Here is a 144179-nt window from a genome sequence, read left to right as displayed (position 1 = left end):
TTCCATTGCCTTCCTTTCTTCCACAGACCTCCAGCAATGTTCCTCCCTTACTCCGACCTCTCGTCTCTGTGCTGCCCACCTTTTCGCTGTCTTCCCTAGCAGTGCTACACCCTGTGAGTCTGCTTTAGTTCGCAACCATTCCATCTACTCGGCCTGTTCTTTTGTCCCAGCTCCTGACCTCCCGGTCCACCATGCTCACCTCAACCATGTCCAGTACTTCTTCTTTGCTGTTCCCATCTCTGTCACAATCATGTGTCCTGGTTCTTCCGTTCGCTCCGTCCTAGTGGTCTCTACAAAGCACCTGACTATTGTCCCGTCAAATCAGAGTCCGTCATCACTTACGCCACTCGTTATCACCAAACTGTTCGTAAACACTCCTATGACATCTTTCAACCAATCGACATGCCTTCAACCCTACCATCTGCCAACCTTACCATCACCTCCCCTCACTTGCGCATGCTCACCTTCCTCAATGACAGTGATTTCATTATGGATCAATTTTCTCTGGCCTTCAGCCGTTCATGGGTTCATCCGACAGTTGTGTTTCCCCCTGTGGTTATCGCTTTCATAGGTTTTCTACTCATCATCTGTGCAGTGCATTGTTGTGTCAGAAAAATGGAACGTCGACTCCAGGAAATCAGAGTCGCTACAGGCATAGTACGCCCTACACACGACGTAGAAACTCCCCGTACTTAGTGCCCTCACATTCAGTGACTAGCAATGCCATCTGAGAATTAACCAAACTGTGAACAGCACTCTGCCTACTAGAAAATGATGGTATTTCTTTCATGCATTACTGAGTGACAGTGTATCCTACAGACAATCCACAAAAAAAAAAAAAAAAAAAAATGAAGGAAGAACAACAATAGAACTCTCATATCTACTCCTTGTTTATCATGTATCAAACTATTATTGTGTAATTCCCATTATGTTTATATATACCTTCGACCCTTACTGAATTTGTACCCATTAATCCTTGTATATCTCATCTGTATATATCGTTCTAATTCCCTCCCCTCAACATGGCCATGTCTCCCCTACTGCCCCTGTATCATACTTATCCCTTGTACAAACCTCCCTGGTCCTGCCTTACTACTTAATCAAACACCTTTTCACTCCCGGTGTCAGGAGACACCGTCTCAGCTACCCGGGGGAGTAGTGTACCCCCTCCACAATATGTCTACCCCCGATGTATATATGTCCCCCCCCAATGCACACATGCCTCCACTAAATTTGCTAGGTCAGCATGCTTTCCCACGCCTGAAGACGGCGTTATTGCATCAGTTGATAGCAGACATCCTAGCCGGGCAGACTGTTTTACTGTGAGCTTGTAATAAACTCCTTATCTAGCTGTTTGTACACAGAGTTTCTATCACCAAAGTATTGCAAGTTACAGACGCGAATTTATAAACTTTCTCAACAATACACAGCAGAGTCTAATTACTCACGTGTGCTGTTTGTTTGTACTGTTAGCCTCTTGAGAAAGTGACTCCACCCCTGACAATCAATAACTAATGCTAATAGTAATAAACAGGTTCTTGCCAGTGCATTAACTCCTTGCTGGCACAACGGATTTAAGTTGATACAAATGAACTGGCCTAAGTACCACTTATGAATAATGTAAGGCGTTTGTGCAAACTAGGAGCAGCAACTAAGATAAGCTTAATGTGGAGAAATAAAATACGAGTTTAACTACATTAAGCTCAAAGAAAAGAACTGTAAATTTATTGATTACAATTAAATAAATGTACGTTACATGAGTCTCAAAAATTAATTCAAAATAACAAGGAGAATACACTCATTCGCTCATTCAAAAGCCAAGCACACTTAATCCTAGAAAAACGAAAAGAAATACTGGTCAGTGGAGGAGAGCTGAGCGAAAAGACTGGGCGCCTGTGCAGGACATCAGACGCTGCAATTCGCTAAGCCCGCTTCGCTAATTCACCGTCTAGGTGGAGATTCAGGAACTCGCTGTACAACGAAGACTCTCTTCACATTGGGCACAAACGGTCCTATTCTCGTGACGACTCAAAGCTGACCAACTTAAAATTATGAAAGGGGTAGGGGCTGGCCGTGTTTGCAGGAAGTATGTGTGGCCTAAGTCAACAGTTAACAAGAGAGGATGAACGATATACACTCACAATAAATCACTCAGTGAAGGCACTAATGTCGTGGGTAAGAAGGGTCACTTGTGAAACAGCGACAAATGTTCTGAAAACCATCCCAATCGAGTGAATACAAGGATGGTTGAACTGAGTGATGCCCACTGGGAATTCCAGTAGAGTTCGTGGTTTTTCCACTAAGGTACAATGTCACAAATTTATAAATACGCTTTCATGAATTCGTGACATTACACCCCATCAATATCAAATTTTTCTTCAGAAAAATTTTCTATATACATACATATAAATCCTATCTCAGTCACACAAGATTCACACTGTGGTGTGTGTACTATCCTGCTACAGAAGAAAAACGCAGTTGCCCATGAGCGTAAAAACCTCGTATTTACGTTAATAGAAGCAAGCTTGAGGAAAAAACTCCATGACGACAATGAATAATCCTGTACTCAGGTCAAACTGAGCAAAAAGTTTGCTACATTTACATTAACAACTAATTGTTATGTAGCGTGATGTATGTATTACACAGTGTAGGTGTGAGAGTTGTGGTGTAACTGTGCCTAAGTGTAAAATTATGTAATACAAATCAATAGTAAATAATGGCGACGAGGCAGAAGAGAAGAGGCGGCAGCATGTGGCAGAGACGATCAGCTGATTTCCACTACAAAATTGCTACACCCGCCAGCTACACCTGCGATAGCAATCAAGGTGGAGCATCAAAAGTGTCAATGTGACAATCTTTATTAAATTACAATTTCTCTCTTTGCCTAGCAGTCAGTATGTATGCTACAAAAAGTACGCCCAAGCCAAAAATTTTAAGTGATAGCCAAGCTTTGTACATTCGAGGTCGCCATTATTTTTGTATTGGATACATTATTAACCAGGAAACATGGTCCCAGGACAGAATCTCAAAAGAACCTTATAGTTTACCAGTTAAACCCTAAACCTACATTATTATTAACAAGGAAACGTGGTACCAGGACGGGAAGCCGAGTGAAAAGACTGGGCACCTGTGCAGGACATTGAACTCTCCAATTCGCTAAGCCAAAGCACCCAGTTTACTGGTTAAACCCTACTCTACACTTACAATTAACATTGGCAAGCTAAGAATCCCTACGCACTCTAGGGCAGGTCACATTTTAACACCCACCGTGGGTGTGAACACACATGTGGATAATGTGCATTCTCTGGGAATCCTCAGAGAGGCCCATAGCTCGAGACACCACAAGGTAATTCAAACACAGCTCGGATTGTCTCTGCGGGGTTCTCGAAGTTCCCCCTTAACCTATGATATGCACGTATGTACAGGTCCTGGACATAATGTGTCCTGTGGGGCCAACGGGCAAGGCGTCAGGTCTGCACCCACATCACCACTGCCCTGTGTCTCAACTGCTTCAGAGATTATGGGTGTGGATTCAAACGGCACAGGAAAGACATGTCCTTGATTGGTGGTACATTGACACACATTGCAGGAACGCACAAAGCTATCTATTTCCTGTCCCATTCCTGGCCAGAAAAAGTCAGCACTGATACGGCCCTGGGTTTTCCTTTTGCCCATGTGATCTCCTGAGGCTGAACAATGACCCCATTCTAACACTTCTTGGTGATACTTAGCGGGAACGACAAACTGCAGTCGAACCTCGCCCTGGGGTGTTTGTGACTCACGGTAGAGCCGTCCTTGTTTATGAAGGAACCTGGCTTGACCTCCCCGTGAATACTTAATCACTCTACCCTTTTGCTTCTTCTCCACGGCAGCCAGTGTTGGGTCAGAATGTTGTTCTTGGACAACATCTTGGCTACAAATCAGATTTTGCAACGATGCAATGGTCACCGTGTGACACAGTTTGGATCCTCAGCCATGGCTTGTGTTACTGCAGCTGAAGTCTGAGTAGTGTCATCTACGGTGCAACTATACTTGGCACCTTGAATGTTGCCTATTATTAGGTCAAACAAAGGTTCTGGCATGACAACTGTGACTGTGATAGCACCTGGATACGTGCCTCAGGGAACAATCTCATTGATCCATCAATAAGCTGAGCTTGGATCTGTCGACCTGTGCACTCCTCAGGCCGAACTAAACTCTGCTTGACAGAGCAACCTGAGGAACCATTGTCTCTCAGGACCTTCTCAGGAATGCCTTCCACAAACCCTGGCTGAACAAGGAAGGCACTGTTACCTGTGGGAGGGCCTGTGGAGGATGCAGCCAGCCACTGATGAGGCTGCTGAATGAATGATGTGACAAACATGGTGCCCTGAGAATTTGATACCTGAGGGGTCGTACACACCGTCTGGGGAGATGGAGCGATGACCACCTGTGGCGGAGGGTTCACTGTCACTGGGGGACTAGTGAACTGTGGGGAAGTACCCGTACTGCTAGGCACGACACCATCGTGTGCATGTTGTGGAATGAAGGCTGCATTTGCATCCTGCTTCCGATACACTAAAGTTGATTGTGCTGATCTTTGATTGCGTGGCTGATACTGCTGCTGGTTAGGGTACTTGTTGTACCGCTTCCACTCACGGTTCTGGGTATTTTGTCCCTGGTCCTTCTTCTGCCATTTATTTGGACCTTGGCCATTATTCTGAGAACGGCCTATTGCTGGGGTTCAGTCTGAGACGGTTTCCCAGATATGTCAGCTTTCCTGTTCCAGGTGTGTTGCTTACGAGTTTGATACCCGTGCGCAGTAAAGAATGCATCAGCCTTCTCCATCATTTGGCTGGCATCCCTTACCTGGCAGATCTTAAGCTGAGCCATATGCTCAGCAGGCAACGACTTTTCTAGCTGCATGCGCAGCATAAGGTCAATTATCCCCTCTCGCGTGGGAGGAGTTTCATCTTTCTCCATCCACTCATCTAAGTAAGCAGTAAGCCGATCAAGAAACTGAACAGCAGTCTCCTTTTCTTGTAAACGCGCCCTCATAAACTGACTCCCGGCGTCAACTGTGAGACTGTATGCTTTGACGAGTGCAGCCTTCATCATCTCATATGTGAGATTGTCTCCACGAATTCTGTGGAGAATATCGAGAGCAGGTCCCTCAAACAAGCTAAGAAACTGGAGCCATTTAGCTGCCTCATCCAGCTGGTACAGCTGAGCCATTTCTTCGAAATGAGCTATGAATGGCTTGATTCGCTCGCCTTCCTTGTATGGAGGAAGCTTGATGTGTGGAGTCGCCTGAACATGTGTAGGGAGAGCGCTCGTGGAGCTTGGGTTAGCTGCACCAGATGTGTCTGAAGCCAAGGAGTCTTGCTTGAGCTTCAGCATCTCAAGTTCCTGTTTCTCACGTACCTCGCGCTTGGCATGTTCGTGTTCTCGTTCTCTCTCTCGTTCTCGCTCATATTCGCGTTCTCTTTCGCGTTGTTCTAGCTCGTATTCACGTTGCTATGCTCGTGTTCACGTTGTTCTCACTTGTGTTCACGTTCTATCTCGCATTCCTCATGCTGAATTCGACGCTCTTCACGAGTATCATTCTCACGTTGCTGCTCGTAAGTAAACCGAGAGAGGACATAGTCCTTGATTTGTTCGGGGTCACTAAGCCCCATACCTTTGGCTTCCTGTACATATATATTAGTAGTCATGATGCTAACTCAACTACAGCTGAGTGGGCTAAAGACTGAGTACTGACTGCTATTTTGCAAAGAAATGCCAATAATCAAGAGAAAAGAATATAGGCACAGGTTGGTGGTTACCCGTTTTATCTAGTTAAACTGGTAAGGAAAGAAAATTAAAAAAAAACAACTGACTGTGAAAACTAGTATGTAAAATTAATAGAAATGAATCAAAAACCACCAGTAAGATAGTGCCTATAGACTTTAATGATAAATACCTAAGTATGAGTGAGTATTATCTCGTTAATAACTTTAGAGCTAGGAGTTAATATCCCGGAATGAGGTCGCCAGATGTCACGGAGGGATGTGAATTTATGAATTAAAAATGCTAGATGTTACTTAAAAATAGAAACAAGGGACTGACTCGTGAAAATCAAGTGATAAGTTTTACTTTATGGCGGCTTACTTCGCCGATTGTCTAAGGACGAGAATTTATAAACTTTCTCAACAGTACACTGCAGAGTCTAATAGGAGCATTTGCGTGCCTGGAGAAATGCCAGATGTCACCAATATTTTAATTTTTCAGATGGAAAAAAAATCACTTGTCGGGCAATAATTGAATGTCCTTTTTCATGCATCTTACTTGTTGTAAAAATACATAAATATTCTATTTCTTCTCTTTTAACCCCTTAAGTCCTGATCACATCAATTGATGCGATTTGAGTTTTATGCCAAAATGCCTAATCGCATCAATTGAACGCGGCCTGTAAAAAACTGCAGAGCGCTTGCTCCACTCCGATTATGACGTGCATGGCTTCAGGCCAATGAGAACTTGCCCCTGATGTTGCGTGAGGGGGGATCAGACCAACCTGGGCGGTGGGGGGACAACTCCCTCTCGGCTGCTTCCATGCCACCCTCTACTCCACTCCCTCCTTGTCCCCCATCACTCTCCCACCCCTCCAGGCAACTGTATCTCTCCTCCCACAACAACCTGCGTCCCTTCCCACCCTCTCTTGCCCCTCCTCCCTCCCTGCTAGAATCTTCCCCCACCCAAACCCCACCCTATCTCTCCCTCCTTCTCCCTCACTACCCTTCTAACCCCAACAAGCCCCCGAGTGTCAGGCCTGATGTACGTACCTGTTTCATATTATTTCTACTTCTTCCCATATTTTTACACCTCACTCTGTTCATTTCTCACTTCGTACCTACCAGTTTCTGTTCGTACATAGTTGGAGAATGCTGTATGTTGTAGTACATAGGATGCATCTTATTATTATTATTTTTTTTTTCATTCTCCCTACCTGCCAACATTAGCACCTCTGAGTAGCGTCCGTCTGTGTTAGTTTTCGAAAGACCATGAGGCCTTGTAGGGCTACTGCCCGCACCTGTTTCATCTCCCCACACATACAAACACACCTGTTTTCATGGCTGGTGTGATAAATTTCAATGAAATGGAGAGTTTCCATAAAAGAATTTGGTTGTTGCCAAAACTGTAATGATAAGTGTGATGAAGTGTAATGATAATGTGATAATCGTAATGGTAAGTGTGATAAATGTGTAACGAGAAGCTGGGACAGTAAAGACAAATCGGAAACAAATTATCGCTTTTTTTCCTTTCTTATGCATACATTTATAGCATTATTCAACTTAATTTTGATGTCCTTGATGGTTATAAACATTTATATGTGTCTGTGTTAGTTTTGGAATGACTATGAGGCCTTGTAGGGCTACTGCCCACACCTGTTTTATCTCCCCACACCTACATACACACCTGTTTTTATGGCTGGTATGACAAATCCCATTGAAATGGCGGGTTTCCACAAGAGAATTTGGTTGTTGCCAAAATTTTTCTCCCCAAGTACCACCAAGGCCTTGTAGGCCTACTCCCCACAATAGTTATCTCCCCACACATACATACACACCTGTTTTCATGGTAGATGTTACAGAACACAATGAAGTTCTTTCTTTTCATGCGAAAAACGTTATTTCCAACCCCCGTACCTATGGGCCTACTCACCACAGCCTACTTTATCTCCCCACAGTCTAGTAATCTCCCCACACCTACATACAACTGTTTTCATGGCTGGGGTGACAAAACACTTTGAAATGACCTGTTTCAATAAGAAAAATACATAGTTATCACAATTTTCATGGTTTCGATTATTTTCGAGGGGTAACTATCATAAACTTTTTTTGAAATTTGACGCGCGATTGTGCGGTAACCATTGGGCCTACAGGGGTACGGATTGTGTTGATAGGTGTGTAAATTCTTCCTCTTTAGCCAGAACACAATCAATTTGCCCTTGGTGAAAGTCGCCAAAACACCCCCAAATAGCGGCTGTGGGAGGTACCCTGCTTGAAATAATTGCGGTCTTTAGGGGTTAAACAGTATTGTGTCAATGCAGCATGAAGAAAAGTAATTATAAAATAATATTCCACAGCGGTTCCAGCCTGGTTTATGCATGCATAGAAATATATATGTATATCTTTATCCAATAACAGAAATTATTTATAATATATAATAATAACAAATTAAACTCCCTATGAGTAAGAATAAAACTCAATTCACTTTAAAAAAAAACATGTTGATATTTATATGCTGCCTCCGGTAAAACAAGTTTTCCGAGGAAACCAAAACAGCCGTCTGTCTTCACTGGCTGATGTGCTCATCACCTGTGCCTACTTCGTATGTCTGGCAGTGCTAAGCTTCGGTACACCCTAAAAGTTTAGAGTCTAATAAATATTAAACTATAGATAGACCATATGTGCCATTTTTTGTTCAAGTAAGATTATATACAAATGTCAATATTCATACACCTTTTTTACTTCTTACAGTCCAAAAACTATCTTTTTGGCAAATATTGTACTAAACTTCTTAGGGAAGAATATACAAATATATTATTTTATCGGCAATATTTTGGGTCAAATAGCATAAGTAAGAGTTATTTACATTTTTTAAAGCTATTTCCTTAACCAGTATCGTAATTATCGATCAGAAAAATAACACTGAAATTTAACTAAGACCCCCTTAGCCCGCTGAAACAAAATGAGACATGGTTTCGAGTGGTGTCTGGCAGATTTTCCTCTTCACATGAACGTCCCTATTACTCACGCGTGCTGTTTGTTAGTACTGTTAACCTTTTGAGAAAGTGACTCCACCCCTGACAATCAATAACTAATGCTAATAGTAATAAACAGGTTCTTGCTGGTGCATTAATTCCTTGCTGGCACAACGGATTTAAGTTTGATACAAAAGAACTGGCCTAAGTACCACTTATGAATAATGTAAAGCGTTTGTGCAAACTAGGAGTGGCAACTAAAATAAGCTTAATGTGGAGAAATATAACACGAGTTTAACTACATTAAGCTCAAAGAAAAGAACTGTAAATATATTGATTACAGTGAAATAGATTTACGTTACATGAGTCTCAAAAATGAATTCAAAATAACAGGGAGAATACACTCGCTTGCTCATTGAAAAGCTAAACTCACTTAAGCCTAGAAAAACGAAAAGAAATACTGGTCAGTGGAGGGGACCCGAGCGAAAAGACTGGGCGCCTGTGCAGGACATCAGACGCTGCAATTCGCTAAGCCCGCTTCGCCAATTTGCTGTCTAGGTGGAGATTCAGGAACTCGCTGTACAACGAAGACGCTCTTCACACTGGGCACAAACGGTCCTATTCTCGCGATGACTCAAAGCTGACTAACTTAAAATTATGAAAGGGGTAGGGGCTGGCCATGTTTGCAGGAAGTAGGGGTGGCCTAAGTCAGCGGTCAATGAGAGAGGGTGAACGACATGTGCTCACAATAAATCACTCAGTGAAGGCACTGATGTCGTGGGTAAGAATGGTCACTTGTGAAACAGCAACAAATGTTCTGAAATCCATCCCGATCAAGTGAATATGAGGACGGTTGAACTGAGTGATGCCCAGTGGGAATTCCAGTTGAGTTCGTGGTTTTCCCAGTAAGGTACAATGTCACGAATTTATAAATACGCTCGCGCGAATTCGTGACATCTTGAATTAAGCAGTAACACATCCCTGTTTGCATTTGAAAATACACATATTGGGTATCCAATAACCATTTTGTAATTGATGTAAGTGCTAATGCAATTATTTTTAGGACCAACATGTGATGCTAATCAATTTTGAGAAAAGCATTTCAAGCCTTGTATTAGTGGACAATAAGACAAGTCAGGGCATACAAACAACAGCAGAAAAGCCAATTTTTGTGTTAATTTTTAATTTCATTTTTTTTTTTTTTGAGAGATATGATGTTTGTTTTGGTATCCAAATTTATATATTAATAGTGTTAATCATTTCCCAAATGGATGTCTTCAAATATTAAACTTGAGATTTATCACCCCCCTCTAAGTCACACATCAGAAAGGAAAGAGAATTTAGAAGTGATTATCAGTAACAGACTATGACCGGCTGACCAAATAAATGAAAAATTAGGAACATGTACACACTGCTTGCTAATATTAGGGTAGCATCCATATATATATAAATGAAGATATGCTGAGAAAGATAACAACATCACTCCTCAGACCAACTCTGGAGTATCCAACAGTAGTCTAGAATCCACATCTCAAAAAAACAGATAAGATTGAAAAAGTACAAAGGGGCTCTACAAAACGTGCACAACGTTTAAGGGGCATAAACTATGAAGAACGATTCGAAAAATTAAATCTACCAGCAATAGAGGAGAGAAGGAAAAGAGGAGACATGATTATGTTATATAAATGCATCATAGGAAAAGGGAAAATAGACTTAAATCAGCATATAACCCATGGGGAAGAAACATTAAGAGGACATTGAAGGAAACTGTACAAAAAGAGAGGTGATAAAGACGTAAGAAAATCCAGTTTCCCAAATAGAGCAGTTGATCAGTGGAATGCACTACCAAATGAAATAGTGTGTGCCAAACAATTCATAAATTTAAAAACATTTATGATGCATGATAAAAATGGGTCAAAACACGGGAAGTACGAGCTTGGTTCATTCCTGTAAAGTTACATTTAGGTAAGAACAAAAAGGTAAGAACACACACACACACACACACACACACACACACACACACATATATATATATATATATATATATATATATATATATATATATATATATCATTAACATCATCATCATCATCATCAGCCGTTTGTGAATCCACTGCAGGACCGGCCTATCCCGACCGAACTGGGGACGATACAGCCTATGTATCTGTACCAAGTGGCTTAGGCTGTCTGGTAGAGATTGTATGTAGGGTGAGAAGAGCTTGTAAGTGTGATTGTAGTGTTGGAGTGGCTTTGGATGTATATTTAGTCTGTGAACCAAGTGTAATCAGCCTGTGCAAGCCGACTGGGTGCAAGCATACTTTATAGTATGCAACACTAGTTCAACCACAGCATCCCTTATGTCCGCCAAAGCAGTATGTGGCCGGGGGAACGCTCTAAAAGTTTATTACCCTGGTGGAGTGCAAACCCTGGTTCTCCAGTGTTTGAAAAAGCACACTTTACCACTGTACCACTTATATGAAATAAGTATATAGATCGATTGGGCCGCCCATCATCCACTCACTCACTGTAGAGATGCCATATGATCTCTACACTAAGTGACAAGCCATATGGCTTTATGTACCCAGCAAACCATTAATTTTGCTGGGTGGTAACCATATAACTGGGGTTTCTAGAAGGGTTGAGTATTCCCCCGATTCACCTATCCAAAATCACTTAATCATGGCAGTCATTTCAGAGAGTCTTGGAGGGCCCACTGCATGACCATGGCTCCAACCAAATGGGCAGATTTGCATGACCATGTGGAATGTGAGAGGTGTGAATGAGGAGAGCAGTAGAGTGGAAGTGGTGAATGTGTTCAAGAGTGCGAGATATGCCGTGATGGCATTGTGTGACATGAAGATGAAAGGTTGTGAAGTGGAGGAGTGGGAGAGTGTGAAATGTGTAAGTTCAGGAAAGAATGGGCGAGGAAGATGCAAGGAAGGAGTTACTTTGTTGAAGAATGAGGTGTGGCAGAGTGGAATGAGAAACTACAAATGTGTCAGCTCGAGGTGTATGTATGTCAAGTTCAAGTTTGAGAGGGTGAAAGTAGCAGTAATTGTATTGTAGCACATGCACTGTGTGAAGACAGGAGTGAGAGAAAGACAGGTTTTGGGATGAGCTGGATGAAGTAGTGGGAGAAATGCCCAGGAGCTATAAAGTGATAGTAATGGGGGATATGAATGGAAGAGTAGGCTCTGGTCCTGAGGATGACTTAATGGGTTGTTATGGAGTACCAGGAGAAAATGATAATGGGAAGCGACTAAAGGATACTTGTCAGGAGAGGAGGTTGTGCATTTGTAACTCATATTTCAAACACAAAGATGCACATAAATATACATGGTATAGAGGGAACGGGGATAGTGTTGAAAGAAGCTCGTAGAGAGGTCGATTATGGGAATGGTTGCCGATACGAGGGCCAGCAGAGGACGATGTGGAGGTCTGTCAGATCATATGATTGTGGTATGCAAGATCAAGCTGAGAGGAGTGGTGTGGATCAGGAGAGAGAGGAGCAGACAGGGAGAAAACTGAAAGTTGAAAAGCTGAGGATCAAAGAAATGACAAATGAATACAGGACCAAAGTAGAGGAGGAGTTAGAATCATTAAATTAGAACGAAATGGATCTGGACAGCCTGTGAAATGCATATAGAGATTGCTTAGTTGGGAATGCTAAAGTGGTGTGCGGTGTGGCAAGGGTAACAACAAAGAAGAAAGGTACGGCATGGTGGGATGAGGAGGTTAAGAGAGTGGTGGAGGAAATGAGGAAGAAGTGGCTAAAGTGGTTACAGGACAGGGGTTCAGTTGAAATAACTGAATATACTGAGTGCAAGAAGCACGTAAAAAGACTAGTGAAGAGGAAAAAGAAGGAGGAGAATGATGATCTAGGAAGAAAAATGAATGTGAACTACTCTGAAAATAGGAAGTTATTCTGGAAAGAGGTGTGGAAATGTAGAAGTGAAAGCGGAAAGATATGTGATGGTGTGAAGGATGTAGGTGGTAGATCATTTACCCATGGGGATGAAGTAAGGACCAGATGGAAAGAATATTTTGAAAGACTGATGAATAAGAATAGAGTGAGCAGAGCGGCCGTAAACGTGATTGGTTTGGGGGATGTGCAGAGAAGGAATGCAGTACCAGGAAACGTGACACTCGCAGAGGTGAAGAGTGCTGTGAAGCGGTTGAAAAATGGGAAAGCAGCTGCGATTGATGAGGTGTATGCAGAGTGCTTAAGTGTAGTGGAGAGAGTGGAATACAGTGCATGTTGGAGATACGTAAGAAGGCATGGATGAGTAAAACTGTGCATGCAGAGTGGAAAAAGGCTGTGATTGGTAACAATAATACAGGTGAGGGAAGTGAGTGCAAGAATTATCGCGGCATAAGTTTATTGAGTGTGGTAGGGAAAGTATATGGAAGAATTATTACAGAGAAAGTAAGAGAGATATCAGAAGTTCTAGTGTTTGATGAACAGGGTGGCTTTAGGGGTGGCAAAGGCTGTGTGGATCAAATATTTGCAGTAAGACAGATAGCAGAGAAGCATAAGACAAAGTGGACAGAGAAGGATTGTGGAAAGTTTTGCGCATGCACGGTGTAGATAGTAAACTGCTAGGCGCCGTCAAGAGTTTTTATGATGGTAGTCAAGCATGTGTAAGGGTTAAAGGGCATCTAAGTGAATGGTTCAAGATCGGTCTGGGCGTTCGACAAGGTTGTGTGATGTCCTCGTGGTTGTTCAGGATATACTGTATATGGATGGGATGATGAGAGAAGTAAAAACATGAGTAATGGAGAGAGCGATGGCGTTGGTAATGAATGGTGATGGATAGAATATGTCAAATTTGTTGTATGCTGATGATGCAGTACTGCTTGCAAATATCGGACAAGAACTTGGCAGGCTAGTGCGGAGTTTTGCTAAGATCTGTGAGCGTCGTGCCTTCAGAGTAAATATAGAAAAGAGTAAAGTAATGGTTACTGAGAGAGAAGGTGACTCCCATTGCGATGTTGCAGTGAATGGAGAGAGACTGGAATTATTGAGAGAGTTCAAACATCTGGGTACAGTGACGGAAAAAAGAGGAACATGTGCAAAAGAAGTTGAAAGTAGAGTGACTCAAGGAAGAAAGGTAGCTGGTGCAATGAAGGCCTTGGTAAGAAATAGAGGCTTGAATGTTGCAGCTGCACGAAGCTTATGTGAAGAAGTGTTAGTGCCAACTTTAACATATGGATGTGAGACTATGGTGTGGTATGAAAATTAAAAGCCAAGATTAGGAGCAGTGGAGATGGGACTGCTGGAAAATGTATGTGAAGTAAAAAGGGTGGAGAGGATACGAAATAATGTGATTCATGAAGGACGTGGAGTGAGGAAGTCGGTGGACACCAGAATCGAAGAGAGTGTACTGAGAGGGTATGGTCATGTGGAGAGAATGGATGACAATAGATTGGTGAAAAAGGTATATTTGAGCGAATTTCAAGAAGGGAGGAGGCGAGGTAGGCCAAGGAGGTGGAGAGATAAGGTGGATGAGTGTTTGAGGAAGGAGAGATTTGGAAGTCGGTGAGGTTAGGGAACTGACAAGAAATCGAGCTGGCTGGATGAATGCTGTGAGAAGAAGTGCATGATCAAGGATTTGGAAACCCTTTTTAACGTGGCAGCGTCCGGATTGAATCAATCGCATACGTTTATGTGAAGCTACAGAACATGGTGAATGTTTTTGGTATATCCGATAGAGCCAGGACTCCGGGGGCTTGAATGATGAGTGAATGGAAGCATGGTCCATGGGACTGGGCAAATTTGGGCTGTCTGGACATTGCTACTCCTCACCCTGCCCTAGGATGGAAAAGGAGGTCCGGATGATGATGATGATGAATTATATATATATATATATATATATATATATATATATATATATATATATATATATATATATATATGAATTAATGAAAATGTTTAAAAGGCCATGTTTGAGACTCCCCAGTGCAGGGGCACAGATTTTCACTTATCCATGCCACTCATCTGTCAAAGCACGCCTTTACTCATCCCTCTTCCTCACACTATCACTTTAATAAAGTTTTTCGTCCTTTAATTCTCTGTCTGTCTGTCTATCCACATCCCTGTCTCATGTTTGAAAAAATATACCAAGAGCTCTTTTACTATACACGTTACCCAATGGTGAATGCACCCCTCTCACCCTACATCTCATCTTTTCTACATCTCATCCTTCCCTGTGTCCTATCTCTCTCTCTCTCTCTCTCTCTCTCTCTCTCTCTCTCTCTCTCTCTCTCTCTCTCTCTCTCTCTCTCGCTCTCTCAATGTGACAGTTTTAGACGTTTAGATATTTATCAGGTACATTATCTCTCTCTCTCTCTCTCTCTCTCTCTCTCTCTCTCTCTCTCTCTCTCTCTCTCTCTCTCTCTCAGTGTGACAGTTTTATACGTTTAGATATTTATCAGGTACATTAATTAAACACTGATGATTTCTATAAAAATAAAAGCGTTTCCTAAAACTACAACATTATGTTTCGTTACCCAAAGGTATTGGTATAAGGAAAAAGTAAGCTGAACAGGGAGGCATGTGGATGTCGTAATCGTGAACCATGGCTGTTTTACAAACTCGTGCATTAGTAACAAGTTTTTGACCTTTATATGCACTGAATAATATCCTAATGTCTCACTGGATGACGTCGGACTTAGGTTTCAATATCTGTGTATCTTATAAAGTCAATATTATACTCAGAAATTCTCCTCCCCAGCCAAGTTGTAACATGACCTGTTGACTAAGCAATGTTAAAGTATTCCTTACACGGTTTTGTAATTACTGTTGTGGCTAACCACTGCGGAAAATACTTGTCCAACCTACCACTGTTCACTTAAAAGTTTAAATAAAGTGGAAAGAATTCTATTTATCTATATACCTGGGCTGCTTCCCCCAAGGAAAGGGGAGTAGCCGAGACAGGAGGACTCACTCCCAGTTTACTCATCCACTCAAACACATTCATTCGCATCTTAGCCCCAAGTGAAGAAGAGACAGATCCTCACCGCACCACACAGCACGAGGGTCAACTGCGCAGTGCAGTTAGTGACATCCGCAGCAGGGCCCGACAGCAAAGCTGGTTTACCTCTGCCGCATCATAATGGATCCATATCCTTATCTGCACCTGACCTGATCAGCTGATCAGACCAAATGCAGGAGAATATCCCATCAAGGCTGCATCATCATTTATTCATTCACAAATTCTCTCCAGTCATTTCTATCACGCACAGCCACTCTTCCTTGCACAACAGACATCCCTCTCGCGTCCAACGCTCTCTTCACATTGTTCATACATCCTATTCATGGTCTTCCTCTCAGCCTTGCACCTCTCACATCAGATCTAGTTATCTTTTTCACCAAACGTTCATTATCCATTCTCTCCATATGCCCAAACCATCGCAATACCCTCTGCTCAACTCGATCAACCATGTCCCGAACAACTAGTTCTCCTTCGCACTTCATCATTTCTCACTCTATCCATACGTGTCACTCCACACATAACTCCTCACACACCTCATCTCCATTACAGTCTAACTTTTCCTCTCTGCTACATCCATATTCCATGTTTCAGCCCCATGTAATGCAGTTGGTACCACAACGCCCTCATACAGCCTTCTCTTCACATCCATTCTAAGTGAACGACATCTAAACACTTTTTTCATTCCTCCCAGCATAGCCTTTCCTACTTCATTCATTCTAAACTTCACTTATACATGTATTCTTCCATCCACAGCAACATGTGACCCTAAATACTTAAAACACCCAATCTCCTCAAGCAACTCGCCATTCAAAATTATCTTCATCCTTCTACCATCCACCAATCTCGTACACTTCATCACTTTACTCTTATTCTCATTTACTTTCAATTTCCTCCTTTCATACACCTTTCCAAACTCTTCTGCCAACTGCTTCAATCGCTCCTCTGAATCAGCCACCAGTGCAGTATCATCCGCAAACAGCAGCTGATTCAGATTCCACTCTCCACCAGCAACATTCACCAGACTCAGACCTCCACCTAACACCCTTGCATTCACCTCCCTTACAACACCATCCATATAAATACTAAACAACCAAGGCGACATCACACATCCCTGCCGCAGCCTCACTCTCACGGGAAACCAATCACTCATAGTATTTCCCACTTTTACACACGCTCTACTATTTACATAAAAACTTTTCACACCTTTTAGTAACCTACCATCAAGTCCATACAATCTTAAAATAGTCCACAAAGCCTCTCTTTCAGTTCTGTCATACTGTCTATCTATCTATCTTTGCCAGACGCCTTAATCCCGTACGGGGTGGCCTACAAACAAATCGCCTTCTCGTCGCCCTGTCCCCCGCCATTTCATTGCCCTGCTTCCAGCTCACACCCCCCTTCCTCATATACCTCTCCACTCCATCCCTCCATCTCATCCTTGGCCTTCCCCTCCCTCTCTCCCCCTCCACCTCACATACACTCTCCTCTTTAGTCTCTCACTCTCCATCCTCTCCACATGGCCAAACCACCTCAACGTGTTTCTCCTAACGCTTTCTATCATACGCTTTCTCTAAATCCATAAACGTCCAAAACACATCCTTACCTTTTGCTTAACACTTTTCATACACCTGAAATATCTATGTCAGGTAAGGCCCTGGGACAGTGGTATTCAAGGGGGTATGGTTGATTTTCACTAGTTTTAAAGTGTTTGTAGCTGATTTACCTAAAGCAAATCAGTTTGCCCTACCAGGATGTAAATACTGTTGTTTGAGGCTCTGCCTATCAGTGGTTTTAGTAGTTCTGAGATGAGTGTTCCACAAAATAATAATTAGTACATGGAATATTTCAGACGTGCACATGTCAACTCCTGTCCGAACCTGCAGCGGATGATTGTCAGACACTATATGGAAGCCGATGGAATGGTACCACTGTATACAGGGAGGGAAAGATTCGTTATTTATATGATAGCCTGGCCTATACCACATGATGCACCATACAAGGGTGCTCTAGACAGAATTATTACGGCTGTAGTGGAGGTGAGTAAGATGTAACTGGATAGATTTTGAAGTATAATCAAGCTACGTGTTTCGTAGTGAAAAGCAAACATATAATTTTAAGAGGTGATGACGTATAATGGCACGAAAATCTCCGTTTCATATAGCTCACTTTAGAGAAAGCTAAAATTATTGGCTGATATGTCTGTGTGTTCACTAAAGAATATAATTAATGGATAAGAGCTTATATACTGTATATGACCCTTTCCATACAGCTGGAGTGATAGGTCTTCATTAACCTTTCAGTGCAATTATGTTTATTTCTTTTATTGAATGGGATATTAGTTAAAGGTTGTTAGTCTATAATACTAAAATATGAAGGAACACTCAGAGGGCATCGACCTCACCCAGCAACTGGTCTATGACCCGAACAATATAGCCTACTTTGCCCACCATGTCTTCCCGTGACCAGTTGTACTCAAACTTAGAATACATACTTCTTCACTGACTCCTAACCCTTCACCAAGATTGGTCCAGAAAATCTGAGATCAACCATTGTAACGTTGTCATTGGTCCTTTCCATGTTACCGTGACTTTTGATTGATTTTTCCAAAATTGAGAATCCTTATACCATCCAGATCCTAAAAATTTCCACAAAGTCTCCAATTAATCGGATACAATTAACAAACTAACCTTGCCATGTGACCCTGACCTTTGTCCTGTTGTTTTAAAAGCAGTAGGTCAACATTTTGGCCGATCTTCAACCCTTACACTAAGTTTGGGCCAGATGTGACCAATACGGTTTTAGTTATTTTATTCAGACACAGGGGTCGTATTTTGACATTGCTCTGTGCTTTCATTATCCTGAACCTTCCACCAAGTTTCTTTTCAATCGGAAAAAAAAAAATTTTACGTTGTTTGTGCTGGGTAAAGTTATGACAGCCCTGTTATCTTTACCTGTGAGCTGCTGTTCACAAAATTAATTTAGAAAATCCATAGTTATCCTACCCGTACGCCAAATTTGATTAAAATCAACTAAAAACTGTTTGGGTAACTTTGTTAAAAATTACACACACACACACACACACACACACACACTTCGATCAATTCATAACGCTCTTTTTCGCATAGCGTGCTCGGGTGTAGAAAATAAATAACTTGGTTCTTTATTTTTTTGGTCAAGAAAGTTTTGTCTAAATATAAATAACTTATGGGTTACAGAAGTTCAGGAAAATGTCTGGGTGACAATTTTCTTTTGTAATGAGAAAAACGGCCAGATGGAAGTACACTGCGTAAAGGAAAAAAATTAGATGGTGTAATGGAAGAAAAATTATAATCTTGAAATGAAAGATTGGTATATGTGTCATGGAAGTCTGTGATAATAAAGTGGATTCTGATGGTTCCTTTGAATTATCAGTGAGGTGGATGCAAGTCTAAAACAAGGATCTCTCTCTCTCTCTCTCTCTCTCTCTCTCTCTCTCTCTCTCTCTCTCATATATATATATATATATATATATATATATATATATATAGATAGATAGATAGATAGATAGATAGATAGATAGCATGGTCTTAGGTACTTGCAGGGAGACAGGGAAATCGATTATGGATCGATAAGCTCAGCCAGAATAAAGTAGTAGACCTCAGTACTCTTGGGTTATGAAGTTTATTGCACACAGTTATAAGAGTGAGTGACAGTATAGCGGAGTGTGACCCTAGTGTCGGACCTTCTCTCTAGCCCTTCTCTTCCCCTTCTCTCATCTGAAGGTATTATACAGCTCGGAGAGGATGTGTGTGTATTGTAATGTCTGGTAGATTTCCGTCCACGTGGACTAACTGACTAGGGCTGGTTATTCCACCTGTTTGAATACGTCATGAAATTCTTTGTCATCTGGACTATGAGGAAGTATGAGATACTGTACATCATATGGTTAAGGATTCTTGATGGTCTGGGACAACAAGGATGTGGCTGTACATTATGTGAACTGACATTCCTAGCGAGAAACTGTGTATTTCTCCAGCAGACACTACTTCCTGTACCTTGTGTTTATGAGATCTAATCTAATGTCTACATAATGCCTATATAATGTCTACATATCGCTCAGTCACGCCCATTGTCGTACCAACGACAGTAGATATTGTTATAACATATTAGTACATGTATATACACATTACAGTAATCTTGTAAGCTAATGAAATGAAATACATAATATTGGAAAAGTTACATAATTGTATGAATATTGTACAATTGCAGTTACATCGTGTTAATGCTATTGTAGTTATATCATTTTAATGCAACTGTTACTTAAGTGTGACTGTAACATAACATAGTGTTACTGCACCTGTTACGTAATTGTGTTGGCCATAACTGCAGTTAAAGTTACATAAAAGTTACATTTGGTTAATTCAACTGGTACATAATTGTTTTGCCCATAAAACTGTAGTTACCTATTGTTAATGTAACTGTTACATAATTGTGTTGGTCATAAAATTGTAGTTACATAATTGTAGCAACTGTAACATAATTGTAGTAATGCTATCGTTTATAGTTACATAACAGTAGCAGCTGTAATATAATTGTAGTAATGCTATCGTTTGTAGTTACATAATTGCAGGAAATGTAACATAATTGCAGTAATGCAAGGTAATGCAAGTGTTTGCAGTTACATAATTGTAGCAACTGTAACATAATTGTTGTAATGCTATCGTTTGTAGTTACACAATTGTAGGATATGTAATGTAATTGCAGTAATGCAAGGTAATGCAATCATTTGTAGTTACATAATTGTAGCAACTGTAACATAATTGTAGTAATGCTATCGTTTGCAGTTACATAATTGTAGGAAATGTAACATAACTGCATTAATCACAAGCGTGGTCATTGTAGCTATATAAATGACATGTATAAAATTAATACAATAATAGCAATACAATCATATTATGACTCAGCCATATTTGATGTAGTTGTTCATTTGAGACACCATAGGTGTATTGGCTTAATTATGTGGGACACCATAGGTGTATTAGCTTAATTATGTGAAACACGATAGGTGTATTAGCTGAGACACCATAGTTGTATTAGCTTAGTTATGTGAGACACCACAGGTGTATTAGCTTAGCTATGTGAGACACCATATTTGTATTAGCTTAGTTATGTAAGACACCATAGTTGTATTAGCTTAGTTATGTGAGACACCACAGGTGTATTAGCTTAGTTATGTTGCACAGTTTGAATTAAGATGATATTATATGTAACCCATATTTTGTTATTCAGTAAAAAATTAGATAAATAATATTTACAGTATGTACAGTATTCACTTAATTTCGCTTGTACCACACATTACTTGATACTATAGTCCTCCAAAGGTTGTGAAGTCAACTTGATATGTTTGCCCATTTTTAAATTCATCTTTAGGTATGGGTTGCAAGTACTAATGGGTGTGGTTGAGTATAGCACACTGTTGCCAGCTCCATGTGTGTGTGTAATTTTCACTTGATTTTCCTTGTCACTGTAATATAAAGGATACATGTGTACTTATATTTTGATTCTCTGGTTTTACTAGATTTCCATATGTATGTATTATATCTTGATGTAAGGATCTTGTCTATCACTGTGTATGTACGTAAGGTTGTAAGTAAATGAAGTAGTACTCTTAGACTAAAGGAGTAAATGTTTGACTCACTGGTATTAAACTATGGTGGGAATATTGTCTAGGGTGCTGCTGCTGCTGATAGTAATGATGGCTGAAATGTGTCGGTAGTGCTTGAATGTGGTAGGTCAGGGTCCTGGTATGGCTGCGTCAGCACTCGGAATCGTTGTCCCCATTCAGCTAATGATGACACACTGCTGAGTAGCTGCCTCACTCCAGTAGTTGTGGTGGGGAAGATGGTGGTGGTGGTGGTAGTGTTGGAGAAGGTGGAGGTTGTGGTGGAGGGTGATGGAGGTTGGAGGAGGCAGGAATGGAGGTCAGATGTGCTGATACATCACCGTGCTTGGTCAGCACTCTTAGTAGATGTACTTGCTCCTTTCCCACTCTTCCTTATTGTTGTTTGTTCTTCTTCTTAACTTGTAGTGTTTGATTTTCCTTGCTTGTTGAGATTAACTTGCAGGCTTGTAGAGTTGCTGATAGACGTAATTTATCACTGCTACTGATTCTCGTAGATCGTGGAGTTGTGGTTGAGGTGGTCAGGGGCGAGTCCTGTTTGTTTAATTGCTGATTGTTCCTTGTAGAGGAGTCGCAGATTGCTTTGACTGAGATGTTAATCGGCCTTATTTACAGCTCACCACCACTTTCGGTGCACGTAGTGAGGTAGATATCGTAGTATAAACTCGTAAGGCGTAGTTTGTCGTAGTTTACTACTGTTCACCAATCTCGAGTGGCATATTTTATCGCAGTTGGTTCGTTAATACCGCTTGCCACCAGTCTCGATATCGTGGTCTTAGGTACTTGTAAAAAGATAGGAAAATCAATTATGGATCGCTGACCTCAGCCAGAATAAAGTAGTGAGACGTAGTGTCAACGAGGTGAGTTACATCACTTGGGTTGCGAAATTTATTGCACACAGAATACTGAGTTACAGTGTAGCATGACCCTAGTGTCGGATCTTCTCCCTTGACCTTCTCTTCCCTTTCTCTCATCTGAAAGGAATCTTTCCGACATTATATACAGCTAGGAGAGGATGTGTGTGTGTGTGTGTGTGTGTGTGTGTGTGTGTGTGTGTGTGTGATGTAATGTCTGGTAGATTTCCATCCACGTGGACTAACTGACTACGGCTGGTTACTCCACGTGTTTCAATATGTCATGAAATTCTTGGTCGTCTGGACTACGAGGAAGTTTAAAATACATCATATGGTTAAGGATTCTTCATGGTCTGGGACAACAAGGCTGTGGATATAAATTACGTAAATTGACATTCCTAGTGAGAAACTATGTATGTCTTCAGCAGACACTACTTCCTGTACCTTGTGTTTATGAGTTCTATACTAATGCTTATATATATATATATATATATATATATATATATATATATATATATATATATATATATATATATGACAAAAACGGTGAAAGAATTAAATGCAGAGATAAAATGTTGAAGAGAGTTGAAGAATTTTACAAAGAACTGTATGCATCAACTAACCAACAGCTAACTTTTCAGTTGACACAAGTGAAATACCAGAGGTAACACCAGATGAAATAAATAATTCTCTCAAAAATGCGAAAAGAAGGAAAGCTCCTGGAGAAGATGGAATAGTAGCAGATTTACTATTGGATGCAGGAGTAGAAGTACAAACTAGGCTTGCTCACTTTATTTACTCAATGTATAAAAAGGAAGAAAATTCCCAAAACATGGTATAATGCAATAGTTATTTTACTTTACAAAAAAGACCTTACTAACTATCGACCCATTAGCTTGCTATCAGTCATTTACAAACTCTTCACTAAAGTTCTTACCAACAGAATAACTACAAATTTGGAGGAAAACCAACCTCGTGAACAGGCAGGATTTCGAAGCGGGTACTCGACTACTGATGATCTACACACAGTGAATCAGCTAACTGAGAAAACTACAAAATACAGTAAACCACTGTGCTAAGGTTTTGTTGATTACGAAAAGGCTTTCGACTCAGTGGAGCACATAGCAATTATAAATTCATTGCGAGAACAAAGAGTGAATGAGAACATTGTAAAACTGCTCGAAAACATATATAAAGAGGGAACTGCTACAGTTAAATCACGTAAGGACTCAGAGAAAATTAAGATTGAGAAGGGTGTCCATCAGGGAGATACAATTTCACCAAAGTTATTTACAGCATGCCTAGAAAGTATTTTCAGAAAGCTAGACTGGGAAAACAAAGGAGTGAACATAGATGGAGAAAAGCTAAACCATTCAAGATTTGCAGATGACATTGTCCTTATCTCAGAAACAGCGGAGGCATTGCAAGAAAAGTTAAATGACCTGAACAGGGAAAGTCTCAAAGTAGGGCTAAAGATGAACCAGAGTAAAACTAAAGTAATGTTTAATCCTCAAACACCGAAGAGCATCATCAGAATAAGTGGAGAAATTCTTGGAGACGTCGAGGAATACAATTACCTGGGACAAATACTAAAATTAACGAAAGATAATGATAGCGAAATAAAAAGACGCAACACAATTGAATGGAAAGTTTTCGGTAAACATAGGGACATTATGAAATGTAGCTTGCCAGTTTGTATGAAACGAAAAGTATATAACGAATGTATAATTCCAGCTGTGACGTATGGTTGTGAGACTTGGAAACTGACAAAATCGATGGAAAATGAACTAATTCGTTCTCAGAGAGCAATGGAAAGGTCAGTGTTATGAATATCTTTAAGAGACAGGAAAAGATCAACTTGGGTGAGAGAGCAGACTAAAGTCAAGGATATTATGGAAGTTATAAAAGAACAGAAATGGAGGTGGGCAAGCCATTTAGCAAGAATAAGGGATAATAGATGGAGCAAGAGGTTGACTGACTGGACACCAAGAGATTGTAAGCGTAGCAGAAAAAGGCCAGACTGGAAGTGGAGGGATGAGATAAAGAAATTTGCAGGAAAAACGAGGCAAAGATTGGTTCAGTCAAGGAATTCATGGAGAAGGCTGGGGGAGGCCTTTGTTCAGCGTAGACATGTAATGGCTGGTAATGATGATGATGATGATATATATGGAGCCTCTGTGGTACAGTGGTTTAATGTGCTGTTGTACATGGATGAACCAGGGTTCACACCCCGCCAGATTAATAAACTATGGGAGTGTTCACCCAGCCAGGTACTGCTTTGGCGGACATAAGAGGTGCCAGTGTCACGTTCTATAAAGTATGCTTGTACCCAGTCGGTTTGCGTGGGCTGATTACAATTGCCTCACAGACTTACACACATCCAAAGCCACTACAACACTAAAGTCACACTTACAATCACTTCTCACCCTACATACAGTCTCTACCAGACAGCCTAAGCCACTTGGTACAGTTCAATTGACTGTAACGTCCTCACTTCGTTATGGATAGGCCGGTCCTGCAGTGGACCACAATGGCTGATGATCATTATATATATATATATATATATATATATATATATATATATATATATATATATATATATATATATATATATATACATATACATATATATATATATATATATATATATATATATATATATATATATATATATATATATATATATATATATATAATGATCATCAGCCATTGTGAGAGAGAAAGGGAGAGAGATTATATATATATATATATATATATATATATATATATATATATATATATATATATATATATATATATCCCTACCGAGACGAATGGTCGTACAGTATGTCGATTTTTTTGATTTTCCAGGAGAGCCAGTTAAAATTTTTACCAAAATATATCATGCTACCATTCAGTTGATGTTAAAGATAATTCCAATGTCTTAAAGCCTGTAAATAGCTGAAAGGTTTTAGTTCTAAAGATTTATAAGCATTTTTTCCATTTATTGAGTTTAAGGGGATTTTAAGGGGGGTAAAGATGATATGCCAGTTCGTCCTGTGAGATAACTTTCTACTGATAAGGGAAACTTTAGTTACGCCACAGATACGCCTATTTGTATCTTTATGAAAGATCCAACACAACTGCACCTATATAAGGTAATCAGTGAGATACGCCTCAAGGTTCTTTATTGTTTATTATATGTCAAAGAAAATAATTCTTAAAATGACAACAGGTACTTCCAGTCACAAGAAAATGTTGTTAAGTTTTGGTAATGAGTATAAACTACATAATCATCATCATCTTCATCATTTCTTTCAAACTATTACCATAGAACCAAAAGAAAATGATTCTTGAAATGATAACAGGTACTTCCAATCACAAGAAAATGTAGTTAAGTAACTAGACATAATTAATTATCTATTGATTACAGCATAACTGAAAAACTAAACTAAATTTTCTACTATCTGCAAAATTATCATGATAAAAACGGCTCCCAGCTTCAGAGGGTCAAAATAGTACGCATATCACATCAATTGTAATTAATGTAATCAACTAAACTAAGTTTAGTACTATTTGAAATAGGAAAAGTAGGCCACCGTACTTACCTGCTATAGCTAAGTAAGTTAACTACAATGAGGTAGAGACTCAAAGAAACTGATGTATACTGATACTCTAACCGTTGGTAAGGGGCCCTTGCAAAATGACAGCAAATCATCATATTTCTCTTTGGAAATCTTTGGAGGTTTTGAATACAATTTTGGTGGCATTTTGCAGTCAATCTCGGATAGCCATCGATGTTTCAATGTGATGGACCTGTAGGATTCTACCTGATGACTAGCTTTGAAGCAAAGCTTATCCCTATCAGTCTTTTGTACCATCACCTCCCTCATATCAGTCCAGGCAACATCATGTCCCTGATCATCTTGTCTGATTGAGATTACACGAAGATCATTTGCCAGTTTCTTGTAGTGTTTGAAGTCAGGGGATTGGAGTGTGTGGACAGAGTTTGGGTTCTTTCTGCAAGACGGAAAACTGGGATTAGTTAGGAAGGCACAAACAGATCACCGGCACTTTCAGTGGCACTGCTAATGTCACTGTGTGCAGAGTCTCCTTCATTTTGGCCATGGTAGGCCTCAAAATATAGTAGCCTGATCCTTTCAATGTTTCCCAGGTTATGTACCGAGTGTAAAAGCATGGCTGCTACTGTATAACGGAATTCTTGCTTTGGCCAGGACAGCCATCTGCAAACAATATTTCTTCTTTGATCCCAGCAGTGTTCCAATTTTCAAGGCATGTGCTTATGCATGTTGCAATTTCTGATGATCCTCTCTCAGACTGTCCTTCATACCATGTATAACCGTGGCAAGCCATAGATTTTAGTTCATAAATAGTAAAATTATATTTGACAGTCTTCTCTTATAGAATGATTATCATTTGTCTTTGGCAAGTAAATGACCTGTTGGAGGTCGAATACTGCCACTTCTACATTACTCTTTGTGTTGTTTTTTGCTTGATATTTTTTCTCCCTTACTGCATCTTTTTCCTTATTATGTTCTTCATACATACACAAAAGTTCTTTCTTTTTCTCACTATCCCCCTTTCTATAATGTTCTCATATCTTGCATTGGTCTTTCTTTGGGTTATGAAACGAAATGTTCAGAGACTTCAGAACCACAGTACATGGTGTAGCTTGCTGATATTCCCTTTGGCGAATATTCGGTCACAAACATGTCATACACTTTCTTCTTGTTCAGATCTGAGTGTAAATAGTCTCGTGTGGACTTTGATCTGCAGTAGTGAGATTCCATTCTAGGAAACTTGTCTATATGTTCCTTGATCCCATCTCTTCTCTGTTCATCTTCTTCCTGAAGACGGTCATGTCTACCTCCTCTCTACTCTTTCTCAACTGTACTTAATGCCAACTTCTTTTTCAAGCCTGTTCGTAGATTCTTCTCTGAAATATTAAGTGTTGAGAAACACTGTTTTACACACAGGAGAAGTTTGCCCGCTCCTTGGCAAGGAATAGTAATAGGATGCCGATCTTCTTGAGTCATGGCCTTTCACAGTTTTGATCTTCACTTGTTCAACTTTACCATACCGAATGTAAAAAGCCCGGTTGATGTCCAGCCTTTCTTCATCAGAAAATGTGGACATGCTTTCCCTAATTTGCTGCATGATACTCCATTGCATCTACCTTTCACGACAATTCTGGCTGGAACAGTTTTTCCACTTTTAGGGCTAACATATTCATTACCTTCTAGCCTCTTATCATGAGCTTGTTTTTTTTATTTCCTCTTTTCACTTTGCGAGGCAGTGATCCGTCCTCTGTCTGAGATCTTTCCACAGGAAAGTCTTCAGGCACTTTAGTCATTTGTGGGCATACCTTTTCTTGATGTGTGGAAGCTAACTTTCTCTTCTTTTTCGAGATTTTAGTCACGTGAATCCTATGATCAGACATACATGGCCCCTTATTTGTAAAATAGTAGCGGCATAATGAGCTGTTGCAAATGTGGCATGAGGAAAACACTTCTTTCTTACAATCCGTTACCTCACAGGTTTGTATGTAGGAGAGACCTGCATCACTATCATCCGCAGGTGATATACATTCATCAGTTTCACAGTCACTTTTGTCTTTTCTTTTACATTCATTGTAGGTCAATGATTTGATAGATGGTATGAGTCAGGAGACTGAGTATGTCAATGGTAGATCTTTCGTGGCAAAAACCATATTGTCTATCACTAATTAAGATGTTGGATTCAAGATGTTTAACAATGTGCTTATTAATTAAGGTTTCAAATACCTTACCAAGAGAAGATGTGACAGCTATTGGTCTGTAATCAGAGGGATCAGAGGAACTTCTTTCTTCGGAATTAGGTGGATATTGGCTTCTTTCCATGGACTTGGGAATGAAGAAGTACGTATGCATAGTCTAAATAATTTAGCTAGAACAGAGGCAAGTTCAGGGGAACACTTTTTCAAAACATTTGGCGGTATATATATATATATATATATATATATATATATATATATATATATATATATATATATATGTGTGTGTGTGTGTGTGTGTGTTCTTACCTAATTGTTCTTACCTAATTGTATCTTTACAGGAATGAGTCAAGCTCGTACTGTCCCGTGTCTTAAACCATATTTATCGTACATATCCTTAAATTTGTGAATTGTTTTGGCACACACTATTTCATTCGGTAGTGCATTCCATTGATCAATTGCTCAGTTTGGGAAACTGAATTTCCTTACGTCATTATCACCTCTCTTCTTATGCAGTTTTTTGCAGTGTCCTCTTGCTGATGCTTCTCCATATGTTAAGTAATCATTTATGTCTATTTTCTCCTTTCCTGATATGCATTTATATAGCATTATCATGTCACCTCTTTTCCTTCTCTCTTGTAGTGTTGGTAGATTCAGTTTATTTAGTCTTTCTTCGTAGCTTAGGTCCCTTAAGCTTGGTATCCATCTTGTAGCGGCCCTTTGAACTTTTTCAATCTTGTCTATGTGCTTTTTGAGATGAGGACTCCAGACTACTGATGCATATTCCAGGGTTGGTCTAATGAATGATGTTATTATCCTTCTTAGCATGTCTTCATTTATGTATGTGAATGCTATTCTCATATTTGCAAGCAGTGTATACATGTTCCGTACCTTCTCGCTGATGTGGTCAGCCGGAGATAGTCTGTTATTGATAATCATACCTAGGTCTTTCTCTCTTTCTGATGTGTATAGGGTTTTATTTCCTAACTTATAATCCCAATCAGGTCTTTTTCCACTTTTACCAAACTTGATTACATGACACTTGTCCACATTGAATTCCATTTGCCATGTACTACTCCATTCATGAAGTTTATTTAACTCTTCTTGTAGCTCTTTACAAGAGTCTGTGTTAGTAATTCTCCTTTGTATTTTTGCATCATCTGCAAACATATTCAGATAGCTCTCATTTCCAGTGTTACTGTTTATATCATTTATATACACTAAAAACATGATTGGTGCCAGCACTGAACCCTGTGGTACTCCACTAGTCACTTCTTTCCATGATGAGTAGTTTCCTCTTAGTACTGTTCTCATTTCTCTTTTTATGAGAAAGTCTTGCATCCAACAAAACAGTTTGCCTCGAATTCCTCCTTGATGGTACAGTTTCCATAAAAGTCTTTGGTGTGGTACTGTGTCAAAAGCTTTCTTGAAATCTAAATAGATACTGTCCACCCATCCTTCCCTTTCCTGTAGTGTGTTTGTTACTCTGTCATAGTAGCTCAACAGATTAGTAACACATGATTTTCCTTTTCTGAAACCAAACTGTCTTTCTGTTATCATACTGTGTTCTTCTAGATGATTTACCCAAGCTTTTCTTATAAGTTTTTCTAATATCTTGCTTACAACACTGGTCAGTGATACTGGTCGGTAGTTGAGTGGATTTTGTCTATTTCCTTTCTTGAATAAGGGGACAATATTTGCTTTTTTCCAAATATCAGGTAGTTTACCTTGACTCAAGGATTTCTTGAAAATTAAAAATAATGGTTTACATAACTCCTTTGCACATTCTCGTAATACCCAACATGAAATTTCATCAGGACCACTTGCTTTTCCTCTGTCTAATCTACTTAACTCCTCCTGTATTACTTTTTCTGCTATTTGTATATCTGGTAGTATGTGTGGACATGCGTGTTCCACATAGTCCCTCTCAAAATTTTTTTCTTCTGTAAAAACTAATTGGAAATTCTTATTTAGTGCTTCACAGATATCTTTCTCTTGTGTATAAGTGATTCCCTCGTCCGTAATGGATTGTATTATATCTTTTACTTTAGTTTTGCTTCTGATATAGCTGTAAAACAGCTTTGGTTGATCACTACTTTTATTTATTATATCCTCCTCAAACTGTTTTTGGGCTTCCCTCCTTATTCTTGTATAGTCGTTTCTTGCCTGTTTGTAATTATTATACGCCCTTTCACTATTGTGTCTTCTGTATCTATTCCACAACAAATCTCTTCTTTCTTTTGATTTTTTACATTCTGTATTGAACCATTTCTGTATTTTCTTATCTGCTTCTTTGTGCTGTGGGATGTACTTCTGGACTCCTATTTCATAAAATTCGCAAAAATTTTTATATACAGCATTTAAATCTTGTCCTCTAAGCTCATTTTTCCAATCAACTTCTAAGAAATACTTCTTGAGGTCTTAATAATTTCCCTTTTTATAGTTTAGGCTCTTTTTGTAACTATCATTGCTGTTTACTATGTCATATGCTATCCTGAAGTTATAATTTAGTACTGCATGATCGCTTTTGCCGAGTGGAGGGTGATATATTAAACTGTCAATATCATTTTCTTGCCTTGTAAATATTAGATCTAGCACTGAAGGTACATCAAGTCCTCTTTTTCTGGTGGTTTCCCTCACATGTTGTGTGTGTGTGTGTGTGTGTGTGTGTGCGTGTGTGTGTGTGTATGTGTGTGTTTGTGTGTGTGTGTGTGTGTGTGTATGTGTGTGTGTGTGCATATCTATCTATCTATCTGTATGGATAGAGTGATAGGTAACTATAGATATAGATATATGTTTGTGTGCGTGTGTGAAATGGATATATATATATATATATATATATATATATATATATATATATATATATATATATATATATATTATATACGTACATCTATATCTTCATCCATATTTCTATATCTCTGTCTACCTATATCTACCTATCGATCTATTTGTCAATCTATCTATCTATTTGTCTATCTATCCATCTATCTAGCTATTAATATATTTATTTATCCATCTGTCTATCTATCTACCTATATTTCTGTACTTATTTATGTGTATACGGTATATATTACATATTATAAATTGCCCCCCCCCCACGGGCGGGGGGGACACAATGAGGTCGTACTATGAGGTGGTACTATTACTTTACGACCAGGTTGTGTTAGGAAGAATTCTTCCACCGTATTCCCTGCGTGTCGTCACAGGCAACTAAAAAGGGGCGGGGTCAGGGGTCTAGGGACCGCCTCCTCAGATTATTTAGTTCCTAAAAAGAGACAGGCCACAGTAAGGGATGGGGGATTGAGTTATCCCCGTACCCTGAAGACTGGGTCTATGAATGTGCGTGGATGGAGTACGATTGAGGCTAAAAGGGAGAAGATTGGGAGCATGTCTGTGAGAAGAAAGTTGGATGTGCTAGCTTTGGTTAAAACAAAGATGAAAGGGAAAGGTGAGACTAAGTTTGAATGAAAGATTGCCAGGTGTTGATAAAGGAAGAGCAAGAGAGGGTGTGGCCATGTTAGTGAGCCCGGAAGTACAGCAGTGTGTGATTCAATGAAAGGAGGTGTCATCGAGACTGACGTGGGTGAGAGCGAAATCTGAACGTGAGTTGTGGGTGTTTGTGAGTGCATATGGGCCAGGTAGTGAAAGGGATGAAGAACAGAGGTAGTCATTCTGGAATGATGTTGATGAGTGTCTTCAGAGTTTTGGAGCGAATGTGAATGTGATAATGATGGGAGATCTGAATGCTAGAGTGGGAAATGTATCAATTGTAGTTGGTATGCATGGTGTGCCTGGAAGAAATGAGAATGGGGAACAAATAATAGGGATGTGCACTGAGTGAGAGATGGTGATTGGAAATACCTTGTTTGAGAAGAAAGATATTTGTATGTATACATGGGTGAGACAGGAGGGTGGAAGGATTGTTGATAGAGCATTGATGGGCTATGTGGTTGTGTACAGGAATGTAATAGGAAGATTGTTGGATGTAAGAGTTTTGAGAGGGGAGGGTGGAGGTATGTCTGACCACATCCTGGTGGAGGGAAAGTTGAGTGTAGGTAAGAGATGGGACAGAGCTAGAAGAATTAGGTGTGGCAGGGAGGTGTTGAAAGTGAGTGAGTTGGATAAAAGAGAGAAAATGATAGAGTATCAGGAGAAATTGAAAGATGAGTGGAACACAATGAAAGATCAGGAGAACTGCAGTGTGGATGAGAAATGGCAGTTATTTACAAGTGCTGTGGTGGGGCATCCAGAAGATGTGTGTGGTGTGAGACGAGTGGCTGGTGGTGTACGAAAGGGATGTGAATGGTGGTGCAAGGAAGTAAGTATGGCTGTGGCTGAGAAGGGACGTGCATATGAAGTGTGGCTACAGAGGAAGGATGAGGTGTCACATGAGAGGTATAAGGAAAAGAGGAATAGGGCGAGAAGGGCTGTGCGTAATGCTAAAGTGGCAGCAGATGAGAGGTGGGGTAGGCGGTTGACTGAGAATTTTCAACAGAATAAGAAAATGCTTTGGAAGAAAGTGAAAAGGGTGCGAAAGGGAGAGTAAAAGCAGAGGATGCAAGGATGTTAATTGAGATGGATGCAGTTAAGAAGAGATGGGCGGGAGAATTTTCAAAGATTGTTAAATGTAGAGGAGGAAAGGGAGGCTGAGATAGTGGCAAATGGAAGCGTGCAAGGAATAAATGTGTTGGGAGAGTTGAATGATTCTTTGATCACGATGGCGGAAGTGCAGAAGGCAGTAAAGGTGATGAAAACAGGGAAAGGTGCAGGCATGGATGACTGTACTTTGGAATGCATGAAAGGTAGTGGAGCGACTATTGTTGACTGGTTGGTAAGATTGTTGAATGTGTGTTTTGTGCAAGGTATGGTGCCAGTTGACTGGGCAAGTGCTTGTGTGGTCCCATTGTATAAGGCAAGGGTGATAAGCATGGATGTACTAGCTTTAGGGGTATAAGTCTGTTGACTGTTGTAGGTATGGTATATGACGGAGTGTTAATTAAGAGAATTAGAGAGGGTACAGAGGGAGTGATTGGTGATGAGCAGTGTGGCTTTAGGAGAGGGAGGGGATGCATGGATCAGGTGTTTGGTGTGAGACAGGTGTGTGAAAAGTATTCAGTGAAAGGTAAGGATGTGTTTTGGGCATTTATGGATTTAGGGAAAGCGAATGATAGAATTGATAGGGAGGCTTTGTGGACTGTTTTAAGATTGTATGGACTTGATGGTAGGGTACTAAAAAGAGTGTAGAGTTTTTACGTAAATAGTAGAGGGTGTGTAAGAGTGGGAAATACTGTGAGTGATTGGTTCTCCGTGGGAGTGGGGCTGCGGGAGGGATGTGTGATGTCACCTTGGTTGTTTAATATTTATATGGATGGTGCTGTAAGGGAGGTGATTGCAAGATTGTTAGGTGGAGGTCTGAGTCTGGTGAATGTTGATTGCAAAGAGTGGAATCTGAAACAGCTTTTGTTTCCAGATGATACTGCATTGGTGGCTGATTCAGAAAAGAGATTGAGACAGTTTGTAGAGGAGTTTGGAAGGGTGTGTGAGAGGAGAAAATTGGAAGTAAATGAGAATAAGAGTAGTGATAAAGTGTATGAGGTTGGTAGATGGTAGGAGGATGAATATAGTTTTGAATCGTGAGTTGCTTGAGGAGACCGGGTTTTAAGTATTAAGGGTCACATGTTGCTGTGGATGGAAGAATAGATGTATAAGTGAAGTTTAAAATAAATGAATTAAGAAAGGTGCTGGGAGAAATGAAAATATTGTTTAGATGTCGTTCGCTTAGAATGGATGTAAAGAGAACGCTTTATGAGGGTATTGTGGTACCGACAGCGTTATATGGGTCTGAAACATGGAATATGGGTGTAGCAGAGAGGAAAAGTTTGAATGTAATGGAGATGAAGTGTCTGAGGAGTATGTGTCGAGTGACGTGTACGGATCGAGTGAGAAATGAAGAAGTGAGAAGGAGACCTGAAGTTGTTCAGGATATGGCTGATCGAGTTGAGCAGAGGGTGTTGCGATGGTTTGGGCATATGGAAAGAATGGACAGTGAGCAATTGATGAAAAAGATAACTAGACCAGAGGTGAGAGGTGTAAGGCTGAGAGGAAGTCCAAGAATAGGATGGATGGGCAGTGTGAAGAGAGCATTGGATGTGAGAGGGATATTTGTTGAGCAAGGAAGAGTGGCTGTGTGTCTTAGAAATGAATGGAGAGAATTTGTGAATGAATAAATGATGATGCAGCCCTGATGGGATATTCTCCCGTATTATGTCTGATGTACTGATCAGGTCAGGTGCGGGTAATGGGATGGGTCCATTATTATGTGGCAGGTGTAAACCAGCTCTGCTGTCGGGCCCTGCTGTGGATGTCACTGATTGCACGCGCAGTTGACCCTCATGCGGTGTGGTGCAGTGAGGATCTGTCCCTTCTCCTTCTTGGGACTATAAGATGCGAATGAATGTGTTTGAGTGGATGAGTAAATTGGGAGTGTGTCGTCCTGTCTCAGCTACCTTCCTCTCCTTGGGAGAAGCAGCCTAGGTATATATATAGATAAATTGTCCGTGACTGAGGACTTTTATGCATGGTCGTGAAGGGTGTAGACGTGCTTCTCGTTGTGCTCCTCTCTAGCTTTGCAGGGCTGCCTCACCGGCACTAGTTTTGTAAATACCGACAATAAAAGTTAGGATAGCTAGTTCTCATATTCCTCCCTACCCTCACTAGAGATATAGTAGGTGTCTATATCTACTTACTGAGATTGCCTTTGATTACTCACCTCTGGAGTGTACCCCCCACTAATCGCTCTGGGGTGTGAGTCACACACAGGCGTGTCCTCCTGAGAGTGGTTTGAGAGGGTAATCTCAGACTAGGTGTCTCTTTCCCAGGTGCTCTGTCCCTTGCTCGTTCCTCTCTTTCTTCCCACTTCCCCCGTGAGGGGAAAGTGGTCACTATGGCGGACACCCCTGCTGCCTCCCCCCCTTTCAGGGGGAGAGGTAGTCCTGACTGACTCCCGACTGTTCAACGCACAGACTGCCCCCAGACTGAACGGCCCATGACACGTGCCCCTCTAGTCATAAATATCAAGAACGCCTCGTTCGTGCTTATTCATGTGGTTGGTTCTACTCCCCTGTTCAGCCTCAATCCCTTCATGATCAAGAAGGTGATTGACGGGTGTGTCGGTGAGTTAGAACAAGTGAAAATACTTACAAATGGAGACCTCCTACTAAAGACTCTCAACTCCTCTCAGGTTAAGGACTTGCTGAAGCTGCACAAATTTCACTGCTATGATGTCGAGGCCAAGATCCCAATCCTCATGAATACCTGCATGGGTGTTATCACTTGCAGGGATCCCATGGTAATGAGTGAGGAAGAGATCATAGAGGAACTTGCTCAGCAAGATGTCATTGATGCCCACTTTATAACTCGTTTCCAGGAAGGCATAAGGACGAAGACTGCCACAGTAGTCTTGACTTTTGGAAAAGTATCTCTACCTAATAATGTGAAAGTAGGATATGAAATAATCAATGTCAGACTGTACATTCCCAATCCCCTTCGTTGCTCAAAAATGTCAGCTCTATGGACACCACGAAAAGATTTGTCGGGCTTCCAATTTCATGTGTGGCAAGTGCGCGGCTGTAGGTCACTCTGCTGACAACTGTTCATCTGAGACTGAGTGCTGCTTTCACTGCAAGGATGCTCACTCCACTTCCTTGAGGGTTTGTCGCAAGTGGAAGGAGAAGGAAGTCTGCACAGTGAAAGCGACAGAGGGCATTTCCTTCTACGATGCTAGGAAGAAGGTGAAGGAGTTGCATGCAACTCCCAAACCTAATATCACCTATACATCGGCGGTTGTGTCCCGTCCCATGATGTGCACCGTGGAGACACAAACTGACCTTACCTTTTCTCCTCATGCCACTCGCCCTAGCTCTCAGTCTAGACCCCCTGTACGCTCCAACTCTCTTACAGACATCCCTGTTGCTACTTCCTACTCTCAGGCTGCCGCTGCTCCTTTGCAGTCGGTGCAGCCAAAATCGAAGTCCGACAAGTCTGATAAGATTAATCTGACCATCCTCACCAAACAGTCACGTCCTCATGTTCCTCCTGCTCCTAGTCCAGCGAGGGAGAGAAAGGGTAGCTCTTCCTCGGTGGAATCTGGGAGCCTAGTTATTGATGAAAATATGGAGGTTTCCGTCAGCAAGCACCGGGAAAGGCCCTCTGGTAGCCACTCGCCTGTTGGCGGGCAGCATAAAAAAACTAAGAGCACTGGCCACCCTCGTAAATCTTAAACCGTCGCTTTCACTATATTACAGTGGAATTGTAGCGGTGTTGGGAATAAGTTACGAAATATAGCAATCTTGCTTTCCCTACACAGGCCAGACGTTTGTTTACAGGAGACATGCCTAGAGGGTCATCCTGATCCTCCACAGTTCCAACACTACCATTCGTATACAAGATATGAAGGTCATTGAGTTGCCATATACACGCACAAATCACACCCACAAACGGAAGTGATTCTAAATTTTTCACTGAAAGCTGTTACATGCAGAGTAAAGTTTAATAACACGTATCTCTCTATTTGTTCTCTGTACTGTCCTCCACATGGCCTCATTGATAGTGATGCTTTAAATTCACTATTTGAACATCTGCCTGGAAATAAGTTAGTGTTGGGCGACTTTGACGCCAATCACTATCACTGGGGTAGCTTGAGGATCGATGGTTGTGGGGAGCAAGTAGCCAACCTATTACTACAGTCCAACCTCTGTCTTCTGAACAATGGTAGAGCGACTCGTGTAGATGATCGTACTGGTAACTTTTTGGCCATTGACTTATCTCTGACCTCCTCTGGTATACATAAAGATTTCTCATGAGACCCTTATGATTACTCCTTGGGAAGTGATCATTTACCCATCTGTCTTTCTTATATACGTGACATCGATTCGGACCCTCCACCTCCAAAATTTAACTATAAGAAAGCAGATTGGGGATCCTTCTCAAGGATCGACAATTTAGATACATCTGGGGAGACCATAGATGTTAAGGTCAAAAATTTAACCAAATCCATATTACACGCATCTGAGGCTGCTATTCCCAAGACTTCTACAGTTCATGCAAAGCATAGAGCACATTGGTGGATGCCGGATTGCCATCAAGCATTAAGGACATGCAATAGGAGATACAGGATTTTTGATAGTCAGCCCACTGAAGAAAATTTTATTGCATACAAACAGGCACAGGCTGAGGCAAGGAGAATAATAAGAAGGGCCAAACGTGACTCCTGGCGGTCCTTTGTGTCCACGGTGACTCATACTACACCATTAAGTAATGTCTGGTCCACTATAAGAATATTAAATAATAAAGGCCCATACTTTCCTGTTACCACCCTGCAGGTGAACAACACAATCTATGACGAGCCCGTGGATGTTGCTAACATCCTCGCCAGGAGTTTTTCTCATGCAAGTAACTCAGCCAATTATGATCTGCGTTTCCAACATCATAAATGCACGGCTGAGCTACAGTTTATAGACTTTGCCACAGAAGACATAGACTCCCCGTACAACCAAGAGTTTATGCTAGATGAACTGCTCTTTGCCCTTAAATCCTGTAAAGACACCAGCCCTGGACCTGACACCATCACGTACAGTATGATCCAGCATCTTAATCAGGACAGCCTGATTAAGATGTTAGCATTGTACAATGAGATTTGGGCATTTCGAACGTTCCCAAACTCATGGCACTTCACGCACGTCATACCGATACCCAAAGAGGCTGGTCGTCTTATGAATCCCACTTCATTTCGTCCTATTGTGTTGACTTCTTGTCTCTGTAAGGTCATGGAACATATGGTTAATAATAGGTTTCTTTTTGTTTTAGAGTCGAAGAATTTGTTAAATGATCAACAATGTGGCTTCCGTAAATACAGAAGTTCACTATATCATTTAATGAATTTGGAGCATTGTATTGCAGAGGTGTCTGCTAATAAAGAATTCATGATAAGGGTGTTTTTGGACATCCATGAAGCCTATGACATGACATGGTGACACGGTATACTAATGATGCTCTGTGCTTATGGTTTGAGAGGAAATTTGTCTATTTTTATTTCAAATTTTTTAAGGGACAGGACTTTCTCTGTCAAATTGCCCCGTAATGTAACATCGGATATATTTATCCAGGAAAACGGGGTGCTGCAGGGAAGTGTGCTTAGTCCCACTTTATTTAGTATTATGATCAATGATATTCTGTTATCAGCTCCCACCCCGAGGAATCTTAAATACGGTAATCACTCTATGCTGACGATTGTGCAATGTGGCACTCTTCACATAATGCACAATTTTCGGCTGGGCGGATTCAAGCAGCCCTTGACTCCGTCCACCAATGGGCCTTGCAGTGGGGATATAAGTTTTCCGTTCCTAAGTGTGCCGCTATAGTTTTTACGACTCGTAACGTACCTACTTTGTGCTTAACTTTGGATAATCAGGCGGTACCTTTTCAAAATTCTGTAAAGTTTTTGGGAATACATTTTGATTGTCGTTTGACCTTCAAAATTCATGTTAATAATTTGTTTGCTTGTTGTGATAAACCAGTAAATGTCCTCAAGTACCTAGCGGGTACTACATGGGGTGCCAACAGAAAATCTTTATTAATGGTGTATAAGTCTCTTATTCGATCGAAGCTAGACTATGACGCACAGGTGTATGGCTCGGCATCCGATGCCACGCTGAAGGGATTGGATGTGTTGCAGAATAAATGTTTGCGAATGTGTCTTGGAGCTGTCTGGTGTATCCGTGTAGCTCGTATGGAAGTGGAGGAGAATGTGCCTCCCCTCCGTATTCGCCCTGACCATCTGGCTTGATCCTATGGACTCAGAATGTCGAGGAAAAGTACTATTGGCAATGTGGCCTGTACCCCCCTGCGTCAATACCACCATCTTCTGCGGGGGGGTGCGTCAGCCACTTGCCATTCGCCTCCACTTATTAACTCAGGAGCTTGGTGTGGACCTCAGTGACTGTGACAAGTTGATGTTTAAAAATATAGCATCTTGGGAGCCACCCGGCTTTATTGTTGATGTATCATGGCTCCCAGCACCAAAGACCAAGGTGCCAGAGTCGGAGGTCCACCACATGTTTCGTAATATCATCATTCGTCACTTGGGGTCCCATCAAATGTACACCGACGGCTCCAAGTCGAGTGAATGTGTGGGTGCTAGTGTGTGGTTGACTGAATGTGTCCTCAGGTATCAGTTGCCGACTCATACATTTGTGTTTACCTCCGAACTTTTTGACAAAGCCATAGATTATGCTCTAAATTCTTAGCATGACTCATTTGTCATATTTTCAGACTCAAAATCAGCCCTTCAGGCAATCGCATCTTGCACTACGGACTCGCATTCGATCCAGGGCTGCATTGTTATTAAGCTGCATTCATGCAACAAGTCATTCACGCTGATCTGCGTGCCTGGTCATTGTCGCATCTACGGCAATAAGCAGGCTGACTTACTTGCAAAGTCGGCTGTAGAGCTCGACGAGAATTGGGACGTTCCTCGTGATTTACGGTCGAGTCTCTCACTCGGAAAGAAATCAATTAATCTTCTGTGGCAAGGTCAGTGGATCAGACTAAATATTCGAATGTGTAAGCCGTACCTAGGTGACCGGAACACTGCCAACCGTCCCAGTCGTCTTGAGAAAAAAGTCCTGGCGCGATTACAGCTTAATGCCACCATATTAACGCACATGAAACTTTATGTGGAAAGACGATTCCCACCACACTGTGACATCCGTGATGCAGTGTTATCTATCAGTCATATCCTGCGCTGTCGACGATTTATTCGTGAACGTCTATCTATCTATCTATAGCCTGATGCCCTAATCCCGCAAAGGGTGGCCGCAGACAAAACGCCTCCAAGTCACTCTGTCACCCACCATTTGACTCCCCTCCCCCCAACTCACCCCCCCCTCCCTCATATACCTCTCAACTCCATCCCTCCACCTCAACCTCGGTCTACCCCTCCCTCTCCCTCCCTCCACCTCACCTACATACACCCTCTTAGTCAGTCTTTCATTCTCCATTCTCTCCACATGTCCAAACCACCTCAGTGTATTTCTCCTAATCTTTTCAACCACATCCACATCTACCCCACAACGTTCCTTCACTTCTTCATTCGTCAACCTGTCCCTCCACGTCACTCCACATGCTCCTCTCAAGTAACTCATTTCCACTGCTCTCACTCTTGACTTGTTCCCCTCTTGCAATGTCCACGCCTCGCTTCCATACGTCAGGGTAGGGATCACAATACCATCATGCAGTGACTTCTTAACTTCCATACTCACCTCCCTATTTCTCATCACTGCTTTCAGTGTACCAACAACCTTTCTTCCCTGCTGTACCCTTTCATGTACTTCATCCCCCAAAGTTCCATCCTTACTCATCACACTACCCAAGTACTTGAATGCACTCACATTCTCCATATCCTCACCATCCAACCTCACTTCACACTCTGTGACTTCATTCCTCTCAAACACCATAACTTTACTTTTGTTTACATTAACTTTCAGCTTCCTCCTCCTACACACTGTCCCAAATTCATTCACCAAACCTTGCAACTCCCATTCATCTTCACTCAACAATACTGTATCATCAGCAAACAGCAACACCGGAAGCTTCCAAATCTCACCCTCATTCATTAGGGCCACCCCCACATCCACTGCCCTACCTTGTACCTCCTTTACAACCCCATCCATATATATATTAAACAGCCATGGAGACATTACACACCCCTGTTTCAGTCCCACATAGAGATCAAAGAACTCACTCAGCTCACCATCCACTCGCACCGTAGCCCTAGCTCCCTCGTACATACTCTTCACAGCACTCAACAATTTCCCCTCCACTCCATATATTCTTAATACCTTCCACATACCTTGCCTATCTATTCTGTCATAAGCTTTCTCCAAGTCCATGAAGGCAGCATACACTTTCCTTCCCTTCTCTAGATACTTCTCCACTACACATCTTAGAACAAATATCTAATCTACACACCCTTTTCCCTTCCTAAATCCCCCTTGTTCTTCTCCCACTAACTCCTCTGTCATATGCCTAACCCTATCAATGAGTATTCTACCATATATTTTACCAGTCACACTAAGAAGGCAAATACCCCTATGGTTACCACATACTTCTCTCTCCCCTTTTCCTTTGTACAGAGGAACAATTATACCTGATTTCCAGTCCTCTGGAACCCTTCCCTCTTCCCAAGCCAATCTACACAACTTCCATATCCACTCCACAACAATCTCACCCCCATACCTAAGCATTTCACCACACACTCCATCAATTCCTGGGGCCTTTCCCAGCTTAATCTTCTTCATCACTTCCACTACTTCCGACCTACTGATCTCTTCCTCCCTCCTCTCATCTCTTCTTCTCCCAGCCATTCCCCAACCACTTATACTCACACTGCTCTCACTCTCTACATTCAACAAATCCTCAAAGTGCTCCTTCCATCTCCTCAATTTCTCTCTCTTCTCCACCAACAATCTATTATTCCTATCTTTCACTCCCCTACTATTTCACCCTTTCACACTGCCTTACTTTCTTTACCTCCTTCCAAAACAATTTCTTACTCTCCCTCCATTTCACACTCAGATTCCTCCCAAACTCTTCATCCACTTTCTTCTTACTCTCCTTCACCAGTCTCTTAACCTCCCTTCTCCTGCTCACATATACCTCTCTCTTCTCTCTCTCATCTTCTCCCCTACCTCTACTCGCCAACCATTCACCATATGCCTTCTTCTTTTGTTCCACAGCTCGTTTCACCTCATCATTCCACCATGCTGTCCCTTGCACACCCTTGCATCTCCTCCTCACTCCACAAACCGCCTCACACGCTGCGCTTATCTCTTCCGTGAATATCTTACATACGTCTTCCACCCCTTCCATCTGCTCTAGCTCATACCTTCCCAATCTTTCTTCCACTATGCTCTTATACTCTGTCCTTTTCTCACTATCTTGCAATTTCTCCACTCTTCTCACAGGAGCTGCTTCCTCCTGTCTTCCCCTTCGCCTCCTCAACCACTTTCTTTGCAGCTCTACCTTGGCCATCACTAAGTGATGGTCCGAGACTCCATTCCCCCACCCTCTCCACTCCCTTGCATCCAACACTTGTCTTCTCATTCGCTCATCCACACACACGTAGTCTATCATTGCCTTTCGTTCAACAAGTTCACCATCCATCCTCCTCATTACTCTCCATGTATACCGGTGGATCATCTTATGACGAACGTGAACGTGCTTCACTTATAAATTACTGTGGCGCAGGAGAAGTCCCCTTCACCCTTACCACCATCCTGGGTGATGGAGACATTGTTATCACTGATAAGTTGATGGCTTTCTTGAGAGAGACCTGACTGATCAGAGTGATGTGACTTTTTTACTCTATGATTATTGTTTTTAACAACCGTAAATATGTATATATTGTACTATTAATTAGAACTGACAGTTGATATATTTGAAACAGTTCCTCCTCCCACTGATCTATTTCTAATATTGATGTTCCCTACATTAAACCCAGTTCCTCGACTGACAGTCACCAGCTGATGAGTGCAAGTGTGCAATATACTGTAGAAAGGTACTGGGCGCTTGCAGTCGATGGTGGTCTGTTGGGCGACGTTCTTCACTTTTTGTACATATTATGTAAATATATTATAACATCTTGCTTAAGTTATTCTAATTTGGGCTGACAGCTGACGTATATGGAAATGTTCATGACTCGTCTGGTTGCCTTTCATATATTGATGTCCCCTATAAAAGATTGTGCCTCGACTGAGAGTCACCAGGTGATGAGTGCAGGTATGTAATGTAGAAAGGCATTATATATCTGCAGTCTATGGTGTTCTCTTGGTCGAGGTATTTTTACCACTAGTGTAGGTTTAGTTATTTGTCTCTTTAGGATTTAGTATAGGTTAGCGATTTGTCAGTATGGTTATTAGTTTCAGGTTCTTTAGATTAGACATTTTTGTTCATAATGTAAGGTAAAAATAAAAAATATAAAAAAATAATAATAATAAATAAAAATACAAAAAAATAATAAAATACAAATTATTATATATATATATATATATATATATATATATATATATATATATATATATATATATATATATATGTACGTGTGCATGAAAGTCTGTATGTTCATATGCATGGATGTGTATGTATGTATGTATGTATATATACAGGTATATGTTTGTATATACTGTATATGTGTATATGTATCAATATATATATATATATATATATATATATATATATATATATATATATATATATATATATATATATATATATATATATATATATATATATATATAATTGCCTTAATGACCAGGGGCCTCGGCCCCAATGGTCGATAGGCAAAAAAAAAAAAGTGTGTGTGTGTGTGTGTGTGTATAGGAGAGATTTTATATATATATATATATATATATATATATATATATATATATATATATATATATATATACATGTTTGTTTTCTCTATTGATTTGTAAATATACTGTATAGTATAAATTGTACATGTGTGTGTGTGTGTGTGTGTGTGTGTGTGTGTGTGTGTGTGTGTGTGTTCAAACTGGCTTTAAACCAAAGGCTATTTGATGGATTTCAATTAAACTTACCAGGTGAACTCGTAGAATTTACTGCAAATGTCTTCCACTAATAATGTTCATCTGTCATCCCAGTCCTAAAGAAAAATTTCGGCGTTATCTTGAGCCTTTTGTAATTCACATCAGTTGAGTTCCAAAACAAAATATTAAAGCCAGGTCAAAGACTGCAAACCAGAACTGCCGGACAATGAAACAGTCTCCCCCGTTCTCCCGTAAGTCATATCTGACTCTTGCTGTTACCCACGGCTTTCAACGTGTAAAAGCTATTATAATATTCATTTCCATAAATTTTTGAGAGATTTCAGATTATGAAGGGTCACCTGTGTTAATTTAGGTTTTCAAGAATGTTACAGCAACAAGCTCCAGCTGATTCTGAAATCGGCATCGTTAAATTAAAAAAATGGAATGGGGTCTACCCTCAGACAAAAACAACCATTTCATCAGTATCATATTCTGGCTCCTAGAAACTGTCTTATTCAGATACGACGATCCTCACGCAGAAAAAGGCTTAACTAGTATATTTTCCCCAGGCTGGAATATACGAACAGTGGAGGAAGGAGACATTGCGGAAACTAACCTGGGAGAGCAGAGCAAAGCAACAGGAAGCTGAGCAACAGAAGTCTGACGCAACAGCGGAAGGTCACAACGAAAGCAACAGCATGAGTTTAACAATAGCTCACGTTCAGGGGTGTCTGATGTTGCTCCTGATAGGCCTTATGTTGGCCGGGATGGTTTTCTTAATGGAGGTACTTACTGAGCGGTTTACTGTCAACAGAAAAAGGAATTCCGCCCGGAAAAATTCTGCTCACACAACACTGGATCTTCACCCCTGAATGGACTGATCTTCCACTGCTTATTGTACACTCTACATATATATATATATATATATATATATATATATATATATATATATATATATATATATATATATATATATATATATATCATGATGGTGAACATCTTTCTCAATAACCTGTTGTTCATGTTAATTATTACAGTACCGTCTCCCAATTTCATTTCGTCTGTAACTGCTGACTGACCTTGAGCAATGCACATATTCAGCAACAAACAATAAATTTCGAAAACCTTATATCCCAGTTACAACATCCAATCCCTATGGAAACATATGATTGTAAATAATTAAAAACTGCACGGAGGATAATACATAACTATGCCTAGACAGCACAGTGACATGACACTTGATCTTAACATCTGAGCGATGTGCAACAAAATCGAATCACTTCTATTCATCCCCACACATAATGTATTCGCCAAGTTTTGTCAAAATCAGTTTGGACATTTTTGGGACAACACAGTGAAAAAAGATACATGGATAAGTCATGAAATAAATAAATGCATTCTTACATGCAGTTCATAAATACATACATAAACAAATATAATTGGTCACACTGCATCACCCACGACCACCGACAATTCTATGGGCTTGACTTGGCCCTGTGACTTGGCGTTCGACCCATTCCTGAAAAACGAAGCACTTCACTCGTGCCTATCCCTTAACACTTCCAGAATGTTTGCTTCAGATCAAATCAAAACCGTGTGAGCATACTTTGTCCACTAATCTGGACCTTTGATTAATTCGTCTAAGAACAGAATAGCCCTGTGTTAACCTCAGCTGTTCCACAAAGAATAATTTACAACGGAAAAAATGAATAAACCATGCATTTGGCCTTAACTTTGAACTGTTATTTACAAAAACAATTGACCAGCCTCTAGGTTCATAATCAACACATCCGCCAACCTTAGTCTAGGTCATAAACTAAGAAAAATAAGTTTGTTTACACACAGGCACGTGGGACAGCCTTTAACATTGTCCTGTGCCCCTGACCTTTCTCAAGTTGTTCTTAAACTCAACCTCTTCGTTCTTGTACAATCTTTAATTCCATCCACCAATTCGGTTCACATCAGATAAAAAATGATGATCTTGCTGTATTGGTCTTTGACAGTTCCCTGTGACAAAGTTTGGTATAAGTCTAATAAAAACTGTTTAAGCTGCCCCTACCCTGTGACCTTGATGTTTGATCTATTATTTGAAAAAGGGTAAAAAAAAAAAAAAATCTTTGGAAGATCCCCATGCCTTCTACCAAGTTTCCTTTAAATCATATCAGAGCTGAAATATTTTGCCAACAAATACAAACTCTGATACAAATTTGACTTTATCTAATGACGACCTTCGACTGAATGTTTTCAAGTTAAATCATTCTTGCATTACCCTCAAATCTTCCCCTACGTTTGATTAATAAGAAATCAATAGCTTTTTCCTCAGACCATAACTGACTTATTAAAAAATTTTCAAGTTTACTCATTGTCTACCCTTCAGTCTGTCCACCAAGTTTGGTTAAGACCGATTAAAACTGTTTTGCTCATTCAGGTAAACAACAGAAAGATAGATAGATAGATAGAGAGAGAGAGAGAGATAGAGAGAGAGAAAGAGAGAGAGAGAGAGAGAGAGAGAGAGAGAGAGAGAGAGAACACAAACCCATAACAATTAAAACATAACATCCAATCTATCTCCGTGAGTGTAAGTGCAATGACTTACAACCTTGACCTCTGATCCATCTGCAACGTATCGAATGGCTTCTTCCACACACACACACACACACACACACACACACACACACACACACACACACACACACACAGTGCATACACCGATTTTGATCCTAATGAGATCATTCATCTGCTATACTGATAGCATACATTCATGCATAGGTAGATACAAGGAACGTGATTAAATCATAAGAGCCTCAATTTCGGAGTATATTAATGCAACATTCTCAAACTACGTTAATTTCTAAGGATTTCAAAAAAAAAAAAAAAATGTTGCTTTCATTTATCCATTTTGACTCGGAAAAGAGCGACGTTGAGTGCATATCTGTTGTAATGATGTGTGTGTGTGTGTGTGTGTGTGTGTGTGTGTGTGTGTGTGAAAATATGTACTGTATGTTAACAAGGTATGAATGCCTGATCCAACTTACATGAAAACTGGCATATACAAGGCATAGAGCCTGCAATTAAACACATACTAGCTACCGTATAATTATAATATTTATAATGCATATAATAAATACAATATATTATACAAATAGCACATAATATATATATATATATATATATATATATATATATATATATATATATATATATATATATATAGACTGATAGATAGACAGGTAGATGGATGGATGGATAGATAGAAACAATTAATCACTTAACAACAGTTCTGTGGTAATGGTACATAGTGTCGACCATCAACCATTCAACTGATGTAGTGTTGTCTGTTGCTTCCTCAAGTGACGCCTAACCGAGTGTCAAACGTGACGGTTTCCCGTAACCCCGAAACTATTTGCAACTGTGGGTGGTAACCATTTATCTAAACAACGAGGCGATATAGAGCTTACTTTGGTGCCCCTTTAAACTGGGTGTCCGTCTAGTAATCAGACTTCCACAATCATCCCCGTGATTCGCTGCGGCAAATCGCTAACATCCAAAAGGGAACATTGGTTCACTTCCAAGAATAACCCTGCTGGTGTGATTGTTTGCATGAGGCTGATAGGTCTGGTCCGCCACCAACATTACTAATTTTACTGGAGAACTGTTGTACTCTTACAATATTAATAAAATCCTATAATGATATCAAAAACAAAATACGACTGAAGCATTATGCAGAAGGAGTGATACTGTATTCTGGGGAAAAAATTTGTACAAAGGTTTTAGATACAGGAGTTCTTAGTGCAGTTTGGGAGGTTTATTTTGGTGTAGTATGCTGTGCCGTCGCTGCAGTCGCTACAGCCTATGTGAGTGAAGCATCTCGCTTCCCAAAATAGTTAGTGAGAGACAAACGTACAGAGTAGGTTCTTCAGATGACCCCTTATCTAATAAAACACTAAGGAAAAGGTGCTAGAGAGCCTCCCTACGTTGTCAGGCCGGTCAGATTGGAGACTTGATTTACTCCTATTCTTTTTTTATATGTCATTATAATAAAGAAAATGTAAACTGACTACTGAGGTTCGTATTCTAACGATTTTTGTTATTCGGCCAAAACTCAATCGCCTGCCTTAATATCTCGTGTAGTCCTGGCGCATTAATCAACCTTAAGGGAAAACTGACCCCCAAAACACGCAAGCATGTTATTGTACGATTTCTCTTCACTAGACTCTTACAGACTAATAATTATCAGATATAAAATCAATCATCGGACTCTCATTTTCTACAGCCGCGGCAAAGGTATTGCTCAGTATTATAATAGAGTAGGTGTTAGCCTATAAACTATTGCGGAAAGTTTCTCGAGTTTCGAACATTCTTTTATTGGGTTTAATGTCGTTATTCACTCTAACTCTAACGTTGTACAGGTATGTTCTGTTGATCTGATTCAGCAGCATTTTCATTCCCTTCCCCCTTACACTGGCCTAAATTTGCGTTCTTTTTTTGGCTTATTTCATATTGTTCAGTGGTACAAAAATACACTGCTATGGATCAGCCTTCTATGCATAGCACTTCTTCATCACTAGCACCAGTAATATGCTGTTTGTGAGCGCGTGATGAGCGAACGAGCGCCATGTTATCACAGTTTCCCTCTGATATATTACTTCTTCAAGATAGTGGCTGAACAATAAAAAATGTACTGGAACGATAGACATTCACATTCATCCACACAGAAACCGAAACACACACACACATACACACACACACACACACACACACACACACACACACACATCCTCTCAGAAAACTCGAGATTCCAAGGGGTTCCTACGCCTTTATGGATGACTCTTTAGCTAACAAAGTTTTTTGAACGAATGTCTCACATACAGAAAGAATTTAAACTCTGCTTCGCGTAGGCGCAAAGTTATTAGCTTCTGACGGTCGGGTCGGGCCAGGCCGGATCGAGCTGCTTATTTCCAAACCTTACTGATATTAAACAGTGCCCGCTCGTAATTATATTCTAGTACTAATCTTTTACTACATCTCAGCACTGAAGATGAACAGATGGCAATTTTAGTACAAGTTAGTGTTAAAAGTGTATAGCATTCACAACAACACCATAGCTCTCATAAACCAAGTTGTCTTCGCATTTTTTAAAATCTACTACTATTATAGTCTATCCCTCCCGTCCATTGGTTATTGTTCTATCAGACCACGTAATGACCTAGAAAATGCCCGCATAACGTAGTAGTCTTGGCTCATTGGTTATGTGACGGATAAAAATTGAGCCGGGGGTCAATTCCCTCCTCGAAATGTGAACAAATTATAATCTTTCGTTTCAATTATTCCATCCTTAATAGCATTCTCCTAGCGCCTCCAACAGATATTTTATTGCTGGGGTCAGTTTTTTACCTTCATTGAAATTAACGTCAACAGCAAGGATTGGACAGAAAGGGTAATTATGGGAACACTTTTCCTCACTATGCTCGTAACTCAAGACTTTAGTGATTCCTATCCAGATTTGTTTATTTTATTTGGCCACAACCAAGTGCTGTTCCGTAGCTTACCCTCTTCAGTGATGACGTTCTCTTTTATTGTTCTCTTGACATCACCAAACGATTTTATCCACATTAGGATAGATTTCCCGAACTGATGGTGTTTGACATCGCCTTCACTGACTCCCACATCAGATGTTTTACCTACGTAGAATAACCTTGTCTGATGGTAGCTATAATCATGCAAAATATGTCATCGGACTGTAGGAGTTAAGAGGTATGCCGAGGTGGCAGAGGAGTTAGCATTGCTGTCTGCGAAACTGCCGGCCCATTGGCGCAAGGATTCGAATCCAATGCGGACAGTACGCGTCACTGGACTCTGGTGTCCATACACCCTTTGTAGGTTGGTAGATTAAATTAGTACACAGAGTAACACCTAGTGGAGATAAGTAGTAACCTGGATGATGCAGTGACCTTGTATCCCAGTATATTGGGTAAAAAAATCCCCCACAGCCTCAAAGCAACCTTTTTTTTAAGCAAGCAGAAAAAAAAAAAAAAAGACTAAAAGACCGTACGATTGTTTCCTTAAAGACAAAAAAAAAGTAACAGAGCCAAATTCAGATAAGTCATTTCGAGATGCCTGGACACACTGGGTTTATGAGACTGGGGCTCATAGTCAGTAGGAAATGCAGAACTGACATGTTGCAGACATGAAGGACTAGGTGTAACGGTCAAATCTTGCATCAGAGAACTGGACATGAAAGCGATGAGAGTTTTCTGCCAGACGGGTGCTACGCGCCCGCCTCAGTTGTGGAGGGATGCAAGCAGATAGTTCAGAGCAGCAGTGATCATTGAAATTGCGATAGAAAGGAAACAAAAATTCAACAGTGCGGCAAAAACGTAGATGTTATAGACATGAGCACCGCGGCTAAGAGCCTCATATCTGCCCTACCTTTACTGAAAAGGTTTTAGAAGGTTGTATCCATCTTTTACAGGTTGAAAAGTCTCCCTTAATTGCAAAATAATTTTGAATACTGGAAGAATGAAACAAAGATTACACCATTCTTCGATCTCATCCTGCGTCTCCTCCTCCCTCCGCCACCCTGCACTTCACCCACTTAAATATCACAGTCAGTCTCTCATTCTCCATTCTTTTCACATGGCCAAATAATCCATTTTCCGAAAGAGAGGTGCTCTAGATTCATAACTCGAAACTTATTCACCCCTTTCCTAAATAAGTACCGGTAATCCGTGATGTCCAATTACAGACATCAATACTGACCCACATCATAAAGATAAACTAAAAAAATGAATGATAACTTTTAAAATTAAGTGATAAGATCTTCGAAACAACTAACCTTACAAAATATGTTGTATGAGCTTCACAGTCTTTCCGCTGAAAACTGGATTCAATGTTTTGTCTGCAACTGTACCGCACCAACCATTATTACAGGTATAATAACCATATTCTGAAATATTAACCTTATAGTTAGTAACATAGGTGGATCCTTGGGTGCTGTTCATGCTGCTCTGGCAACACCCCTGCTTTGTAACACTGTAGATTAGCATACAGTACCTTATATACACAGACTATGTTTCACTGGCTGTCATGTTTATTTCTCGCATATAAAATATTGACATGTAAACCATACTTAGTTGGTTGAGAGAAAGAAGATGCCAAACCCTCATTGCTCTGGAAAGTGATATGGGCAACACCACAGAAGTATTCCTCGATCCGCCCCTGGGTTGAGGAACAGTATTCAAAATCAGTCTACTGATTTTACACAACCAAGAAGAGGTCATGAAAGTTTAAAAGTTTATATAGCCAGCATTAACTCAGGCATGGTAGTAAATATTCCACTTCCCACCGGACGATTTTCATGAGATTGAAAAGAAAAAAAATAAGCTAATACTTTGACCAATACTTCTCTCATGAGAATATTGTTTCACACGAGGCCAGATTCAGCCAAAAGTGAATCGTAGGCGATTAACATAGTGACAGTTTAACAACTAAAGTTCATTCGCTCTTCTGCCTTTGCCTCATTAATGAATGGTATTGTATATTACTGTACTGTATTGATTGTGACATTACGGATCGAGGTGTATTATCATTCATCTATGATATTATGCACATTTGTCCATTGCGTCTCTGTCAAACATCTACAAATACAACAGTAAAAAGGAGGTGAGGGAGGTGAACTGAGTTTTTTATATGACTGTACAGTCACACCAAAAAGTATCGCGCAGGTAAGGCACGAAGATATCTGAAATGACCATTATGGCTCATGAATTCTCGGTAAGATTTATTTGTAACTACTTTGCTATACATACAGTAACAATACGGACTAGAAAATGTCATGAACAAGCCATATGTTGATCCTCGAGAGAGCAAGTTTATCAGCATGGGGAAAATATCGTTGTTCAGTTCCCAGTAGCCATCGTCCGTGTCTCAAATTGCTTTGCGTCATGTGTGCATCGATACTTTTTGGTGCGAGTGAACATAACTTGAAACTCGTGTATTATCTTCCAGCCTAAATATTTCGTGCAAAATTAACCTTAATCATAACAGCCAGTATCTGAAAAATTAGTCCTCTCACAATCACGTCAACGTTGACATTATAACTCCAAACGATTTTATTTATTTTAATAATGCAGAACAGAGGAAGGAAAAACAAATGAATAAAAAACAATCCATACACTAGAGTACTGGCGTCCTCCATTCATAAAGCATCTGTAACAGTTGGACCTGAACGGCTGTAGGTTGAAGTCTGGAGGGAAACAAGTCTGCGGAAGCGAGTTCCAGATATATACAGTTCGGGGAATAAAAGAATTCTGATAGGCAGAAGTTCTGCAATATGGCTGTGTGACATTCCAGTCATGAGCACTACCAGATGCCCGTGTAGCATGCTGGAAGGCATGGAGAGGTGGCACAATGGACGCAACTTCGTCTGAGCATTTGCCGTATAAATATCTGTAAAATAATGCAAGGGAGGCAAATTCCTTCTTACTTGTAGGGGAGATAGTTTATTTATGTTAGCAGGTTTATTAATAATTTCAACAACCTTGTTCTTAATTTTGTCTAGTTATTTTATTGCAACTTCTCAACATCTATTCCACAAGGGCGAACAATCTTCAAGCTGAGAGGGCACATGCCTCTTGTAAATTATAACTAACTGATCGTCAGTGAAGAAGTTACGGACTCTGTACAATAATCCAAGTTTCTATGAGGCGGTTTTAGCAAGTGATCAGACATGAGAGGTAAAGCTGAGGGCATTGTTCAGTGAGACACCGATCATTTCAATACTTTTGGAGATGGGATTATTAGTAGCATTGAAGGTAATATACGAATCCGGCAATATCTGACCATTAGTAATTTGTATATGTTTGGTTTTACTAGCATTAAATGAAACAAGGTTGATTTGTCCCCATTCAGTAATCTTAGATAAATCTTGATTTATGGAGATGTCTGTACCGAGTTGAGAGTTAGAGATATTAGACTTTGTAAATGGGTGTTTGAGTGTGAATGAACTGTGAAGTGTCGAGTCATTTGCATTTGAATGGATGGGTTTGTGGGTGACAGATAAGTGATCATTAAAATGAACCAGGAACAGGGTTGGCGCCAGAACTGATCTCTGTGGCACGCCGGCGTTAATTGAGTGGAAATTGGAATATACACCATAAACCACTACTCTTTTGGGCTGTTTATTTCAGCACAAAACATCCAGTGATCACCAACTTGACTGGGTAGGCTCTAAGATTCTAGCAAGATCAAAAAGCTTTGATAACAGAAATGTGATAGAATCTTGCCTAATTTCTGGCACAAATGAAAAGAATGTAAGCATGAGCTATGGTCATTTTATGTGTGATACTTTGTTAACTGAATTCATTTTAATGAAGTATCCTCCAACTAATATCTGATTGTTCATTGTCGTCTCCCTCCAGACTAATACCTGATTGTTCATTGTAGTCTCCTGGTAGTACAGTCACACCTGTGTGGGATACACCTGGCATTAATCCTCTACACTAGGTCTTAAATTAAGCAGCAGTATTTACCCCCTTTTCTCAGGTGCATCTCTAAGGAAGAAAGTCAGGTACCTATTGTTCTGTGTATCGATCAGTTTTAATTCAGGTCATCCTTTGTTCTGTGTGTCACTCCCTGTTGTGGGTGGGCATAAAAGACCTTTACTCTTTACCTTTCTGTCTTACTCTGAAGATGTAATATAAGAAAGTACTCACTGTTGCTCCTTTCATATCTCCTGCGGTTATTTTGCATACTTGTCTTCACGGTGAAGCGAAGTTTGTGCAGTGTTAAGAAATTACAATTTAGAGTGCAAAGGATTAAGTGTGGAGTGCAAACTGGCAGTTGAAACTGGCACGGTGCAATTAAGAACAAAAAGTACAGTGCCAGTTAAAACTCACAGTGCAAAGAATTTAGTGAGGCACAACACTGGATTACTGTGTGCGCTTCAAGAGCATTTTCACCATTGCCAGAGCCTTAGAGGTGGCCACTTCTAATTCAACATTCTCTGGTTCCTTTTCATTTATTTCATGCTTTATGTCCCTTATTTGTGTGAGTAGAGTTTTACCCTCTCATGCATGATAAGTTTTGGTAAGTTTTCTGGCGCACAATTTTATCCGCCTGGCCACCCAGCCCAGCTGCCAGCATGGCAAATAATACATATTCTCGCCTTATTTTCGCCACCCAAACATCAATATACTGCCATGAAACGTATCTCATCTTATTCGATGATGTTTGTTCTAGCTGATAAGCACCACAAAAAAAACAGGAAAACACGAATAAAACAGGCGGCCGTGAATAAACATTTTGCTACATCAGTTTCAGTTCCCAACATCACCATTCGAATACTTTCCATCAAACAGGAAAATGATATTAGAAGTTTTGATAAAGAGTTTCATCAGCTTTCTAATGAGAAAATCCGGTTGTGATACGACTTGTAGTTTTCGAGAAAAGAGACAAAAACTGAAAGCCATTTTTGAAAAAAATTCAGTGAGCTTTTAAGACGAACTTTTCTCACACACCTTACGTTTTTATTGCATAATATTATGCAGAATTTCATGAGCTTTCTCATGAGCATCCCTGGTTTCGATACGCCTCATAGTTTTCAAGTAAATTGCCCAAAATGACTGGGTACTCACAGCTGTGTGTCACTTTCGTGATCCACGCACAATAATCATTATATTCCCATCTTTTCGTCAGAGATAGTATATTGTTATGTCCTGAACATACGTAGAATTCACTGATCTTTATCATGGTTCTTATGGGAAATCGATAGATTCAATAGTTTTGGAGTAATTGGACGACAAACGTAGAGTACTCCTCCTCCCCCACAGAAGAGATAAGAACATTCTTTCCCTGCCTCACCCACACCTACATATTTTTGCTCGTTAGGTTTTATTATTTTCCTTTTTTACTCAAAGTATATACATAAAGCATCATAAGGTTTTTGATACTGCTCTCAGAAACTCGACATGACCCCTAGCCTTTTTGTTAGGTACTAATACTGAAGCTGAACTTTCTTGCATCTCATATGTGTGTAGGTAAAAAACAAAATTTGTGTAAAAAATCTAGAACTATAGAAATAGGTCAATATACAAATCAACAAAATACGGATAACTCGCTTCCTCCAGAGGTGTTGAGATGCTGGCAGAAGCTTGAAGGATTGTTGGAAGATGAGGAGTTACATAGTGTTCTTACCTAATCCTTACCTAATTAAATCTTTACAGGAATGAGTCAAGCTCGTACTGTCCCGTGTCTTAAACCATATTTATCGTACATATCCTTAAATTTGTGAATTGTTTTGGCACACACTATTTCATTCGGTAGTGCATTCCATTGATCAATTGCTCTGTTTGGGAAACTGAATTTCCTTATGTCTTTATCACTTCTCTTCTTATGCAGTTTTTTGCAGTGTCCTCTTGCTGATGCTTCTCCATATGTTAGGTAATCATTTATGTCTATTTTCTCCTTCCCTGATATGCACTTATATAGCATTATCATGTCACCTCTTTTCCTTCTCTCCTGTAGTGTTGGTAGATGCAGTTTATTTAGTCTTTCTTCGTAGCTTAGGTCCCTTAAGCTTGGTATCCATCTTGTAGCGGCCCTTTGAACTTTTTGAATCTTGTCTGTGTGTTTTTTGAGATGAGGACTCCAGACTACTAATGCATATTCCAGGGTTAGTCTAATGAATGATGTTATTATCCTTCTTAGCATGTCTTCATTTATGTATGTGAATGCTATTCTCATATTTGCAAGCAGTGTATACATGTTCCGTACCTTCTCGCTGATGTGGTCAGCCGGAGATAGTCTGTTATTGATAATCACACCTAGGTCCTTCTCTCTTTCTGATGTGTATAGGGTTTTATTTCCTAACTTATAATCCCAATCAGGTCTTTTTCCACTTTTACCAAACTTGATTACATGACACTTGTCCACATTGAATTCCATTTGCCATGTATTACTCCATTCATGAAGTTTATTTAATTCTTCTTGTAGCTCTTTACAAGAGTCTGTGTTAGCAGTTCTCCTTTGTATTTTTGCATCATCTGCAAACGTATTCAGATAGCTCTCATTTCCAGTGTTACTGTTTATATCATTTATATACACTAAAAACATGATTGGTGCCAGAACTGAACCCTGTGGTACTCCACTAGTCACTTCTTTCCATGATGAGTAGTTTCCTCTTAGTACTGTTCTCATTTTTCTTTTTATGAGAAAATCTTGCATCCAACAAAACAGTTTGCCTCGAATTCCTCCTTGATGGTACAGTTTCCATAAAAGTCTTTGGTGTGGTACTGTGTCAAATGCTTTCTTGAAATCTAAATAGATACTGTCCACCCATCCTTCTCTTTCCTGTATTGTGTTTGTTACTCTGTCATAGTAGCTCAACAGATTTGTAACACATGATTTTCCTTTTCTGAAACTAAACTGTCTTTCTGTTATCAAACTTTGTTCTTCTAGATGATTTACCCAAGCTTTTCTTATATGCTTTTCTAATACCTTGCTTACAACACTGGTCAGTGATACTGGTCGGTAGTTGAGTGGATTTTGTCTATTTCCTTTCTTGAATAAGGGGACAATATTTGCTTTCTTCCAAATATCAGGTAGTTTACCTTGACTCAAGGATTTCTTGAAAATTAAAAATAATGGTTTACGTAATTCCTTTGCTTATTCTCGTAGTACCCAACATGAAATTTCATCAGGACCACTTGCTTTTCCTCTGTCTTATTTACTTAACTCCTCCTGTATTACTTTTTCTGCTATTTGTATATCTGGTAGTATGTGTGGACATGCATGTTCCACATAGTCCCTCTCAAATTTTTTTTCTTCTGTAAAAACTAATTGGAAATTCTTATTTAGTGCTTCACAAATATCTTTCTCTTGTGTATAAGTGATTCCCTCGTCCGTAATGGATTGTATTATATCTTTTACTTTGGTTTTGCTTCTGATGTAGCTGTAAAACAGCTTTGGTTGATCACTACTTTTATTTATTATATCCTCCTCAAACTGTTTTTGGGCTTCCCTCCTTATTCTTGTATAATCATTTCTTGCCTGTTTGTAATTATTATACGCCCTTTCACTATTGTGTCTTCTGTATCTATTCCACAACAAATCTCTTCTTTCTTTTGAACTTTTACATTCTGTATTGAACCATTTCTGTATTTTCTTATCTGCTTCTTTGTACAGTGGGATGTACTTCTGGACTCCTATTTCATAAAATTCACAGAATTTGTTATATACAGCATTTAAATATTGTCCTCTAAGCTCATTTTCCCAATCAACTTCTAAGAAATACTTCTTTAGGTCTTGATAATTTCCCTTTTTATAGTTTAGGTTCTTTTTGTAACTTTCATTGCTGTTAACTATGTCATACGCTATCCTGAAGTTGTAATTTAGTACTGCATGATCGCTTTTGCCGAGTGGAGGGTGATATATTAAACTGTCAATATCATTTTCTTGCCGAGTAAATATTAGATCTAGCATTGAAGGTACATCGAGTCCTCTTTTTCTGGTGGTTTCCCTCACATGTTGCGTTAGGAAAAACTCTAGCACGAGATCCAGGAGCTTTTGGTCCCAACAGCTTTCTTGGCTAATTATATATAGAGTATTCCAATTAATATTTGTATTAAAATCTCCAATTAGTATAATTCTTTCCGATTTCTCTTCCATTTTATGTAGTAATGATCTTAAACTCTGAATTGTACTCTCTGCCAGGTCCTCATATTCGTCTCTTTCCCATGTATTTGATCTGGGTGGTATGTACAAATTGGCTACAATTACTTTCCCTTCTGATGTGTTGATCTCTACTGCAATCAATTCTACTTGTGATGGTATATCTAGTTTTATTTCATTGACCTTTAGATTTTTCTTAGTTAATATTATAATTCCTCCTCCTTTTTTTAAATTTATGTCTCTTCTCCATATATTGTATTCCTCTAAGTTTAGTATGTCACTGGATATCCTTGGTGTTAATTTTGTTTCAGTTAGGCATATTATTTGTGGTTAATTTACTCTGACATAATCATTCATCTCTAGTAATTTAGATACCATTCCATCCACATTTGAGTACATCAACTTTATCATCTTGTTTATATACTTGTCATGACATGGTTCTACTACCTTCCTCCTTTTTATTCCCTCCTGTTTGTGTACCACTTTCGTACCTGCAATCCTATTACTTTGTAAAAAAATGTGTTCTCCTCTTCTGATCTTCCCTCATTTTTTGTTTTTGTTTCCTCCCTCTTCTCTTTCAGTAATTCCAGTTCCTCTTGTGTTAGGCATCTTTTTATCCATACATTTTTGAACTTCTCTTTTTCCATAAGATTCTTTGCATTTTTTAGTATCTCCTCCACAGTGTTGACACTCTGGAAAGTCACTTTAGAGGTCTTGTCTTGCTTTTCTCGTATTTCCCTAACCTTTTGTGTTCCTCTATGTCTTTACTACAGATTTCCTCTGATACTTCTTTAAGTAAGCTCATTACATTTGCCATCTCCTTTTTGTCTCTTGTGATCTTGTTTTTTACTTCTTCCTCTTCTATACCAGTGATTACTATAGATTTGTTTATATCTACTGAATCTCTGACTAACTTTGGATTGTTTTGGATTATTCTTTTCACTTCCTATTTAATGTTTTTTTCCTCCACACTCGTTTCTAAGTCTTTCTTTATTTTCACCATTTCAGCATACGTGGTTTCCACATCATTTTTATAGCTTTGCACAGCTTCATTCACATTTGTTATCTTCTCCTCAATATCACTGCTCTGGTCTATCAGATTGCTTGCATGCCTAATTGTCTCTGTATCATTTTTGAACTCTTCCATAACACTCTCGTGATTGACTACTGTACTTGCCATTTCACTCATTTTCTTCCTAAGTGTACTCAATTCCACTGTTAGTTCACTGATGGTTGTGTCTTTCTTGTTGGCCTCCCTTCCTAGTTTTTCTATTTCTTCCTTTTGCAAGTGCATCTGCTTCTTTATTTCATCAATTTCATTTTTGAAAGCCATTTCCAGTTTGTGTACACGTTCAACCAGTCTATTGTGAGTCTCCACTTCAACCAAGTTCTTGGTAGAAATCATCATCTTGCTTTCTACCTTTATCCTTTTTCTTTTCCAAATATGCTTTACTAGAGTATGTGTCCATTTTGCAATACTAAAAGAACAGAGTACATGTGCTTATATTCCCTGTGCAGCTGTAGTCTAAACAAACCTCAGCTAACTGAGCGCATTCTTTCGCCTCTCGGTTCTCTTTTCTGTTTGAACAAGTCTTGTTTAAACTTTTTTTTTTTTCTTTTAATAATGAAAAATCATTTAGTCTAACCTGGTACAGAGCTTGACTCATATAAAGATACTAATTTAGGTAATGCCACTGGCCGTGCTGGCTCAGTACGGAGCACCGACGTCGCACGTCTGCTCTCTCTGATTCCCAGTGTCTGTGTGAGCGTGTGTGTGTGTGGGTGGGTGGGTGAGTGTGTGTGCGTGTGTGTGTGTGTCTTTGGCTGTGGCATATTTTCTTCTCTCCTTGAGATACATTTGCCTAAAACACATGCGATGCATGCAATAGATTTTTCTACGAACATTCACTGCACGTACATATATATATATATATATATATATATATATATGTGTGTGTGTGTGTGTGTGTGTGTGTGGTTGTATATGCCACAGCCATATATATATATATATATATATATATATATATATATATATATATATATATATGGCTGTGGCAAATTTCTTTTCTCTGACACTTGCGCTATGTTTTCGCTAAGTCAGTCAATGCATACAATATTTCTCAGTGAATACTCACTGCACTATTTTATTTTTTTGTTTTACAATAAACCATATGCAATATAGCACTGTCTGTGATTGGTACAATACCTCTTCACTGAAGTCTGTGACTGTGTGGTGTATTTGTTGTCTCTGATACTTGTGTTAGGTTTGAGCTAAGTCAGTCAATGCATGCAATATTTCTCGGTGAACACTTGCTGCACTACTTTATACATATGTTTCACACTAAACCATGTGCAATATAAAACACTATCACATGATTCCATCCCAATCTCCTCTATTATTCCCTTCCTGACTCTATGGTGTACGTGACTGCTTGTTTCCATAGCAACTATGGCATATCTTTACGGCATATGTAATGCCTGCTATGGTAAGTCAGTTATTTCACTAATCCAGGCACTATATGTTTCACAAAATATAAGTGTTGGCTTCGCTATAAAGGTAAAATTCTCACATCATTTACGGGCTGGGTGAAACAGAGTGGAAACCCCATTATAACAAACCACACTCCTGCCTCTAGGCCTAAAGGCTGAAAACGGGCCCCAATGCTTAACAAACAATATATCTATGTTCCATAGACACAATCACTTCACATTATAGTCAATAACACTGTACAATCACAATATTTCAATAATGGCTTCTGCCTCGGGTGGGATGGGGAAAAATGGCTTGTTTAAAGGGACGACTGACAGCTGCACATCCCTCCACCCCGGCTAGTCGTGAGATACTGAGGTTCTTCTGCTACTCATTGTCTCATCAAGGGTCCCAGTATCTGGACAAACCCACTTCCTGACATGCCTTTGGTGTATTACATCAGGTATTGGGAAGATTACTGTATATATATATATATATATATATATATATATATATATATATATATATATAAACTAAATTGTCAAAATATTACCAAATATATTTGGGTAGTTTTTCGCTCCCCTAATGCTTCTTTGGAACCCAGTGTATTTGATTCCATATCCACTCAGGTGAGTAACCTTAACCTTAGCACTGAAATTACCATTTTTGGGTGATTTTAACATACATAATGTTGAATGGTTATTGCATTCTGTCAGGACTGATGACGCTGGTCTAGAGTGCGAGCTCTTTGCAGAATCGTTTAATATCACCCAGGTGGTAAAGCAACCAATCAGAATACCTGATAATCCTGACCATAATACCCATCTCTTGGATTTATTCTTGACAAATGATGCAGATCAATACAGGATAGAGGTACTGTCACCACCTGGATCCTCTGACCACAATCTCATCAAAGCCTCACTAGTTAACCTTCCCACACCTCCCTGTTCTGAACCTGTCAGGGTGACCCGATGGCATTTCGTTAGGGCAAACTGGGATGGATTTAGAAATTATCTTGCTGACATTCCATGGCAGTCTTTCTTCTCTAGTAATCACAATTCTACAGTCCCAAATTTGCGACTTAATACTAGCTGGTATGGATTTATTCGTACCAAGTCAACCATAGAGGTAGGATTAGGGTAGAGGCGGCGTGAGAAGGCTCCGGTGAAGCCAGAGAACTGTCAAACGGCCATATTGGTCAAGTCAAGAGGTCACGGCAACACCTACCTGACTTGAAGAAGATTGCTGTGCACTTCTACCTCTATGGCTGTGCACATAGAGGTAAGAGTCCTAATCCTTGAGATTATTAAGCCTTTAATACTTCCAGCTGTGTGTCCACCTGGTATTCCTCAGGGAGAATGCCAGAATCAAAGTAGACTTCATTCTACCTCTGGTTTTAGTTGTAGTTCAGCTGTGGGTGTGAGACGTTCTGTCCTAAGTTGTAACTCACCATCAAATAACCTAAGTCTCCAAAAATGCCCACCACCTGTGCCGCATTTGGGTGTAAAGAAAGAGGAGATAAGAAATCTGACCCATCCATTACATTTCACTGGTGAGTATCTTTAGAGTGAATTACAGAGGCATATTTACAAGTGCGGTATTCCTATGCAGGAAAGCACTTTACAGCAAGAAATATTGCCTTAAAAAATGTCAAGAGTAGGAACTGCTATGAATAAGGTAGTACTGTTTAGTGGTTTATGAATAAAGCTTGAGTAAATAATTTGTTGCCATATAAAGTCTCAAATGTATAAATGGTTGTTTCTATATCCTTTTAGGTTAGTATGCAAATGTAGATAAATAAATAAATAAAGATAATACATATTTTTTTCTGTTTGCAATTAAGAAAACACTTGCGCCTAGTTAGCAGAACCAAGTCAGACAGCTGTCAAAGGGGTCGCCGCCATGTTGGTCGAGTCAGGTCTGTCGGCTTCACTGACCTACCCTTAGTTAAACCCTTATGCCGCCTCTACCTACTCCTACCTCTATGAAGTCAACAGTTCACTAAAAGATCAAACTCTCTAAAATGGTTTGATGGCAACTGTGCCAGGGCAACAGCCCAAAAGTCATTAGCATATAACTCTTACCTAAAATAAAAAAAACATCTGAATCACCCTCCCAATTTAAAATCGCTAGAAAATCATGCAAAACCTGTATTAACCCGTCACGTCCCGACCACTTTCGCACCTCCGACACCCCCCAGTCCGACCATTTTTTGAATTTTTTTTTTTTTGGCTAAAACCTCCACTTTTGATGAGAAACATCGAAAATTCATAGAGAAATCGCTCACCTGAGGTTTAAAATACTCAATACAGATAGGAGTACCTCCTTACCTTACAGGGTTTTCTATCAGGGTGGCTGCAAAGAAAACGAGTTCTATGGGAGAATAACTATTCCACACCACTCCTAAACAGTATTTATTTATTTATTTGGTACGAATTTATATTTAGTATGAGAGTATATTGGTTTTCAAACAGTAATATAGGCATTATAAGCATTGTTTCACTCACTAACTCATCACCATTTCTGACCTTCTTTTGCCACATTACCTGATCATCATTTCTGACTGTTTCTTCCTCTAATGCTATGTAAACTTTGTCCTCCACATTGTCATCGATTGGGGAATCACTCTCGCCCTGAATGTCTTTATTGGCCAGGTCACTGGTAACAGGTGAATTGCTAAGACAATGGCGTGCGGGGGAGGGGGGAGATTATGCAGTGTAAGGCATTGTCCCTGCTTGGCATCTTGTAGAGGAATAGAAGGTGTCCCGTGTATACGTACGAAAAATCACTCCCGAAAATTGAAAATTGTGCAATTTAGGGACCTTGCAATTGCAAAACGTACCAGTACGTCGACAGGACTGGCAAATGCAAAGTGTTGCAACGTACCCATACGTCGACGGGACGTCTCGGGTTAAATCTAGCTAAATCAAACTTTCTTCAAAAACAAACATTAAAACTACTTAACAGCCCAAATGACAGTAGAATATTCTGGTCAACTCTTAATTCTTTTAGAAATAACTTTAACAAGTCATCTTCCATTCCCCCACTAAAATCTTCAGATGGCTACATTACAAATGACCCACGTGGGAAAGCAGATTCCTTTGCCAGTACATTCGCCAGAAACTCTACCATAGATGATACCAGCCAGAATGTCCCAGTACTAGAACTTGACTCTCCCGAAACTGCCCCACTTAAAATACAGACAAGATACATTAAATCCATTATAGACAATTTACTTACCAAGAAAGCTCCAGGTCCAGATGGAATTCAGCCAATTGTTTTGAAAAAGCATTCTCCTGAAGTTGCCTCTGTTCTAACTAAATTATTCAGACTATGCATACGTACTTTTTTATTCCCAAATTCATGGAAACAAGCCAATATCCACCCAGTTCCGAAGAAAGCAAGTTCGTCTGACCCCTCTGATTACAGACCAATAGTTATAACATCTTCTCTTGGTAAGGTATTTGAAACTTTAATTAATAACCACATTGTTAAACATCTTGAATCCAACAACTTAATTAGTGATAGACAATATGGTTTTCGCCACGAAAGATCCACCATTGACATATTTAATCTCGTAACTCATACCATCCATCAATCAATTGATCTACATGGAGAAACTCATGCAGTAGCTCTTGATATTTCTAAAGCCTTCGACAGAGTATGGCACCGTTCCCTGCTGTCCAAACTCCATTGCTATGGACTAACGTCTTTTGTTCCTTTGATTTCTTCATATCTTAGTGACAGGAAGATAAGAGTAAAAGTAGATGATGTATATGCCAATTTCCACTCAATTAACGCTAGCGTGCTGCAGGGATCAGTTCTGGCGCCAACCATATTCCTGGTTCATATTAATGATCTCTTATCTGTCACCCACAATCCCATTCACTCATATGCAGATGACTCAACACTACATAGTTCATTCACACTCAGGTACCCATTTACAGAGTCTAATATCTCTACCTCTCAAATCAGTACAGCCATCTCCATAAATCAAGATCTATCTACGATCAGTGAATGGGTACAAAACAACCTTGTCTCTTTTAATGCTAGTAAAACTAAATATATACAGTTTACAAATAGACAGATATTGCCAGATTCGTACACTAACTTCAGTGCTGCTAATATTCCCATCTCCAAAAGTACTGAAATTCTTGGCGTCTCACTTAACAATGCCCTCAGCTGGACCTCTCATGTTAGATCACTTGCTAAAACCGCCTCAAAGAAACTTAGATTATTGTACAGAGTCCGTAACTTCTTCGCTGATGAGCAGTTAGCTATAATTTATAAGAGTCATACGTGTCAAGTGAGGTTGGTGGAGGATTAGTGCCCCTCCCTGTAAAACAATTAACTCTAAGCAATTGGCCACCCCATTTGGGGTACATGGTGTCTGGCAATGAATGAATGTGCGCTCTCAGCTTGATTATTGCTCACCCTTGTGGAATGGATGTGGAGAGGTTGCATTAAAACAACTAGACAAAATTCAGAACAAAGCTGTTAGAATCATTAACAACCCTGCCATTACAAATAAACTACCTCCCCTGCAAGAAAGAAGGAATGTTGCCTCCCTTGCATTATTTTACAGATATTTTTTTGGCAAATGCTCAGACGAAGTTGCGTCCATGGTGCCACCTCTCCATGCCTTCCTTTGTGCTACTTGGGCATCTGGTAGCGATCATGACTGGAATGTCACTCAGCCATATTGCAGAGCTTCTGCCTATCAGAATTCTTTCATTCCCCGAACTGCATCTCTCTGGAACTCGCTTCTCCAGAGTTGATTCCCTCCAAATTACAACCCACAGCTGTTCAAGTCTAGCTGTTACAGATATTTTATGAACAGAGGACACCAGTAATCTGGTGTATGGATTTTTTTTTTTTAATTCATTTGTTCTTCCTTCCTCCATTCTGTTATATATATATATATATATATATATATATATATATATATATATATATATATATATATATATATATATATATATATATTGTTACATCCCAGTCCCCACACTGCCACAGGCTCCAACAGCAGTAGTACAGTACAGGAAGAACGTTGCCCAGTGAGTTGTTGTTCTTATGGTCAGCCTTTAGGTGTGCAGTACACAAGATTCGCTAAGGCGAAAATAAACACTGGCTCCTTAAAGTTCACTGTCTTTATTTTCCAAATAATTCCACTTAATGCTTTTCAACTTCACTGTTCTCACAAGCACTGGAGCTATACACACTTTATAGCTTGCAGTTACACTTAATGTTTAACACAGTACACTTAATACTTGCTAACACTTCAATTATTACACAAGTACTGAAAATAATCTTCACTGACAGTAATTACACTTAATACACTTCACTGTCTTCTCAAGTTCCAATGATACACAAACTTCAATAACCCTTCACTGTTTTCCACTGTTTTCACAAGTACCAAAATTATACAATCTTCACTGACACCGACTGCACTTCACACAAACTGACCTGAAACCCGACTAAACTCCAGACTGACTTGACACCTCACTAAACTTGTTATAATCTCTACCCCATCCTGATATAAGCTTGCATTGTTCTAGAAACGTCCACTTCTCCGACATTCTAGGACATACTGTCTTGAATCAGCCCCTAGCAACAACAGTTACCAACAACGAGACATCAAAACATGCTAGAGTTCTCACATTACATAACACTCTAAATCATTAACCATACGAACTTAAATTACATAATTTAACAAGCAATCACTTAAATCAAACATTATAGAGAAAAAGAGCACAAATAAATGAATGTTTAACTTACGAAATAACTATGCTCACAAACAGCAGGCTAACTGGCAACTCTGACTCGTACCGAACTTAAGGTACCAGAAACGTCTCGAAAGACACACACACCGCAACTCAGCCAGGAGACAGGGCGTGTGTGCTGGGCATTCCCCAGGCCCTGTCTTCCCCCTTACCTTTACTCAAGAAAACCACCAGCAACCGGGCTACAGGAAGGCCCGGTCTCCTCGAATTGAGGAATCATCAACAACAACAACGTCTCGAAAGATCTCGGCTACCTAATTGGCAAATCTCCCTTCATAACAATATATATATATATATATATATATATATATATATATATATATATATATATATATATATATATATATATATACTGTATATATGCACACACACACACACTTATTACACTAGTCAACAAAGATTTAATTTGTCCCATGGAAAATATTATATATTTGTTATGTATTTTCCACACTGAACCCAATTATGTTTTCAAAATTTGTCACCCATAGTTTTTCCTTTTTTTCTTTTTTTTTCCAACTATAATTGCGTATCATTTCATATGGTTTGTTAGGTGCCAGTGCTCTACGAAGCATTTCAAGCAAAAAGTTTTACAAACTCAGATAACTTTATTGTATGTGAAGTGCACTAGCTCCTTTTTGAAAACAGATGCCTAGATAAATGAGTCACATAGGGCCTGCAGAAACACGACGGGACATAGTGGTCCTGCTCACTCCTGGGTAGTAGTTCTATGTCAGTTGCAGGCTAGAACTGAGTATGTAAACAGTATCTTTTCCATTCTGTTAACAGGTTGTGCTTTTGTGTATTCAAGTGTTGCGCTGATACCCCATCGACCATTATATTGCCGAGAAACTGTGTAAATAGTTCGAATTGTGTTGCTACATCTGCAGTGAATTAACATTCACAATGCAAAAACGTTCTTTCACACTCATAAAAAAATGCTATGAGCATTGCTTTGATTGTAAAGTTGGTGATCAGGATAAAAGTTGGACCCCCAGTTTTTGTTGTGTCACATGTGTCAGGCTTGTCAAAGCATGTGCAAAAGTTCATGCCGTATACCTTTTACTATTCCTATGGTTTGGAGAGAACCCAAAAATCACGCATCAGAATGCTACTTCTGCCTAACAGGTATGGATGGCATAACATCAAAATCCAAGCATACTGTTCAATATCCTATTTTACCATCTGCTATATGGCCAGTACCTCACAATCAGGAATTACCAATGCCAAAGCCTCCAAGAAACATGACAGTGAGTGATGGTGAATCTGGTGACGAGAGTGTCGACCAAGAAGAGGACAATATGGATCCAACATTTGAAGCAGCAGTTCATCAAGTAAATCACATTTGCTGAGTCAAGGAGATCTTAATGAAATTGTCCGTGACTTTAATTTGTATGAGAAGCCAGCCAAACTATTGGGTTCTAGGTTAAAGGGCTGGATCTTCTCCTGAAAGAACTAAAGTTTTTTGTTATCGTAATCGCCATGATGTTTTCAAACAATTTTTCTCCCTTGATGATGGTCTGGTGTTTTGCTATGATGATCTTTCTGTTACGGAGGCACTTGGCCACAAACATAACACCGATGAGTGGCGCTTGTTTACTGATTTATCAAAAGTAAGCTTGAAAATGGTTCTACTCCACAAGGGAAATAAGTTCCCCTCTGTTCCTCTGGCTCACGTAGCAAACAGGAAGGAATCGTTTGATAACATGAAGCTTCTTTTGGAAAAAATTAAGTATGGGAACTTAGCTTTCCTAAGTTTCTGACAAAATCAACATTCTTACCTGCAGAAGTGATACACTAGAGGAGTTTGTTGCTAGCAACGTCAGGAACAGTGTGGACGGGAGCAAGACTCTTCAGTCAAGGACCTATATTGACCAAGGAGTCATTGATGTTGCCTCCCCTCCTTCTGCTGAAACCCATCAAAACAGGACAATTTCCTGCCGGTATGAAATGGTGCGAGGATGACAAGGACGGGATGCATATTTCAGATTTTAACCACCACTGAAGAAGGGATTCGTGAGGTTCGGCTGGTGGGGGACTCAATTATTCATGGACAGCTTGGGGAGTCTTGTGGCAGAGCACCAATTAAAAGAAAGCGATATTGTATTCCAGGTGCCGGCACTGATGATATAACCGAGGCAGTAAACACAGTTACAGAGGGCACAACTAATGAAAGTTTCGTAGTCATGCATGCAGGAACCAACCTGAACAAGTTCAAGCTGATGACTGTTTTACAGAGAAAAGACTAATAACATTCTTATTTCAGGTGTTCTCCCTATGACTGATGGAATCAATGTCTTCTATTTTAAACCTTTTAACTTGAATCATCGTATCAAGTATCTGTTTACAGGAGAGATTTGAGTTCATCAACACCTAAAATATTTTTTAAAAGCAGCGGGCTCTATTTGCACGTGATGGTTTCCACTTGTACTCGGTTGGTTCTTGTCGTCTCGGTCGTCTCATTGATGATGCAAATAGAAGAAATCACCATACAATGCCTCTGGAAGAGTCAGTGTAGACATAAAAAAATCGAAGAGAGACTAATGGACATTAAGGCTTCAACAGTGAATGTGTGTAGTTGTGAGAATAAAGTTTGTGATATAGAGTTTAATTTTCTTGTTCAAGAGTACCATGTAATGGGGGTAACAGACTCATGGCCCAAAAAAAGAGATATTTTTAGCACAGTACATACAAGGTTAAAACATTTTTAGGTGAGAGAAGTAATGCAGTGAGGGATGGGGTACTGTTATACATTGATACGCGATTTCCGGCAGTCAAAATTCCAAAGCCCTCTACATTGGTAGTGTTCATCTCCAGATTTAACCCGCCGCATTCCGACCGATGTTTCACCATTGATCCCCCCCCCCCCCATCCCAGCAGATTTTCGATTTTTTTTTTTTTTTTTTTTTGCTAAAACCTCCACTTTTTATGAGAAGCATTGGAAAATGGCCATAAAAGTGGTCAGCTGAGCTTATAATTGCATTATACAGGTGTCCCTCTGAATACCTGCTACCGTCTTCAGTGGGCCATGCTCCAATGAAATCATTTTCTATGGGAGGAGTAACTATTCCAAACCACTCATAAAAAGTAAGATATTTATTTATTTGGTACAAATTTATATGTAGTACAAGAGTATATTAGTTTTCAGACAATAATATTGGTGATATAAGCATTGTTTCATTCACCAAAAACATCAGCATAGCTCACCTTCCTCTATGATGTTATCAACTCATCACTTCTGCGTGTTTCTTCCTCTGACTTGTTTCTTCCTTTGTCGTCGATCTTGGGAATAACTTTCGCCCTGAGTTTCGTCATTGAAGAGACCGTGGCGAGAAATGTCTTTACTGGCCAGGTTACCGCTAACAGGTGAGTTGGCGAGACAAAGGCGTGGGGGGCGTTAGGGGCCAGGCAGTATCCCTGCCTGACGAGGGGTATATATATATATATATATATATATATATATATATATATATATATATATATATATATATATATATATATACAGTCTCTGTCCCTCTCTCTCTCTCTCTCTCTACACATACATATATACAGTACATACATATATACATAGAGAGAGAGAGAGAGAGAGAGAGATGTAGTACATTATATACTACATATATTTATATACCTATATATTATCTATCTATCTATCTAGGTAATATATCTATCTATTTATCTATCTATCTATCTATATCTATATCTATCTATCTATCTATCTATCTGTCTGTCTATATGTACCCCCTCCACAATCTGTCTACCCCCGATGTATATGTTCCCCCCCAATGCATACTGCCCCCACTAAACTTGCTGACCTAGCACGCTTTCCCAGAGCCCAAGCCTGGGCGAAGGCGTTATTGCGTCAGTTCTGAGCACTCAAGAAGGACAGACTATTTTACTGTGAGCTCGTAATAAACTCCGTATCTAGCTGTTTGTACACGGAGTTTCTATCACCAAAGTATTGCAAGTTACATTTGGTAGCAGTGGTGTTTCGGACCATCAGATTCTGACCGCCTCCTACAAGTTACATATATATATATATATATATATATATATATATATATATATATATATATATATATATGTGTGTGTGTGTGTGTGTGTGTGTATATATATATATATATATATATATATATATATATATATATATATATATATATATATATTTATGAGCCTCTGTGGTACAGTGATAAAGTGTTGGATGGTGAGGAATTGGAAAATGTGAGTACGTTTAAGTTCTTGGGTAGTGTGATGAGTAAGGATGGAGGTTTGGAGGGTGAAGTGCTTGAAAGGGTACAGCAGGGAAGAAAGGTTGCTGGTTCTTTGAAAGCAGTGATAAGAAACAGGGAAGTGAGCAGGGAAGTGAAAAAGTTATTACATGACAGTATTGTGATACTAACTCTAACGTACGGAAGTGAAGCTTGGACGTTGTTGGAAGGACACAAGTCAAGAGTGAGAGCAGTGGAAATGAGTTATTTAAGAGGAGCTTGTGGAGTCACATGGAGAGACAGGCTGACGAATGAGGATATAAAGGAGCGTTGTGGTGTTGATGTGGATGTGATAGGAAGCGTTATGAGGAACACACTGAGGTGGTTTGGCCATGTGGAGAGGATGGAGGGTGAAAGACTGACGAAGAGAGTGTATGTGAGTGAGGTGTAGGGGGAAAGAGGGAGGGGGAGGCCGAGGATGAGATGGAGAGATGGGGTGGAGAGGTATATGAGAGAGGGGGGTGTGAGTTGGGAGCAGGGGAGTGAAATGGCGGGGGACAGGGCGACTTGGAGGCGATTTGTTTGTGGCCACCCCAAACGGGATTGAGGCGTCTGGCAATAGATAGATAGATAGATAATAATGTTTCAATGACATTTTATCATTTTTGACTGTATGTAAATGTTTTCAGCTGCTTTCATTCATTACGATGATATTTAGCATAAGTTTTGCGCACATCTTCTTATTCAGTGCACTCGCTATGACCTTTCTCTTGGGGAGGAGCAGTGCGGAGGGCTTCCCCACTCGCACTCCTCTTCCCTTGGCCTTTACCCTTCCCCTTTCCCTTACCCTTACAGCCTTGGGGAACATCAGGGGGCTGTGGGGAGGAAGTCCGGGAATATTGGGGAGCATAAGACGTGCTGGGGAATGGCTCATCCTCACCTTCCCACTCCATCACCACACCACGTGATTCACCATGCACCCTCACTGCCCCACGTGATATGCCCCGCCGCCTCACACCACTACGGGAGGTCAATGACTCACTCCCACCACTCTCACTTTCAATGATCACCCCAGAACTTTCGATTTCACTCCCTACTCCCTCCATGCCACTTCCGCCCTCCCTAAACAAAACACTAGACCCATACCTGCTAGTACGACGTGCTGTGTGCTTGGGGCCACGATGCTTGATAATCTTGCTGCCGTACCACGTGGCAGCACGTCTCATGGCTCCGTCCTCGTCCTCGTCCTTTAATTCGGGCTCCACGTCACGTAGGGGCTGCCGAGAAGTTGTTGCACGTTGTTTTGGTGCAGGCTGGCCCTCTCTAGCAGAACGATAGGTCACGTAGCGCCGCTTCCTGGGGGAGGGGACATCCTCATCACTGCTGCTAGTTTCCTCCTCCTCTGGTTGGACATTATCCTTGTCCATCACCTTGTCATCGAGGGGAGAATCACTGTCGCCTGTGAGGGCATCCAGGGTGGCTTGAATTTCCTCCTCTGAGAGACCTCTGTGCGCCATGTCTGACCTGGGTCACTGCTAACAGGTGAGTGACCGAGCTGAGGCTGAGCACGGGTTGTGCGGGGTCACTGAGAGTCCCCACCTGGTGGCAGGTAGGGAAAGGTCGCACGACCCTACCTACCCAAAATCAAGCGTGAGATTTGAAAAATGTGCAAATTATGAACCTTGGAGTTGAGCGACATACCAGTACATCGACGGGACTGGCAGTTACATAAACTTGCAACATAGTCATACGTCGATGGGACGCCTCGGGTTAAGCAAGAGTAGACTGTAGCACCAGTCAGGCAGGGAAGTACTCGCAGGGTGGGTGGAAAGCTGATGACAGGGAGAGCTGGAGCTCCCGTTTCATCAGCCCTTGGGAGTAGTTCCTGACCATCCCCCTTTGCTGAACCTTTTCAGTGTTTCACAAACACAGAGAAGAGGCCAGCATGCTCTCCAGTACATGTTTCTCTAACTGTCAACACTAAACTACATGCACAGTGCACACTACACTTCCTTTTCAAATTTAAACAAAAATGAAAATGGCGCACCGAAACCATGCCGCAGAGTCCCCCTGGGGAGGAGGGACCATAAATGCCTTAACCAACCGCCCCTCTCCCGGTGACGATACTACGAGCTGCCTTGAACCAAAGTCTGACTCACTTCTTCATTTCTGCAGCATTCACGGTCTATCCTCTAACTTTCTCTCTGTTGAACACCACTTTTCCTCCTCTAAACCTCACCTCCTGTTTTTAACTGAGACGAAGCTGTCTGAGGCAACTGAGAGCAAACCCTTTTCTGTATCCTTCTACTTTCCCTATACTCATTTGAAAGCCAAAGGTGACTGTTGTGTGTATATACGCAACGACTTATCTTGCTCTCTTGTTACTGAACTTGATTCTTCTGAATTCTCTACTCTCTGGCTTTGGCTCTCCTGTCATTCTCTGACTAAGTATATCTGCACTGTTTACTTATCCCCTATGTCTACTCACTATAAAAAATTCTTCAACTGTCTTACTTCTACGATAGAACACATTGTATCCATTTCTCTTTTCACCGAAATCTCCATTCTGGGAGATTTCAATGTTCATCACCATCTTTGGCTCTCCTTTCCTTTCACTGATGCACCTGGTGAACAAACCTAAGTCTTTTCTATCCTAAGTCACTCAGTGGCCGCCGTTATCGAATGACATTTAGTCGATAAATGGCTGCAGGCGTCGTTTGAGCGTGGCTTACAAAAAACTGCAAAAATTTTGGGGAAGTGAACGAAAGTTCTGAACGTCTTCAGGCTGACCTACACTACACTCCCATACACCCCATCAAGCAGTTCAGAGTCTTCTGCTGTGATGAGTAGATTTTCGATTTTTCACTCCCGGCCATGCCTAAACAAGGACAACTACACCCATTATCTCGACCCAGGCAGAAAATATCATCTTTGTCCTCTCTTGCAAAACACACAGAACCACCTGTTTACGATTATGAATTAATACAGGCACAAACAAAAAATACATGAAAATAAGTGAAAAATACATTGTTGTCTTCGTATCTTTACCTGTTTGCTCAGGACTGTTGTAATGGTTTGGACCAATCGATGCAGTGTGACTTGTGGAAAACTTTGAAAACTTTCGGGAAGTGAATGAATATATAGGATATGAGACTGACTTTCCCTTCACCCTCTCACATATCATCTGTCAGCTCACCACCCGCTGCCGTAACTCGTGGCCATGCCTAAAATCACATAGTTACACCCATTATCTCGACCCAGAGAGAATATATTATCTTTTTCCTCCTTTGCAAAACACACACAACCACCTTGTTTACGAGAAAGCAACATTATTTGTGGCATAACAAGGTAAAATAGGAAAAAAAATTTGTTTTCCCCCGTCTGTAAACGTATTTATTTCTGCTTTATCATTGTATTCTAAATAATTAAACTTATTCATAGTTTTGAAAGTGCATTTCGATTTCATTTTTAGCCATGTACATGGTGTGGGAGCTGGAAGTTGCGACTCAGCTTCAGTATTGCTAATTGGAGCTGACCCTCCACTTTCATCTCCCATGGGAAAGCCAAGCCTCAAAGGTCAGGGAATTTTCTCATTTATGACTGAAAACTCAACCCTTTCACTCCCTTTTCCAAGCATGGGCACAACGATAACGTTAATAGTAACCAGAAACTACCATAAACATATATTATATAAAAAAGGTGAAAAAGTATTCATAATATTATTTTTTCCAGCCATTCCTAATATACTATGTACTGAAATCATTCGATATCATCACATCTCATATATACACAACATTTCAGCAGCATTCTCATTCTTTTGGGGGTAAAAAACAATAACAACACCTGCAAAGTTGCACTGCAGCAGCGCCTCTGGGAGGCAGATATCGGTTGCCAATATTTCTGCTTCTTTCGTGCTACATTAGAAGCCACATAATGGGTCTAGGAAGCTGGGATTTGCAGTTAGGTTCGTCTGAACTTTCTCTTCAGTATGGCAAGGAAAAAGAAAATCAACTTTTGAAACTTCAGAAAATGGCCCCCACGTCGGCCTGGGGTGTACAGGAAATTCCAGACCAATGGCCACGGAAGGGTTAATGACCTAGAGCAGCTTGTACAGCACGCTACTTGTATCCCTGATGATTTTGGAGAGGGCTCCAACATACTGTACTTGACTTCTTCGTCACAGCTAATCCTTCTGTTTGCACTCTTAATCTTTTCTCTCCGTTGGGCTCCTCTGATCACAACCTTATTACCTTAACCTGTCCTCTTGCTCCAATACAGTCTGTGGACCTTCCAATGAAATGTCGACTGTGGCACATTGGAGCTACAGACTGGGAGGCCATCAGGCAGTGCCTCTTTGATTGTCCCTGGAATGATTATTGCTTCCATGGCCGGAAGCCATCTGAGTGTGCCTTGCGCATTATGGAGGTTATTCTCTCTGACATGGAAACATACATTCCTTTCTCATATCCTTTGACTAATACAAGAAAGCCTTGGTTTAATCATGCTTTTTCTAATGCTGTCCACAACAAGGAAAGGGCCTATTAAAGGTTCCAGAGCCAACCCACCCCTGAATCACAGCCTTTTTTATGTTTCTGCTGGGAATCATGCTAAGTCTATTCTTTGCTCTGCTAAAAATAATTTCAACCGTACTAAATGCTCTCAGCTCTCCAATTCGAATTCATCCCGCTCCTTCTGGCACCTTGTCAAAAACCTTTCTAACAACTTTACCTCATCATCCTTCCCTCCTCTTGTCTACTCTGATGGCTCTGTAGTTATTTCTTCTTCTGATAAAGCAGATTTTTTCTCCTCCAATTCCATATTAGACGATTCCCGTGCTGTTTATCCATCACTTCCCTCCTCAGACTTCCTAATGGCTGAAATTAAAATTTCTTCAGCTGATGTATTTTCTAACATCACTGGCGTCAGTACTAACAAGGTATATGGTCCTGATGGAGTCCCTCCTGTTGTCCTCAAGAACTGTGCTTCCGTGCTTACACCCTGCCTAGGAAAACTCTTTTGCCTCTGTCATTCAACTGGTACCTTTCCTTCTTGCTGGACGTTTACTCTAATATAGCTAGTCCCAAAGAAGGGTGACCATTCCCAGCCCTCTAACATTCATCCAATTGCTTTAACATCCTGTGTCTTAAAGTTTTCAAGTCTATTCCTAATAGAACAATTATAAAGCATCTTTCCTGTCACAACCTTCTTTCTGATCATCAGAATGTGTTCCGTCAGGGACCCTCCACTGGCGATCTTCTCATCTACCTCTCAGACTCCTGGTCATCCTCCTTTTGGTACTTTGGCAAAAGCTTTACCATTGCGCTTGACATCTCAAAGGCTTTCGATTGGTTCTGGCATAAATCTTCAATTTCCAAACTGCCCTCTTACTGTTTCTATTCCTCTATCCGTGCCTTCATCTCTAGCTTCTTTTCTGGTCGCTCTATAGCCGCTGGTGTAGACGGTCATCGTTTTTCTCCTAGATCTATCAACAGTGGTTTTCCCCAGGGCTCTGTCCTATCACCAGGTCTCTTCCTTTTATTCATCAATGACCTAAGATGTACATCTAACCCTATCCACTGGTACGCTGATGATTCCACCCTTCACCCTTCCATTCGGTTCCCACAACATCCATCCCAGCAGTTACTTCAACAATCAAGGGATGAGGCTATAGCACTCCCAATGTCTGACTTGGCTCGTATCTCTGACTGAGATAAAAGTAATCTTGTTTTTAATGCATCAAAGACTCAGTTCTTACACCAAGCAACCCGGCCATATCTTCCACAGGAGTATCGACTAATGTTTAATAATATCCAGCTCAATCCTGCTTCATCCTTGAACATGCTTGGAGTTTCATTCTCTCGGGATTTATCTTGGAAAGATCATATTACATCTCTTGTAAAACCTGCTTCCAGGAGATTAGGTGTGCTAAGCCGACTCCAAACCTTCTTTACCCCTGCACAACTGTTGACTTTATACACAGGTTTTATTCACCCCTGTGTGGAGTACAAATATCATGTGTTGGGAGGCTCCCCACATACAACTGATCTCAGTAGGATGGAGTCAAAGACTTTTTGTCTCATTAACTCTCCATCTCTTACTGGCTCCCTTCAACCTCTGTCTCTTCGCTGCTCTGTTGCCTCTTTATCTCTTTTCTGTCGCTACTTCCATGATCACTGCTCCTCTGAACTATCTGCTTGCATTCCTCCACTTCTACAATGGGTACGTAGCACCCGTCTAGCAACAAACTCTCATCCCTTTTCTGTCCAGCTTTCTAATGCAAGAGTTAACCGTTACTCCCAGTCCTTCGTTTATGCAACAGGTCAACTCTGGAACTGTCTCCCTTTGTCTGTATTTCTCAGTTCCTATGATCTCCAGTTTTTGAAATTCAGTGTGTCCAGGCATCTTGAAATGAACGAATCTTGAAGTTGGCTCTTCTTTGTATTGTTTCTTTATTTCTTGGAAGGAATCGTTTTGTGGGCTTCTTGCCTTTTATTCCTTCTTCCTCTCAAAAAAAAAAAAAATACATACATACATTATGTATACATCTTTCCTTTCTGTTGCTTTTTCCTCTTCATTGGGCTCCTCCGATCACAACCTCAGTAGTGTGAGTTATGCCACCACGTCCGAATTTGTAATCTGTGCGGAAGGGGGGTTGGGAGCCGGGAAAGGGGGGGCAGGGTATTGTTTTGAATGGAAGTTGACTGGTTTGAGCGGAAGTACAGGTGCAGAGTGAATGACTGGAGGAAGAACATGTTCAAGGGCGAGTTGGGTTGAGAGGAAGGAGGGGTAGGAACTGGCTTGGGCGAAAGTGGAAGGGCGTGGAACAGGTGCAAAGGTCAATGTTTGTTTACGGAAGGAAGAAAGGCGAAGGTTCGGAAGGATGAACAGGTGCAAGAGCGTTTTCGGCCATGGTGGCATAGGCTAAGAGTAGAAGTGGACAGGTGCAAGGATCAGTGTTTCTTTACATAAGGAGGAAGGGCGAAGGGTCGGAAGGAAGAACAGGTGCAACAGCGTTTTCGGCCGTGGTGACATAGTCTAGGAGTAGAAATGGACAGGTGCAAGGGTCAGTGTTTGTTTACGGAAGCAGGAAGAGTGAAGGTTCGGAAGGAAGAACAGGTGCACGAGCGTTTTTGGCCATGGTGGCATAGGCTAAGAGTAGAAGTGGACAGGTAGGAATTGGTTTGGGCAGAAGTGGAAGGACGTAGAACAGGTGCCAGGGTCAATGTTTGTTTACGGAATGAGGAAGGGTGAATGTTCGGAAGGATGAACAGGTGCAAGAGTGTTTTCGGTCGTGGTGGCATAGGCTAAGAGTAGAATTGGACAGGTGGAAGGGTAGGTATTTGTTTACAGAAGAAGAGAGAGTTAATGTTCGAGGAAAGAACAGGTGCAAGAGTGAATCTGGCTTGTACAGAGTGTTTTCGGCCGTGGTGGCATAGACTAAGAGTAGAAGGGGACAGGTGCAAGGGTCAGTGTGTGTGTTTGTTTATGGAAGTAGAGGATGTGTGTGTGTGGAGAACCAGATTGAAAAGGTTGTGTGAATGGAAGGACGGGTTGCAGGTTCATGCGTGTTGTGTAAATGAAAGGAGAGAGAGAAAGAGGGGGTAGGACGAGGATTAGGCCCTTTTTTTCATTTTTTCGTTTTTTGTTTTTCACAGATCATCTTCGGCTGTGGTGGCATAGGATAAGATTTGATAGAGAACAGAGGATAACTTACACTCACGTCAGGGCACATGACTCCTGCCAGTGCGGGACTCCACACAGGACACACATGCTTCTGCAGATGAATATCAAGGGGCGCCCGGCCCCTGCCGGCTCGGGAATCCACTCAGGATCTGATGGTGTTCGGAATCCTCACAGGGTGTTTTTTCTGTTGAGAGTCCACGACGAGGGACACGCTTTCTCCCGCTGAAGGCGTCGAAGATCTGCCTTTTGTTCTTCAGGTAGGGGGTTTCCCACCACCCTATCTCCTCGCGCGCATGTGACATGTCTATTCATCAGAGTGGAAAGAGTGAGACTGGTTCCAGGTTCCCGCCTTTTTAGAAGCAACGCAACGCCATCGATGGCAGATGTTTACTATAACGGTGGCGTGGGGGGACGCTACCACTTTGACAGCTGCTCCAGAGTGGTGTCACCACCATAGCTCTACCTGCCATTCCTACATATTCTTTTTATCTACTTTTTGCAGTCATTGCGAATACTTGTTAGTATGGACCGTGGAAACTACTTCGTTAGTACAAATCTGACTGATTTTAGTTTTCCTGAAACCATGAAGAGTGTAGGACCCCGGGGCTACGCAAGTTGGTCCTGACATTTAAGATGAGAGTGACCAGCCTCTCACATCGCTGAGTGGCATTACGTGATCAGTAAACCCCAACTATCCCTTGGATATACACCTGCACAGACTCAATCCGGTTGGAACGTCTGAATTACTCAATAAACCACCAGGTGCCATAATTAGGTCATATGGTTACCACCCAGCGTAGTAAATGGTTTCCTGGGGTACAGGAAACCATTTGGCTTGTCACTCAGTGTAGAGTCACCCGTAGACAGAAGGAAGAGGAAATAATGGAGGAAAGAAAGACAGAAGCTGAAGAAAGAACAGAAAGAAGGAAGTGCTGATCTCGGATAGTCGCCCGAGAGCAGCACTGCATGAGTGATTAAACTCAGAATGCAAATGAAAGAACGAAATAATGTAAGTACAGGGACGATGGCGGATTATGAGAAAACTGTGCTTCATACTCGCGCATTGCAAGTGGATACTAGTAAGATGAAAAAATATTTATTAAAGTGTGCTCTTGAGACAAAGAACCTTCTTCTAGCCTAGTTGAACATTGTGAATATGACAGACTCTTTCCCTCCCTCACACTTTTCTGTCTCTTCCTCCACCTTTCCTGATCTTTCCCCCCATCCACCATTATGTTTTTTAGGAATTTATATACTTGGGTATTTTGTTTGTAAATCGCTAAAAGAATTAGTTAAAACAGGGATTATTTTTGTGGGTTGATGGCATTATATTCTATGTACGTGATCGATAGCCAAATATTGCCCTTGAAAAAAAAAAAAAAAAATGGAAGTCCTCCATTCCCTCCGCACTTAAACTATCCCTTCCTCCCTCCCTACATTTACCTGCTCCCCCACCACCCTTATTCTATCATTCCTCCCTTTCACTGTCCCTCTCATTTTCCCTTCTCCTTTCTCAGGCCCTCTCTCCCTCCCTCCCTTCTCGTTGTACCGGCCTTTCCTCCCACGCTCCCTCCCTCTCTCAATCTCTCTGTCCTTGCACTGTCTCTCCTCCCTTCTCGCACTTCCATCTTTCCTATGCCCCTTGCCTTTAAGCGGTATTTTTTTCTTACACTTAATCTCAGCTCTAACTTCAGCCTTAATTATATTGCTTCCCGAAATCCTACTCTCAGACTCCATCAACTTCATCTTCACCCTGACGTTATACATCATCCTCATCTCCCCCACCCTTTGCTCATTTTCATGCGCCTTATGTTTCTCTTCATCCCACACCCATCTCCTCCATCCTTCCTTATTTATTCATTATTGACTCATGCTGTCTCCTCAGCACTTTCCTCTCAACCCTTTCACCTCACTGTTAACCCAGAATCCCTTCAGTCTGATGACATATTTTTACCCTTTTTTTTTTTTTTTTTTTTTTTGAAGTGGAGGGTTTCGTGCTGGGGCTGACGTGGCTAAACCTCGGCAGGCCAGTTATATGCTTTGCTTGGATAAGGCCAAACGATTTTACAGCAAGTTTTTAGATGTGTATGCAATTAGCTAAAGGACCTCTGATTAGCATTTCAGCCAGTCGCGCACAGTAGTTCTTATTACTAGAGGCGCCGCCGCCGCCTGATCATAAAAAAAACTGAGTGATTGATGACCCTTCGGTGACACCTCATTCTACTAAATGTCACCACATACTTCATCATAAAGGCATACAAAATCCAGTCCTGCTTCACACGGTAACAGGGACTTTTTTCCACGAGTTCACCTACGAGGGTTTAAGCCCTTATCGCAGTGGTGTTACTGACGTAGGGACAGCTCCTAAACCCTGTCTCGTACCGTATATCATCCTGCTCAGGATCTTGATTTCTTCTCTCACATATCCGTTCGTTCTTTTCCATCCCCGGAAATCTAGTCCAGTTAATCATCTGATTTACCAATGTTCCTTGTTCTGCTCTCTTGCCAGCCTTTCCCTTCTTAACAAATATATATGTCTGTGGGTCATGACTTGCACAAGATAACAACGAAGCAGATATCTTTCTTCTTATGGTTGATGATTTGAACCTCTTCGATATGTTTTTGTCTTCTTTCCAATTCCTCCCTCTGTTTATCTTTCTTTACACTTCTAATGTATTGTGAGATTTCCACACCATAGTGAGGAGAGCTACGATTTTACATACCTGGGAGTAGACTGTACCACCAGTCGAGCAGGGCAGTACTCCCCAGGTAGATGGAAAGCTGATGACAGGGAGTGCTGGAGCTCCCGTTTCATCAGCCCTCAGGACTAGTTCCTGACCATCCCCCTTTGCTGAACTTTTTCAGTGTCTCAGTTACACAGAGAGTAGGCCAACATGCTCTCCAGTACAAATTTCTCTAACTATCTACACCAAACTACATGCACAGTACACACTACACGTCCTTTTCCAAAATTCAAAAAATTATGGCGTCTCATCACCAAGCCTCTGAGTCCCCAGGGGGGGGGGCCATCAATGCCCCCACCATCCGCCCTTCTCCAGGTGACGACTCGAGGTGCCTGGAACCACTGTCTGACTCTCTTATTCTTCATTTCTGCAACATTCGTGGCCTTTCCTCTAACTTTTGCTCTGTTGAGCACCACCTCTCCTCCTCTAAACCTCACCTTCTTTTTCTAACTGAGACTCAGCTGTCTGAGGCAACTGACAGCAAACCCTTTTCTGTATCCTCCTACTTTCTCTATACTCATTTCAAAGCCAAAGGTGGCTGTTGTGTATATATACGCAACGACTTCTCTGGCTCTCGTGTTCCTGAACTTGATTCTTCTCAATTCTCCACACTCTGGCTTCGGCTTTCCTGTCAATCTCTGATTATATATATCTGTGCTGTTTACTTATCCCATAATTCTACTGACTATCAAAAATTCTTCGACTATCTTACTTCTACGATGGAACACATTCTATCCATTTCCCCTTTCTCTGAAATCTCCATTCTAGGAGATTTCAACGTTCACCACCACCTTTGGCTCTCCTCTCCTTTCACTGATCCACCTGGTGAACAAGCCTACATCTTTTCTATCCTTAATGACCTAGAGCAGCTTGTACAGCACCCTACCCGTATCCCTGACCACCTTGGAGAGAGCTCCAACATACATGACCTCTTCCTCATAACTAATCCTTCTGCTTACTCTGTTAATCTTTTCTCTCCGTTGGGCTCCTCCAATCACAACCTTATCACCTTAACCTGTCCTTTCACTCTGGTACGGCCCGTGGACCCTCCAGGGAAACGTCGTTTCTGGCACTTTGGAGCTGCTGATTGCGAGGCCCTCAGGCAGTACTTCTTTGATTTTCCCTAGAATGATTATTGCTTCCATGGCAGTGAGCCATCTGAGTGTGCCTTGCGCATTACGGAGGTTATTCTCTCGGGCCTGAAAGCATACATTCCTTTCTCATATCCTTTGACTAATGCAAGAAAGCCTTGGTTTAATCACGCTTGTTCTAATGCTGTCCGCAACAAAGAGAGGGCCTACAAAAGGTACCGGAGCCAACCCACCCCTGAAACACATCACCTTTACGTTTCTGCCCGGAATTGTGATAAGTCTGTTCTTCGCTCTGCTAAGAATAATTTCATCCATACTAAATGCTCTCAACTCTCCAACTCGAATTCTTCCCGCTCCTTCTGGCACCTTGCCAAAAACCTTTCTAACAACTTTACCTCATCATCCTTCCCTCCTCTTTTCTACTCTGATGGTTCTGTAGCTATTTCTTCTACTGATAAAGCAGATCTCTTCACACAGACTTTCTCCTCCAATTCCACCTTAGACGATTCTGGTGCTGTTCCTCCATCACTTCCTCCCTCTGACTTCTTCATGGCTAACGTTAAAATTTCTTCAGCTGATGTATTTTCTGCCATCACTAGCCTCAGTACTAACAAGGCATATGGGCCTGTTGGGGTCCCTCCTGTTGTTCTCAAGAACTGTGCTCCTGTGTTTACACCCTGCCTAGGCAAACTCTTTCGCCTTTGTCTGTCAACTTGTACCTTTCCTTTTTGCTGGAAGTTTGCTCTCATTCAACCAGTCCCAAAGAAGGGTGACCACTCCCAACCCTCCAACTATCGTCGAATTGTTTTAACGTCCTGTATTTCAAAAGTTTTCGAGTCAATTCTGAATAGAAAAATTTTAAGACATCTTTCCTATCGGAACCTTCTTTCTGATCGTCAGTACGGGTTCCGTCAGGGACACTCCACTGGCGATCTTCTCACCTACCTTTCAGACTCCTGGTCATCCTCCTTTCGGGACTTTGGCGAAACCTTTGCCATTGCGCTTGACATCTCTAAGGCTTTCGATCGAGTCTGGCATAATACTTTAATTTCCAAACTGCTCTCCTACAGTTTCTATCCTTCTATCTGTGCCTTCATCTCTAGCTTCCTTTCTGGTCGTTCAATAGCCGCTGTTGTAGATGGCCATTGTTCTTCTAGATCTATCAACAGTGGTGTTCCTCAGGGCTCTGTCCTATCACCAACTCTCTTCCTTTTATTCATCAATGACCTTCTAAGCTGTACATCTAACCTTATCCACTCATACGCTGATGACTCCACCCTTCACCTTTCCATTCGGTTCCCGCAACGCCAGTCTCAACAGTTACTTCAACAAACAAGGGATGAGGCTATGGCACACCTAATCTGATTTGGCTCGTATCTCTGACTAGGGTAAAAATAATATGGTTGTTTTTAATGCATCTAAGACTCCGTTCTTATACCTATCAACCCGACAAAATCTTTCACAGGTATACCCATTAATGTTTAATACTATTCAGCTTAATCCTGCATCATCCTTGAACATGCTTGAGGTTTCATTTACTCGAGACGTATCTTGGAAAGATCATATTACATCTCTTGTAAAATCTGCTTCCAAGAGATTGAGTGTGCTAAGCCGAATCCACTCTTTCTTTACCCCTGCACAATTGTTGACTCTATACAGGGGTTTTATCCGCCCCTGTGTGGAGTACAACTCTCATGTGTGGGGAGGCTCCCCCCATACAGCTCTTCTCAATAGGGTGGAGTCAAAGGCTTTTCGTCTCATTAACTCTCCTCCTCTTACTGACTCCCTTCAACCTCTCTCTTCGCCGCACTGTTGCATCTTTATCTCTTTTCTATCGCTACTTTAATGGTCACTGCTCCTCTGAACTGTCTGCATGCATTCCTCCACCTCTACGACGGGCGCGTAGCACCCGTCTGGCAGCAAACTCTCATCCCTTTTTTGTCCAATTCTCTAAAGCAAGAGTTAACCGTTACTCCCAGTCTTTCATTTATGCAACACGTCATCTCTGGAACTGTCTCCCTCTGTCTGTATTTGCTGCAGCCTATGATCTCCAGTCTTTCAAAAGCAGTGTGTCCAGGCATCTCAAAATGATCGGATCTTGAATTTGGCTCTTTATTGTATTTTGTTTTTCTCTTGGAGGGAACTGTTATTGCGGGCTCATGGCCTTTGGTTCTTTCTTCCTTGCATAAAAAAAAAAAAAACTCCACGAAACCTTCCCGTGGGCTGAGTGTTAAGATTATTCTCTTCTGACCGCCGACGAATTTTATTATTATTATTTTAACTCTTGTTAGTGACGAAGAAATATAAAGCTGTATCTAACCTTTCGAGCAAAGAATCTGCCCAGTTTGAATAAAGCTCTAGACGTGATAAAAATATAATTTAGAATACATCGCTGTATTGCCAGATCGCTACTGAATTCACCTGTTGCTTTCCAACCTCACCCTTTCTCTTCACACTTAACTTCTTCCACCGCTTCCCACACTCTTCATTTTCTTTACCTTTACCTTTTATCATCCCACTTGCCATTCTCTTCATCCCACACAACAGCCTGCACCTTCTCCACCCTCTCCTTCATAGTTACTTCAGCACCACTTTCTCTCCACCTACGCCTCCTTTGGTTCCTACACTTGTGGACTTAGCTGGCTCCCGGAAATCTCTTCCATCCCGTCATGTTCCTGCAAATGTCATGTTATTGTTCTCTTGTTGGGTTATCGTGAAGACGATTTCGATATAAAGAAGGTATGAACAACATACACATAAATGTTAACCCTTTGTTGCTTTAGTTTTCTGGATAATGAAGTTTTGCGGCATAGAGCTTATCGTACCGTCCTTCGTGAGCCGGCACATAGTCACGAAACTCATTGCTTCCTCCCTCATTAAATTTGGAAAAAACATGTTGAGAGAGTATGGAGTTGTAATATGCAATAAGCTGCTATGTAGGAGATGTTAGGAACCTCCTTGGCTAACAAGAAGACAGCTCTACAGTATTTTATTGCCCCTAAATATCCTTTCCTTCACTTTTACTTTCACTTATTTGCAACTGCGTCTCCACTCCCATCTTTGCTTCCTGCATTCGCACCTTCTTATCCGACGGATTTTCTTATTATTATTTTATTTACCTGTTGTTAATGAACAGGAAAAATAAAGCTGTGTCTAACCTTTCGAGGTAGAAATCTTCCCATACTTAATAAAGCTCTTGAGATGACAAGAGTATAATGTAGAATACATTGTTAAGTTGCCAGAGATGAGAAATTTTCCTTGTTAATTCACCTGCACCTTTTCAACCTCACCCTGCCTCATCACACATACCCTTATCCACCCTTACCCACACTCATAAATTTCTTGGCAGTCTTTTCCTCATCCAGTACGCTTTTCTTATTTCCTCATATTCCCACTATTCACGTTTTTTCTTATAGACTTCACTAACTAGTTTAGGCCTATTTTCTGTCAGGTTCTTTCAGTCGTTTGTCTTGCCCTATTTTCTATGCTTCTTTTCTTCTCTTCCCTTTCCATTATCTTGATTAGTTTTTCTGTCATACTGTGTGCCTCCTCTTCCCACCTCTGTTTCTCAGTTCTTTAATTGCACAGCTTCTCTTTCATGTTTTTATGCTTGTAGCCTCTTTATTTTTTATTTATTTATACACCTTTATTACACTTCTCCTGGTTTCCCTTCCTCTTGTCCCTGTTCCTTACACGTCATTTACAGGCTACACTCTCTCTTTCTCTGCCTGCTAATGTACACCTCCAATCTTTTCCCTTAATCTCTTCTCCTTCCTTTTCCCTCATTTTTCTTGTTTATCCCTACTCCCAAACCTCACTTTACCGTTCGCCTTTACTCTCTTCCCCATCCCCCCCCCCTCTCTCTCTCTCTCTCTCTCTCAACTACTACTACTACTACTAGAGTCTCATTACTGTTGTGTACGTGAGAATACTAAGGCTCTTTGCAATGTACACATGAAGTGTTTACAACCTTCTTTTGAACACATTTTTACATATTTTTCCCCCACACAATATTACATTACTTTTGACCTAGTTTTCCCACACCAATCTCTCTTCAATACATTTTCCATTTTTTTTTTTTTTTCCTGCCATTGCTTTATGTTATTTCTTCTTGTCTAAATTTTCACACATCCACCACCGAATCCCTTACAAACCATATCCTCATTATTTTTTTCCCAAACATGTTTTCATCCTTCCTTTCCCATTTGTCCCATAATACATTACGTCTGGGCGATTCACCTACTCTAGAACTGGGGCTGAATTATGAAACACTGATTAACAAAGAGGCCATACATTATTTTACCTTTTTTTTTTTCTCGCTTTACCAAACACTTATACATAAAAAGTAACGAGAAATTCACATATTATTTGCTTTTACATTATCCTTGAAATACGTAAATAAAAAAAACTTTGTTTTATGCTTGTTTGTTTATATTCATTCTTCTGAGTCTATCAAAGGACCAAACAAAAACGACTGAAGGACATGATTAGGTCCTCGGGCTGCCAGTTGTATAGCCCTGCACTTCGAGGTCTTTTCAATACATTTCTCTCTGTTTTCCTCATCGCTGTTTTTCTTTATCTCCTGCCAAGCGTTCACCCATGCATCACCAAACATTATTCGAAATAGTTTTTTTTTTTTTTTTTTTTTCACTCCTTCACTATTTTAATTCCCCTTAACCCATCTTCCCTTTGATATTTCCAAACCTCATCCAGTATTCATCCATTTTTTTCCCCGTAATGTATTTCCCTCCCTCCCCCCCACATTTTTTCATACATCACAAGAACTTTTTGGCAAAACATTTCTCCAGTTTTGTTCCTGTTATATTTCCTAATTCTTTTCATTTCCATTTTAGTTTCTTAGTATTTCGTTTATCTCTGAAACATTTCATAACAATAACAGCAGAAATTGATGAGTGTGTTTCAGTGTTGAACCTAGTGATGTAACATATTTTGTTATATTGCAACCCCCAGATAATTTTACTATCTTAAAAAGAGACTTCGATCAACAGAAGCCAGATGTAGGATTTACTGAACCTTCACTACAATAAGTTTCCTATACGGTAATCAAAATGGTCTGAAGGTAACAAGGATAAACCAGTAAAATACGTTACCTTATTCATGAGGTTAATGTAGCATTTAGTGTTTTGATCTCTTCCAGTCTAAATGACTCAGTAATGTATAATATCGTCTGTCAGCAGCAAGAATAAAACTTATGTATGACACCGGACTGTAGGGAGTAATAAGATACTGCATCTGTCCTCCCAGTTAGTTGAGAGAGAGAAAGAGAAAGTAGAGGCGGGTGGTATCCATATTAATGACGTGCGGCAACCGACAGTCTCGCAGCTGTCAGACGGAAATGTTACATCTGCCCATAGGTAAGACAGGGTATAAAACGTTTGCAAGTACGTGTAAATTCAGTTACTCGGCACACATGGCGTACTACCCACTCAAGTTCGTGCATGGACGACTGGCTGATGTGCAATTCAGGCGCTCAAAGACATGCCTCGTGTATCGTGTTAATTCTGTGGGATGTGAGCCTTACGGGATTGCTAGAGATCTTCACAACGTCTACCCTCACGAAGATGCTTACCCTGGAAGGAAGAGACTATACAATCTAGCTAGAGCTGTGAGGGAGGACAGGGACGAACCTGGGACCATCATCGTGCAGAAGCCGCCAGAAGAAGAAACTTTACCTTACCTCATCGCTCTCGTTGTGCAGTTTGAATGGGGCGCTCCCCTTGAAACAAATGAACTGGCTGCAGAAATAGTGAAAACGTCCAAAGATATGCACTACGTGGAGGGTGTGAAGAAAGACGGCAGTGAAAATATACTTGATGATTTTAAGACATGCATTAAGAAACTTGTTTTGGCCATGGGATGTAACGACTTTGAAAAAATTATTATTCCTACGGGCATAGGGCGTGGTGGGAGGGTGGATACTGTATGGGAACAAACTTATTTGCCAATTTTGCATGGGTTTGCTGGCACGCTTCAACCTGTTGGCACTGAGGTAGTAATTGCACGTTCAAGTAACTAATGTGTATGTGTTTTATCTCCTATGTAGGCTACTTATCATCAGTAAAAAAAATTGTAAGTCGCACTAAGTGTATAAATTAAATCTTACAATGATATGAGTCTTTGTTTTTGTCAGAAACAATGATCGAAGAAGTGTATTATATGGCAAGTGAGGAAAAAAAAAAAAAAAAAAGGTAAAAGGTAAAAAAAAAGATGGGTGTGGGTAGGGTTAGGAGAAGGTAAGGAGTGAGGGAAGGATGGGGAAGGAAGGAGGGAGGGAGGGAAGGATGTAGGGAGGCCAGAGAAAGTGTGTACCAAGTATAAATTAAATCTAATAATATGAGACTTAGTTTTTCAGAAGCGATGGCCGAAGAAGTACATTATATCTATCTAACGAATTTAGTAAAGATGTGTATGAAACTAATTCACCAACCATCTTTGAGAACAGGCTTAATCCACTCCTACAGCTTAATGCCGAAAAGGAATATGAAATTGACTTAGTGAATTGTCTTTACCCTAAGGAAAATGAGGAGACAGGCATCCTTAATCTGCTCGACGAGGAGGAACCAAGCTACCCTACAGAAGAAGAGAAGGAGGAGGAAGAGAAGAGGGATGACAATGTTTGGATGGAGGAGAAAGTTAGTCCTATTGTGATGAAGAGAGAGGCAGGCGAGTCTAAACTGGTAACAGGCGTGGGGGCAGGTGTGGCTGAGATGATAGAGGAGAGAGGGGCGGTGGCACATGTACGATTGTCTAAGTGATAAGTTAGTCCTGAAAACATTTTCTTTTAATGCTCCAACAGTATTTTATTGATGATGGGTCTCCCTTAACCCATCCAATCTAAAGAAGACATTTTCTTTTTATAATGATCTTGTCCTGGGCGGCGAAGCTGGCGGGTCTACAAGCTGTATACCTGAGGGATCTTATTATTATTTGTTTTATCCTTCAAGGAAGTTTCGAATATCTGCTATTGTTAAGCTCTGAGCGATTATCTTATGATATACAAAGTAACAAAGAATAAAATGCAAAGGTAGGGAGAAAGAACTAGGAAAAGGGTTAGTGAAAGTTGGGTAAGAAGGGATACAATACAGGTTTGGAAATCATAAGAAATATTATACTGTGCATTAGACAAAATGTAGTGAAAACTGGATAAGAGAGAAAGGAAAATGCGGGGAAAGTAAGCAAGAAAGAGAAATATTGGTGATAACACGACTCGGTAAGGAAGGGTAAAGTACAGTGCATAGAAGAGTATGAAATTTTTTAGGGATAGACGGAATAATAAGAAAATAAAATGAAAATGGAAAGAATTAGGAAAGATAAAAGAAGCAAAACTGGAGAAATGATTTGTCAAAAAGTTCGTATGATGTATGAAAAACAAGGGGGAGGGGGGAGGGAAGGAAATACATTACGGGGAAAAAAATGGATGAATACTTGATGAGGTTTGGAAATATCACGGGGAAGATGGGTTAAGGGGAGTTAAAATATGTAGGGATGAAAAAAAAAAAAAGCTATTTCGAATAATCATTGGTGATGCATGGGTGAAACCTTGGCAGGAGATGAAGAAAAACAGCAATAAGAAAAACAGAGAGAAATATTCTGAAAAGACTTCGAAATGCGGGGCTATACAACTGACAGCCCGAGGACCTAAGCCTGTCCTTGAGTTGTTTCTGTTTGGTCCTTTGACCGACTCAGAAGAATGAAAATAAACAAATAAACAAGAATAAAACAGTTTTGCTTTTTTTTTTATTTACGTATTTCAAGGATAATATAAAAACAAATAGTATATGAATTTCTTGCTTCTTTTTGTATAGGTGTTTGGTAAAAGGGGGGGGAAAAAAAAAAGAGGTAAAATAATGTATGGCCCTTTTGTTAATCTGAGTTTCATAATTCAGCCCTAATTCTAGAGTAGGTGAATCGCCCAGACGTAATGTATTGTGGGACAAATGGGAAAGGAAGGATGAAAATGTGTTTGGGAAAAAAAAAAAAAAAAAAAAAGGGATATGGTTTGGAAGGTATTCGGTGGTGGATGTGTGAAAATTTAGACAAGAAGAAATAACATAAAGCAATGGCAGGAAAAAAAATGGAAAATGTATTGAAGAGAGATTGGTGTGGGAAAACTAGGTCATAATAAATGTATCATGGCGTGGAAGAAAAATATGTAAAAATATGTTCAAAACAAGGTTGTAAACACTTTATGTGTATTGCAAAGAGCCTTAGTATTCTCACGTACACAACAGTAATGACTCTCAAGTAGTAGTAGTAAGAGAGAGAGAGAGAGAGAGAGGGGGGGGGATGGGGAAGAGAGTAAGGGCGAACGGTAAAGTGAGGTTTGGGAGTAGGGATAAACAAGAAAAATGAGGGAAAAGGAAGGAGAAGAGATTAAGGGAAAAGATTGGAGGTGTACATTAGCAGGCAGAGAAAGAGAGAGTGTAGCCTGTAAATGACGTGTAAGGAACAGGGACAAGAGGAAGGGAAACCAGGAGAAGTGTAATAAAGGTGTATAAATAAATAAAAAATAAAGAGGCTACAAGAAAAAACATGAAAGAGAAGCTGTGCAATTAAAGAACTGAGAAACAGAGGTGGGAAGAGGAGGCACACAGTATGACAGAAAAACTAACCAAGATAATGGAAAGGGAAGAGAAGAAAAGAAGCATAGAAAATAGGGCAAGACAAACGACTGAAAGAACCTGACAGAAAATAGGCCTAAACTAGTTAGTGAAGTCTATAAGAAAAAACGTGAATAGTGGGAATATGAGGAAATAAGAAAAGCGTACTGGATGAGGAAAAGACTGCCAAGAAATTTATGAGTGTGGGTAAGGGTGGATAAGGGTATGTGTGATGAGGCAGGGTGAGGTTGAAAAGGTGCAGGTGAATTAACAAGGAAAATTTCTCATCTCTGGCAACTTAACAATGTATTCTACATTATACTCTTGTCATCTCAAGAGCTTTATTAAGTATGGGAAGATTTCTACCTCGAAAGGTTAGACACAGCTTTATTTTTCCTGTTCATTAACAACAGGTAAATAAAATAATAATAAGAAAATCCGTCGGATAAGAAGGTGCGAATGCAGGAAGCAAAGATGGGAGTGGAGACGCAGTTGCAAATAAGTGAAAGTAAAAGTGAAGGAAAGGATATTTAGGGGCAATAAAATACTGTAGAGCTGTCTTCTTGTTAGCCAAGGAGGTTCCTAACATCTCCTACATAGCAGCTTATTGCATATTACAACTCCATACTCTCTCAACATGTTTTTTCCAAATTTAATGAGGGAGGAAGCAATGAGTTTCGTGACTATGTGCCGGCTCACGAAGGACGGTACGATAAGCTCTATGCCGCAAAACTTCATTATCCAGAAAACTAAAGCAACAAAGGGTTAACATTTATGTGTATGTTGTTCATACCTTCTTTATATCGAAATCGTCTTCACGATAACCCAACAAGAGAACAATAACATGACATTTGCAGGAACATGACGGGATGGAAGAGATTTCCGGGAGCCAACTAAGTCCACAAGTGTAGGAACCAAAGGAGGCGTAGGTGGAGAGAAAGTGGTGCTGAAGTAACTATGAAGGAGAGGGTGGAGAAGGTGCAGGCTGTTGTGTGGGATGAAGAGAATGGCAAGTGGGATGATAAAAGGTAAAGGTAAAGAAAATGAAGAGTGTGGGAAGCGGTGGAAGAAGTTAAGTGTGAAGAGAAAGGGTGAGGTTGGAAAGCAACAGGTGAATTCAGTAGCGATCTGGCAATACAGCGATGTATTCTAAATTATATTTTTATCACGTCTAGAGCTTTATTCAAACTGGGCAGATTCTTTGCTCGAAAGGTTAGATACAGCTTTATATTTCTTCGTCACTAACAAGAGTTAAAATAATAATAATAAAATTCGTCGGCGGTCAGAAGAGAGTAATCTTAACACTCAGCCCACGGGAAGGTTTCGTGGAGGTACGGAAAATCGTAGCGCTCCTCATTATGGTGTGGAAATCTCACAATACATTAATTTAGAAGTGTAAAGAAAGATAAACAGAGGGAGGAATTGGAAAGAAGACAAAAACATATCGAAGAGGTTCAAATCATCAACCATAAGAAGAAAGATATCTGCTTCGTTGTTATCTTGTGCAAGTCATGACCCACAGACATATATATTTGTTAAGAAGGGAAAGGCTGGCAAGAGAGAAGAACAAGGAACATTGGTAAATCAGATGATTAACTGGACTAGATTTCCGGGGATGGAAAAGAACGAACGGATATGTGAGAGAAGAAATCAAGATCCTGAGCAGGATGATATACGGTACGAGACAGGGTTTAGGAGCTGTCCCTACGTCAGTAACACCACTGCGATAAGGGCTTAAACCCTCGTAGGTGAACTCGTGGAAAAAAGTCCCTGTTACCGTGTGAAGCAGGACTGGATTTTGTATGCCTTTATGATGAAGTATGTGGTGACATTTAGTAGAATGAGGTGTCACCGAAGGGTCATCAATCACTCAGTTTTTTTTATGATCAGGCGGCGGCGGCGCCTCTAGTAATAAGACCTACTGTGCGCGACTGGCTGAAATGCTAATCAGAGGTCCTTTAGCTAATTGCATACACATCTAAAAACTTGCTGTAAAATCGTTTGGCCTTATCCAAGCAAAGCATATAACTGGCCTGCCGAGGTTTAGCCACGTCAGCCCCAGCACGAAACCCTCCACTTAAAAAAAAAAAAAAAAAAAAAAAAAAGGGTAAAAATATGTCATCAGACTGAAGGGATTCTGGGTTAACAGTGAGGTGAAAGGTTGAGAGGAAAGTGCTGAGGAGACAGCAAGAGTCAAGAATGAATAAATAAGGAAGGATGGAGGAGATGGGTGTGGGATGAAGAGAAACATAAGGCGCATGAAAATGAGCAAAGGGTGGAGGAGATGAGGATGATGTATAACGTCAGGGTGAAGATGAAGTTGATGGAGTCTGAGAGTAGGATTTCGGGAAGCAATATAATTAAGGCTGAAGTTAGAGCTGAGATTAAGTGTAGGAAAAAAATACCGCTTAAAGGCGAGGGGCACAGGAAAGATGGTAGTGGGAGAGGGGAGGAGAGACAGTGCAAGGATAGAGAGATTGAGAGAGGGAGGGAGCGTGGGAGGAAAGGCCGGTAAAACGAGAAGGGAGGGAGGGAGAGAGGGCCTGAGAAAGGAGAAGGGAAAATGAGAGGGACAGTGAAAGGGAGAAATGATAGAATAAGGGTGGATAGGGAGCAGGTAAAGATAGGGAGAGAGGGATAGTTTAAGTGCGGAGGGAATGGAGGACTTCCATAAGATTTTTTTTTTTTTTTTTTTTTCTTAAGGCCGATGTTTGGGTATCGACCACCGGCATAGAGTATAATGCCATCAACCCAGAAAAATAATCCCTGTTTTAACTAATCTTTTCAGCGATTTACAAACAAACAAAGTACCCACGTATATATATTCCTAACAAACATAGTGGTGGATGGAGGGAAAGCTCAGGAAAGGTGGAGGAAGAGACAGAAAAGTGTGAGGGAGGGAAAGAGTCTGTCATATTCAAGATGCTCAACTAGGCTAGAAGAAGGTTCTTTGTCTCAAGAGCACACTTTAATAAATATTTTTTTCAGTATCCACTTGCAATGCGTGTGAATGAAGCACAGTTTTCTCTTAATCCGCCATCGTCCCTGTGCTTACATTTTTTTGTTCTTATATTAATTTTGCATTCTGAGTTCACTCACTCGATGCAGTGCTGCTCTCGGGCGACTATCCGAGATCAGCACTTCTTTCTGTCCTTTCTTCAGCTTCTGTCTTTCTTTCCTCCATTCTTTCCTCTTTCTTCTGTCTACGAGTGACTCTACACTGAGTGAGAAGCCAGATGACTTCCTGTACACCAGGAAAACTTCAGTGCTTACACCTTGCCTAGGTAAACTCTTTCGCCTTTGTCTATCAACTTGAACCTTTCCTTCTTGCTGGAAGTTTGCTCTCGTTCAGCAAGTCCCAAAGAAGGTTGACCATTTCCAACCCTCTAACTATCGTCCAATTGCTTTAACATCCTGTATCTCAAAAGTTTTAGAGTCAATTCTTAAGAGAAAATTTTTAAAGCATCTTTCCTATCACAACCTTCTTTCTGATCCTCAGTACGGGTTCCGTCAGGGACGCTCCACTTGCGATCTTCTCACCTACCTCTCAGACTCCTGCTCATCCTCCTTTCGGGACTTTGGCGAAAGCTTTGTCATTGCACTTGACATCTCAAAGGCTTTCGATCGAGTCTGACATAAATCTTTAATTTCCAAACTGCCCTCTTACGGTTTCTATCCTTCTATCTGTGCCTTCATCTCTAGCTTTCTTTCTGGTCGTTCTATAGCCGCTGTTGTAGACGGCCATCGTTCTTCTCGATCTATCAACAGTCGTTTTCCTCAGGCTTTGTCCTATCACCAACTCTCTTCCTTTTATTCATCAATGACCTCCTATGCTGTACATCCCCTATCCACTCATACGCTGATGACTCCACCCTTCACCTTTCCATTCGGTTCCCGCAACGTCCATCTCAGCAGTTACCTCAACAAACAAGGGATGAGGCTATGGCACACCTAATGTCTGACTTGGTTCGTATCTCTGACTGGGGTATAAATAATCTTGTTGTTTTTAATACATCAAAGACTCAGTTTTTATACCTATCAACCCGACAAAATCTTCCATAGGTATACTCACTAACGTTTAATAATATTCAGCTTAATCCTGCATCATCGTTGACCATGCTTGGGGTTTCGTTTACTCGAGACTTATCTTGGAAAGATCATATTACATCTATTGTAATATCTGCTTCCAAGAGATTAGGTGTGCTAAGCCGATTCCATTCCTTCTTTACCCCTGCACAATTGCTGACTCTATACACGGGTTTTATTCGCCCCTGTGTGGAGTACAACTATCATGTGTGGAGAGGTTCCCCACATACAGCTCTTGTCAGTAGGGTGGAGTCAAAGGCTTTTCGTCTCATTAACTCTCCTCCTCTTACTGACTCCCTTCAACCTCTGTCTCTTTGCCGCACTGTTGCATCTTTATCTGTTTTCTATCGCAACTTCAATGGTCACTGCTCCTCTGAACTGTCTGCATGCATTCCTCCACCTTTACGATGGGCGTGTAGCACCCGTCTAGCAGCAAACTCTCATCCTTTTTCTGTCCAATTCTCTAATGCAAGAGTTAACCGTTACTCCCAGTCCTTCATTTATGCAACAGGTCAGCTCTGGAACTGTCTCCCTCTGTCTGTATTTCCTGCATCGTATGATCTCCCGTCTTTCAAACGCAGTGTGTCCAGGCATCTCGAAATGATCGGAACTTGAATTTGGATCTCTCCTGTATTTTGTTTTTCTCTTGGAAGGAAGAATAGTTGCGGGCCCACAGCCTTTGGTTCCTTCTTCCTCGCATAAAAAAAAAATGACCTAGTTATGGCACCTGGTGGTTTAGTGAGTAATTAAGGCACTCCAACCGGATTGAGTCTGTGTAAGTGTATATCCAAGGGATAGTTGGGGTTTACTGATCACGTAATGCCACTCAGGTATGTGAGAGGCTGGTCACTCTCATGCCAAGACCAACTTGTGTAGCCCCAGGGTCCTAAGCTCTTCATGAGGCAACACAGGATTAGATGATGATGATGATGATTATGATGATGATCATGATAATGGTGATAATGATGTATTCTGAGTTCCAGTACCTTCTTCAGCACTGATGTTCTGAATAAACCACTTTAACATTTCCTTTTCATCTTTTTTTATTTTCTTATTATTCAGATTAATTATCGAAGTTTCCCACAATTTCTGAAAAAAGAAGAACAATGTCTTGGATCATACATTCGATACTAGGAAGATCTCCCTTTCTTCTCTCCGAGAGTTTTTCTCTCCATGATATGGTTTCAGGAAAACTAAAATCAGTCAGATTTGTGCAAGCCAAATAGTTTCCACTCTCCATACTGACAAGTATACGCAATGATTGCAAAAATCAGATAAAAAGAATATGTAGGAAAGGGAGGTAGGTTTAGGGTGGTGAGTCTACTCTGGAACAGCTGTCAAAGTGGCTGCATCCCCCCATGTCACCATTATAGCAAACACCTGCCACCGATGGCGTCGCGTTGCTTCTAAAAAGGTGGGAACCTGGAATCAGTCTCACTCTTTCCATTGTGATGAACAGACATCTGTCACGTGCGCGCAAGGAGATGGTGCAGTTGGAAACCCCCTACCTGAAGAACAAAAGACAGATTTTATCATCTTTACCTGTCTTTTTGCTCCAGGAAGGCCTGTGGGTCCTCCCAAGAAACAATGGTTGTGTCACTTTGGAGCTGCTGATTGGCAGGCCCTTAGGAAGTACTTCTTTGATTTTCCCTGGCATAATTATTGTTTCCTTCGCTGAGAGCCATTTGAGAGTGCCCTGTGCTTTATGGAGGTTTTTCTCTCGCACATGGAAGCATACATTCCTTTCTGAAAAACATATGCCTAATGCCAAAAATAAGCTTGGTTTAATGACGCTTGTTCTAATGCTGTTCACAACAAGGCCTATAGCAAAAACGTTTCTGGAGCAATCATACCCCTGAATCTCATATCCTTTGTATTTCTGCCCGCAGTCATACTAAATCTGTTCTTTGCCCCTTTAGAAAAGATTTCATTCGTACTAAATGCTCTGAATTCTCAAACACGAATTCTTCCCACTCCTGGCACCTTGCAAAAAAACATTCTTGCAACTTAAATCATCATTGTTCCCTCAGCTTTTCCACTCTGATGGCTCTGTAGCTATTTGCTCTACTGGTAAACCAGAACTCTTCATTCAGATGTTCTCCAAATTCATGTTTGATGACTCCAGTGCTGTTTTTCCATTGCTTCCGTCCTCAGTCTCCCTCATGGCTGATATTAACCCATTAGCTTCCAGGGTTCCTGTGTGAGGGATTGTGCTGGAAGTGTATTAAGCATACTGCCCTCTGCCTATCGGCTCAAAGTCACGAAGCTCATTGATCCCTACCCCTGGGTTCCCCTCTTTATTAACTTTTGAAAATGCCCAGTTCCATCCTATATTGAGAACACCTGGAGCAAAAGAGTTAAAACTCCTTCAACTGATGTCTTTCCTGCCATCATTTGCCTCAATACTAAGAAGGCATATGGGCCTGACGGGGTCCCTCCTGTTGTCCTCAAACCTGTGCTTCTGTGCTTACATCTGCCTAGGCGAACTCTTTTGCCTTTGTCTATTAGCTTGTACCCTTCCTTATCTTCTGGAAGTTTGCTCTCTTTCAGTCAGTCCCAAAGAAGGGTGCCCATTCCCATCCCCTTAACAATTGCCCAATTGCTTTAACATCCTGTGTTTCAAAAGTCTTCGAGTCTATCCTTAATCAAGAAATTCTAAAACTATCTATCCTAACACAACATCCTTTCTGATTGGCAGTATGGGTTCCAGCAAGGACGCTACACTGTCGATCTTCTCACCTATCTTTCAGACTCCTGGCCATCCTCCTGTCGGGACTTTGGCGAAAGCTTTGCTATTGCACTTGACTTCTCATATATATATATATATATATATATATATATATATATATATATATATATATATATATATATATATATATATATATATATATATATATTATCTTAAATGTCAGGACCAACTGCCTAGCCCCGGGCTCTTACGTTCCTCATTGGGCAACGTAGGATTGGATGAGGGATATATATATATATATATATATATATATATATATATATATATATATATAATTTCCTCTGGCACCCTCGGGGATGCATAGGGCCTCGATGAACTCACACCACCACATCCTATCTTGTGCTAACTCCTCAAGATCTCCCCAACACTCATCTCCAGCTTCCCGTCTCATTGTCCTCACCCACGTCTCTTTTGGCCTTCCTCTACCTCTCCTACCAAGTGCCACCCACCCTGGTGTACCTCGTACTATTCCCTGTCTCCTATACACATGTCCTAGCCACTTCCATCGTGAGAACCTAACATATTCATCGACCGGCTGCACTCCCGTTATTTCTCTAATTCTACTATTTGGTATCCTTTCCCACCACTTAACTCCTAATATTCTTCTAAGTGCTTTTTTTTTCAAACACCAAGAATTTATTTTCCATAGTCACTGTGCTGTACCAAGACTCGTGTCCATAAATTAAGATACTCCTAACCATTACCTTATAAAGTATGATTTTTGTATGCACAGAAAAATTTTTATTATTCCAAATATTTTTAAGCATTCCCATTGCCTGATTAGCCTTCTTTAACCTTTCCTCGAATTCAAAGTTCAAAGAACCATCCTTGGCTAAATAAGTACCTAAATATTTAAACCTATCAACTTGCTTTACAACCATACCTCCAATTACACCATTCCTGCGCATTTTCCATATTCATATTGATTATTTCAGTTTATCCACAATTAATAACCAAACCCACCTTGCGACCTTCACTCACCAAACAGTCCAACACTCTCTGCATCTCTTCTGGTCCATCACAAATCAAAACTATATCATCTGCATAATCTAAATCCAAAAGTTTCCTGTTCTCTTCCCAAAGTATACCTGCACCGGTTTCTGTTCCAACGCGTTTCATAATCTAATCAATGACCAATATAAATAGTAAAGGCGATAGAACACCACCTTGAATTACTCCGGACTTGACTTCAAACGAATCACTCAGACAACCATCAACCATCACTTTACAAAATGTGTCCTCATGCATGTTCATAATGACCCTCACAAACTCCTCTGGTATTCCATAATGTCTCATGATCTTCCCTATAGTCTCTCTCGAAACACTATCAAAAGCCTTTTCAAAATCAACAAAACAAAGACTTAACGGTACTCTCATTTCATTAACTTGCTGCATCAAATGCCTAACTATAAAGATCTGATCATTGCAACCACGTCCCTTTCTAAAACCAGCCTGTTCATCCCTCAGAATACCCTCAACCACCGGCTCCAACCTATTTAACAACACTCTACTGAAAACTTTCAAAGCTATCGGTGACAAAGAGATTCCCCTCCAATTACCACATTCACTCAGGTCCCCCTTCTTCGGAACTTTAACAATTACACCATTCTTCCAAACTGATGGTAGTAACCCCGTCACCCATATCTTATTGAATAGCTTGGTCAAGATCATTATTAATCTATCCCCCTCCACTTTAAACATTTCCGGAAATAAACCATCCTCCCCTGGTGCCTTATTATTCTTTAACTGTTTTACTGCTTTCTCCACTTCTGCAAGCCTCAATTCTCCTGTTTCTATATTTAAATCTTCCTGAGCAGACGGTATATCCTCTTCTGGTGGTATTGGTCTATTAAGAACTGTCTCAAAATGCTCTTTCCATCTATTTTTAATATCTCCATCTTTGGTCAATAAATTTCCTTCCCTGTCTCTAACTGGTATTTCCTTGCGTTTACCTGCATTACCACTCAGTTCTCTAATCGATTCATATGCTATTCTTTGACTCTGTCCATCATTTTTGTTTATTAAGATTTCAGTCTCTGCAACCTTTTCATCCACACATCTTCTTTTATCTCTCCTAGCTAACCTTCTTACTTCTGAATTCAAACTCCAGTACGCAGCTCTTGCTAATTCAATCTCGTTCATCAACGCATTGCATCTCACTCCTCAATTTAGCCTCACCTCTCTTTTTTATCATATTCCACGTTTCCTCTGATATCCATTTCTTTCTCCTGAATCTATGTCTCCTTCCAATCGTATATTCAGCAGTCTCATGCAAAACTTTGTTCACATCCTCCCACATCTCATCTACACTTCTCTCCCCCTCTTCCAACGTTTCCAACACCTAAAACCTATTTCTGCATTCTAATCTGAATTCCTCCTTTTCTTCTCCTTCCCTTCTAAGCTTAACAATATCGTATCTACCAACACCAGATTTTTCCTTCTTCTGATTTTTAAGTTTAAACCTTATTTTTGCAATGCTGAGTTGATGGTCATTAGCAATATCCGCTCCCCGTTTAACATGAACATCTAGCAGAGAACTTCTATGCCTCCTACTGATAGCAATGTGATCAATCTGATTTTTATATTTTCCACACGGCGACACCCAAGTTGTCTTGTGTATATTGCAATGCTGAAAGAGTGTGCCCCCGATGACTAAGTCATTTGCTAGACAGAAGCTTCCAAACCTCACTCCGTTTTCACTCATCCTACTACCAACTCTCATCTTACCCATACATGCCTCAAATCCCTCATTTGAACAGCCCATTACTGCATTAAAGTCTCCAACGCAGATCAAAACATCATGTCTAGGTACCCTTCCTACTCCTTCTTGCAACTTTTCATAAAATGTGTCTTTCCTTTCATCGAGTGCATCATTAGTAGGTGCATAACACACAAACAGACTGATGTTGCCATGATTTGATTTAAACCGTGCGTATAACAATCGCTCATCTATAGGATCCCACTCACATAATGCCTTATTTGCCTTACAACCCAGCAACAGTCCTACTCCCTGATAATGCATTCCGTCCTGTCGGCCAGATATCAATAAACGTATACCATCCTCCAAATCCAACTTATCGACTCCAGTTAATCTAGTTTCTGTCAGAGCATAAATATCAAGTCCGTAATTTTGAAAAACCTTCACTAACTCATCGATATATATATATATATATATAGATAGATAGATAGATAGATAGATAGATATAGATATAGATATATAGATATATATTTATATATAGATAGATAGATAGATAGATAGATAGATAGTTAGATATAGATATATATATACATATATATATATTTACATATATATATATATATATATATATATATATATATATATATATCTATAGGCCGACGCCCTAATCCCGCAAAGGGTAGCCGCAGACAAAACGCCTCCAAGTCACTCTGTCACCCACCATTTGACTACCCTCCCCCAACTCACCCCCCCTCCCTCATATACCTCTCAGCTCCATCCCTCCGCCTCATCCTCGGTCTACCTCTCTCTCTCCCTCCCTCCACTTCACCTACATACACCCTCTTAGTCAGTCTTTCATTCTCCATTCTCTCCACATGTCCAAACCATCTCAGTGTATTTCTCCTAATCTTCTCAGCCACATCCACATCCACCCCACAGCGTTCCTTCACTTCTTCATTCGTCAACCTGTCCCTCGACGTCACTCCACATGCTCCTCTCAAGTAACTCATTTCCACTGCTCTCACTCTTGACTTGTTCCCCTCTTGCAAGGTCCATGCCTCGCTTCCATACATCAGGGTAGGGATCACAATACTAGCATGCAGTGACTTCTTAACTTCCATACTCACCTCCCTATTTCTTATCACTGCTTTCAGTGTACCAACGACCTTCCTTCCCTGCTGTACCCTTTCACGCACTTCATCCCCCAAAGTTCCATCCTTACTCATTACACTACCCAAGTACTTGAATGCACTCACATTCTCCATATCCTCACCATCCAACCTCACTGCACACTCTGTGACTTCATTCCTCTCAAACACCATAACTTTACTTTTGTTAACATTAACTTTCAGATTCCTCCTCCTACACACTGTCCCAAATTCATTCACCAAACCTTGCAACTCCCATTCATCTTCACTGACCAGTATTGTATCATCAGCAAACAGCAACACCGGAAGCTTCCAAATCTCACCCTCATTCATTAGAGCCACCCCCACATCCACTGCCCTACCCTGCACCTCCTTTACAACCCCATCCATGTATATATTAAACAGCCATGGAGACATCACACAACCCTGTTTCAGTCCCCCATCCGCTCGCACCGTAACCCTAGCTCCCCCGTACATACTCTTCACAGCACTCAACAATTTCCCCTCTACTCCATATATTCTTATTACCTTCCACATACCTTGCCTATCTATTCTGTCATAAGCTTTCTCCAAGTCCATGAAGACCGCATACACTTTCCTTCCCTTCTCCAGATACTTCTCCACTAAACATCTTAGAACAAATATCTGATCTACACACCCTTTTCCCTTCCTAAACCCCCTTGTTCTTCTCCAACTAGCTCCTCTGTCATATGCCTAACCCTATCAATGAGTATTCTACCATATATTTTACCAGTCACACTAAGTAGGCAAATATCCCTATGGTTACCACATACTTCTCTCTCTCCTTTTCCTTTGTATAAAGGAACAATTATACCTGATTTCCAGTCCTCTGGAACCCTTCCCTCTTTCCAAGCCAATCTACACAACTTCCATATCCACTCCACAACAATCTCACCCCCATACCTAAGCATTTCACCACACACTCCATCAATTCCTGGGGCCTTTCCCAACTTAACATTCTTCATCGCTTCCACTACTTCCGCCCTACTGATCTTTTCCTCCCTCCTCTCATCTCTTCTTCTCCCAGCCATTCCCCAACCACTTATACTCGCACTGCTCTCACTCTCCACATTCAACAAATCCTCAAAGTGCTCCTTCCATCTCCTCAGTTTCTCTCTCTTCTCCACCAACAATCTATTATTCCTATCTTTCACTCCCCTACTATTTACTCTTTCACACTGCCTTACTTTCTTTACCTCCTTCCAAAACAATTTCTTACTCTCCCTCCATTTCACACTCAGATTCCTCCCAAACTCCTCATCCACTTTCTTTTTACTCTCCTTCACCAGTCTCTTAACCTCCCTTCTCCTGCTCACATATACCTCTCTCTTCTCTCTCTCATCTTCTCCCCTACCTCTACTCGCTAACCATTCACTATATGCCTTCTTCTTTTGTTCCACAGCTCGTTTCACCTCATCATTCCACCATGCTGTCCCTTGCACACCCTTGCATCTCCTCCTCACTCCACAAACCGCCTCACACGCTGCGCCTATCTCTTCCGTGAATATCTTACATATGTCTTCCACCCCTTCCATCTGCTCTAGCTCATACCTTCCCAATCTTTCTTCCACTATGCTCTTATCCTCTGCCATTTTCTCACTATCTTGCAATTTCTTTACTCTTCTCACAGGAGTTGCTTCCTCCTGTCTTCCCCTTCGTCTCCTCAACCACTTTCTTTGCAGCTCTACCTTGGCCATCACCAAGTGATTGTCCGAGACTCCATTCCCCCACCCTTTCCACACTCTTGCATCCAACACTTGTCTTCTCATTCGCTCATGCACACACACGTAGTCTATCATTGCCCTTCGTTCAACAAGTTCACCATCCATCCTCCTCATTACTCTCCATGTATACCGGTGGATCATCTTATGCCGAAAGTAGGTGTTGGCTATTGCCAACCCCTTACAAGCACAGATGTCCACTAAAGCACTTCCATTTCCATCTACGTCAGCTGGCATACCCCACTGACCAACCACTCCATCCACTCGTACATTCCCAACTATGCCATTCATGTCTCCAATCAACAGCACTCTCTCGCTCCTCTCAAACTTGTCCATACACGCTTCTACACTCGCCCAAAACTCATCTTTCACTCTTGCCACTCGATCCTCTGTCGGGGCATATACACATACAATCGCCCACGCTTGTATACCTACTTTCATCCTCACCCATACAATCCTTGCACCCACTGTTCCATACTCTCTTATATTCTCCTTCCACTTCTTGCTTATCATCAGACATACTCCCTCTCTTGCCCTCTCATTTTCATTGACTCCCGCACATATACCTAAACCATATTACCATTCTCTCACCCTTTCACCTTTCCATTTAGTTTCACTTAATCCACATATATCCACTTTTGCATCCTCAAGCACCTGAACAGTCTCTCTCTCTTTCACTTCATCATTCTCTCCTCTCACATTCCACGTTCCCACCCTAAGAATGTCCTTCGTCCGTTCCTTAGTCGTCAACGTATGGTCCGTCCAGGTCCGAGGCACTTTGTTCGCTTTTTTAGTTAGTTCTTTTTATGGGGTGGGGCACTGACCCACCACCAACCCTTTTAGTCGCCTCGTACGACAAGCAGGAATACTGGGGGAGTGTTCTTGAAACCCCCCTACCCCCATGGTAAATACAGCAGACACATCCTTACATTTGCAGGAAGTTCAGAGTTACATCGATCGACTGTAGAACTGGGTCCAATCATTGGAGATGACTTTAAATATAAGTGAATGCAAAGTGCTAAACATTGCAAATAGATGTGAAAAAGCCAGTTACACTATGAAGAACATTCACCTAGGTAAAGTCAGTCACAAAAAAGACTTAGGAAATGGAGCAAGAGGCTTTTGAAAAAGCTTGCAAACCAATCGGAGTCACTTGTAGAGCATTCGAGTATAAATAGGAAAATACCATCCTCACCTTGTATAACTCTCTAGTACAGCCATACTTAGAGTACTGTGTACAGTTCTGGTCGCCTTATTACAACAAATATATAGAGAAACTTAAGGGAATACAACGAAAGTTGACAAATATGGTATCTAAATTGGGAAATAAACCCTACTTGGAGCATTTCGAAGCCATGAGTCTTTTAGATTAACTAAACGCAGGTTATGAGGAGATTTAATTCAAGAATTCAAAACATTCAATGAACATAAATATTTCAAAGGTGATCGCTCAAATTGCTCTAGAAGTAATGGGCATTAAAAACCAACAAGCGATTTCAGTCACACAAGGCTTAGCATTTCTTCTTTAACTGAGTGATATATTATATGGACCAAACTGCCCTTCAGTGTAGTAAACTGTGATAAAGTACTGAACTTTAACAACCACTTGGATAAGTATCAGTCTTTTTACCCTCAATTAAGTATGTTGACTCGAATAATAAATTTCTGAAGTACCATATACTGTATACAATTTTTTTTTTTTCAGAACTTTGAGGATATAACCACAAAATAACATTGGTAACTGGAAAGCACTCAGAGAGCGCATACCTCCGCTAATGCCATTACCATTGAAAAGGATCCAGATCCACCCCATATTTGTTCACTTTTTTCTTGGCCCATGGCCCATCTTGCCACAAAATTTCATCAAAATCCGTTCATAATTTTAGGAAACCCGGACCCGGATCCGTGGGTATAGGATCTAGGTCCGGTTAAAGCCCCCAAACTTAACCAGTGCTTCCTTGGTCCATGGCCCACCTTTCCACAATATTTCATTGAATTTCATTGAGAACTTTTCGAGATATTGTGCGGGATACTCCAGATCCGTCCCAAAATGTTATCATTTCTTCTTTCTCCCATGGCCCACCCTTCTATAACATTTCATCAAAATCCGTTCATAATATTTTGAGTAATCATGCTAACAGACAGACAAATAGACAAGCCAACCAACGCGGGGTAAAACATAACCTCCCTGGCAGAGGTAAATATTGCTGACTAAATGTTACTTCCCTTTCCAGGTAAATATTGTAGAATATTCTGCATGGTTGTCCTTAGTATTTCCTGCCAGCTTCAGCTGGAGGATTTGGTGGGTGGAAAGGAGCCTTCTTACTTTTCTATCCTTGTCTTTAACTGATATAATATTTTTGTTAGTTATAGCCTTCCCTATTCCAAACAGCCGCAATAGAACCAAAAGGTCTGTTGCTGTCTGTTTTTCTTTGTCTTCCTTTGTATTACAAGCCTTCCGACCTCCTTGAACCAACCCGCCACACCACCTTAGAAAATGGAAGCTCTTGCACTGATGATGGGTACAGACTTGTGATGGGTCCAACTACTGCATCCTTAGCCTTGAATCAGCTCAGTCTTTTCCGGCACACTAACATGACTAAAACACACAGAAAAGACCCAATCACAAGCCACACTCCCAAAGGAAATGTCAGGACTCTAAAACATCATAATACAATACATAGTAACTGGTAGCGTACATATGTAATCTAGAGGTTAAGTGAAAGTCACGGCTTGGGCTTAAGGAAATGACGTTCGCACATTCACTCACAGGAATGCCATATACAGGACCTCGTGCGCCTGATTGGAAAGTCCCCAGGATCGAGAGAGTTCCACTCAACAGTGCCTTACACGTGACACAATCTCTCCTATACGGGAGAGAAGGAGTTAGCAGGCAGAAGGATCTAGGAAAGAAACCAAGAAGAGGGTCTAGAAAGGCTATCTATCTATCTATATACCTAGGCTGCTTCCCCCAAGGAAAGTGACGTAGCTGAGACAGGACGACACACTCCCATTTTACTCGTCTACTCAAACACATTCATTCGCATCTTAGCGCCAAATGGGAGAAGGGGCAGATCTTTACCACACCAAACCGCACGAGGATCAACTGTGCAGTGCAGTCAGTGACATCCACAACATGGCCCGACAACAGAGCTGGTTTATCCCTGCCACATCATAATAAACCCATCTCCATACCCACACCTGACCTAATCAGCTGATCAAACAAATGCGGGAGGATATCCCCTCAGGGCTGCGTCATCATTTATTCATTCACAATTTCTCTCCATTCATTTCTGTCACGCACAGCCACTCTTCCTTGCTCGACAGACATCCCTCTCGCATCCAACGCTCTCTTCACACTGTCCATCCATCCTATTCGTGGTCTTCCTCTCAGCCTTACAGTTCTTACATCAGATCTAGTTATCTTTTTCACCAATCGCTCATTATCCATTCTCTCCATATGCCCAAACCATCGCAATACCCTCTGTTCAACTAGATCAGCCATCTCCTGAACAACTCCAGTTCTCCTTCGCACTTCATCATTTCGCACTCGATCCATGTGCGTCACTCCACACATACTCCTTAAACATATCATTGCCATTACATTCAAACTTTTCCTCTTTGCTACACCCATATTCCATGTTTCGGCCCCATATAACGCAGTCGGTACCACAACACCCTCATAGAGCCTTCTCTTTACCTCCATTCTAAGTGAACGACATCTAAACACTTTTTCATTCTTCCCAGCACCTTTCCTTCTTCATTCATTCTAAACTTCACTTCTGCATCTATTCTTCCATCCACAGCAACATGTGACCCTAGATACTTAAAACACTCTACCTCCTCAAGCAACTCACCATTCAAAACTATATTCATCCTCCTACCTTCTACCAAACTCGTACACTTCATCACTTTACTCTTATTTTCATTTACTTACAATTTCCTCCTTTCACACACCCTTCCAAACTCCTCTACCAACTGTCTCAATCTCTCCTCTGAATCAGCCACCAGTGCAGTATCATCTGCAAACAGCAGCTGCTTCAGATTCCACTCTCAACCATCAACATTCACCAGACTCAGACCTCCACCTAACCTCTTGCATTCACCTCCCTTACAACACCATCCATATATTAAACAACCAAACTACATCACACATCCATGACGCAGGTCCTCTCTTACGGGAAACCAATCACTCACAGTATTTCCCACTCTTACACACGCTCTGCTATTTACGTAAAAACTCTACACTCCTTTTAATAACCTACCATCAAGTCCATACAATCTTAGAACAGTCCACAAAGCCTCCCTATCAATTCTATCATACGGTTCTCTAAATCCATGAAGGCCCAAAACACATCCTTACCTCTCGCTAAATACTTTTCACATACCTATCTCACAGCAAACACCTGATCCACGCATCCCCTCCCTCTTTTAAAGCCACACTGCTCGTCACCAATCACTCCCTCTGTACCCTCTCTAATGGTCTTAATTAACACTCTACATTACACCTTACCTACAACACTCAACAGACTTATACCCCTAAAGCTAGTACATTCATACTTATCACCCTTACTTTTATACACCGGAACCTCAGAAGCACTTGGCCAGTCATTTGGCACCATACCTTTCGGATAGCACACATTCAACAATATTACTAACCAGTCAACATTAGTCGCTCCACCACATTTTAGGCATTCCACGGCACACCCATCCATACCTGCAGCTTTCCTTAGTTTCATCTCTTTCACTGCCTCCTGCACGGTACGGAAGAGGGCAGATGTGCGAATTTAGCAAACATAACACGCCCTTACCTCAATACACTCTAGTGAGATGTACTCAGTATCAATTTTCGGATATTCCCTTTGAAGAAATAAACTCATCTTTATCTTTCTCCTGTCATCGACGACAAGTACAACTCACATTATCTACTACAAATCAACTCACTGTTATAACAGCTAGGCTATGACTATGATATAATTAGCTACAAGTTCGATGTAATTTTTTGGCGGCAGCGAACGTATGAACAACGTCCACGAGCCTATGAGTCTAAGAGTCTACAGTTGAGTCTACATAATCAAGACAGAAAACAAAAAAAGTACTACAAATTCGAGCCACCTGACGCCTCACAACTTTATTCCGGCAGTGGTTTGACATATTTTTACAACCAATCTTCCAATTTCTACATCAATCGGCAATCAGTGAAGACACGAACTACAAGTATCTACGATTAGTATGTAGCAAGCAGGCGAGACAATAACCAACATTATCTTCTAGTCAACACCTTACAGAAAGAAACTACAATTAAACGTTGTACAAGAAATCACATACAAATCTACGATCAAGTACCCACAAACGGAGCTGTAGGGAGAGCATTGACTAACAACCCACAACCACATCGACCCCCGCCTGACCCCACCCTTCTTCCCAAGCACCCTCCATCACCACCACCACGCTGACGCAGGGGTGACGGAGCAGACGACAACGCAGCAACTACCAAAGCCCTCACTCACCACTCATCTCACTCATCGTTACTCACTCACCATTACTCACCGTTACTCATTTACTCACCACAGCTACCAGAGTGAGAAGTCGATGCGCTGTGCTAGCGTTTTACTGAGAGCACAACAATTAACATGTCAATCAAACCATGTCTAACAACACCACTCACCACCACTCACGCCGTTTCCACCACGGTAAATCAGTGAGTTGAATGGTTACTTCATTTATACAATACACAGTGAAAGACACTGTGTTAGACATACATTCTGCACAAACATATAAAACGTGCTTTATAGTTACAACTTATGTACATATATCTACTTTAATTATTATCTACATTGTCAATCGCTAAGTACTTGCAAGAACGATAACAATTACATACTGTACTCTGTATATTCATTCATTTATTATAGCATTCATTTATTGCCAACGATTGTTACCATGTGTAACCATTTGGCACATACATAAAATAGGTGTTTCATGCCTACTGCTAGGCAACATTCTATCTCCATAAGTATAAATAAAATATACTATCACAGTAACCCAGTGAGCAATTAAAAGAGCTGTAATAAACATTTATTAATTAAAGCTATCTAGTGGGACCAGACAAATTAAATTACAAGGAAAATCGGAAAAAGAGAGAGAAAAAACGGCCAACAAGAATGACAGTAGCAAGAATGAACAACTCCTTTCACACAATCGTGAGGACAAAGATTTCCACACAATGCTGACACATACATTGTCCACCGTAGGTATAAACGACCACCAAGTAAGTGTATATTGTAAATATGTAATGTACTGTACATATATCTTTATATAAAATAACAAACAATGGGGTTACATAATATCATTTTCGATAATAACTATGCAAGATAACTAAGCCTTAAAAATGGATCCCAAGGATTAGCCAGCAAATACGCAACCTCGGACACCACGGAAAAAGAGAGCACAAACGATGAAAACAAACTAGAGGAAATCACTACGTACAAAAATAAATTAATATCGCAGTACAAACATAAGGAGGTGCAACTGTTGCTACAAATGCCACAGTACAGCATAAACTCATTCTATAAGTGAAACAACGAGCAAAGTTATTCCAAGAGCCAGTTGTTATGCACATCATGACTCTCATCGACCGCAGCATGACTAGATTAGATATATATATATATATATATATATATATATATATATATATATATATATATAATATTGGTAAGAAACGATGAGGGGACTTATAATACATATCATGTAATATTACTACAGCAAGTATTATAGATGACTGATTCATAATACAGTTGATTGCTACTACTGTGTTATTATTTTGTAATTATATGCATGTGCACAATTATGTCGCAACTTACAATGTAGGATACATTTTAACTGTACAGTTACGTAACTATAAACGATAGCATTACTGCAATTATAGCCGTGTTTTTGTCGTCCAAGTTGGAGCTTGGGATTCGAAGTGCGTCTTGGGGCGCTTGGTTTATGTCCACAAAAACAGTCCAGGATACGTAGAACCAAAAAATTACACTTGCTGATCGCAGTGTAAACAGAGGGTTTCACCGAAGAAGATCATCTGTCGAATATGCAATTTACATGTAGCCCTTATTTGTGCTGAACTGGCTCTATATGTCGTTAATATTAGCCACCTGCACCCTAATTTTATGTACATCATGCTAATTTCATGATATTTATCATTTACACGTCCTTGTGGGCCATTCTCACTCTAATCAAGCTGCACCAAGACTGCTCCCGACCACGCTTGGGTGAGATACGAAGATGATCTTTGTTATGATGACAAATGCTTGGGCCGGCTTCGGAACGCTTTGGCCGACAAAAACGGCACAGCTTGGTTTCACCGAAGATGGCTTTGAATCCAATCCGTCAGCTTGGACGACAAAAACGCGGCTTTTGTTGCTATAAATGTGTAACTACAAATCATAGCGTTACTGCCATTATGTTACAGTTGCTACAATTATGTAACTAGAAATGCTTATATTACTGCAGTTACTATAATACCTACGATATTACTGCAATTACTACAACACCTATGATATTACTGTATTTTCTACAATTAACTACAATATTACTGCAATTATGTACCGTAACATTTAAAATATTACTTCTTTTAAAAATACAATTATGTAAAAATTACAGTATTACTTCAAGTAAACATTCAATTATATAACAATTACATTCATACAGTGTAACTACAATGTTCCGACAATTCTTTATTACCAGAATCATCATACAAGTTGAGTGTAATATTAGGCATTACTACAGACATAGCACTATATGTAATGTAATGACCTAGTAATTTTGCCATTGCATAAGTATATATGTATGTCTATTATACATGCATATTTATGCTACTATTGTATATCGCTAAAATATTTTATACAATATTTTATGTTCAATTTTACTAGGTAACAGCTAGTAACGTATATCTTCATATGGTGTATCATCTACCAGTATTACCGTTGCATAAAAATATGCGTATGTCTGTTGTACATACACGTTTGTGCTACAGTGCACTACAATGTTCTACAATTTTGTACTACAAAGTGCGTTATACAATATCCTGTATTCAATTTTAGTACCATGTATTTGGTACATCATACACATTACTACAATATATTATATTTCTACAATATCATTATGTCTCTACAATATTGTTATGAATATTATGTCTCTACAATATTGTTATGAATATTATGTCTCTACAATATTGTTATGAATATTATATCTCTACAATATTATAATGAATACCAGGTATTAATAGATTAGAATGTAATTAGTTGCTACCTGCTGTCGTAGGTTCGCCAGGAGGGCATGACCAAGTGATGTCAGGACTCTAAAATATCATAATACAATATATAATTGCTGGTAGCATACATATGTACAATAGAGGTTAAGTGAAAGTCATGGCTTGGGCTGAAGGAAATGGTGTTCACACATTCTCTCTCCGGCATGCCATATACAGCACCTCGTGACGCCTGATTGGAAAGTCCCCAGGATCGAAAGAGTTCCACTCAACAGTGCCTTACACGTGACACAATTTCTCCTATACGCAAGAGAAGGAGTTAGCAGGCAGAAGGAGTTAGGAAAGAGAGCAAGAAGGGGGTCTAGAGAGAAGCACGGTGGGGAAAAGGGCAAGTGCGTGAAGTTAGCAAGCATAAAACACTTTCACCTCAATACACTCTTGTGAGACATACTCAGTATTAATTTTGAGATATTCCCTTTGGAGAAATAAACTACAATCAAACCCCAGTATTCATCTTTATCTTTCTCCTGTCAACGACAAGTAAAACTCACACCCTACAAAGCAACTCACTGTTAAAACAGCTCGTCTATGACTACGATATAATTAACTGCAAGTGCGATAAAAAAAAAATAAAAGAACTGCTCCAAAATGAATAAACCAAAGAAAGGACTGCACCAAAATACTCCAATGCTGAAAGAGCAGTACAACATTCATTAATAATCACATAAGCCATAAAACAAAAACATACTGGAGTGAAAGTTTGATTTTTATAACTAAGGCATACAGCTAGAACAATTACCATGAAGGCTACTGTACAAAAAAACAGTGAAAGAATATACACAAGCCATCCTCACTGTCAGAAATAAAACAATAACATAACTATCATATGAATACTAGTAGAAGAAAATGTGTTCGAAACACAAAATGGACGGCTTGGGAGGGAAGTTGATCCTTCATTCCTGTGATGTTTGTACTTGTACTAATGAATTGCTTTTACTGATGCAAGGAAAATCCAAAGGAGCAGCCTGAACGAGTCGTAGAGGACACAAACACAAGACAGAAACAGGAACAGGCAGCTTCGTGAGGACTGAACTCACCAAACAAATTACATAGCAGTGCTAGGTGAATCTCATAGAACAAAAGATTGTAAACGTTTGCAGAGATTTCCCAGTATACTTGACTGGGCAGACACATCAAGAGCAGTCAACCAATCTTCACTGTATGTCTGACCCGTCCAGAGAGACAATGTTCTCTTGCACTGGACAGTGTCTCACCATGGTGAAGGGCTACGGAACAGTATGGAGATTTGGTTCCTGGATGGGTGTCGCATTTGTCTCCTCTCAGTTAGCAGAGACAGCATCGTGGGCTCCACGTATCCCATGATTTGATTATATAGTTACAACCCAGCATTGGAAAGGGCTTTTTGGGTTACAGGAAACCATAAGCTTGACAAGTGTAGTCACCAAACCGTGGCGTGCAACCTAACCCACAGGAACCGACAAGCACCCCAAAGTATTTTGTCGGAGCAGCGTTATGCAGTTTTTGTGATATTAGGCTTTCTATCATTTTCCATCCCCACCCTGTGCCTTGAGACAAGAAGGAAAGTAACAGTAGCTACAATGTAGAAAATTCATGCACTGCCTGATCCATTTACCATGGTGATAGCACATGAGGAAGGCTCAAACGTGTCTCGAAATAATAGTTTTTAATGATAAATTTAGTGCTTAAGTGCAAGGCAAAAGTGACCGTGGGAAGACGGAGAAAGATGTAGTAACTGCTCAAAAGTAGCACGTCATGCCTAATTTGGGACAATCGAACCAAGTGGCAAACCAACTGAGGCTCTCACAGCAGTAAGTCCAGATTGTCTAGATGACGGTTTTCCGCCAACTGGGACAATTCCGACCACAATAATTCCATCATTATGGATAGGTGGGTACATATTTAGGTGTTTAATACCATTTCAAGGAATATAACTACGTTTGAAGTCACTCAAATGACCATGTTATCACACCACAGAGCCTGCTTTGCAACTAGCGTGCTGCAGCCCACAGACTAAGAAAGAAGTAGGCGGCACTAAATCAAGTGTTTGGATAATGGTTGCCATCACCCAATGAGGTACTGTAAACAGTAAGGTACTATAAGTACAACAAAAATGTAGTAGTTGCTCATCAGTATCAACGAAAGACTATTAGAAGCGGGAGATTGGAGTACTATGATTACCAAACACATCTAAGTATGACTGAACACATCTAAGTATGACAGTAGTTTAGCATTTTTAAAGGTTTTCAGAAAACTTCAATAGCCTTATGAAATGGTGGAAAACATCATATTGCTAAAGAAACTGTCCTTTCTTACGTTGTACAGGCATTTTCCTTGCCTTCCGAGTTTAGAGTCAAAGGGCGAGTTGTTTTGAAAATACAATTAGATAAAGCGTTGACACCTTTTACAGTGACATTTCATGTTACAAATGACCTCAAATATCCAGCAGATGCCCTTCTAGGTTTACCCACCATGGCAGAATACAACATCGCTCTAATCCCATCTTCTACTAGCATAGATATTTATGGCTTTCCAGTATATGGCATGGCTGATCCACATCCTGTCATTTCCCATATTAACCCAGTCATTCAGTCTCCACTACCCTCACCACTACCTGAGAGTACAGGTGAATGCTCCTCATTCTCTGAGAGTTCAGAAATAAATCCACCACTTCCTGGGAGCATTGAAGTAAATTCACCAACTGCTACTGATACACCCTCTAATCACTCAACAGTAAATCGTGATAACCCCTCTAATGACAGCACTCAAGCCGACTCAGACACGTCTCAGTTACCTACCTCACAAACTTCGAATGATGTTCTAGAGCAGGCAGAGAGGAAGCGTGCAGTAACAAATCAGTGCACAACTTTGTTGCCGCATGAGTTTAACAAAGTCTCTGTTCGTGTTGTAGGTGCGACAGCTGGAGTGAATATACTACATTACCAGAGACGTGTTGTGTGAATGGTTTAACTTATGAGTCGGTGTTGTGTGTTGTGTTGGAGGATAACTTGTCTTACCTGTACTTACTAAATACAAACAACGCTCCTTTGAAACTTATATAAAGATTGGAGACTTCCTGGTTTACACATCGTCCGTAAGGGAGTGCCAGGAGGTACCAATCTCCATACCTACTAAACATGATGATGATGATGGTGACCCAACTGGTGTGTATGCCATTAATTCTAAGAGATCTGCTCCAACCTTTTCACCTGACCTACTCTCAAGCCTGACTTGTGATGATTATCCACAACATAAAGATCAATTAGTCAGTCTATTGCAGTCATATCGAGACGTAGTAGCCTTACCCGGAGAACCTATGGGTAGGTCAGACTTAGTGAAGCACAACATAGAACTGGTCCAGGGTACTCAACCGATTTACATACCAGCCTACAGATTGCCTCACAGCTTGAGGAACAAGACTAACGAGGTAGTACAAAAAATGTTAGATCAGGATATCATTGAACCCTCTGTCAGTCCGTGGAATAGCCCACTTTTCTTAGTTCCAAATAAAGATGGCCAATTTAGACCAGTAGTGGACTATCGTCGAGTAAATTCAGTTACTGTACCCGATCGTTTTCCATTGCCAATCCTGACTAATTTACTGGAGTCACTAGGTGAGAACAACGTAGTCTTTACATCACTTGATCTACTCAGTGGCTACTGGCAGGTAGAAATGGAAGAATCATCTCGCCCTATAACAGCTTTTAGTACCCCTTCTGGACATTTTCAGTTCAAGAGGCTTCCCTTTGGATTAAGGAATGCCCCTTCAGTATTCATGCGACTCATCCATTCAGTTTTTTGTGGCATGATGGGCCATTCTCTCTTCGCCTATCTAGATGATATTATTGTTGTGAGCAAATCCATTCCTGAACATTTTGTTAAACTTCAGCAAGTATTTCAGTGCCTTCAACTGGCTGGTCTGAAGATTAACCTCAGTAAATGTAACTTCCTAAGAAAGAAAATTAAATTTCTAGGGCATGTAGTTGATGCACAAGGGATTCATACCAATGCCGATAAAGTTAAGGCGATAATCAACTTTCCAGAACCTACCAGTACAGATGTTGTAAAGAGTTTCCTGAGATTAAATGGTTACTACAGGCAATTTATTAAAAGTTACGCACAGATCGCCGCTCCTCTGACTCACTTACTAAAGAAAAATGTGCCGTTCGTTTGGACAAAAGATCAGTCACAAGCCTTCCAAACACTGAAAACAGCCCTTGTAAATGCCCCAGTTTTAGCATTTCCTGATTATACACAACCTTTTCTTTTGTGCACAGATGCCTCGGACGCAGGCCTTGGTGCAGTTTTAATGCAATTGGATCAAAGATCACGAAAGAGGGTAATAGCGTATGCTAGTCGCTCCCCCAACCCTGCCGAACGTAATTATAGTGTTGCAGATCTCGAAGCTCTGGCAGTGGTCTGGTCCTTGCAACACTTCAGAGATATAGTGTATGGTTACCCAGTGCATATCCAAACAGACCACCTACCTCTATGCGATCTGTTCAAAGGACGTAACCTGACAGGTAGGCTAGCTAGATGGTCTGTCACCATCCAGGACTTCAACCCGACTTTCCAGTACGTCCCAGGAAAATCGAATGTAGTCGCGGACGCACTTTCACGCAATGTGGCAGCGGCTGTCACATCAGTGCGGCCAAGCAAAACTGTTAACACCACACTAACACCAGAAGTCATTCAACATCATCAGCGCAAGGACCGTGTCTGGTCCAAAGTGATTTATTTCCTGGAATCGGGAGATAATTCTACCTTACCTACTCTGCCAGTGCCAATTGTTGAGTTTATTCTAAAAGATAATATCTTATACAGGAAAACATTTCTAACAGGGAAGGAATTGCCCAATAGGGAAGTCCACCAACTTGTTGTCCCTACTAATCTAATATCTGCAGTACTTCAAATAGTTCATAACACACCTCATGCATCCCATCCAAGTAAAGATCGATGGTTGCGACAGGCACGTCTTGCATACTATTGGCCAACTATGCATCGAGATATCAATGTACAATGTGACTCTTGTATTTCGTGCCACCGTCACAAAGGATCAACCGGACTACCTGCACCGCTCTTACAATACCCATTTCCGTCACATCCATGGGAAACTGTCTCTATTGACCTTCTAAAACTTCTGCTTACGGAATCAGGCGCTCATTATTTATTTGTAGCTGTTGATCATTTCTCTCGCTACTGTGTCCTAGTACCACCTGCAGATAAGACCACGAAAAGTGTAGCGCGTGCCTTCATCGACCACGTGATTTGCTCATTTACTACACCCAGCACAATAATTACAGATAATGGAACTGAGTTTAACAACAGTCTTCTGGAAGAAATTTGTAAACAGTACAATATCAACAAATGCAATGTTGTCCCTAACCATCCAGCTTCAAATGGCCTCGTAGAGCGACACAACCGAAAGGTTTTGGAGTGTCTCAGACATTTAGGGTCAAATAGTGCCTCTTGGGATGAATGGATATCCCAGGTATCAGCTTCTATAAATAGTTCCATCAATTCATCCAATGGTGAATCTCCCTTCTTTGTCTTATTTGGGTTCGACAAAGACTTTCCCTATTCCATCCTATCTTCAAAGCCTGATCCCATCTATAACGTGGATGATTACATGAAAGTGAAAATAACGAACTTCCAGAAAATCCATCAGTGTCACAGCAAATCTGGCCGCATCTCAGGAGGACATGTTGCAACGCCAGCATAAGTCTGCCTCGCCTATCAGTGTCAACATCGGAGATCTAGTCTTTGCTCGTTCCTTTACTCGCACCTCCAAATTGGATGACAAATTTACAGGCCACCACCGTGTCATAAATAAACAAGGTAACAAATTTCAAGTACAAGAATTGTCAACTAATGATACCAAGTGGGTACATGCAGATGACCTAAAGCGTGCACCTCGAGGCCTGGTGTTGGAAGAGTCCCTTGCACAACCTACCACTACTTATCCTTCTCCACCTGTTCCTCAATCTGAACCTTCTTCACCCAATCAATATCGATCAAAGCTGCGCTCCGCACATAAACATCTTCATGATCTGAGGTGGTTTGGCAAGATGGAGAGGATGGAGGGTGAGAGACTGACGAAGAGAGTGTATGTGAGTGAGGTGGAGGTGGGAAGAGGGAGGGGGAGGCCGAGGATGAGATGGAGGGATGGGGTGGAGAGGTATATGAGAGAGGGGGATGTGAGTTGGGAGCAGGGCAGTGAAATGGCGGGGGACAAGGCGACTTGGAGGCGATTTGTTTGTGGCCATCCCAAACGGGATTGAGGCGTCTGGCAATAGACAGATAGATGATCTCTCTCATTAATTCAAAATTATTTTCTAGGTAAGATGTTAGCGGTCTACCTGATGGTAGTGCTGACCCTCATAGGGTCTGGGTTGGGTGAGGACGATGGTGGAGTACGTCCCGGAGCCTTGGTCGGCTCAGGAGGCGAGTTAAAGGCCCTCTCCCACTTCGGCGAAAGTGTGGAAGATAAAGTCACGATGTGTCAAAAATCCCTAATCGTGGGTATTCGTCATCAAAATCTTGTCCATTCGTGGCATGGCGCCGATATGTCGCACGAGGTGGAAATTTGTCATGGGGGAACCACGACGTTTTCATGCTGCATGAAAACGTCTTGGCCCTCCACGATTTTGTAAAATTTCGCAGATTAGTCGTAAACAACAAGGCAACGCCTCGGCGACGTCGGCGATTACCCTACGTATAAACCGCGTATGATCGCCGACATCGGCGAGGCATCGGCGGTGAAAAAAAACGTTGAGATGTCATACGGTCATACGGCGAAGCGTCGGCAATGTATCGGCGATGCATCGGTGAGGTTAATACGACATAGCCTACGTAAACCGTACCATATGTACCGGGCTGTGCGACAGTAATATTTCATCTTATGAATGTCGGTGATATATCGCCGAAATTTCGCGGATGAACCGTCGATTAATCGCCTTAAATACACCGATGACGGTGAGGCACCTGCGATGGCCTCGGCGTTTTGTCTGCGAGGTGCGTGCGATGCATTTGCCAACACATCTACGATACATCGTCGACAGCACGCCGCCGTTGTACCTTTATTGCCATTGGGTCACCATAAAAAAAAAAACGTTAAAATTTGAATTTAGAATAATGCTTGTGCATTACGCCGACATATCAGCGATATGTCGGCTACTAGTCGCCAGTTATATCGTATACTCCGCCTAGGTTTCGGCGTTTTGTCGTACTGGTGTTGCCGGTATTACGCCGACACCACGATTCTTGGTCAGAATCATCGACACATCACCGACTTCAACCACGATTTTCATCGTGGCTTCATCGTGCCTATTTACGCCGAAGTGGGAGAGGGCCTTAATGGTGACTGAGAATGTCGTCTCATTGCGCTACGATCTAGAGCCCCTGGCCGACGTAGCCATCGCCCTTCCTCACTTCACATGCCAATTGGACGAGATCAGAGCCCAACTGTCAACCATCATGGGGAAACAAAATCCTAATCAACCTTGGTACCCATTGTATCTCCCATTTTCTTGGCAACTGAATTACATCTATGACAAGTTCTCTCAACTAAACAACACGTTTTCCAGTCAAACACCAGTTGTTCGTTCACGTGTGAAACGAGGTCTCTTTGACTTGGGAGGTGAAATTCTTAGTGGCTTATTTGGCGTAGCTACAGATCGTGACCTTTCTGACTTCAAATCCGACCTAGCTCACTTGGCCACTGCCCTAGAATCTCAGAGTAGAGTCATTAAAGTACAACACACTATATTGCAGAAAATTACAGCCCACCTCAATGAAGTCCTTTACACTCTGAACAACTTCACAGACATTCTCAGACAACATATTTCTAAGATTAATATTGTTTCTCAGCTCGCCTATCTAAAACTTCACCTCAACAACCTCCAACTCTCAATTGACTCTCTCCTCTCTCAAGTTTCCACCTTGGTTCGTATTCTAGTTGATGCTGTTGATGACTTAGTACCTATTTCTGCTCTTCTTTCTGTATTGGAATGGACTCACTCTACCTTCGACTTGTCTCCACTACTTTCTTTTTCCTCTCTAGAATTCTACTATCCAGTTCTTGAGGCCACCCTTGTTGCAAACTATGTCATGGTTCATATTCCTCTTTGCTCTACCATCACCTTTAACCTCTTCCAATTTATTCCCTTTCCTTTCAAGTTTAATAACTCCTTATTAAAAGCATCTGTTCTCTCGGAATATTTCCTCCTATCCCATGATCACCTTTCCATTGCCTTTATCTCCTCGACAGATCTCACCAAATGTTCTTTCCTTACCCCTACGTCTCGCCTTTGTGCTGCTTACCTTCTAACTATTTTCCCTAGTAGCGCCACACCCTGCGAGTCTGCCTTAGTTCTCAACCGTTCTGTACACTCTGCCTGTTCCTTTGCAACGGCTCCAGAACTTCCAGTCCATCACGCTCATCTCAACCACGTCCAGTACTTCTTTTTCACGGTTCCTGTCTGTTACCACCATCTGTCCTGGTTCTTCTTTTCATTCAGTGCTTGCTAATGGTCTCTTTAAGACACCTGACTATTGTTCAGTCAAATCTAAGTCTGTAATCACCTATGCCACTCGTTACCATCAAGCTGTCCGCAATCACACCTATGACATCTTTCAACCACTCAACATGACTTCCACTCTACCATTTGATAATATCTCTATCACCTCTGCAAACTTGCGTATGCTAACCTTTCTAAATGAAAGTGACTTCATTATGGACCAGTTTTCTATGGCCTTCAGCCGTTCATGGGTACATCAACATTTGTGTTTCCCCCAGTGGCCATCTCTTTGATAGGTTTCATTCTTACGGTCTGTGCAGTGCACTGTTGTGTAAGGAAAATGGAACGCCGCCTTCAAGAAATCAGAATCGCAACAGGAATTGTACAGCCTCCCCGGGCTGTAGAAGAAGGCAGTGTTTAGTGTCCATCCATGGTAACTAAAAGCCCAGAAGCATCCAAATACCATCTATTAAAAGAAAATAAGAAAATAAACATAATCTGTAAGAAATTTGGACAGAAGCGTCTTACATTATATTGAAAACCTAACTGAAAACGAACAGTTCATGAGTAACAGAAAAAAGTAGTGACAGCCAAAATAATAACAATAATTTCTACTATGGTCCTTTCGCAGCAAGAAGTCCGTTCAGGGTGTGGCAGAAGTTGGACTTTCCCCCGAGTGCAACGTTGCCAATTTGACCACCAATTATCGGATTATCACTCTGCCTCCCTACTTACCACCCCTTCCCACCTGTTTCTCTCTCTCTCCCTCTCTCTCTCTCTCTCTCTCTCTCTCTCTCTCTCTCTCTCTCTCTCTATTTATATATATGTATATTGTATATATTTATTATTTATTTTCAACTTTTTTTCCACATCACCTATGAGGTAAAAGTCTAGGCGCATTTTATTTTTAAGAGGTTTCCCCCGTAGGCCTAATCCTCTCTCTGACCCTGGGTCCCTCGCCGACCTCGGCGTGGCAACATGGGAAAAAAGCACTGCCACGTGTCATAGAATTCATTCAAATCGTTGTTATTATTCTAAAAATTGATACTCAATGTACTATGTAGCTTCCTTTATTATATGCAGAATATAAAAAACAATTTCAAATAGCACATAGATGGGAAATAAGAGAGAGAGAGGCATGTACTACGGTTGATTTGGCAGAATCGCTAGAGGTGATTCACCAGGTGGGCCCCACCCTGAACGGACTTCTTGCGGTGAAAGGACCATAGTAGCATAAAATAACTATATAGAGTATATGTGTAACAATAAATCCAGTGTGATATTATTGAACCAAATATGGATTCATACGACAAAGACAATAATAGTGTACATCATATAATCAGATAAGATCCTTATAAATATAGTGAACTCCATACATATGTGCTCCATAAATGATATATTACCTTTCAATCTATTCTTATATCATTGTACATACGTACTATGCACTTACATCATATATCTATATACCCATTGTTATATTATTCCTATGTATTTACATTTTTTCTTTCACATGACCATGTATTGTATATACTACATTCCTGTGCCTTGCTACAGCTCCTGTAGATTGTTTTTGCCATACAATAATAATTAACCCATTTACTTGTATACCTACTAAACACCCCCCACACTTTCTTCCACAGTTATTAAATATCCGCTGCATTCCTACCTTCATTGTGTCAGGAGACACCAATTCCATTTTTGTCGGGGGAGTATTGTACCCATACTATGTACCCATACTATATTATTCTACTCATATAACCATGCCTTATATATTATAACACCTAAAACCTATATATATGTATATGTAACCAGTACCATTGATGGAATCAGCACACTTCTCTAAACTACTGACTTAAGCTAAGGTTCCCACGCCTGCTGCTCGCTGTGAGGCAGTAAGGGGCTTGCTATCAAACAGATCACAGCTATAGAAGTTCTCTCTGAAATAAACCTCCATTATACGTCACCTCAGATCTTTGAAATAAACCTGAATGGGGAGCACGGGGCCATTGAAACAATCTAGTGTTTCAATCTGCCTTTCAGACTGGTAAGCCTACATTATGCGCAGGTGTTTAATTGAACTACCTCAGTGCTTACTGACGGACGTGCAGGGCACGAAGCATACCCTGATAAAAAACCATGACCATACATTGAATTGCAGCATTGCCTGGGACCAAGGTGGGGCCACACCGTGGGGAGATGACCTACAGGATTCCATTATATCCACTGGACCTATGTTTCCCTTTGGAACCATTGCACTCGGGGTACATTTCCCATGGAAATATTCATACCATGGACTGATTCACCTCGTGGACTTAATCCTCATTTATTAATTTTCTCTCTACCCACCCACCCATGCTGCCCCATCCAGCCAATCCCACCCTTCCAGCCACCCACCCGACCTATCTGCCCATCATACTACCTGCCCGACCACCACGCTTCACAAAAATGACTTGATAAATTGATCTTTAATGTGCTAAATTGATATGGTTGTGGGAAAAATTTAAACACAGCTATAACTGAGCACCTGACCTTCAGGTGCACTATTTAAGCAGCTTTAAGCTACACTAGTAACTTCCTCATATAATATTATCCCTGTTAGACTCTTGAAGGCCTCAAGATAGTCCCCCTTAATTTGAAAAGTGGACAAAAAAGCATTTAGACAAACAGAGGGACACGCTTTTTAAAAAATTATATTTCAGTTTCCATCATGTTAATGCCCTTGAATCATGCAGAGGTCACTCACTTATAGTTTCTCAGCCCTTAAGAGGGTAATATGAGCCTGGCTGTTAATCAGCAAATATTGGAACTTGTCGATTTTTCTAACAACCGATTGGTGGTCCCCTTAAGCCTACTGAAGTTTTAGGCTTATGTACTAGAAATGTTATGGCCGTTTGGTTTAACTCTGCTTCTAAATGTAAAATATAAATCAAGGAAGCTGGCAGTTCATTAAGGAACATCTTATCGAGCGGTGTTTCATGATTTCTTTTCATTCTGCTTGTTTCAGAGTATCTAACAGACGACTTTGTAAAACAATTATAATCCCCATGGGACAGACGGCTTTTTAAAAATTATTAGCAAACGCCAATGTCGTTAACAGCTATAGGTAGTTATACCACAGAAAGTACTGATATTTTACCATGCAAACATTAAGGAAATTAATGGCAATCATACTGGCCACTCAGAGGATAACAGTAACATACACACCTTATTGTTATACAACAGAGAGCTATAATGCTGTATGTAATACACAATTCTTATTCCTTACCTTAGCAAGTTGAATGCAGACAACAAAGGTCTAGGCCAGAACACCTATCCATATATGACACTGAAAGGGTAATAAAAGCACATCCAGTTGGGGATAATATCTGGAGTGGCCATCACAAATAATAATCCACTTTGTACGACGAGAAGTGTGTAATCCCACTGTTAATGAATTATACATTGAACAGAAGTTACTTAGAAATATAAAATAAAATTTATTACTTGCTGTTTGCTCATATATGCTAATAACCTCCGCCAACGAAGTTGAAGGAAGTTATGTATTCACTTATGTTTGTCTATTTGTTCAGACAGTATCTCCAAAAGTTCTCAATGAATTTCAATTAAGTTGGGGGAAGGGTGGGCCATGGACAAGAAACGAACTAATTTAATTTTGGGGTTGATCTGGAGCCTATGTATTCCACACAATATCTTCAGGGATTCGGATCCGGATCCTTTTTAATGGCAGTAACATTGGCGAAGGTATGCTCTCTCTGAGAGCTTTCAAGTTATACCTGTTACAGGAGCATATCAAACATTATGATTATTTTATTAAAATCTAAGCAATACACTACAGACTGGAGGGATTTGATACAAACTCCAAAATCCCCATCACATCTCTTAATTACTCTAAAACCCTGTACCTCAGTAAAACATTAATGCGGTGCAGGAGCAGTGCTGCAGGGAAAGCCTAAGTACATTTTATACCACTCTTTGAAACTGCATGGATAACAATTCTAAAGATAGAGAGACTGCATCACATTTCTTCATAAGATTCCATAACTGGTCTCTCGACCCTAGGCGCCGTCGAATGCCTCGAGAAGTAACGTGTGTGTGTGTGTGTGTGTGTGTGTGTGTGTGTGTGTGTGTGTGTGTGTGTGTGTGTGTGTGTGTGTGTGTGTGTGTGTGTGTGTGTGTGTGTGTGTGTGTGTGCAGTGAGAGAGAGAGAGAGAGAGAGAGAGAGAGAGAGATATTAAACTTTATACATGCACTCCTATATACATAAGAGTGTTTGTATATACACTCAGCCCAAGGCGTTACAAGCCTCATAATTCGAAATGAATACGACCTCAAACGATATCAAACGTCATGATATTTTTATTAATCGAACTAAACCTACTTTATTATGTCTTAAGTATAAAACAGCAGAACAGACAGGATGCTGCAGGCAGGATATGACAGGGCAAATAAGTTCAAGACCAAGCAGGTAAAACAGGACTAAACAGTTTAATACACGTTAAGGCAAGATGGATATGTAACTCAAGGAAGGGTAGCGCAAAGCAAAGCGGAAAAAGAAAGGGCCGACAGGGCATAAATTGACGCACCAGGACAGGGCATGGCATGACAGAGCAAAGTCATGGTAAGACGGGACTGGGGAGAACACTGCAGACAAAGCGGGCAGGACGGGGCAAGGTAAAAAAAAAAATGACATACCAGAGCAAGAAGGAAACAGTTGGGTAAGCCATGGTGGGACGAGGCAAGGCAGGATAGAGCATTATAAACGGCAGAGCAGGGGAGGGGCGAAAGGCATGCCACAGTAAGTAGAATAGGGCAGGACACGGCAGGTAGGACAGAACAAGTAAAACAGGACAGGGCAGAAAGGAGAGGAACGGCAGGACAAATCAGGCAGGGCAGAGCAAAACAGAATAAGGCAGGACAGGATACATGCATATGGAAAGGCAGGGCAGTGCTTTACGTCGCACAGCACACTTGGTCAGCGAAATGAAGAACAAGTACTTCATAAAAGAGAAGAGTATGGCAACGATAGGTAAGGAAGGTTGAGCAAGGCAACGTAAGGGAATAGCAATAAGCCAAGCAAAGGCAAGGAACAGTCCATAATGACGCCATAACATATATGCATTAAGCGCAGAGGATCATAATAAAATTGTGGTACTGAAGAGGCTTCATTTACCCCCTTATTCTGAGATGCGGGAAGGACTGCACGGTTGATAGATGTATTGTGGTGTAAAATAAAAATAAATGAATAACACAACATCCATTATATTAGTCTGATACACATGAAAATGGCCAAATCCCACAAAAAATGGACTTATCAAAGTAGTATCTAAGGCTATATACCATCCTGTATGATAGTGCTTTATACTATATATGTACGTTATTTCGCCTGTTGCCTTATATAGGGTAATTAAGATGTCCCTGTAATCGCTTATAGTGCTAGATAGGATATGACATACTATTAGCTAATATAATTGAATAAAGGCATTTGATATGATGTTAAATTTGGTTGTGCTTTTGTTTTCAAATATACAGAAAAAATATTTTTTGGTTTAAAATTATGGATATATATTTTTTTATTTCACTCGTTACATCATACTTTTCAAGGGTACAGGGCTTATTTGTTGCCAAACATACTGGAATACTTCACCAGTGGCTCAGAATGTTAACTACAGTAAGTGAGGTGATAGTTTTTGTTGCCGATTATTATACATCCACATGCAATAAGAAAATCAAACCAAATATTTGTTTATTATCCATGCTGAAGGGTATTTTTACTTTAATCGTTCCTGAATCTTCTCATCAGTGAATACAGAATCGATCTATCGCATAAAAAAGACAAAGGTATCAGAGTAATACAACTGAGACATATGAAAGTAAGTGTCAGTGTGAGTTAAACACACACACACACACACACACACACACACACACACACACACACACACACACACACACACAGATTGATCGACGCCGAGAAAGCCAGTGGTACTGTATATAAGGCACAAGAAGAGAGTCTATTGCAGTAGTGGGTTAGGGTGCACATCGGATGAAACTTGTGTTGACTGCATTCCGTTGAAAAGGTAAGGCCCCATTTCAGAGAGAGAGAGAGAGAGAGAAAGAGACCGACCCACCGACCGACCGAAAGACAGACAGACAGACATAGGATTACATAGGAAAGCAAACAGCAAGAGACCTTATTGTTCTTTCGAGGCTGCTTGTTACAGTGAAGACTATGACTACAAGATCTAACTCTACATGCTGAAGGATAAGGATAGTAAAGCAAGAAGGCTTCCCCCACCCCCAAACCTTCCAGGAAAAAGTGAGAAAAAAAACACCATGCAGCATGGAAAAACTTACATGAAAATTGCACAGGAAATAGTGGAAAGGAAAAGTCACATTCTATAATACGTTATCTATAAGCTATCCCTTTGAGTAACCTGAAGGAAAAAGTACAGTGATCAAATAAACTAATAGATACGGCGTGACATTATAAACGGGTACGTTGAGTTAATGGGGCGTCTGTAGACATAACGTGGAAACTACATAGTGCACAGTGTGGATGTTTAGGGATGGTGTGGCAGCCTTGTCTGGTGCGTTTAAGGTAAGCAGCAGTCAATCAGGCCCTAACTCCGTTCACTCCACTAAGACATGGAACTCTTTCATGTGGGACAAGTACACAAGTTTTCTCTCGAAGCAGTGACCCCTGGTACATTTTAAAAACCCCGATGATGGTCACTTGTCTAACAGAGACCCTCAGTGATCCACAGCCCATCACGGGTCGAAAGTAAGAGTAGTGGCTGATAACTCAGGGCTATCTGTGCAGATCCTAATATGTGCTTATATAACCCTATTGAATTGAGTAAATTGAAAAATGTATACTGACGTGACACGACACTATGTACGTGTATGTTAAGTGTACTGATTGCCTTGTAGACACGACGGGACTGCACAGTGCACAGTGTGGACATTTAGGGGTGGTGCAGCAGCCTTGCCTGGTGCTTTTAAGGTAGGCAGCAGTCAGTCAGGCCCTAGCTTCATTTACTCCACTGAGACAAGGAACTCTCCCATGTGAGACAAACACACAAGCTTCCTCCTGAAGCAGCGACCCCTGGTACATTAAAAAAAATCCTGATGGTGGTCACTTGCCTAACAAGGACCCCCAGGGTTTCACAGCCCATCACAGGTCAGAAGTAAGAGTAGTGACCGTTAACTCAGGGCTATCTGTGGAGATCCTAATCTGTGCTTATATTATTCATTTGCATTGAATAAATTTAAAAATATATAATGTGACACAGCCCCGTTCACAAATTCGTGAGACACCTGCTGAGGCGAGCGCTCTGCCCTTACCATTCTTACTTGACGGCGGGTCGCTGCCCAAACCACCGCACCAACTCAAACACAGCGACTCCGGGAACAGAACACCGAGTCTCGAATATTGATTCAGCACCGTGACTTGGGAGGATGTTAATATAATTTTCAGCCTCCGGTACTACAGATTGATAGCAGTAATGGTGCAATTGTGAGCATACTACTCGAGATACGTAAATTCTAAAAATAGACAATTTTGAAGGCAATAGTTTCACTGTTTCCGAACCAGAGATTTTATAATGGAGTCAATAGTAGGGTCACTCCTTCCCCCAGCTGGAGATAGTGAAAATTTGTTCTCCGTTATATTACATGACAAAAAGTAATGGAAAGATATGCATGTTTATTTACTCTACCCTAAAATAAAATTGGTAAACGTAGCTATACTTTAGAAAACTGTGAGGACCCGGAGAGAGAGAGAGAGAGAGAGAGAGAGAGACAGACAGACAGACAGATCGGACGCATTCAGTATTAAACGTTCCTTTTAGGTGTATACCTTCATAGTCTCCTTTTGTCTTCCATTTGACGAAGAATAGGAAACTGTATCGGTGCAGTATATATCAGTCCGAGGTGGTATGACTCAACGATGGTTGTTTAGTTTCACAAACCCTACACGATAATATCCAGGCGATATATAACTTGCTGAGTAGAGGTTGCTATGGCAACCATCCAGCGATTGCAGTTAAACTACGGATATTCCGTGGTTACATAATTATATTGTTTACATAATTACATTACCAAATACTTGAGGACTAATCCCAACACCAACAACTGGAAGCAGTATAAGTGGAAGGATTGACTAATGACAGCGTTTAATCGGGAATGGAATGAAACGACAGTATGAGTACCAAACATAATGAAGTAAGTAGTATGATTCAGTAATATCGTCTGTCTATCTATCTATTGCCAGACGCCTCAATCCCGTTCGGGGTGGCCACAAACAAATCGCCTCCACGTCGCCCTATCCCCCGCCATTTTACTGCCCCGCTCCCAACTCACACACTCCTCTCTCATATACCTCTCCACCCCATCCCTCCATCTCATTTTAATATCGTCATTACCCCATCCCTCCATCTCATCCTAATATCGTCATTATGGTATTATTGCCAGAATAATTCAAGGGTCCCTTCAACAACCAAAATGAACAGTGACATGATCAACTCGTTTCTTCCTTGTATAACATAATTTGATAATACTAACCTTGACCACGTACAGTAGATTCTGCGATAAATTTCGCCATCCCTCACTAAACTTTACCTCTTATCTCTGTGTAGGTTTTAGCCTAATACGAATGTCTGGTTAGTGACGCAATTAAGTAAATGTAATATTACACGACTCTTAGCCAGATGCGAGAAAGATTATGTAATTATAAGAGTTTAACTCTTTATCGCGTTGCCATTATGTATTCTCGGTTCTTGTCTTCTGTCATAGATACTGGTCATTAGTTTGACCACGCTGGTGAATGAATATTTTGAAGTTACTTTACTGGTTATTTTAGTACCATCGGCAAATTGGGATACTTTACAATTTAGACCCTCATCAATATCGTTTATATAGATAATAAAAAGTATCGGTCCAAGTGCTCAGCCTCAAGGAAAGCCACTAATCACGTTACACCATTTGGATTCCTTTCTGTTTATCACAACTTGCTGTTTTTGGTCTGAAATCCAGTTTTGAAACCATTTCTGCGTATTTTCGTTTATTCCATATGCTTCTATTTTGCTCATGAGATGCTTGTGAGAGACAGTGTCAAATGCTTTCTGAAAGTCCAGGTAAAATATATCTACTGTTCTTGAGTCATCATATGATTTGTAAACATCATGGAAGAAGTCCAGTAAGTTAGTTCACCCGCCCAGTCCCAGCAGATTTTTCACCACTGACCCCCTCCTCCAATTCCGGCGGATTTTCGATGTTTGTTTTTTTTTAGCTAAAACCTCTTCTTTTTATGAGACATCGAAAATTCAGAGGGAAAGTGCTCATTTGAGTTTAGAAATACCAAATACAGGTAACAGTATCCCAACCTTGGTAGCATTTTCTCTCATGCCAGGCTCCAGAGAAGACGTTTTCTTGGGAGGGGTAACTATTCCTAACCACTCATTAAATGTAAATATTTATTTATTTGGTACGAATTTATATGTAGTACAAGAGTATATTGGTCTTCACACAATATTATAGGCGACATAAGCGTTGTTCACTCACCAAAAACATCAACACATGGCACCTTCCTTTACAATGTTACCACCTCGTCACTTCTGCTTGTTTCTTCCTCTGGCTTCTCTCTTCATTTCTTCTCCACCTCGGGAATCATTTTTGCCTTGAATTTCGTCATTGGAGAGACCGTGGTGCAATACATCTATACTGGCCAGATCACTGCTAACAGGTGAGTTGCCAAGAAAATGGCGTATGGTGGGGGGGAGGAGGGGTCAGGTGGGTCCAGGCATTTTCTCCACCTGGCGTTGGGTAGAAGGTTTCCCACATATGCCTACCAAAAATCACCCGTGAAACTTGAAAAATGTGCAAATGATGGACCTCGCAATTCCAAAACGTATGGATATATTGTCGGGTGTCACAGTGACAAAATGAGGCAACGTATCCATATGTCATCGGGACGCCTCGGTTTTAAGCATGAACGACGGTGTCTGAATCCATGCTGTGAGTCTTTAATTATATTATTTCCTTCTAGATAATTACTTATTTTATCTCTTATAATTTTTTCCATTAACCTGCACACTATTGATGTTAAGCTGATTGTTCTGTAATTTCCTGGGTGTGACTTATTTCCTTTTTTGAAAATTGGTATTACATTTGCTAGTTTCCATTCACAGGGAACTTTCCCAGTACTTAACGATTTACTGAATAAGACAAAAATTGGCAGCTATAACTAATTTTTTGTTTCTTTGAGAATTTTCGGTGATATTTTATCAGGGCCAGGGACTTTGTTTATGTTGATACTATTTCTGGTTGAAAGGATATCGCTATTGTGGATAGCACAGTTACACAGGACTGCGCTGTTTGCATGGTTTGTGGGTAACAGTAGGTTTCTGGTGGTGTTTTCTACTGTTAAAATAGATGCAAAGTAATCGTTAAGAATTTCCGCCATTTCAACCTCATTTTCTGTGTGTTTGCCATTGTTTGTTTCTAGAGGGCCTATTGATGTAGTCATAACCTTTGTCTTTCTAATGCAACTCTAAAATTCTCTACGATTTGGTTTGCATGTATTAGCAATGTGGATCTCCAGTGCTCTTTTGCTTTGTTTGATAAGTCTTTTCGATATGCAGCATAGATTTTCGTACTGAAATTTATCATCATTATGTGTAGTTTTATATTTATGATATGCCTTTTTTTTGGCTATTATATTACTTTTAATTTCACTGGACCACCACTTTGGTTTACTATTACCAGCCGGACGCCTGTTACACAGTGGCACACATGACTTTACTGCTTCATTAAATTTTTTGGTGAATATTTCCCATGCTGGGTTTATGTCATCGGTTTCAGACATTTCATTCCAATCTGTAGTTGCAAGTAGCGCTCTAAGCCTGGTGAAATCCACTCTGCGAATTTAGTTAGGTTGGTTAGAGGTACAGCAGTTCTAGCAAAGGAAGGAATATGCTTTCTACAGAAACCACAGATACCTAGGAAACGACGTACTTCTTTCACTGTAGTGGGTGCTTTCATCTTCGCGATCGCCTCTACGTTCTTTAGGTCAGGATAGCTTCCATCTGCTGAGATTTTGTGACCCAGAAAAGTAACCTCTTTAAGACCAAATGTACACTTACAAAGATTTAGTTTTATGCCATCTACAGTGAGTAGTTGGAAAAGTTGTCTCAGGCGATCTAGCAACGTAGCAAAGTCATGAGCCCAAAGAATCAACTCATCCAAGTAATTTCTGACCCATCCTTTCTGTAGGAGTGGTGTCAATACTGAAGCCATCCGCCTGGAGAAGATTGCAGGGGAGCAGTTAAGACCAAATGGAAGCTGTCTGAATCTGTACAAAGTAACTCCATCACTGAAAGTAGTAAGGTCACGGATCTCTTCATCTAGCATGATCTGGAAGTAAGCTTCTCGCATGTCAAGGGTGACATAGTATTGATGACCAGCTACTTGTTCCACTAATTCTTCCAACCGAGGAAGAGGATAAATATCAGTAGCAAGATGTTTGTTGACATGTCGGTAGTCTAAGCACATCCATTTGCTCCCATCAGGTTTATTTGCTAGTACTATAGATGACAACCAGGCCACTGGTTTCATGTCTTGAAGCTTGTCCGAAATAATCTGCTTGGCCTGCTCGGGGTAACAGTACATTGGTCCACGACTGGGCTGGGGATCAGCCACCTTAGTGTGCACGAGAGGGCCACTGATAGTCCCTACCTCTTTCATGTCAAGGATGAAAAGGGGGTCATGACTGAGTATTAACTCTGATAGGTCTTTATGTTGAGCCTTGGTGAGATGTTGCCACTTTTGTCTCTCGATGAGTTCTTTTAACCTCTGTTCACGTGTTCCGCTCTCTCTCCCTTGATTATTTTGCGGCAGCAAGTCATTATGGATTTGGGTGGTGGTCTTAATTTTGCAGGGAGGGTTGTCGATTTTCTCGTAAGATCCAACAATCGTGCCCTTCTTATATGTCTTTTCCTGCTTAGTGGCATTAGTGAGCGGTAGGTGGATGGTGTTTTCTGAGCTTAATTGGACTAGATAGGGGTGACTGTTATGACTGAATTTGGCTAGCAGATGAACAATCAAGTTAGTACCTGGGTCTTCTCTTACATGGACGGGCACAAATTTGGACTGGTAGGGACTAAGCTTTTCCACCATAAGGAGATTGATTTGAGTAAAAAGTTGTGACGGGATTCGTGACCACTACAGGGTTCAACTTTACTCTTTCGACTTTCTTCATCTGATGAGGAATGTGATTTACTACATAAGAGGCGCCTCCCCATTCCATGATTCTCCTTTCGCCATTCCAAATAAGGGGGGCTTGACTCAATATCTCACACCCAAGGAGTAGGTCAGCATTGATATACGAGTTAGGTACTACCGGGAACCACTGTTTGTGAGTTTTTATGTCACCAACCCCAATTTCAGTCCACAGCATTCCTAAAATTCTCAAAGGTGCACCTGTGACTCCTTGTAATTGAGGAGGGTTTTGCCGTGAATTTATCTCCACCTATTCGTTTGCCAGTCGATTCCTTTATTACCGTGTAACTGCTGCCTGTATCAATTAGTTCCTCTACCACCCTCCCATTGGCAATGATACTAACGGTGGGAGAGGTATTACCACTGGCTAGTCATATTCTCTGACTAAGGTCCTGGGAAATGTTTGAGTTGGGATTAACCTGGGTTGAGGCTTCCTGCTTACATCTGGGGCACCCGCGGTTTCCCCGACGACATCTAGGTCTTCAACAGTCAAAACAACAACCGGGTGGGGGTTTCCACCAGCACTCTTGCAGAGTGTGGGACGTTGCTCTGCAGTGACTACAATATTTTCGGTGGGGGGGTTTCCTGATCACTCGCCTGCCTCTTACTCATGTGCTCTAGATTTGTTTTCATTTCCCGCACTTGAGCTCTCAGTTCTTTCATTTCATTCTTAGTTTCCACCATACTCATATTACTGACCGAGCCTTCAGGAATGGAAGGAGTGGAACGTGTGCCGGTCTTTTCCTTGTAACTATCCTTCACTGGTACCGCGTTGATTTGAGGGGGTTGCCTCTCTTCTAGTAACTGTCATTCATGTTCAATATGGTTCAGGAATTTGGACAATGCGCACTCATCATCTAGAAATCCCTCCAACTTCTCGTGTGAAGCAGAAGGTAAGCCATACCACAGCTTCTTTATTCGTTGGCCTCAATTAGGAAATTCTCATTAGGGAACTTTGATTCGATTACTGTGTTGACAAATGAACCTATGGGTGAAAGCCTGGGGTGATTCTCCCCAATCATAGCTCATCGACTCCAGCTCCTGCCAGGCTCGATCTTCACTGACTGCTATTGCAAACTTTGTCCTAAGGAGATGTTTAAGTGTTAGGCAGGAGTCTGTTCGATGGTTTCTTTGATGGTTGTGTATGAATACGGCTAACTCCAAACCAACCCTACTCTTAGCGACTTGCATGCAGGTGGAATCATTTTGGTCTCATTGTTCCACGAGTTTGAAGAACATTACTAAGCTGGCAATTGCATCGAGTCCTTGCAACTGGTGAAGTTCCAGGACTGGAGTATCCCAGGGCTTAGTGTGAACCCTCTTCATTCTCGTGAACAATTGAGAGGTTGAATGTGATGATTGAAAAGGGGTGGCAGGGAGTAGTGGGGGCTCCATCTCTTTTAGCTCTCTCGCTGTTCTATCCCTCACTGATCGCTCATCCTCCGTTTCCTCGGACTTAGATCTACAACTGGCAGTACCGTGCCTGCTCATAACGAAAACAGGAAGGGGGATCCACCCTGTTCATATGATGATTTGAGAAAAATGTTTTTGTCCTCGCTCCCTGGGCTCAATATATTCTTAGTTCTACACCAGAGATTTCCAACAATCGAGGAATCTGGCTGTGGCCTACTAGAGATGCTTTTAGCATGTTGCCTGGGACTGTTAACCATATAAGATAAGGTGGACTTCTAGTGCACTTTAGTTATGGAGAATATTTATTATCCCACCGCTGCCACCAGTGTAAGCCCACCAGTGTATTGGTAGGAATTTTAATGAATACCACCGCTTAACCCCAGTGTATTGCTTTAGAATTTTTAATTATACCTCACTGTTAAGACACTAGAGTAATGTTACGATGATTCTGATCCCACTGAACTTTGATGTCACTACAATCTCTCCTCTTACATCTGATATCACCGCCCAGTGTTCGAGTGTAAATCATCAGGATGTGCACTGAATTTAAAGTTCAGATTACAAGGGTGACAATTGGTAATGGGAGTTTAGTATCAGGTGAAGTTTCTATGCCGGTTCTAGTTTGTTTATTCAATTCAAGGTTGTATTAGAATTTATGGAGGATGGGAGGTGTGGTAGCATAATATTCTTTATGGCTAGCCATATCTGGACTGACCTTGAGCATAACAGTTTTTACTCACCAACGTAGCTGCCATTAAGTTACCGAGTCTGTTTTCAGTGTAGAACCAAAACCAACTGGGGTGTTTTAATTCCCTTACTCCGAAATAGATACCAAAGACTTACCCGACTTATGTCCAAACTGTAGGATCAGATTTCATACTAAATGGGTCATCATGAATTTAGGTAGGCTTAGGTTCTCGAGTTGTTATTTTCCCTAGTACATCTTGCGGGCCGCCCCATACATAGCCATCAAAGAAGGGTAGTTGGAACCCGAATTTTAAAAAAGTATAACATTGATTTTAATCAAACCCAAAAGTAGATAAATGTTTAAATCCATAGACTCACTTCCCTAGTTAACATTGGTCTAACACCACTTGGAAACAGAAGGACCATACTAGTTATGAGTGGACGTCGTTCTCCTTGGTCACTGAAGGACTCGAGGAGGGACGATAGTAAAACGATATAAAGACCACTGACTCAATAATACATTCTGCACCACTTTCCTACAATAACATTTTCACTTCAGTGATGAGACTTAATCATGACACTCAATTCAATAAATGGTAAGACGCAAAATGACCTAATTCAATATTTACACAACTTCCGAGAATTAGATTACCTTTTTGGACTAATGAAATACACTTTGATTACATTACTTCCCTTGTGACTTATAATACAGAAAACTCCTCGACTTAGGTTAAGGTACAATGATTTAGATTTTTTGCCTAACACAATGAATGGGGGGGAGGGAAGTGTATGGTACGTATGTGTGGTGACACGTTTGACAAATTACGACTTGATTTGATGTTAAAATCTGTGTATGTGTGTGTGTGTGTGTGTGTGTGTGTGTGTGTGTGTGTGTGTAAAGTGTGTGTGTGTGTGTGTGTGTGTGTGTGTGTGTGTGTGTGTGTGTGTGTGTGTGTGTGTGTGTGTGTGTGTGTGTGTGTGTGTGTGTGTGTGTAAAGTGTGTGTGTGTGTGTGTGTGTGTGAGAGAGAGAGAGAGAGAGAGAGAGAGAGAGAGAGAGAGAGAGAGAGAGAGAGATATTAAACTTTATACATGCACTCCTATATACATAAGAGTGTTTGTATATCCACTAAGCCCAAGGCGTTACAGGCCTCATAATTCGAAATGAATACGACCTCAAACGATATCAAACGTCATGATATTTTTATTAATCAAACTAAACCTACTTTATTATGTCTTAAGTATAAAACAGCAGAACAGACAGGATGCTGCAGGCAGGATATGACAGGGCAAATAAGTTCAAGACCAAGCAGGTACAACAGGACTAAACAGTTTAATACACGTTAAGGCAAGATGGATATGTAACTCAAGGAAGGGTAGCGCAGAGCAAAGCGGATAAAGAAAGGGCCGACAGGGCATAAATTGACGCACCAGGACAGGGCATGGCATGACAGAGCAAAGTCATGGTAAGACGGGACTGGGGAGAACACTGCAGACAAGGCGGGCAGGACGGGACAAGGTAAAAAAAAAAATGACATACCAGAGCAAGAAGGAAACAGTTGGGTAAGCCATGGTGACACAAAGCAAGGCAGGATAGAGCATTTAAACGGCAGAGCAGGGGAGGGGCGAAAGGCATCCCACAGTTAGTAGAATAGGGCAGGACACGGCAGGTAGGACAGAACAAGTAAAACAGGACGGGGCAGAAAGGAGAGGAACGGCAGGACAAATCAGGCAGGGCGGAGGAGGACAGAATAAGGCAGGACAGGATACATGCATATGGAAAGGCAGGGCAGTGCTTTACGACGCACAGCACACTTGGTCAGCGAAATGAAGAACAAGTACTTCATAAAAGAGAAGAGTATGGCAACGATAGGTAAGGAAGGTTGAGCAAGGCAACGTAAGGGAATAGCAATAAGCCAAGCAAAGGCAGGGAACAGTCCATAATGACGCCATAACATATATGTATTAAGCGCAGAGGATCATAATAAAATTGTGGTAGTGAAGAGGCTTCATTTACCCCCTTATTCTGAGATGCGGGAAGGACTGCACGGTTGACAGATGTAATGTGGCGTAATCTATCTATCTATCTATCTATATACCTAGGCTGCTTCCCCCAAGGAAAGGGAGGTAGCCGAGACAGGACGACTCACTCTCCATTTACTCATCCATTCAAACACATTCATTCGCATCTTAGCCCCAAAGGGGAGAACGGACAGATCCTCACCGCATCACACCGCAGAAGGGTCAACTGCGCAATGCAAGCAGTGACATCCACAGCAGGGCCCGACAGTAGAACTGGTTTACCCCTGCCACATCATAACAGACCCATCCCCTTACCCGCACCTGACCTGACTAGCTGATCAGACCAAATGCGGGAGAATATCCCCTCAGGGCTGCGTCATCACTTATTCATTCACAATTTCTCTCCATTTATTTCTGTCACGCACAGCCACTCTTCCTTGCTCAACAGACATCCCTCTCGCATCCAGCGCTCTCTTCACACTGTCCATCCATCCTATTCGTGGTCTTCCTTTCAGTCTTACACCTCTCACATCAGATCTAGTTATCTTTTTCACCAATCGCTCATTATCCATTCTCTTCATATGCCCAAACCATTGCAACACCCTCTGCTCAACTCTACCAGCCATCTCCCGAACAACTCCAGTTCTCCTTCGCACTTCATCATTTCGCACTCGATCCATACGCATCACTCCACACATACTCCTCAGACATCTCATCTCCATTACATTCAAACTTTTCCTCTCTGCTACACCCACATTCCATGTTTCAGCCCTATATAACGCAGTCGGTACCACAACACCCTCATACAGCCTTCTCTTTACATCCATTCTAAGCGAACGACATTTAAACACTTTTTTCATTCCTCCCAGCACCTTTCCTACTTCATTTATTCTAAACTTCACTTCTGCATCTATTCTTCCATCCACAGCAACATGTGACCCTAGATATTTAAAACAATCTACCTCCTCAAGCAACTCACCATTCAAAACTATATTCATCCCCCTACCATCTATCAACCTCGTACACTTCATCACTTTACTCTTATTCTCATTTACTTTCAATTTCCTCCTTTCACACACCCTTCCAAACTCCTCCACCAACTGTCTCAATCTCTCCTCTGAATCAGTCACCAGTGCAGTATCATCTGCAAACAGCAGCTGCTTCAGATTCCATTCTCAACCATCAACATTCACCAGACTCAGACCTCCACCTAACCTCTTGCATTCACCTCCCTTACAACACCATCCATGTAAATATTAAACAACCAAGGCGACATCACACATCCCTGTCGCAGCCCCACTCTCACGGGAAACCAATCACTCACAGCATTTCCCACTCTTACACACGCTCTACTATTTACATAAAAACTTTTCACCCCTTTTAGTAACCTACCATCAAGTCCATACAATCTTAAAACAGTCCACAAAGCCTCCCTATCAATTATATCATACGCTTTCTCTAAATCCATAAATGCCCAAAACACATCCTTGCCTTTCGCTAAATACTTTTCACACAACATCCATTATTTTAGTCTGATTCACGTGAAAATGCCCAAATCCGGCAACACATGGACTTATCAAAGTAGTATCTAAGGCTATATACCATCCTGTATCATAGTGTTTTATACAATATATGTGCATTATTACACCGGTTGTTTTATATAGGGAACAGTAATCAAGAAGTCCCTGTGCTCGTTTATAGTGCTAGGTGTGATATGACATTCTATTAGCTAATATAATTGAAGAAAGGCATTTGATATGTTAAATTTGGTTGTGCTTTTGTTTTCAACATACATAAAAATTATTTTTTGGTTTAAAATAAATTATGGATATATTTTTTTATTTCACTCATTACATCATACTCTTCAAGAGTACAGGGCTTTTTGGTTGCCAAACATACTGGAATACTTCACCAGTGGCTCAGAATGTTAACTACAGTAAGTGAGGTAATATTTTTTTGTTGCCCATTATTAAACATCTACATGTAAGAGGAAAATCAAACCGAATACATGTTTATTATCCATACTGAAGGGTATTTATACTTTAACAGTTCCTGAATCTTTTCATCAGTGAATTCAGAATCGATCTATGGCATAAAAAAGACAAATGTATCAGAGTAATACAACTGAGACATATGAAAGTAAATGTCAGTGTGAGTTCCTCACACACACACACACACACACACACACACACATTGATTGATCGACGCCGGGAAAGCCAGTGGTATTGTATATATGAGGCATAAGAAGAGAGTCTACTGCAGTAGTGGGTTAGGGTGAACGTCGGATGAAACTTCTGTTGACTGCATTCCGTTGAAAAGGTAAGGCCACATTTGAGAGAGAGAGAGAGAGAGAGAGAGAGACAGACAGACAGACAGACAGACAGACAGAGACAGACAGACAGACAGACAGACAGAGACAGATAGACAGACAGACAGACAGACATAGGATTACATAGGATTATATAGGAAAGCAAACAGCAAGAGACCTTATGGTCCTTTCGAGGCTGCTTTTTACAGAGAAGACTATGACTACAAGATCTAACTCTACATGCTGAAGGATAAGGAGAGTAAAGTGAGAAGGCTCCCCGCACCCCCAAACCTTCCAGGAAAAAGTTGGAAGAACCACCATGCAGCATGGAAAAACTGACATGAACATTTCACAGGAAATACTGGAAATGAAAAGTCACATTCTATAATACTTTATCTATAAGCTATCCCTTTGAGTAACCTGAAGGAGAAAGTACAGTGGAGTCTCTTTTATCTGAAAATCATGGGACTTTCAAAGTTTCGTTTAATCGATTTTTTTTTTTCGGATAAAAGATACTGTAATAATATGTAGGACACAAGGGAACAATATTGCACTCACCCATCACCCATTTCTGGCGACGTCTAGACCACCACCACCACCACCACCCCAAAAGCCACTCAACCATCACCAGAACACTTAATACACTGTAGTAACTATGTATGTAACTGCACTTTTGTAACTGTAATAGAAACTGTCAACATAAATAAATCTTCACTCAAATAAACGTAAACCTTCACCAAAACAATTACGTAATTCACTGTAAACAATTCGAACAAATAAAGTCTTAAACCTGATTGTTTTATCATATTTTCTGTTTCCTTATTCAGTCATTTCCACATCATCCACATCATCTCCCACATCATCGAAATCTTCTAAGGTGGTGGATGGGGGCTGGCGCAATCAACGCTCGTTCTAGAGCAGCGTTTCTTAATCTTTTCCGACCTCAGCACCCTCTTTGTAATAAGGTCTCAGTCCAGCACCCCTCTACATCTAGTTACTGGGACTGCAGTTGCTACACTACTGCATGGTTAAAGTAAAGTTAAGTACTGCCTGACAGTTAATTTTATACTGTCAAAAAAAAAAAAAAAAAATCAAGGATGTCAATACTAAGCAAATCCAGTAAGAAAAAATATAATGCAGCATTTTCCAGCACCTCCTAAAATTGATTTCAGCACCTCCTGGGAGTGCTAGCACCCCAGGATAAGAAACGCTGTTGTAGTGACTAGCAGAGCAACCGTAAACTAATGCTAGTGGCGCGAAACAAGCCCGCCGTGTTTGAATTTTCGGATAGATTTCTGATTTTTGCAGTTGATTCAATTGAGAACGTAGTAGTAAAACTTACGGTTAATGGCATATTACGGTTAAAAGAATTTCGGATAAAATAGACTCCATTGTAATCAAATAAAGTAAGAGTTACGGCGTGACATTATAAACGGATATGTTGGGTTAATGGGGCGTCTGTAGACATAAAGTGGAAACTACACAGTGCGGAGTGTGGATGTTTAGGGATGGTGCGGCAGCCTTGCCTGGCGCTTTTAAGGTAGGCAGCAGTCAATCAGGCCCTAGCTCCGTTCACTCCTGAGACAAGGAACTCTCCCATGTAGGACAACTACACATGTTTCCTCCTGAAGCTGTGACCCCTGGTACCTTAAAAAAAAAAAAAAACTGATGGTCACTTGTCCAACAGGGACCCACAGTAATCCACAGCCCATCACAGGTCGAAAGTAAGAGTAGTGACTGTTAACTCAGGGCTATCTGTGCAGATCCTAATCTGTGCTTATATTATCTTATTTGCATTGAGTAAATTGAAAAATGTATAATGACGTGACGCGACACTATATAAGTGTATGTTAAGTGTATGGGGTGTCTTGCAGACATGAGAGGACTGCACAGTGCACATTGTGAATGTTTAGGGGTGGTGCAGCGGCCTTGCCTGGTGCTTTCAAGATAGGCAGCAGTCAGTCAGGCCCTAGCTCCGTTTACTCCACTGAGACAAGGAACTCTCACATGTGAGACAAGTACTCAAATTTCCTCTTGAAGCAGTGACCCCTGGTACATTAAAAAAAAATCCTGATGGTGGTCACTTGGCTAACAGGGACCCTCAGTGATCCACAGCCCATCACAGGTCAGAAGTAAGAGTAGTGTCCGTTAACTCAGAGCTATCTGTGCAGATCCTCATCTGTGCTTATATTACTTTATTTTCATTGAATAAATTTAAAAATATATAATGTGATGCGACGTTATGTACGGGTACATTGTGTACGGTGTTTCTTGTAGACAAAAGGGGAATGAAGTTACGCATAACTATAAAAGCAAGTTATTCAGACAGAAAAAGAGTCAGCTGAGGATTCTCGTGCAAATACTTGTCTATTTTGTTTTTGAATGTCTTAACTGAGATACTGTTCATGGTATCTGAGGGTAATCTGTTCCAGATATTTATAATTCTATTGAAGAAGAAGTATTTTGCTTCATGGGATTGGAAATGCTTTCCAATAATTCTGCAGCCATTACTTCTGGTTTGACTAGACTGGTCTGTTTCAAAATATTTATTCATGTCTAAGTTGTCACATCCCTTCATGATTTTGAAAACTTCAATAAGGTCACCTCTTAACCTGTGCTTCATTAGGCTAAATAATTTAAGTTCTTCAGGGCGTTCCCCATATGGTTTGTTTCTAAGTCGTGGTATCATTTTTGTGATTCTTCCCTGTATTTTCTCTAATTTTTCTATGTCCTTTCTGTAGTACGGAAACCAGAATTGCACACAATACTCAAGATGGAGGCTCACTAGAGAGTTGTACAAGGCAAGTATGACTTTTTCCGATTTAAACTCTAAAGTTCTTCCAATAGAACCCACCTGCTTGTTTGCAGTTTTAACCGCCTCAGTGCACTGCTTACTCGGTTTTAGGTCATTTGATATTATCACACCAAGATCATTTTCGTTGTCTGTTCCTGATAACTGGATATTATTCATTTTGTAATTCGCATGTAAGTTGTTACTTCCAATGTAAAGTACTTTACATTTTTCTGTGTTGAATTTCATTTGCCATTTTTATGCCCAGCTTGCTAAAGTATTAAGGTCATTTTGTAACTGCTGCCACTGTAATTTTGAAGTTACTTTACTGGTTACTTTAGTTTCATCTGCAAACTTGGATACTTTACAATTTAGACCTTCACCAATATCGTTTACATAAATAATAAAAAGTATCGGTCCGAGTGCTGATCCTCGGGCAAAGCCGCTAATGACATTACGCCACTTGGATTGCTTTCCGTTTATCACAACTCGCTGTTTTCGGTCTGAAAGCCAGTCTTGTAACCATTTCTGCGTATTTCCTTTTATTCCACGTGCTTCTATTTTGCTCATGAGACTCTTGTGAGGGACAGTGTCAGATGCTTTCTGAAAGTCGAGGTAAATTATTTTTACTGCTCTTGAGTCATCATATGATTTGTAAACATCATGGAAGAAATTCACAAACTTAAGCATGAAAGACGATGTATGAATCCATGCTGCGAGTCTTTAATTATATTATTTTCTTCTAGACAATTAGCTATTTTATCCCTAATGATTTTTTCCATTAACTTGCACACTATTGATGTTAAGCTTATTGGTCTATAATTTCCTGGGTGCGACTTATTTCCTTTTTTGAAAATTGGTTTTACATTTGCTAGTTTCCATTCACATGGAAGTTTCCCAGTACATAACGATACTCTGAATAAGACAGAGAGTGGCAGCAGTAACTCATTTTTTGCTTCTTTGAGAATTCTCGGTGATATTTTGTTAGGGCCAGGAACTTTGTTTATGATCATAGTATTTCTGGCTTAAAGGATATCGCTATTGTGGATAGCACAGTTACACAGGACTGCGCTGTTTGCTTGGTTTGTGGGTAACAGTAGGTTTCTGGTGGTGTTTTCTACTGTGAAAATAGACGCAAAGTTATCGTTAAGAATGTTCGCCCTTTCAACCTCATTTTCTGTGGGTTTGCCATTGTTCGTTTCTAAAGGGTCTATTGATGTAGTCATAACCTTTTTCTTTCTAGTGTAATTGTAAAATTCTGTAGGATTTGATTTGCACGTCTTAGCAATGTGGATCTCTAGTGCTCTTTTGCTTTGTTTGATAAGTCTTTTCGATATGTGGCGTAGATTCTCGTACTGTAATTTATCATCATTATTATGTGTAGTTTTATATTTATGGTATGGCTTTTTATGGCTATTAAATTACTTTGAATATCACTGGACCACCACTTTGGTTTTACTATTACCAGCCGGACGCCTGTTACGCATTGGCATACATGACTTTACTGCTTGATTATATTTTTTTATGAGTATTTCCCATGCTTGGTTTTTGTCATCGTTTCAGATATTTCATTCCAATCTGTAGTTACATTTAGCGCTCTCAGCCTGGTGAAATCCGCTCTGTGATAGTCTGGGACCTTTTCTTTGCTCTCTGTTTCTTTAACTTTTTGAGTAGTAATATTAAACTGTATAATTCGATGATCACTGGAACTAAACTCAGTCTGATTTCAACGTTGTTGACTAGGTTACCATTTGTAGTTAAGATGATGTCTAGGATAGTCTTTCCTATCGTTGGGTATTCTACATGCTGGGAAAGGGTGCTTTCTTGAAGATTCATGTAAAGATCTTTTCCTGAGTGTGCCGTTAGCGGTTCACCCAACTTTGTAACCGGTAGATTAAAGTCTCCAAAAATTACGCTATCCTCCTGACAACAAATTTCTGCAATTTCATCATAAAGCTTTTCATCTGTCTCAGTTGACTGTGGTGGAGGACGATAGACGAGACATATATTTATTTTGTGTGAATTAATATTCAGCTGAATGTAACTGGCATCTATGTTGGTAATACTGGGTTTGGAGAGCACAAGGGGTTGGAGACTAGTTTTCACATATAGTAAAACACCGGCACCAGCTGAAACTCACAGCTGAAAATATTGTACCCTGTTAATGAGTATTCCGCTAAAAAGTCATGGTCAGATGTGTTATTCCTGGACTCTGTGATGCCAACAGTGTCATAGTTTTCTAGGTAAATAAGAGATTATAAATCCTCAGACTTGTGCAGACTACGTTCATTAACATAGCAGACTCTCATTCCATCCCAAACAGTTGATGAACTGACTTTGCAGGTATTTACGTTTAGGTTGCTGCTCCTGGACGTTCAGCGTTTTTTATTTGAAGAGGGCAACTTTATCATGTAAAAGTTTACCTAGCCATGCCGCTCCTACCGAGTTCAAATGGAGACCATCCTTCTGGAATACAGAATGCTGCTAATAAAACTGGTGTCACAGATTGGCAAAGTCAACTCCTTCTTGCGTGCAGAGATTTGAGACAGTTATTTGTTCTGCAGGCCTTATCATAAAAACTATTCTCTGCCTTGATCCTTGAGAGTATACCAGATATTATTACATCAGTGGACTTTGTTTTAAGTCGTTTTATCATATCATGATAATTTGCTAGCAATTCCTCCGATCTGTTGTGCGTCAGATCGTACAGGTATGTACCAATATGGATGACGTGTAGAGTTTTATCATTTGCGTCTTTTGTGACCTCATCGCAGGCTTCTGTGATGTCACATAGTCTGCCTCCTGGAATATAGTACCTCTTTCTGCTGCTGGGGGCGCGTCCACAAAATTCGTCTAGCCGACCGCGTACAATTGAGTCCCCAGTAAGCCTTGTTTCTTCTGACAGACAGACAGACAGACAGACAGAATCTTATAGCCGAGGAATGAAGGAAGTAGCATTTATATTGATAGGGCATGTGTTTATATAAAAAAATTTATACCTGACGGATGAAGATAAGTAGTTGAAGATCGTCTGTTGTTTCAAATGACAGGATTTCAACCCAAGGCGGGGACAGGCAACAGTCTGGCGAACAAACTTTCATAGGAGATCCAGCAACACGCCTCAACGTGCATAACAAAACTGTGTAGCCCTATTGTACAACAGGGTATTATAGAACCCAGAATATCACAACAAATCCCATAAGTACAATGCGAGTAAATAACCCCATTCTTTGGTATAACATTACCACGGCTATTTATAAAAATGTCTTCTGTCCTAATGCTTTCCATTGGTAGTTAATCCTTTTCCTCTTCATTCTCCTTGAGACAAGTGGTGTCTTGCTCACTCACATCGAGCTATGGAGTAGAAAAAAGATCTGCGATAAAACCAATGCACCAACCTGAGTGATACAGCATGGCATTTAATCAAAACTGACATTGGGTATTAATCCCGAATTGAATCGGACGGAAGAAGTAAACGAAATAACACAAGAAAGTATCACCAGTATTGGCAGTAAATAAGGCATTGCATCCACTCCCACATCCCTGAGGCCGACGAAGTTTTCACGCTCCTGATTATGCACATAATGT

This window comes from Coenobita brevimanus, chromosome 50 (genome assembly GCF_032717465.1).
Source record: "Coenobita brevimanus isolate Jiangsu-jjx chromosome 50, ASM3271746v2, whole genome shotgun sequence".
NCBI classification, from domain to species: domain Eukaryota; kingdom Metazoa; phylum Arthropoda; class Malacostraca; order Decapoda; family Coenobitidae; genus Coenobita; species Coenobita brevimanus.
Note: the sequence above shows the minus strand (reverse complement) of the source record.